This window comes from Pelodiscus sinensis, chromosome 31 (genome assembly GCF_052426305.1).
Source record: "Pelodiscus sinensis isolate ZL-2025 chromosome 31, ASM5242630v1, whole genome shotgun sequence".
In the NCBI taxonomy this organism is placed as follows: domain Eukaryota; kingdom Metazoa; phylum Chordata; order Testudines; family Trionychidae; genus Pelodiscus; species Pelodiscus sinensis.
In genome coordinates this window covers 1,465,832-1,602,203 of record NC_143082.1, presented here as the reverse complement: position 1 = coordinate 1,602,203, position 136,372 = coordinate 1,465,832, and the positions used below count along the sequence as shown (strand labels likewise).

The 136,372-nt window shown below is 59.9% G+C and overlaps 4 protein-coding genes and 1 long non-coding RNA gene across 28 annotated transcripts in view; 3 read left to right on the top strand and 2 right to left on the bottom strand.

Moving 5' to 3' along the window:
- The window catches only part of LOC142824327 (potassium channel subfamily T member 2-like), a 49,559-nt gene extending 12,897 nt beyond the window's left edge, over window positions 1–36,662 (top strand). For 5 of the 18 annotated variants that reach the window (XM_075916173.2, XM_075916176.2, XM_075916178.2 and 2 more), the window contains 23 exons: window positions 961–1,058; window positions 1,716–1,896; window positions 4,414–4,578; window positions 7,316–7,452; window positions 8,340–8,476; window positions 11,372–11,589; window positions 15,525–15,633; window positions 16,984–17,092; window positions 17,327–17,383; window positions 19,377–19,526; window positions 19,838–20,070; window positions 21,970–22,183; window positions 22,544–22,649; window positions 22,971–23,143; window positions 23,520–23,591; window positions 24,115–24,246; window positions 24,329–24,440; window positions 25,444–25,545; window positions 26,132–26,215; window positions 33,547–33,675; window positions 34,315–34,618; window positions 35,776–35,860; window positions 35,971–36,662. In XM_075916173.2, coding sequence (XP_075772288.2) covers window positions 961–1,058; window positions 1,716–1,896; window positions 4,414–4,578; window positions 7,316–7,452; window positions 8,340–8,476; window positions 11,372–11,589; window positions 15,525–15,633; window positions 16,984–17,092; window positions 17,327–17,383; window positions 19,377–19,526; window positions 19,838–20,070; window positions 21,970–22,183; window positions 22,544–22,649; window positions 22,971–23,143; window positions 23,520–23,591; window positions 24,115–24,246; window positions 24,329–24,440; window positions 25,444–25,545; window positions 26,132–26,215; window positions 33,547–33,675; window positions 34,315–34,618; window positions 35,776–35,860; window positions 35,971–36,076 — 3,213 coding nt within the window. In that variant the 3' untranslated portion in view covers window positions 36,077–36,662. Of the gene's footprint in view, window positions 1–960; window positions 1,059–1,715; window positions 1,897–2,057; window positions 3,436–4,413; window positions 4,579–7,315; window positions 7,453–8,339; window positions 8,477–11,371; window positions 11,590–15,524; window positions 15,634–16,983; window positions 17,093–17,326; window positions 17,384–19,376; window positions 19,527–19,837; window positions 20,071–21,969; window positions 22,184–22,543; window positions 22,650–22,970; window positions 23,144–23,519; window positions 23,592–24,114; window positions 24,247–24,328; window positions 24,441–25,443; window positions 25,546–26,131; window positions 26,216–33,546; window positions 33,676–34,314; window positions 34,619–35,775; window positions 35,861–35,970 lie in introns of those variants that run through there. The other 13 variants (XM_075916179.2, XM_075916174.2, XM_075916181.2 and 10 more) reach the window with 10 other exon arrangements.
- A 14,024-nt stretch (window positions 36,663–50,686) lies between these two features.
- LOC106731581 (beta-1,3-galactosyltransferase 2-like) lies at window positions 50,687–67,502 on the top strand. 2 transcript variants are annotated; one of them, XM_089774811.1, is made up of 2 exons: window positions 50,687–50,839; window positions 64,767–67,502. In XM_089774811.1, exon 2 carries the CDS (start codon window positions 64,836–64,838, stop codon window positions 65,874–65,876), a length of 1,041 nt encoding a protein of 346 aa, XP_089630937.1. In that variant the 5' UTR covers window positions 50,687–50,839; window positions 64,767–64,835; the 3' UTR covers window positions 65,877–67,502. The 2 variants fall into 2 exon arrangements, with proteins under 2 accessions (XP_089630937.1, XP_075772237.2); XM_075916122.2 differs by lacking the exon at window positions 50,687–50,839 and adding an exon at window positions 59,596–60,650.
- A 5,734-nt stretch (window positions 67,503–73,236) lies between these two features.
- ILF3 (interleukin enhancer binding factor 3) lies at window positions 73,237–93,645 on the bottom strand. 3 transcript variants are annotated; one of them, XM_075916115.2, is made up of 20 exons: window positions 93,495–93,645; window positions 88,493–88,587; window positions 88,182–88,408; window positions 87,687–87,867; window positions 87,199–87,346; window positions 85,805–85,896; window positions 85,329–85,424; window positions 84,878–84,989; window positions 84,258–84,355; window positions 83,734–83,845; window positions 83,530–83,640; window positions 83,053–83,252; window positions 82,412–82,582; window positions 81,853–81,990; window positions 81,466–81,642; window positions 81,013–81,169; window positions 79,911–79,964; window positions 76,082–76,459; window positions 74,064–74,219; window positions 73,237–73,891 (listed from the first exon to the last, which is right to left on the bottom strand). In XM_075916115.2, exons 2-20 carry the CDS (start codon window positions 88,493–88,495, stop codon window positions 73,758–73,760), a joined length of 2,745 nt encoding a protein of 914 aa, XP_075772230.2. In that variant the 5' UTR covers window positions 88,496–88,587; window positions 93,495–93,645; the 3' UTR covers window positions 73,237–73,757. The 3 variants fall into 3 exon arrangements, with proteins under 3 accessions (XP_075772230.2, XP_075772231.2, XP_075772232.1); XM_075916116.2 differs by having other exon boundaries at window positions 74,073–74,219; XM_075916117.2 differs by lacking the exons at window positions 73,237–73,891; window positions 74,064–74,219; window positions 76,082–76,459 and adding an exon at window positions 76,660–79,484.
- A 658-nt stretch (window positions 93,646–94,303) lies between these two features.
- LOC142824321 (uncharacterized) lies at window positions 94,304–100,109 on the top strand. The gene is made up of 2 exons (XR_012899239.2): window positions 94,304–94,740; window positions 96,398–100,109. It is a non-coding gene; the product is annotated as an uncharacterized LOC142824321 (long non-coding RNA).
- A 963-nt stretch (window positions 100,110–101,072) lies between these two features.
- Window positions 101,073–134,662, bottom strand: SLC44A2 (solute carrier family 44 member 2 (CTL2 blood group)). 4 transcript variants are annotated; one of them, XM_075916118.2, is made up of 23 exons: window positions 134,516–134,662; window positions 121,104–121,152; window positions 120,811–120,884; window positions 119,855–119,939; window positions 119,098–119,182; window positions 118,568–118,687; window positions 118,318–118,378; window positions 117,631–117,754; window positions 116,832–116,915; window positions 115,666–115,778; window positions 114,355–114,486; window positions 113,357–113,456; window positions 113,067–113,159; window positions 112,774–112,858; window positions 111,885–112,147; window positions 111,675–111,769; window positions 109,857–109,960; window positions 108,718–108,791; window positions 107,693–107,763; window positions 107,347–107,435; window positions 106,837–106,921; window positions 105,656–105,811; window positions 101,073–103,034 (listed from the first exon to the last, which is right to left on the bottom strand). In XM_075916118.2, exons 1-22 carry the CDS (start codon window positions 134,553–134,555, stop codon window positions 105,690–105,692), a joined length of 2,148 nt encoding a protein of 715 aa, XP_075772233.2. In that variant the 5' UTR covers window positions 134,556–134,662; the 3' UTR covers window positions 101,073–103,034; window positions 105,656–105,689. The 4 variants fall into 4 exon arrangements, with proteins under 4 accessions (XP_075772233.2, XP_075772234.2, XP_075772235.2 ...); XM_075916119.2 differs by lacking the exon at window positions 134,516–134,662 and adding an exon at window positions 124,775–125,273; XM_075916120.2 differs by lacking the exon at window positions 105,656–105,811.
- Window positions 134,663–136,372: the final 1,710 nt, after the last annotated feature.

Below are 136,372 nucleotides of genomic sequence, written 5' to 3'. Positions count from 1 at the left end.
TCCCGGCTGTGCAGGGCTCTGTGCGTGTCTGTGTGTGTGTGTGTCCCGGCTGTGCAGGGCTCTGTGCGTGTGCGTGTGTGTGTGTGTGTCCCGGCTGTGCAGGGCTCTGTGCGTGTGCGTGTGTGTGTGTGTGTCCCGGCTGTGCAGGGCTCTGTGCGTGTGTGTGTTTGTGTGTCCCGGCTCTGCAGGGCTCTGTGCGTGTGTGTGTGTGTTTGTGTGTCCCGGCTGTGCAGGTCTCTGTGCGTGTCTGTGTGTGTGTGTGTGTCCTGGCTGTGCAGGGCTCTGTGCGTGTGCGTGTGTGTGTGTGTGTCCCGGCTGTGCAGGGCTCTGTGCGTGTGTGTGTGTGTTTGTGTGTCCTGGCTGTGCAGGGCTCTGTGCGTGTGCGTGTGTGTGTGTGTGTCCCGGCTGTGCAGGGCTCTGTGCGTGTGTGTGTGTGTGTGTCCCGGCTGTGCAGGGCTCTGTGCGTGTGTGTGTGTGTGTCCCGGCTGTGCAGGGCTCTGTGCGTGTGTGTGTGTGTGTCCCGGCTCTGCAGGGCTCTGTGCGTGTGTGTGTGTGTTTGTGTGTCCCGGCTGTGCAGGGCTCTGTGCGTGTGCGTGTGTGTGTGTGTGTCCCGGCTGTGCAGGTCTCTGTGCGTGTCTGTGTGTGTGTGTGTGTCCTGGCTGTGCAGGGCTCTGTGCGTGTGCGTGTGTGTGTGTGTGTCCCGGCTGTGCAGGTCTCTGTGCGTGTCTGTGTGTGTGTGTGTGTCCTGGCTGTGCAGGGCTCTGTGCGTGTGCGTGTGTGTGTGTGTGTCCCGGCTGTGCAGGGCTCTGTGCGTGTGTGTGTGTGTGTGTGTGTCCTGGCTGTGCAGGGCTCTGTGCGTGTGTGTGTGTGTGTGTGTGTGTCCCGGCTGTGCAGGGCTGCGTGCTGCCTGCCGGGCTGGGGAGGGGGGCAGTGTTGTCGCTCAACCCCCCCTCCTCCCAGCAGAACGACCTGCACCGGGCCATCCAGCGGACGCACTCCGCCATGTTCAACCAGGTCCTCATTCTGGTCTGCACCCTGGTCTGCCTCATGTTCACCTGGTGAGCGGGGCCCGGGGGCGGGGCTTAGACCCCTGGGCGGGGGAGGGGCCGTGCTGCGGTGCCCCCCCCCCACCAGCCCCATGCCCAGCAGGGCCCAGTTCTGTGGGCTCCTGGGACTGGGCGGAGCTTGCTGGCAGGGGGGAGCCAACCTTTGGGGGAGCCCCCCCGGCCCTGCTCCCCCTGCAGCCAGGGGGCTCCCAGGGACCCAGCGCGGCCCAGAACCAGGGCCCTGCCCCTTCCCTGCCCCCCAAGCCAGCCTGACCCACTGCAGCCTCCCGGTCCCCACCCCCGCCCCTCCCCCCGCCTGCGTCCTGCGCAAGGTGTCACCTGCTTGCGCCTCTCCCGGGTGCAGGTTCTGACGCGTCGGCCGCTGTGTGGGAGGGGGAGACGGGTATTGGTGCAGTGCCCAGGGAAACTGAGGCACACGCCTAGGGTTACTGTAGGTCAGGAGGGCTGACACTCAACGTACCAAGGGGGGTAAAATCCCCACTTTGTCCAGGGGGCCGATCTGTGTGTGTGTCCCAGGCTGAGCAATCAGCGTCCCCCGTCCTGCGTTGGTGCAGCCAGCTCTGGGGTGAGGCCCAGCGCTCGCCAGGCCGCGCGGCACCAGGGACTTTGCCAGCCCCGTGACCCTGGCCATGCCCCCCCCCCCCCCAGCATCTGCGGGATCCAGCACCTGGAGCGAGCGGGCAACAACCTGACCCTCTTCGACTCCCTCTACTTCTGCATCGTCACCTTCTCCACCGTGGGCTTCGGGGACGTCACCCCCCGGATCTGGCCCTCCCAGCTGCTGGTCGTCATCATGATCTGCGTGGCCCTCATCGTGCTGCCCATCCAGGTGAGCTGCCCCCCCCACGGCAGGGAGGTTGTGGCCAGGCCCAGGTGGGACGCCGCACCCCGGAAAAGGCCTTGCGGGGTGCAGGGGGCTGATCCGCCGGACAGGGCCCCCCCAAGGCTGGCCCCCCCGGGTGTGCTGCGGGGGTGCTGGAGCTGAGCTGGCCGTGTGTGGGTCTGGGGTCTGCCCCTGCTCAAACAGGAGGGTTGCAGGGTCAGGAGAGGCTGGGCCCTGGTGGTGCCTGGGGGGCTGGCTCCATGGGGAGCAGAGGTTTGCTGACGGGCTCCTCGGTCCAGCTGCCACATGGGGGCTGAATCTGGCCACACGGAGCCGCTGTCTGCCAGGGAGGGGGGCTCTGCCCGGCTGCTGGGAGCTCGGGTCTAGCCACGGCGGGCCCACAGCATCTCGGGAGGAAACGACTCCGGATGGGGGGCCTGGGTTCCCCAGGGGCAGGGTCCAGCCATCGGGGTGACCCCAGGTCAGGTTGGTGCTGGCCGGGGAGGAGAGGGTGAGTCAGGAGGGGAAAATCTGGAGCCAGGGATGCTGCCAAGCTCTCTCTGCTGGCCAGGTGGGGGCGACCTGCTTTCTCAGCTCCATCTTCATGCAGTGCACGGACAACCTGGGGAACTCCCTGCCACAGGATGTTGTGAAGGCAGGACTGTAACAGGGTTCAAAACAACTAGATAATTCAAGGAGGTTGGGTCTCTAAATGGCTGTCGGCCAGGCTGGGTAGGAACGGGGTCCCTGGCCTGTGTGTCTGGGAATGGGTGACAGGAGAGGGATCAGGGAGGGTTCCCTGTTGTGTTCCCTCCCTCTGGGGCACCTGGCGCTGGCCTGTCAGCAGCCAGGACACTGGGCTGTTTGGACCTTTGCGCTGTCCCAGCCTGGCCCTTCGTATGTTCTTACATTCATCCTGATGGTTCACTGCACATGGCTCTCTGCATTGTGTGTGGCTGCATGTTCACTGAGTGTGCATTGCACGTGTGTTGTGTGTGCAATGTGTGTGGCTGCGTGTGCATTGTGTGTTGTGTGTGCAATGTGTGTGGCTGCGTGTGCGTTGTGTGTGCAATGTGTGTGGCTGCGTGTGCGTTGTGTGTTGTGTGTGCAATGTGTGTGGCTGCGTGTGCGTTGTGCGTTGTGTGTGCAATGTGTGTGGCTGCGTGTGCGTTGTGTGTGCAATGTGTGTGGCTGCGTGTGTGTTGTGTGCATTACATGTGTGTTGTGTGTGGCCTGCCGGTAGCTGTATGTTCATTGTGTGTGCATTGCGTATGACTGCATGTCCGTTGCATGTGCATGGCGTGTCCACAGTCCCTGTCAGACCTGGAGGGGCCCAGGTACATGCCACCCATCTCCTGCTCCAGATCTGGGGTGTGGGGAGCCCCGCCTGGCGGCTTGGCAGCAGGAGGCCTCACGAGGTGCCGGGGTGGGCGAGGACACGAGGCGCCAGCTCCTGCTGCTCCGGGGGCGTTGGCTCAGAGCTCCCAGGGCTGGGAACAGCCGGGCCCCGTTGCAGGCCCCTCCGACTGCTGCCGGCTCTTCCTGGTGAGGAAGCTTGGGAGGGACGGAGCGATAAATATGGGGAAGGGGGGGTCACCTCTCAAGCAGGAGAGAGGGGGCAGGACCTTTGCTCTACCCCATAGATACCTGCAAGAGCTGGGACCCCCCCGCATCACTGTGACCATGCAGCTGCCTGCCCCCTCTGCCCCACAGAAAGGGAGCCACAGACCCCACCCCCCATCCCAGGGAACTGCCCTCTGCCCCCAGGGAATAGCCCCCATAGTTCCAGGGAGTTGGACCCCATCAGCCCCTGCCCCAGGGAACTATCCCCTGCCGGCCCCCTGCCATGGGCTGCGCGGCACAGTGCCCCCTGCTGGCCCCCTGCCATGGGCTGTGTGGCACAGCGCCCCCTGCTGGCCCCCTGCCATGGGCTGCGCGGCACAGCGCCCCCTGCCGGCCCCCTGCCATGGGCTGCGCGGCACAGCGCCCCCTGCCGGCCCCCTGCCATGGGCTGCGCGGCACAGCGCCCCCTGCCGGCCCCCCGCCATGGGCTGCGCGGCACAGCGCCCCCTGCCGGCCCCCTGCCATGGGCTGCGCGGCACAGCGCCCCCTGCCCCGGGCTGCGCGGCACAGCGCCCCCTGCTGGCTTCCCGCCCCGGGCTGCGAGGCACAGCGCCCCCTGCTGGCTTCCCGCCCCGGGCTGCGAGGCACAGCGCCCCCTGCTGGCTCCCCGCCCCGGGCTGTGTGGCACAGCGCCCCCTGCTGGCTCCCCGCCCCGGGCTGTGTGGCACAGCGCCCCCTGCTGGCTCCCCGCCCCGGGCTGTGTGGCACAGCGCCCCCTGCTGGCTCCCCGCCCCGGGCTGTGTGGCACAGCGCCCCCTGCTGGCTCCCCGCCCCGGGCTGTGTGGCACGGCGCCCCCTGCTGGCTCCCCGCCCCGGGCTGCGCGGCACAGCGCCCCCTAGTGCTGCACGGGGGCCAGCAGTGACTTGGAGGGGCACCCCCTGAGGCCGCCCTCTCGGCAGTTCGAGCAGCTGGCCTTCCTGTGGATGGAGCGCCAGAAGTCGGGGGGCAACTATAGCCGGTACCGGGCGCAGACGGAGAAGCACGTGGTGCTGTGCGTGAGCGCCCTTAAGATCGACCTGCTCATGGACTTTCTCAACGAGTTCTACGCCCACCCCCGCCTGCAGGTGAGCGGGGGGGGCCCTAGGCAGGGGGCTGGGGGGCTACGGCACTCACTATGTGCCCCACCCCCCCCCAAAGGTGCCAGCTGCCCTGGGGGGGGCGATGGGCACTGACACTCGCGACTCCTCAGCTCTGCACAGGCTTGTCCCTGCCAGGGCTGGGGGCAGGACAGGGTTTGGGGGGCGGTGTGGGTCTGGGGGCAGGACAGGGTTTTGGGGGGCAGTGTGGGGCTGGGGGCAGGACAGGGTTTGGGGGGCAGTGTGGGGCTGGGAGCAGGACAGGGTTTGGGGGGTGGTGTGGGGCTGGGGGCAGGACAGGGTTTGGGGGGCGGTGTGGGTCTGGGGGCAGGACAGGGTTTTGGGGGGCAGTGTGGGGCTGGGGGCAGGACAGGGTTTGGGGGGCAGTGTGGGGCTGGGAGCAGGACAGGGTTTGGGGGGCGGTGTGGGGCTGGGGGCAGGACAGGGTTTGGGGGGCAGTGTGGGGCTAGGGGGAAGGAAAGGTTTAGGGGACAGCATGTGGCTTGGTGAGAGGACTGGGGTGCTGTTCAGGTTGGGGGGGGCGTATGTTCCCTCCCACACTCACTACCCCTCCCCCCCGCCTGCTTCCCCCTCCCCTTGCCTGCACTTTCACTCCTTGTCAAGTTAGGAGCAACGCCCTCGATTATCAGAATGGGTGATTTGCATATTCATATATACAAATGAGACGCCCCCACAGACTGCTGCACCTTGTCATGCATGGCCCTGTCCTGGCCCAGCCGAGGTGGGAGGGCGACACCGGGTGCTGCCCGACCCATTTTATCTGCCCTGCAGCTGGGCTGGGGGTGGGCACGGGGGGGGGGACATCTGACTCAATGCCCCCAGGGGCTGGCTGAGTCCGGGCTGTGTAGGTACATGGCTCAGGAGACTGGCCAGGCTGGGGCGGCGATTGGCTGTGCTGAAGCAGAGGCTGGCGGGGGCGGGGGGCTGGGCTAGGGGGTGGCTGTGCTGGGGCAGAGGCTGGCGGGGGCGGGGGGCTGGGCTAGGGGGCTGGCTGTGCTGAGGCAGGGGCAGGGGGCTGGGTTAGGGGGCTGGCTGTGCTGGGGCAGAGGCTGGCAGGGGCGGGGGGCTGGGTTAGGGGGTGGCTGTGCTGGGGCAGAGGCTGGTGGGGGCGGGGGGCTGGGTTAGGGGGTGGCTGTGCTGAGGCAGAGGCTGGCAAGGGCGGGGGACTGGGCTAGGGGGCTGGCTGTGCTGAGGCAGAGGCTGGCGGGGGCGGGGGGCTGGGTTAGGGGGTGGCTGTGCTGGGGCAGAGGCTGGCGGGGGCGGAGGGCTGGGCTAGGGGGCTGGCTGTGCTGGGGCAGAGGCTGGCGGGGGCGTGGGGCTGGGTTAGGGGGTGGCTGTGCTGGGGCAGAGGCTGGCAGGGGCGAGGGGCTGGGTTAGGGGGCTGGCTGTGCTGGGGCAGAGGCTGGCGGGGGCGTGGGGCTGGGTTAGGGGGTGGCTGTGCTGGGGCAGAGGCTGGCGGGGGCGGGGGGCTGGGCTAGGGGGCTGGCTGTGCTGGGGCAGAGGCTGGCAGGGGCGAGGGGCTGGGTTAGGGGGCTGGCTGTGCTGGGGCAGAGGCTGGCAGGGGCGAGGGGCTGGGTTAGGGGGCTGGCTGTGCTGGGGCAGAGGCTGGCGGGGGCGGGGGGCTGGGTTAGGGGGTGGCTGTGCTGGGGCAGGGGCGAGGGGCTGGGTTAGGGGGCTGGCTGTGCTGGGGCAGAGGCTGGCAGGGGCGAGGGGCTGGGTTAGGGGGCTGGCTGTGCTGGGGCAGAGGCTGGCGGGGGCGGGGGGCTGGGTTAGGGGGTGGCTGTGCTGGGGCAGGGGCGAGGGGCTGGGTTAGGGGGTGGCTGTGCTGAGGCAGGGGCGTGGGGCTGGGTTAGGGGGTGGCTGTGCTGGGGCAGAGGCTGGCGGGGGCGGGGGGCTGGGTTAGGGGGTGGCTGTGCTGGGGCAGAGGCTGGCGGGGGCGGGGGGCTGGGTTAGGGGGTGGCTGTGCTGGGGCAGGGGCGAGGGGCTGGGTTAGGGGGCTGGCTGTGCTGGGGCAGAGGCTGGCAGGGGCGAGGGGCTGGGTTAGGGGGCTGGCTGTGCTGGGGCAGAGGCTGGCGGGGGCGGGGGGCTGGGTTAGGGGGTGGCTGTGCTGGGGCAGGGGCGAGGGGCTGGGTTAGGGGGTGGCTGTGCTGAGGCAGGGGCGTGGGGCTGGGTTAGGGGGTGGCTGTGCTGGGGCAGAGGCTGGCGGGGGCGGGGGGCTGGGTTAGGGGGTGGCTGTGCTGGGGCAGAGGCTGGTGGGGGCGGGGGGCTGGGTTAGGGGGCTGGCTGTGCTGGGGCAGAGGCTGGCAGGGGCGAGGGGCTGGGTTAGGGGGCTGGCTGTGCTGGGGCAGAGGCTGGCGGGGGCGTGGGGCTGGGTTAGGGGGTGGCTGTGCTGGGGCAGAGGCTGGTGGGGGCGGGGGGCTGGGCTAGGGGGCTGGCTGTGCTGAGGCAGAGGCTGGTGGGGGCGGGGGGCTGGGCTAGGGGGTGGCTGTGCTGGGGCAGAGGCTGGTGGGGGCGGGGGGCTGGGCTAGGGGGCTGGCTGTGCTGAGGCAGAGGCTGGTGGGGGCGGGGGGCTGGGCTAGGGGGCTGGCTGTGCTGAGGCAGAGGCTGGCGGGGGCGGGGGGCTGTGCTGGCTGGCTGGCTGGTGGGGGGGGGGGCACCCCGGAGGTCCGGCCGTGCCCCGAGCCTGCCCCGCATCCCCCGGCAGGACTACTACGTGGTGATCCTGTGCCCCACGGAGATGGACCTGGCGGTGCGGCGGGTGCTGCAGATCCCGCTCTGGTCCCAGCGCGTCATCTTCCTGCAGGGCTCGGCCCTCAAGGACCAGGACCTCATGCGGGCCAAGTGAGTGGCAGCCAGGCAGGCCGCCCGCCCCGGGGCTCCAGCGGGCGGAGGGACCCGGTGTCTTGGATGCTCCCTCGGACAGTTGGCAGGTCGCGGGCGCGCAGCAGTCAGGAAGCTCTCGGTGTTGGGAGTCGCTAAGGGATAAGACAGCGACTCTCTTATGGCCGCTCTAGAAATCCACAGGGCGCCCACGGCTTGAACCCTGCGTGCGACGCCGGCGCCTCGGCTCCAGGAAGATCTCTTGGCACTGGAAACGGTTCGGAAAAGGGCCAGGAAACGACGAGGCGTTTGGAACGGGTCCCATGTGGAGAGAGATGAGACGGGGACTTTTCAGCGTAGAAAAGAGGAGACAGGGGGGCTAGGCTAGGGGTCTATAATATCATGACGGGTGAGGAGAAAGTGAATGAGGAGAAGTTATCGACTTGTTCCCACAATATAAGAACTAGGGGCCGCCAAATGAAACGAACGGGCAGCAGGTTTAAAACAAACCAAAGGAAGTTTTTCCTCACTCGGGCACAGCCAACCTGTGGAACTCCTCGCCGGAGGATGAGGTGAAGGCCAGGACTTTACCAGGGTTCAAAAAAGAGCTAGCTAGATTCGTGGCGGTTAGGCCCATCAATGGCTGTTAGGAATGGGGTCCCCAGCCTCGGTTTGTCTGGGAATGGGCGAAGGGGAGGGATCCCGTGAGGATTCCCTGTTCTGCTCCCTCCCTCTGGGGCACCGGGCACTGGCCGCTGTGGGCAGACAGGACACGGGGCTGGACGGGCCGTTGGCCTGACCCCGTCTGGCCGACCATGTCGATGTGGGAGGAGTGAGGGGGGCAGGCCTTGCGGGGGAGGGGCAAAGGGCCCCGTCCCATCCTATCGCCAGCTGCTTTGCTCCCCCAGCTGGTCCGCTCTGCCCTGCGGGCGCCTGGTTTCCTCTAACGGCCCCTGTCTCTCCCCCTGCCCCTGGCGGAAGGATGGACGACGCGGAGGCCTGCTTCATCCTCAGCAACCGCTTCGAGGGGGACCGGGGTGCTGCGGTAGGTGCCCCACCTCGAAAACTCCCCCCCCCCTGCCCCAAGCACTCGCGCCTGCAGGCTGCTAGGAAAGAGCCTGGAAGCCAGGAGCCCAGACACAGCGGGTCTCCGTGCCGAGCAGACGGAGGGGCAGGGAGGACTCGGTCGACTGGGAACGGGGCAACTGGGGAAGGTGGAGCCTGTGCGGGAAGGCTGGGCTCCATGTAACCGCAATGGAACCAGAGGGCGGGTGTGGCGGCGCGTCGGGGAGCCCCTGACCCTGCACCAGGGCCGGCTCGAGCCATTTCTGCGCCCCGAGCAGTGGGCGCGGCTCCGCCCCCGGGTGCATGGCCCATGCACAGCCCCACCCTCCAGCACACTGTGCACCTTACAGCCGCCATCAGGCGCCCGCCGTAGCTTGGTGCCCTGGGCAGCTGCCCGGCTAGCCCACCCCTTAATCCGGCCCTGCCCTGCACCCCCGTCCACAGCAAAACGTGACTCCGCCAGCCAGTAGAGTAAAAATGGGTTTATTGCTTCTCCTAGATACAGCCCAGTGTAGGTTTGATGCAGGCCTATCCTGTGCCTACAGCCCCAGTGCCCTTGGGGGGAGGGGTTCACAGGCCCCTGAGCCCCCTAATGGTCTTTAGTCTCCTTCCTCCTTGCTTCCCCACACTCCGGCTGCCCAGCTCCCAGGCCCTGCCCCCAGCCAGGTGGCATCTCCACCTCCCTTCCTTTGTCTCTCCCCTTGTTCTCTGCGCAGGCTGGGATTGGGGGTACATGGCTCCGTAATAGTGACCACAATATCATTATATTTAACATCCCCGTGGTGGGGAAACACCAGCAGCCCAACAGGTGGCGAGTCATTTCCAAAAGGGGAACTACACACAAATGGGGCGGTTTGTTAAACAGAAATTGAAAGGCCCAGTGACAAAAGTAAAATCCCTGCAAGCTGCACGGACACTGTTCAAAGACGCCATCACACAGGCCCAGCTTAAATGTATTCCCCAAATGAAGAAACGCAGCGAGAGAACCAAAACCAAGAGAACCACCTGGCTCGACAAGCAGCTCAGAGAAGCAGTGACAGATAAAAGGCGCCGTTTAAAAAGTGGACGTTTCCCTTGTGAGGAAAATAGAAAGGAGCATAAACTCTGTCAAGTGAAGAATACAAATATAATTAGGAAGGCTGAAGAGGAATTTGAAGAACAATGAGCGAAAGACACAAATCGTAATAGCAAATTCCATTAGGTGCCTCAGAAGCAGGAAGCCGGCTAAGCAGCCAGGGGCGTCTCTGGCCGATGGAGATGCCGAAGGAGCACTCGAAGGCGATAAGGTCATTGCGGAATGAATCCTTTGCATCGGTCTCCATGGCTGAGGACGGGAGGGAGATTCCCACACCGGAGCCGTTCTTTGTAGGTGACAAATCTGAGGACTTGTCTCAGGTTGAGGTGTCATTAGAGGAGGTTTTGGAACAAATTGATAACTAAACAGTGACAAGTCACCGGGGCCAGACGGCATCAGCCAAGAGTTCGGAAAGAACTCAAATGGGACATTGCAGAACTGCTAGCTGTGGTTTGTTACCGAGCCTTTAAATCCGCTTCCGTACCCAATGCCTGGACGATCGCTAATGTGAAGCCCATTTGTAAAAAGGGCTCTAGAGGTGACCGTGGCAATTACAGACCAGAAAGTCTAACGTCAGGACCAGGAAAGTTGGTTGAAAGTCTAGTAAAGAACAGAGCGGTCCGACACAGAGATGAACGTCATCCATTGGGGAAACGTCGACAGGGAAATCCTGCCTCGCTAATCTGCTAGAGTTCTTCGAGGGGTTCAACAAGCATGTGGATGGGGGGATCCAGCGGAGACAGCGTGCTTGGATTTCCAAACCCCTTGGACAAGGCTCTTAAGCAAAGTGAGTTGTCCTGGGGTAAGAGGGAAGGGCCTCTCCTGGGCTGGTAACTAGTTAAAGGGCAGGACTCAACGGTCAGTGCTCAGAGTGGAGAGGGGGACTCGTGGGGTTCCCAGGGGCTGTGCTGGGCCGATCCCAGACAACACATTCCTCACGGAGCTGGAGAAGGGGCGCAGAGCGAGGTGGCAAACTGGGCAGATGCTCCCAAAGTGCTCAGGAGAGCTCAGCCCCAGGCAGCCTGGCCGGGGCCTTGAGAGGCGCTCGCAGAGCAAGGGGACTGAGCAGCCAGGCGGCAGGTGCAGTTTAATGTTGATCAACGCCCAGTGGTGCCTATTGGATCCCAGAGTCCCCGCGATGGGTATGGGATGGCCGGGACGAATGGGCTGATTGCACGCGAGAGAGACACAAAGCGACAGGACCGTGGGAATCACTAGGACAGGGCTGGAGAGTAAGACAGAGAATCACTCGTGGGCGCTGTACAAATCCAGATGTGGTGCCTCATGGCAGAAGAGATCCAGTGGCACCGGAAAAGGGGCAGAGAGGCCAAGAGAAATGAATTCAAGTCTGGAGCAGCTCCTGTGTGAGGAGAGAGGAATCAGCCTGGGACGTGTCAGCTTGGAGAAGAGGAGACGGGTGTGACGTAGTGAGGGGGAACTTGCTGGTTTCTATGGGTCTGTGGTAACCCCACTGGCTGCCGCCGGTACCACAGCCCAGAAGGACAGGGATGGGTCGTTATGCAAAGGGATCTCTCAACCTGTCCGACCAGCTAACCCCCATGGGGAGGAACACAGGAAGGTGGATGCTGCCCTGGCTGGGGGGCAGGGCTGGAGGAGAGTTAGTTTAGTTTCTGTCTGGGAGCATGGAGGAAGCAGCCTCAGCAACAGGCTGGGGGGTTTAGAAGCTGTACCCCCCCCATATCAAGGGGGGCTGAGGCATCCTAGGCCTGCCCTGTAACCAGATGACATCTGTGCTGTGCTGTGTTCTGGAGAGGCAATAAACTCTCTCTGTTCTACCAGCTGGTGGAGTCTGTTTGTGCCCTTTTGGGGTGCAGGAGACGGGGGACCCCCAACGCGCCATCACACTGGTGTCAGGGGTGGGATGCACTGCACCCCGTGGATGGAGCTTCCAGCGGCGAGCGACAAGGCGCCGTAGAAGCAAGAGCCCTGGAGCCAGGCGTGCTGGAGACAGAGCGAAGCGGTTCCTGGGAATCGTGGGGCGCTGCAGCACTAGACTGGTGAGTCTGCACCAAGGGGACCAGCGGGCAGATGGCCTACGCCCGACTCTTGAAGGCAGAGCTGGTGAAGCTGTGCAGAGAGAGGGGCTTGCCTGTGCAGAAAGCAACCAAGGCCCAGCTGATTGCCCAGCTGGAAGAGAATGACCAGCCATGGGGCCAGGATCTTGTCCCCAGGGGAAGCAGCCAGACCCCTCCTGAGAGTGTGTCAGGCTCAGAGAGGGGGAGGAGTGCTGGAACCCACCGGAGAGATGAGACAGCGTCTCCCGGGAGGCCTGCAAGCCATAGCCCATCTAGGGCAGGGGCCAGCCCAGCGGAGCTGCGGCGGCTGGAGATCCAGCTGCGGATCAAGGAATTGGAAGTAGAGGACCAAGAGAAGGACCGCCAGGACTGAGAGAAGGAGCACCAAGATCGAGAGAGGGACCGCCAGGACCTAGAGAGGCAGCGACAGCATGAGCTGGCCATGGCAGAGCGGAGAACCGGCGGGGCACCGGCTGCGCCAAGTGCGGATGGGCCCCAGGGTCCCAGGACTACCAGGCGCTTGGAGAGGCTCGTGGTGGCCCAATTGAAGGACGTGGACGACATAGACGGGTTCCTCAGTGCCTTTGAGAGGGCCTGTGGACTGCAACAGGTCCCCCCAGCTGACTGGCTGCAGGAGCTCATCCCCGCACTGAACCAGGAGGCGGCCGGAGTGCTCAGTAACCTTGAGGACCTACAGCCAGGGGATTACAACCGAGTCAAGGAGGCCCTGCTGCACAAGTTCGGGCTGACCCCCGAGATGTACAGGAAGAAGTTCCGGGGGGTACAGAAAGGGCCACGGGAGACCTATGTGGATCTGGCCTCCCGCCTGTCGCAATACTGCCGCAAGTGGGTGTCTGGAGTCGGAGCCCAGGCCACAGAGGAGCTGCTCAAGCTGGTCCTGATGGAGCAGTTCTATGAAGCGTGCCCACCCAAACTGAGGCTGTGGCTCAAGGACCGGAGACCAGAGAACCCCCAAGAGGCTGGGAGGCTGGCGGACGAGTTTACGGAGAGCCGGTCCGGGTGTGAACGGGAGTCCCAGAGAGAAAGGGAACCGCGCAGAGAACGGATCTCGGCTGAGCGACGGAGGGAGTCAACTACGGGGCGAGACCAAGGAACAGGTCGTCTGCGCCCCAGAGAACCAGCCAGGGCCTAGACAGAGACAGCCCAAAGCCTAACTTGCCATCGCTGTGGGCAAAAAGGCCACAAGAGGGCTCAGTGCACCAGGTCCCAGGACCGGGGACTTTCCAGGGTTAACTGGCTGGGGCGGGAGGAAGGGCAGGCTGCCCCAGAGGCAGGGGCTGGCAGGCAAACCTCAGCTCAGAGAGAGGGGAAGGATGCTCAGTGCACCTCCCCTGGGAGGTCTGATTCTCAGGAGGCAGATTTCTCCGTGTACCGGGTGGGGCAGGACGGCCCCTGCGGAGCGAGTGCCTCATACCCCTGGAGGTGGATGGTAGGAAGGTGACGGGTTTCTGGGACACGGGGGCGGAGGTGACTCTGGCCCGATCTGACATAGTGGCCCCAGAGCGGATATTACCCCACACCCAGCTGACCCTGAAGGGCATAGACGGGTCCCCGTTTAAGGTGCCTGTAGCCAGGGTGCATCTGAAATGGGGGGTGAAGGAAGGCCTCAAGGAAGTGGGGGTGCACCCGCACTTGCCCACCGAGGTGCTGATGGGGAATGACCTAGAGGAGTGGCCCCATGGATCCCAGCGGGCTCTAGTCACTACCCGGAGCCAGAGCCAGCGGGGGGCTGACAACATGGGTCCAGGGAAGGACTCCTGGCAGCGTCCTCAGGGTCCCATCCCAGTGGACACGGGGTCCAGCCAGGCTGGGACGCCGGACCTAGGCAAAGGTGGGGGACAGGTCCCGATCCCTGCCTCAGCAGCTGAATTCCAGGCTGAGGTGCAGGCAGACCCCTCCTTGCAGAGGCTGAGGGACCAGGCTGGCCTCCGTGCAGCTCAGTCCCTGGGGGGAGGTGGCCAGGAGAGATTCCTGCGGGAGCGTGGACTCCTGTTCCGGGAATGGCTTCCCCCCAGGAAGGTGAGGGCATGGGGGGTCCAGCGGCAGCTGGTCGTCCCCTGAAAGTATCGCCTCAAGCTGCTGTATTTGGCCCACGACGTCCCCGTTGGGGGCCACCAGGGGGTCCGGAGCACCCGGCTGAGGTTGCTCCAACACTTCTACTGGCCGGGGATGTTTGCAGCCGTGCAGCGGTACTGCCGGTCCTGTGACTCCTGCCAGAGGGGCGGGAAGGCCCAAGACAGGAGGAAAGCGGCTTGGGGGTCTCTACCCCAGATAGAGGACCCTCTGGGTTTGCTGAGAGAGTTATGGGAGGGGAAGACCCCCCTGGATGGAGCGTCGGGGGTGGAAGCCGCCCTGGCTGTCCAGAGAAGGCTCGCTGGGCTCATGGCCCCGGCCCGAGAGACCCCGGCCAGAGATCAAGGCCAGTGGAAGGGTGGGTGTGACCCGCGAGGACAGGCCTGGGCCAGTCCCCCTGGAGTGGTGCAGCGAGTGGACAGAGGGAAGCCAGCTCATGTGGGCCCTTGCCACGGCCGGCCCGAGTCAAGGGGAGCACCCATGTCCCCAGAGCGGGTTCCCACGCAGAGGACCCGAACTTCCCTAGGTCACGAGCAGAGTGACCCTGCTCAGTTCGCTCTCGGAGGGGGGAGAACTGTGACGTAGTGGGGGGGGAACTTGCTGGTTTCTATGGGTCTGTGGTAACCCCCACTGGCTGCCGCCGGTACCACAGCCCAGAAGGACAGGGATGGGTCGTTATGCAAAGAGGGTCTCTCAACCGGTCTGACCAGCTAACCCCCATGGAGAGGAACAAAGGAAGGTGGATGCTGCCCTGGCTGGGGGGCAGGGCTGGAGGAGAGTGAGTTAGTTTCTGTCTGGGAGCATGGAGGAAGCAGCCTCAGCAACAGGCTGGGGGGTTTAGAAGCTGGACCCCCCCCCATATCAAGGGGGGCTGAGGCATCCTAGCCCAGCTCTGTAACCTGGTGACATCTGTGCTGTGCTGTATTCTGGAGAGGCAATAAACTCTCTCTGTTCTACTGGCTGGTGGAGTCTGTTCATGCCCTTTCGGGGGTGCAGGAGGCGGGGGACCCCAATGTGTCATCACAACGGGGCGGGAGGGGGGTTGGTAGAGGTCTGTAGCATCGTGGCTGGTGCAGAGCAAGTGAATAAATAAGAGTTATTTATTTCTTCCCATGATACAAAAACTGGAGTCATAACATGAAATGAGTAGGTAGCAGGATTAACACAAACACAAGGCAGGATTTCTCCATACACCACACAGCCAACCTGTGGAACTCCTTGCCACAGGATGATGTGAAGACCAGGACTTTAACAGGGTTCAGAAAAGAACGAGATAAATTCATGGAGGTTTGGTCCATCAGTGGCTGTTTGCCAGGCTGGGCAGGGCTGATGTCCCTGGTCTCGTGTGTCAGGGGCTGGGAATGGGCGACATGGGAGGGACCACTGGATGATCCCCTGTGCTGTTTACTCCCTCTGGGGCGCCTGGCATTGGCGGCTGTGGGCACAAGGACACTGGGCCGGCTGGGCCTTTGGTCTGACCCCGTCTGCCTGCCCGGATGTTCTATGGGTTACAGACGGTACCGGGGGGATTTGCTACATGGCAGCATCCAGAGCCTCGCCTGAAACGTGGCACCATCCTGCCAGGTGCTGCGCAGCCCCGACTGAGCTCGGGGGCTGTTGTGCTGGGACAGGCTGGCTCCTGGGCCGTGCGCTGCAGGAGCCGGGTTGTGCGATTCTTCCCCCCTGCAGGGCCGAGAGGCCGTGGGTTGCTGAGACCCAGCGGGGCTGTCGGGGTCTCTGCGTGGCACACTGCCCCGAGGGGCGCGGGGGGGGGGGCATGGGCCTGGCCTGGCTGTGACACTCTGGCCTGTCTCCCACCCCAGGATCATCAGACCATCCTGCGGGCCTGGGCGGTCAAGGACTTTGCCCCCAACTGCCCCCTCTACGTGCAGATCCTGAAACCCGAGAACAAGTTCCACGTCAAGTTCGCAGGTGAGGTGCCTGCCAGCCACGTCCCTCCCGCCCGCCGGGCCTCCTCTGCCCCCCCAGCCAGGCCCCCCCTTTGTCCCACCCCTGCCGGGCCTCCTCTGCCCCCCCAGCCAGGCCCCCCCTTTGTCCCACCCCTGCCGGGCCTCCTCTGCCCCCCCAGCCAGGCCCCCTCTTTGTCCCACCCCTGCCGGGCCTCCTCTGCCCCCCCAGCCAGGCCCCCTCTTTGTCCCACCCCTGCCGGGCCTCCTCTGCCCCCCCAGCCAGGCCCCCTCTTTGTCCCACCCCTGCCGGGCCTCCTCTGCCCCCCCAGCCAGGCCCCCTCTTTGTCCCACCCCTGCCGGGACTCCTCTGCCCCCCCAGCCAGGCCCCCTCTTTGTCCCACCCCTGCCGGGCCTCCTCTGCCCCCCCAGCCAGGCCCCCTCTTTGTCCCACCCCTGCCGGGCCTCCTCTGCCCCCCCAGCCAGGCCCCCTCTTTGTCCCACCCCTGCCGGGCCTCCTCTGCCCCCCCAGCCAGGCCCCCTCTTTGTCCCACCCCTGCCGGGACTCCTCTGCCCCCCCAGCCAGGCCCCCTCTTTGTCCCACCCCTGCCGGGCCTCCTCTGCCCCCCCAGCCAGGCCCCCTCTTTGTCCCACCCCTGCCGGGCCTCCTCTGCCCCCCCAGCCAGGCCCCCTCTTTGTCCCACCCCTGCCGGGCCTCCTCTGCCCCCCCAGCCAGGCCCCCTCTTTGTCCCACCCCTGCTGGGACTCCTCTGCCCCCCCAGCCAGGCCCCCCCTTTGTCCCACCCCTGCCGGGCCTCCTCTGCCCCCCCAGCCAGGCCCCCTCTTTGTCCCACCCCTGCCGGGCCTCCTCTGCCCCCCCAGCTAGGCCCCCTCTTTGTCCCACCCCTGCCGGGCCTCCTCTGCCCCCCCAGCCAGGCCCCCTCTTTGTCCCACCCCTGCCGGGCCTCCTCTGCCCCCCCAGCCAGGCCCCCTCTTTGTCCCACCCCTGCCGGGCCTCCTCTGCCCCCCCAGCCAGGCCCCCTCTTTGTCCCACCCCTGCCGGGCCTCCTCTGCCCCCCCAGCCAGGCCCCCTCTTTGTCCCACCCCTGCCGGGACTCCTCTCTGCCTCCCCCCACCCCTGCTAGGCCCCCTCTTTGCCCCCCGCCGCTGCTGAGCCCCCCTTCCCCCTGCCCTGCATCTGCTTCCATTGCACCCCCTCCTGACCCCGCCCTTGTGCTCCTGCTCTAGCCCCAGCACCCCCCTCCCACCGCCATGGCCCTGCTCCCACCATCAGGGCTAGACTCGGGGGGAGCTGGCCAGCCCCCCTGGGGCCTCCTGGCCCCGCTCCTGGCCCAGGTGTGTCTCCTCTCCCCAGAGCACGTGGTCTGCGAAGAGGAGTTCAAGTTCGCCATGCTGGCGCTGAACTGCGTGTGCCCGGCCACCTCCACCCTCGTCACGCTGCTGGTCCACACCTCGCGCGGGCAGTGAGTGGCTGGGCCCTGCCCGCGGGCGCGGGGGGCCGGGCTGGTTGCCGGGAGGGTTATGGGGGGGATGGGGAGGAAATGCCATGGGGGATTTTGGGGGGGGGGGCAGGAGGTAGAACCAGGGTGGGGAGATGCGCCCAGCTGCCCCTGCCTGCGGGCACAGGGGGCCGGGCTGGTTGCTGGGGGGGCAGGGCCGGGGTCGGTTCTCACGTGGCCCTTGCTGCTTTTGGACAGAGCCGCCCCGGTGGAGCCCTTCCGGCAGCGGCCGGGCCCCTGGCAGCCCCTGTGCAGGTACGACGGGGCGGGAGCGGGCGGGCGGCACGGGCCTGGTGTGCTCTCGCGGGGGCGGGCGGTGGGGGGAGGTCGAGGGCCGGGTGTGCTCTCGCGGGGGCCGGCGGCGGGGGGAGGTCGAGAGCCGGGTGTGCTCTCCTGGGGGCGGGCGGCGGGGGGAGGTCGTGGGCCGGGTGTGCTCTCGCGGGGGCCGGCGGCGGGGGGAGGTCGAGAGCCGGGTGTGCTCTCACGGGGGCGGGCGGTGGGGGGAGGTCGAGGGCCGGGTGTGCTCTCGCGGGGGCGGGCGGCGGGGGGAGGTCGCGGGCCGGGTGTGCTCTCGCGGGGGCGGGCGGCGGGGGGAGGTCGAGGGCCGGGTGTGCTCTCGCGGGGGCCGGCGGCGGGGGGAGGTCGAGGGCCGGGTGTGCTCTCCTGGGGGCGGGCGGCGGGGGGAGGTCGCGGGCCGGGTGTGCTCTCGCGGGGGCGGGCGGGCGGCGGGGGGAGGTCGAGGGCCGGGTGTGCTCTCGCGGGGGCGGGCGGGCGGCGGGGGGAGGTCGCGGGCCGGGTGTGCTCTCGCGGGGGCGGGCGGGCGGCGGGGGGAGGTCGCGGGCCGGGTGTGCTCTCGCGGGGGCGGGCGGCGGGCGGAGGTCGCGGGCCGGGTGTGCTCTCGCGGGGGCGGGCGGGCGGCGGGGGGAGGTCGAGGGCCGGGTGTGCTCTCGCGGGGGCGGGCGGGCGGCGGGGGGAGGTCGAGGGCCGGGTGTGCTCTCGCGGGGGCGGGCGGGCGGCAGGGGGAGGTCGAGGGCCGGGTGTGCTCTCGCGGGGGCGGGCGGCGGGGGGAGGTCGAGGGCCGGGTGTGCTCTCGCGGGGGCGGGCGGCGGGGGGAGGTCGCGGGCCGGGTGTGCTCTCGCGGGGGCGGGCGGCGGGGGGAGGTCGAGGGCCGGGTGTGCTCTCGCGGGGGCGGGCGGCGGGGGGAGGTCGAGAGCCGGGTGTGCTCTCGCGGGGGCGGGCGGCGGGCGGAGGTCGCGGGCCGGGTGTGCTCTCGCGGGGGCGGGCGGCGGGGGGGGGTCACGGGCCGGGTGTGCTCTCGCGGGGGAGGGCGGCGGGGGGAGGTCGCGGGCCGGGTGTGCTCTCGCGGGGGCGGGCGGCGGGGGGAGGTCGAGGGCCGGGTGTGCTCTCGCGGGGGCGGGCGGCGGGGGGAGGTCGCGGGCCGGGTGTGCTCTCGCGGGGGCGGGCGGCGGGGGGAGGTCGAGAGCCGGGTGTGCTCTCGCGGGGGCGGGCGGCGGGGGGAGGTCGAGGGCCGGGTGTGCTCTCGCGGGGGCGGGCGGCAGGGGGAGGTCGCGGGCCGGGTGTGCTCTCGCGGGGGCGGGCGGTGGGGGGAGGTCGAGGGCCGGGTGTGCTCTCGCGGGGGCCGGAGGCGGGGGGAGGTCGAGGGCCGGGTGTGCTCTCGCGGGGGCGGGCGGCGGGGGGAGGTCGAGGGCCGGGTGTGCTCTCGCGGGGGCCGGAGGCGGGGGGAGGTCGAGGGCCGGGTGTGCTCTCGCGGGGGCGGGCGGCAGGGGGAGGTCGCGGGCCGGGTGTGCTCTCGCGGGGGCGGGCGGGCGGCGGGGGGAGGTCGAGGGCCGGGTGTGCTCTCGCGGGGGCGGGCGGCGGGGGGAGGTCGCGGGCCGGGTGTGCTCTCGCGGGGGCGGGCGGCGGGGGGAGGTCGCGGGCCGGGTGTGCTCTCGCGGGGGCGGGCGGCGGGGGGAGGTCGAGGGCCGGGTGTGCTCTCGCGGGGGCGGGCGGGCGGCGGGGGGAGGTCGCGGGCCGGGTGTGCTCTCGCGGGGGCGGGCGGGCGGCGGGGGGAGGTCGCGGGCCGGGTGTGCTCTCGCGGGGGCGGGCGGCGGGGGGAGGTCGCGGGCCGGGTGTGCTCTCGCGGGGGCGGGCGGCGGGGGGAGGTCGCGGGCCGGGTGTGCTCTTGCAGGGGCGGGTCCACAGAGCAGGCCCCCCCGCTGTGATGCCCATGGGTGGACTCTCTCCCCAGGGCCGGCCCCGCCTCGCCGGAGCAGTGGCAGCAGATGTACAGCCGCTGCTCGGCCAGCGAGATCCATCACGTCCGGCTGGGCGACAGCAAGTTCCTGGGCCAGTACGAGGGCAAGAGTTTCACCTACGCCTCCTTCCACGCCCACAAGAAGTGAGCCGGGCCGGGGGGTGGCGCCTCGTGCAGCGCGTGTTCCTTCCACGTGCACGGCGTGCTCACACACTGCTGCATACCCTTGCACGTGCATACACATGCTCACACGTGCTCACATGCTTGTGGACATGCTTTCGCACATTGGCGCACACACTCATGTTTGCAGCCCCCCACTTGCCTGCCCTTGCACGTGCACAGACACACTCACACCCTTGCACTCCCTCGTGCTCCGAGCAGGCTTGTGCACATGCCTCCTTCCACTGGCCCCCGGGGCCGAGCCTGCTGAGCCCTGCTCCTCGGCTGCCCGGCAGGTACGGGCTGTGTCTGATCGGCGTGTGCCAGGAGGACAAGAACATCCTGCTGAACCCGGGGCCCTGCCACATCCTGGCCTCCTCCGACACCTGCTTCTACATCAACATCTCCAAGGAGGAGAACTCGGCCTTCGTCCTGCGCCAGCAGGAGCAGCGGCGCCAGCGCCGGCTGCCCACCACGGCCTACCACGGCCTGACCCGCCTGCCCGTGCACAGCATCATCGCCAGCATGGGTGAGCCCCCGCGGCCCCTGGAGCACGTGGGCGGCCGCCCAGGAGAGATTCACGTGCCTCTCACAGCCGGCAGCCTGTGTTTCTGGTGGTGGTGCACATCGGCACATGCCTCGGTGCACAGCACAAAATGTATTCCGCACATGGTTGGCAAAAATTAGAGGGAACACCTGTGAGCTCCTACATTGGCCCCTGCCTCCCTACCCATCGCCCCACCCCAGCCAATCAGCTCAGGGCTCTGTTCCCCAACCAGCCCTTCAGACCTCTCCAGCCAACCACCTCCAGCCCTTTCCTCAGCCTCAGCCAATCAGCACTCAGTACCAAACCCCACACTTGTCCACTAATGCCCCACTGGCTCCTCAGGTCTAAGCCAATCACTGCTCAGCCAATCCCAGAATCCTCCACCAATGCCCAACTGGCCCATCATGCCTCCTCAGCCAATCATCTTTGAGCATGGGGCCTACCAATCACCAGCTGGCTTGTCACATTACCCTAGCCAATCACCATCCAGCACTGGACCCGCCCCTCCCTTATTGAACCCCAGCTGCTCTGTCACACCTCCCCAGCCAATCCCCACCCAGCAAGAGCCCACCACTTCCCTGGCCAATCCCTAGCCAGCCCTTCATACCTTCTCAGCCAATCATCGCGCAGCATGGGGCCCACCAATCCCCAGCCAGCCCTTCGCCCTCCAGCCAATCCCCACCCAGCAAGAGCCCACCGCTTCCCTGGCCAATCCCCAGCTAGGCCTTTGTCCTCCAGCCAATCCCCACCCAGCAAGAGCCCACCGCTTCCCTGGCCAATCCCCAGCTAGCCCTTTGTCCTCCAGCCAATCCCCACCCAGCAAGAGCCCACTGCTTCCCTGGCCAATCCCCAGCTAGCCCTTTGTCCTCCAGCCAATCCCCACCCAGCAAGAGCCCACTGCTTCCCTGGCCAATCCCCAGCTAGCCCTTTGTCCTCCAGCCAATCCCCACCCAGCAAGAGCCCACTGCTTCCCTGGCCAATCCCCAGCTAGCCCTTCGTCCTCCAGCCAATCCCCACCCAGCAAGAGCCCACCGCTTCTCTGGCCAATCCCCAGCTAGCCCTTCGCCCTCCAGCCAATCCCCACCCAGCAAGAGCCCACCGCTTCCCTGGCCAATCCCCAGCTAGCCCTTCGCCCTCCGGCCAATCCCCACCCAGCAAGAGCCCACCGCTTCCCTGGCCAATCCCCAGCTAGCCCTTCGCCCTCCGGCCAATCCCCACCCAGCAAGAGCCCACTGCTTCCCTGGCCAATCCCCAGCTAGCCCTTTGTCCTCCAGCCAATCCCCACCCAGCAAGAGCCCACTGCTTCCCTGGCCAATCCCCAGCTAGCCCTTTGTCCTCCAGCCAATCCCCACCCAGCAAGAGCCCACTGCTTCCCTGGCCAATCCCCAGCTAGCCCTTTGTCCTCCAGCCAATCCCCACCCAGCAAGAGCCCACTGCTTCCCTGGCCAATCCCCAGCTAGCCCTTCGTCCTCCAGCCAATCCCCACCCAGCAAGAGCCCACCGCTTCTCTGGCCAATCCCCAGCTAGCCCTTCGCCCTCCAGCCAATCCCCACCCAGCAAGAGCCCACCGCTTCCCTGGCCAATCCCCAGCTAGCCCTTCGCCCTCCGGCCAATCCCCACCCAGCAAGAGCCCACCGCTTCCCTGGCCAATACCCAGCTAGCCCTTTGTCCTCCGGCCAATCCCCACCCAGCATGTGCCCAGCTGGCCCCTCAGGTGGCTGGGATGGTGGCGGCGCATGGAACGAGTTTGCTGGGGCTCAGCCTGCTCCTCCTGGGGACGTGGCGCCAAATTGCCCTAGCTGCCCCATGCGGGCGGGGGGGGGGCAGCTGGGCTCGGTCCTGCCCCTTGAGGGGGTCCTGACCCTGCCCCCGGCCGTGCAGGGACGGTGGCCATGGACCTGCCGGAGTCCGGCAGCAGCCCGGACAGCGCGGACGGGACCACGCTGGGCCTGCCGGCCGACTCCGAGAGGCCCCGCAGCATCGCCCCCGTGCTGGAGGTCGCGGCCGCCTGCCGCAGCCCCACCTTCGAGCTCCTGAGCGACCCCTCGGAGGACGAGGCCGGGCTCTCCGACGACGACGCGGCCACCTCCGGCGCGTAAGGGCCCCCCCCCCCGCCTGCTGGGGCCCTGTGTGACCGGACTGAGCTGGGGGGCCCCCGACAGGCAGTGTTGAGTGGAGGGGAGGGCGGCTTTGCCTGGATCCGGGGCTGTGACCCCCGCAGCATGGGGGCCCTCGGGGGCTACCAGCGACAGCCTGGGCATGGGGGTGCACCAGTGCACCCTGCCTGCGACCATCCCCACTGAACACCGCTGCCCCCGCCACCTCCAACGTGCCCAGCCTGGGATGGGGGGTTGTCCTGGCTCCACGGCCCTATGAGGAGCGAGGCCTCGCATTGGGTGCCAGCCTCCCCCTCCCCCTGCCTCCAGCTCCTCCCCCCTCTCTCTTGCTCTTCCAGCTGGGTGAAGGGTTACCCCCCCACCTCGCCCTACATCGGCAGCTCCCCCACCCTCTGCCACCTGGTCCGGGAGAAGATCCCCTTCTGCTGCCTCCGCCTGGACAAGGTACCGCCAGGGCCGGGCCCACGCAGGGACACTGGCCGGCCCCCCGGGAGGCTGCAGGTGGGGGGCTGGGCGCAGGCCTGGCAATGGGGGCAGGCGCTACCCGCGGCCTGTCCGGGACACAAGTGGGCAATGGATGCTGCCCCCCGTCCCCAGACCTCTAGGCCCGGGAAGGAAGAGGCAGGGGGTGACTCCCCACAGTGGGCCCCAGCTGGGGGAACAGTGGGTTTAACCCCCGCAGTGCTGGCCCTGCCCGGGGACTCAGGGGGCCCGGCACCGGCACACAAAGGGGCTCATGCCCCTGGGAACCCGCTTGCCCCCCAGAGCTGCCCCCACTGCCCCTACGAGGACGCCCGCGCCTACCGCTTCCAGAACAAGCTGCTCATCCTCTCGGCCGAGAGAGCCGGCAACGGGCTGTACAACTTCGTCGCGCCGCTGCGGGCGTATTACCGGCCCCGCCAGGAGCTCAGCCCCCTCGTGCTGCTCCTGGAGACCGCGTGAGCGACCACGGGGCCCTGGCTGGGCGGGGCAGGGCTGTCAGGGATCAGCAGGGGTGCTGGGCTCACATGGGTGGGGGCAGTGGGGCAGGGTAGAGGCTGTGTGGTGTGGGCATGCGGGGTGGGGGCAGTGGGGCAGGGTAGAGGCTGTGTGGTGTGGGCATGCGGGGTGGGGGCAGTGGGGCAGGGTAGAGGCTGTGGGGTGGGGGCAGTGGGGCAGGGCAGAGGCTGTGGGGTGCGGGGTGGGGGCAGTGGGGCAGGGCAGAGGGGACAGAAGTTGGGGGACCGGGGGGGCGGGGGCAGTGGGGGGGCTCTGACCCCCTCCCCAGGCCGTGCCGCGTGGGGCTGTCTCTCCACTCTCCCGCTTTCCTTGCAGGCCCGAGACCCATTTCCTGGAGGCCGTGCGCTGGTTCCCCCTGGTCTATTACATGGTGGGCTCCATCGATAGGTGAGTCGGCGCAGCGCAGGGGTAACGGCCATGGCCCCGGGGCTGTGGGCAGAGACCCCCGCCCGCCCAGCCCCCAGGGAACCCGCCGGCCCGGCCCCCAGGGAACCCGCTGGCCCGGCCCCCAGGGAACCCGCCCGCCCGGCCCCCAGGGAACCCACCGGCCCCCAGGGAACCCGCCCGCCCGGCCCCCAGGGAACCCGCCCGCCTGGCCCCCAGGGAACCCGCCCGCCCGGCCCCCAGGGAACCCACCGGCCCCCAGGGAACCCGCCCGCCCGGCCCCCAGGGAACCCGCCCGCCCGGTGCCAGCCAGCAAGGGGCTGCAGGGGCACCCGGGGCTGGGGCTGTGGGCAGAGACCCCCGCCCAGCCCCCAGGGAACCCGCCCGCCCGGTGCCAGCCAGCAAGGGGCTGCAGGGCACCCGGGGCTGGGCCGGGGGTGGCCTTGGAGGCTCCCAGCCTTGGGACCGGGGGCCAGGTGGGGGCAGGGGCGTGGGCCTGGCGTAACTGTGACCCTCTGGCCCCCAGCCTGGACGACTTGCTGCGCTGCGGGGTGTCCTTCGCCGCCAGCGTGGTGGTGGTGGACAAGGAGAGCTCCATCGCCCAGGAGGACTACATGGCCGACGCCAAAACCATCGTCAACGTGCAGACGCTCTTCCGGTACGGGGGCGGGGGCGGGGCTCCCGGGGGCAGTGGGGCCCAGTGGGCGGAGCTGGGCTGACCTGTCTGTGCGCCCGGGCAGGCTGTTCCCCGGCCTCAACATCATCACGGAGCTGACGCACCCGGCCAACATGCGCTTCATGCGCTTCCAGGCCAAGGATCGCGGCGCCCTGGCGCTGTCCAAGCTGGAGAAGGTAAGAGCCGGGCTGGCTGTGCCCTGCCCCCCGCCCCCGCTGCACCCCTCCCCCGCTGCGCCCCACCCCCGCTGCTCCCTGCCCCCTGCCCCCGCTGCCCCCCGCTGTGCCCCTCCCCCGCTGTGCCCTGCCCCCGCCCCCACTGCGCCCCTCCCCCGCTGTGCCCTGCCCTGCCCCCCGCCCCCGCTGCCCCCCGCCCCCGCTGCGCCCTGCCCCCGCCCCCGCTGCGCCCCTCCCCCGCTGCGCCCTGCCCCCGCCCCTACTGCCCCCCGCTGCGCCCCTCCCCCGCTGTGCCCTGCCCCCCACCCCCACTGTTCCCTGCTGCGCCCTGCCCCCTACCCCCACTGCCCCCCACTGCGCCCCTCCCCCGCTGCGCCCTGCCCCCCACTTCACCCCTCCCCCGCTGCGCCCTGCCCCCCACCCCCGCTGCGCCCTGCCCCCCGCCCCCACTGCCCCCGCTGCACCCCTCCCCCGCTGCGCCCTGCCCACTGCCCCCCGCTGCGCCCCTCCCCCGCTGTGCCCTGCCCCCCGCCCCCACTGTTCCCTGCTGCGCCCTGCCCCCTACCCCCACTGCCCCCCACTGCGCCCCTCCCCCGCTGCGCCCTGCCCCCCACTTCACCCCTCCCCCCGCTGCGCCCTGCCCCCCGCCCCCACTGCCCCCCGCTGCTCCCTGCCCCCACTGCACCCCTCCCCCGCTGCGCCCTGCCCACTGCCCCCCCGCTGCGCCCCGCCCCTGCTGCCCCCTGCTGCGCCCCACCCCCACTGTGCCCTGCCCCCACTGTGCCTGACCGCATCCCGCTGTGCCCCGCCCCCACTGCCCTCTGCCCCCATTGCACCCTGCCCACATCCTGCTGTGCCCGCCCCCACTGTGCCCCGCCCCCACTACGCCCTGCCTGCATTCTGCTCTCCCTCGCTGCACCCCGCCCCCGCCCCACTCTGCTGTGCCTTGCCCCCACCCTGCCCCGCCCCGTCTGCCCCCCGCTGACACGCTCTGTCCCTGCAGAAGGAGCGGGAGAAGGGCTCCAACCTGGTGTTCATGTTCCGCCTGCCCTTCGCCGCGGGGAAGGTGTTCAGCGTCAGCATGCTGGACACGCTGCTCTACCAGGTACCAGGGACCCACCCGCCCCCAGGGTCCTTCCCTCCCTGCCGGGCAGCTGCCCTGGGGATACCCTATGGCCTGTGCCCAAAACCCCCACCCCCAGCTGCCTGCTCCTCCTGGCAGCCCCCCACTCCAGAAAAAACCTTCTTCCGGACAGCCGGCTGTCCCACGTACCCCCGCTCCCGGACAGCCGGCCGTCCCACGTACCCCCGCTCCCGGACAGCCGGCCGTCCCACGTACCCCCGCTCCCGGACAGCCGGCCGTCCCACGTACCCCCGCTCCCGGACAGCCGGCCGTCCCTCGTACCCCCGCTCCCGGACAGCCGGCCGTCCCTCGTACCCCCGCTCCCGGACAGCCGGCCGTCCCACATACCCCCGCTCCTGGCCCCCCCAGACCTGGGATTTGCTGGTCTGTCCCCATGCCCACTGGGACGCGCCAGCCTGCAGCCCTGGCAGGGGCAGCCCAGAGGCCGTGAAGTGGGTTAGGGGCCAGGCTGGCCACCCGGAGCTGCCCTTGGAAATCCGCCCCCTCCTTTCCCTGGGGAATGGGGGGAGCTGGGACAGCCCTCGTTGACCCTCCCCCTGCCTTGCAGTCCTTCGTGAAGGGCTATATGATCTCCATCACCCGCCTGCTCCTGGGGCTTGACTCCACGCCAGGCTCCGGCTTCCTGTGTGTGGTGAGTACCTGACCGGGCACCTGCCCCTCATCCCGGCATCTGGGCAGGTGTGACTGCCTCCCTCTGCCTGCCTCTCCTCACTCCTCCTGTGCCCCCCTGCTCTACACAGCTGGCTGGGCATCCCCGCACACAGCTCGCTGTCCGTCTGTCCATCCCCGCACACAGCTCGCTGTCCGTCTGTCCATCCCCGCACACAGCTCGCTGTCTGTCTGTCCATCCCCGCACACAGCTCGCTGTCCGTCTGTCCATCCCCGCACACAGCTCGCTGTCCGTCTGTCCATCCCCGCACACAGCTCGCTGTCTGTCTGTCCATCCCCGCACACAGCTCGCTGTCCGTCTGTCCATCCCCGCACACAGCTCGCTGTCCGTCTGTCCATCCCCGCACACAGCTCGCTGTCCGTCTGTCCATCCCCGCACACAGCTCGCTGTCTGTCTGTCTGTCTGTCCCTGCACTCAGCTCGCTGTCTGTCTGTCTGTCCCTGCACTCAGCTCTCTGTCTGTCTGTCTGTTCCTGCACTCAGCCGTCCTTCTCTCCATCCAAGGGTTGATACTTTCCTTTCTGTTTAGGTAAGAACCAGAAGACTTAGCTGGCATTGTCCGGGTCTGGGGCCAGCCAGGGCTGGCTCTGCGCAGCAGGGGCCACACAGCACGGTGGGAGGTTGCTTCAGGGGGCAGCCCGGGGTGGCAGGGGCTGTGGTGCCTGGGGTTGTGGCACTTGCCGCCCCCTTGTGGTCGTTCATGGGCATTACGGTCCCGGCTCTCACTCCCCTCCCTTTCCATTTGATGTAAAACACTCTGGGTATGGCTGCACTTGCACCCTCTCTCGAGATGCAAATGAAGACATTCGAAATAGCAAACGAAGCCGGGAGTTAAATATCCCGCGCCTCATTTGCATATCTGCGTTGTCGAAGCAAAAACACGCTCCTCTGTGTTTAGGCAGCTAACAAACAGCTTTATTAATTAATAAAGCACAGCATGAGCCAAACGTGGTCACAGCAGAGCCGGGCCCAGTAAGGCTGCTAATACAATCAATCCTAGTATCTTTATACCCTTAGCCAAACAGTCTGACATCAGGGCATCCAATTACAGAAATCCTCAATTAAATTTGGAAAAACAAAGCCTTATCAACAAGATGGCGGACAGGTACGAGGGAGTACATCTCCTGTCCCAACCAGCCCAATTAACACATACCAATAGCCCATCCTGTAGGCCTCTTCTCACGGGGTGACAGAAAGTTCACTCTGGTCTACGTGCTTGAGAGAAAAGCTGAAATGGTTTTTGATATACAAGATGGCTTCTAGCTAAACATAAAATAGCTTCTACAACTCCCCCCTTTTAGCCTTTTAAAGGCTAACCTTGAAACCATTTTATACCTCTATTTTCCATTAAAGTATTTATGTACATTTCTTGTTCCTTTCTCTGCTCATCCTATTTTAACATCACAAGTTCCACATTCCCTTTGGTAAGGGTCTGGCTTGTGTTTTCCAGAATACAAGAAATAAAGCAATTGATTAGCAAGAAACAAAAATAGGCACAAAAGAATATAGCCAATACTAAAACTATACCTTGCAAAATCCAAGTTCCCACATGTCCAAACCAGCCTCCCAACCAATCCCAGAGGGTCCAGTCTTCCCCCTGCCTTAGGCGTTCCACAGTTCTTTCAATCTCTGAGGCATCTTCCTCTACTTCTTTGCTGGTGTCAGAAATATACCCACAGCATTCTCTTCTTACTAAGGCACAAACCCCGCCCTTACTAGCTAGGACATAATCTAGGGCCATTCGGTTTTGGCTTTTTCTCACCCTGGCTCCTGAACCATTACATGTCCAGCAGTACTTTCCAATTGGGGTCAGGGCTAGGCGGATATACCCTGGGTTAGTGAACCCTTTATCCTGCCAAGTATCATTTGGCTTAGTTCACTAAACAGTGTGCCATTCATTTGAGAGTTGTTTAGTGGGACTGGAATCATTGGGATACCTCCTTCTGAATGTACCGGACTGTGAGCACATATCCAGCAACCTGTGGAGTTAAATTCTTGGGAAACTTGGTTCATTAAAAGCATAAACACATTTGAACCATATAGGTTATAACTGCTAGTTTTAAAAACAAGATTAAGCATAAGCTCAACACGAATTGTTTGTCCAGCCTCATGCTGGCTGTTCTTCAGGACTTCGTAGTTTGCTTCACCTATCGCTGGCAGGTTCTTCTGGGCCGCGGCTGGTACCTTGGCCTCGGTCTCTTAGGATCATCTGCTTCTGGTCCTGGATTGCCGGTACCAAGCCTGCGCTGATCCTCATCTACTTCTGGACCTGGGTCTCCGGTACCAGGTCTGCGGTGCTCCTTGTTGGGGCCAAGCTCTGTAGGGGCTGGAACGGGTTTGCAGTGGGATGCGTGGATCCAGGTGGGCAATCACTTGCACTTTACAGCAGTACGGGTGGTCAGAAGGACTTGGTAGGGACCCTTTCACCTGGGTTCCAGGGCAGTCTTCCGCTGGTGAACTTTCACGCAAACCCAGTCTCCTGGTTGTAGTTTATGGCACGGCTCAGTCGGGGCCTCTTGGAAGGCGTCTTTAACCTGTAAATGATAAGACTGTACACACCTCATAAGTTCTTGGCAATACTTGACTATGCTTCCTTTAACAAGTGTGGCATCAGCCAGGTCAATGTCTGGGCTGCTTTACAGTCTCATAGATCGGGCCACATGCAATTTCATGTGGCCTGAGTCCAGTTTTCTGATTAGGAGTGGCTCTCATGCTCATTAGGGCAATCGGGAGTGCTACTATCTATGTTAAGCCAGAGTTCTCACATATTTTAGCAAGTTTGTTCTTTAAAATCCTGTTTCATCTTTCAACTGCTTCTGCGCTCTCCAGGTGTCGTGCACAGTGCAGTGCTTGTCTGGGAGAGTAGTACTTTTCCAGGTTTTTTTGAACAATTTGCCCAGTAAAGTGGGTACCTTTATCACTGGAGATCACAAGGTGTATTTCCCATGATGGGATGTAATGATTTAGAAGTTTCTTTGCCACTGTGATGGCATCAGCTTTCCTGCAGGGATAAGCTTCTACTCATCTCAAAAACAAGCAAACGTTAACCAGCACATTATTCAAAAGATTGACATTTAAGCAATTGAATAAAGTCCATTTGTAAATTCAGAAATGGTCCCAAAGGCGGAGGTCTGGTTGCCAGAACTGTCTTTACAGGTTTACCCACGTTGTGGGCTTGGCAGACAGGGCAAGCCAGACAGTAATCTTTGGCTGCTTGGGAGAATTTGGGAGCAAACCAATTTTGTTTTAAGGTTGCTACCATCCCCCCTTTGCCAATGTGCGACAATCCAGGGAGCACGGAGGCAAGGTGAGGTAGCAAGACCACTGGGGCAACAATGTGGCCATCAGAGCTGCACCACAAGTGGTCTGGGTGCAAGGTGCACCCTGCCAGTCTCCACTCCTGCTTTTCCGATTCTGGGGCTTGGTCTCGCAGGAGGGCCAGTTCTGAAAGAGACGCCGTAGGAGCTGGCGATGGTAGGAGAGAAGGGAAAAACAGCAGGTAGAGGAGCAGATTTCACTACATTCCAGACAGTACAAACTGCATAGCCTGCTACTAAAACTCTACTAGAATTATAAAGGCAAGAACCATTTATATAAAGCACAATGTTAAGATTATTCAAGGGACTTAAATTATTCTTTCATTAAAACAACAATATTGTACACACAACCATGTTAGAAATACATATATCACAATCAAGACACACACAAGACAAATCTGGACAGAACACAGAACACAAACTTATTATGTCATGACACAGAACCATGGGGTTTTTTTTTTCTTCAGTTAATTTTCAGCTGATATTAGCACTTCTTGATGATCTGAAAGACAAAGAAAACATTTCTACCCCCGTCGGGGTGGCCCATTATAACTTAAAATACTGCCTAAGATCTGCTAGGGGAACTCCATGGGCGAGTGAGCTGTAACTTTCTGAGAACAAGAGAGCTTCATCGGTACTCGTGACCTTCCACTCTCTTGAATTACCTCTGAGTTGGTAGCCTTCCTTATCAGTGGCATGCTTCAGTTTCTCTCTTGTACTGCAGACCAGGCTTTTTTTTACTGCCACAGAAACTCTTAGAACAAGGTGCTTGCTAGTTACTATTCCAGCAAGCAAAAAGGTTTTCCTTTCCTGAAAAGAATCACATGCAATGTTACAGACTTACTTACGGGGGACAGTGCTCCCCCCCTTCCAGAACAGACAGGCAGTTTCCAGACACACACAACCTTGGATCTGAAAGCAAGCCAAAAGTGCTATCAGCTCAGCCTTGAACAGAAACACTGGGAAGTTTCTGGGCTTGGATTTTTTTAAACAATAATTAGGTTCCTTGGAAGACACATTTAACCCTTAGGGTGCAGGTTTTACAAATTTACAATGTATAGATTCTATTCTTTTATGCGGTTAACCAATTAAGTTTCAGTAGAATTCCTTATTTTCTCTTTAATAGATTTAACAAAGTGTCTGTAGCCAAATGTTTAACTTGACTGTTTCATTGCTAAGATGATTAAAAGAGGCTGCAAGAAACCAGGAGTCATTTCTTAAAGCAGGGTTTTTTTTTCCCCTCCCTCTTAGGATTTGGAGGAACACTTTCCTTAAACTGTTAAACTTATTTTAAACTTTGTGTTTTGCTTTGGATCAGGCAAGTTTGTTACAGGAGCCGTGTTTCCAAAGGGAAGAGCTAATTCCTTTCAGTTATTTTTCAGGTTTCCTCTCTATCTGTGTATGCGTTATAAAGAGGGATAGAGGGGTGATGTTGTGCCAGATTTTCCCCCCAAGCTTGGTTGATATGGGTGTTCCAACTGAGAATTTTATTTTCTTTTTATTTCCACTTCTTATGCATTATTTTGGCACAGAGGTGCTGCAGCAACTTTTACGTTACCTATCTTACTGCAGGGAGGATTTTTGCTTTTCTGAGCTTCACTTTTATCCCTCAGGGCTTTAATTTTTCTTCTTTTCAAATTTGTTAAATGCTTACAGGTCCTTGGACTATTATGCATGTACAAGCAGTATACAGGGGTGCCTTTTGGCAGTGTGGGGGGGATGTTTAGACTAACCCCCACCTAAACTAACTTTACACACTCCAAAGAAAGGGTCTGCCGGGTCTAGAGTGTCAGACCTTAGCAGCTCATGAAATAAGGGGAGTCGTCACTCCCTCACATATCCGCTGAGTCTCGAGGTTCAGCTGACCCCCCCCCTCCTTGCGTTCAGAGCTCCCTCGTGGGAGAGCCCTGGTGCAGCTGGGATCAGCTCAAGTCTCAGACCTATGCAGCGGCATTCATTCTTCACTCATTACATTCATACTCATTTTCCACACACAATTTTTTTTCTCCTTTTTCACATTTTTCCTACAGTTTCCACATTTAGATGCATCTTTATTTATTGTCCAGTTCCCATGGGTGTTTCTATTAAGTGGCGCTGCCCTAAGACATCCGGCACTTAATATCAGACTTCATTAGGATCCTATACCAGAAGGCTCTTATCATAAAGGCACTGGAATTCCTGTAGACTGACCTACCCCCATTTTCTGCGCACGCTTAATTCTGTAAGGCACCGAACTAAAAGTCCGCCTGCTTACACCTTCTGCAAGTCACCGAATCAGAATCCGCCTGCTTGCTCTGCGAGTCACCGAATCAGAATCCGCCTGCTCGCTCTGCGAGTCACCGAATCAAGAATTCACCTGCTCGCACTGGTCCCCCCATTTTGGTTGCGAGGCACTGGACTCAAGGTCCACCTGGCTCGCAGGGGTTTCCGGCACCCGGCCCGGCCCGGCAGAACACCACGTCCTGGCGCCTGGAGACAGCCTGGCGGAATGGGGTACTATGGCCTGGGATTAGCCTCAGAGGTCAGTACTACGCCCACAAATAACAGAGAGAGACAACAACGCTTCCCCACAGTTCCGTGTGCCGAGAGAGAGTAATGGCACCACACCAGCTTTTAGCGTTCGAACACAGAGGGTCCAGCGCATGGCTGCCTCACTAGAGACACCGGTGTGCCCTTTTGGAACTGTGACACATAAGACAGGCCTAATAGACAAAGACAGACACAGACAGACAAAAATGTTAGCCGCTCCACAAAATTGAATTCCGTAGCTCCCCTTACCCCGATGGCCGGCCGTCACTCCAAATCCCAAGCCCTCAACCAGGAGATTTCGTAACAGGTAGCCCCTTACCTTCTATTGAGCGCTCTGAGAGGTTTGGAAGTGGAGTGCCGGTCCGTCCATACGGGCAAGTGGCGCGTTAGGAATCTCGGTGGAACCTCCAAATTCGAATAGGTGAACACAAATATTATTTTAAAATGTGACTACTACTGCAATAATTCCTAATAAAAACAAAATGGTTAGTACTAACAAAAGATGACAAGATCATGGGAAATCAATAAGGTGGGCAAAATCTCTACTACTCCTCTCCAGTCTCTAAACCAGGGCTACTCAACATGTGGCCCGCAGCCCATTTGCTTGTGGCTCGCGGTGCAGTTTGGGTTTACACGGGGCTCAATATGGATGGGATCTTTTGAACATAGTGATGCTTCTCTCAGGCAGGGTGATGTCGAAGCAAATGAAGACATTCGAAATTGCAAACGAAGCCGGGAGTTAAATATCCCGCGCCTCATTTGCATATCTGCGTTATGGCGCTACTTCGAAATAGCAGGCGCCGTTACGATGCGGTGATTTCGAGAGAAAACCCGTCTCTCCAGATAACTTATTCCTCGTACAATAAGGTGGGCCCGAGGGTTCCTCTCGGCTCAGTGCTGCCGTCGGCCAGAAACGAGGGTTTTCAAGTGCCTCAGTAGCTGCTGTCATGGGAAAAGCCCCTCCTCCATCTGAAACACCCCCAATTCATCCCCACAAACACCCTTGGTATGACGGTCCCCTCACACCACCCTCCCTCTGTCCGTCCGTCCGCACACAGCCCTCCCTCTGTCCGTCTGTCTGTCCGTCCCCACACACAGCCCTCTCTTTGTCCCTCTTTCCGTCCGTCCACACACAGCCCTCCCTCTGTCCGTCTGTCTGTCCATCCCCACACACAGCCCTCTCTTTGTCCGTCTGTCTGTCCGTCCCCACACACAGCCCTCTCTTTGTCCCTCTTTCCGTCCGTCCGCACACAGCCCTCTCTCTGTCCATCTGTCTGTCCCCACGCACAGGCCACTGCCTCCCCCCAATCTTCTGTGTGGGTCTCTTGCTCCTCATCCCCCTGCAGGTGCCTGGGGGGTGCTGGTGCTGCTCTGGGGGAGGGGACAGGAGCTCGAGGGGTTGGGGTGCCCCTCCCCCACAGGGTGACCCCATCTGTCTCCCGCGCAGCTCAAGGTGACGGAGGACGACCTGTGGATCCGTTCCTACGGGCGCCTCTACCAGAAACTCTGTTCCAGCACGGGCGACATCCCCATCGGCATCTACCGCACCGAGAGCCAGCCCGCCCCCTCCGCTGAGGTGCCCCCTGGGGAGCGGCCCCCCCAGGGAACGTGTTCGCCCCCCCACCCCCAGGGAGCAGCCCCTCCCAAGAGAGCATGTTCATCCCCCCCAGGGAGCGGCCCCTCCCAAGAGAGCATGTTCATCCCCCCCAGGGAGCGGCCCCTCCCAAGAGAGCATGTTCATCCCCCCCAGGGAGCGGCCCCTCCCAAGAGAGCATGTTCATCCCCCCCAGGGAGCGGCCCCTCCCAAGAGAGCATGTTCATCCCCCCCCAGGGAGTAGCCCCCCCGAGAGCATGTTCACCCCCACCCCCAGAGAGCCACCCCCCCAGGAGCATGTTAAGCCCCCCTGAGAACAGCCCCCCCCAAGGAGCTTGTTCATCCCCCACCCCCAAGGAGCGGCCCACCCGGGAGCAAGTTCACCCCCCACCCCCAGGGAGCAGGGCCCCCCATCTGCTGGAGCCTTCTACCTGGAGGGACCAGAATTGGTCCCGATCCATCCTGCCCCCCCACCTCAGGGGCAGGGCCCCTCCAGTCTACGGTTATCCCCAGGACAGGTGTGGGGGATGGGTGGGGGCAGGGGCGGGTGTGGGGGCTCCCCTGCCCCTATCCCCAGCACCGCAGGGCCCCCCCGTACTAAGTCTGCCTGGGCCGCCCCAGCGGCAGGTCTCCGCCAGCGGGGAGGACTGCGAGGACCCGCTGGAGCCACACGACACCCTCGCCTGCCATCTCGGGCACCGCGACTCCGTGCCCGGCGACCAGGCCGAGCACCCGCTGCTGCGCCGCAAGAGCATGCAGTGGGCGCGGCGGCTGAGCCGCAAGGGCGGGCGCCTGCCCAGCAAGACGGCGGCCGAGCGCATCAGCCAGCAGCGCCTGACGCTGTCCCGGCGCTCGGAGCACCAGGAGCTCAGCGCCCTGGTCAAAACCCGCATGAAGCACCTGGGCCTCTCCGCCGCCGGATACAGTACGGAGGGGCAGCCGGGCCGGGGGGCTGAGCTGGGGGGGGACAGGTGGACTGGGCCCAGGGGTTGAACTGGGGGAGGGTCCGGAGCAGGCTGGGCCGGGGGGCTGAGCTGGGGGGACGGGTGGACTGGGCCCAGGGGTTGAACTGGGGGAGGGTCCGGAGCAGGCTGGGCCGGGGGGCTGAGCTGGGGGGACGGGTGGACTGGGTCCAGGGGTTGAACTGGGGGAGGGTCCGGAGCAGGCTGGGCCGGGGGGCTGAGCTGGGGGGGACGGGTGGACTGGGTCCAGGGGTTGAACTGGGGGAGGGTCCGGAGCAGGCTGGGCCGGGGGGCTGAGCTGGGGGGACGGGTGGACTGGGCCCAGGGGTTGAACTGGGGGAGGGTCCGGAGCAGGCTGGGCCGGGGGGCTGAGCTGGGGGGACGGGTGGACTGGGTCCAGGGGTTGAACTGGGGGAGGGTCCGGAGCAGGCTGGGCCGGGGGGCTGAGCTGGGGGGGACGGGTGGACTGGGCCCAGGGGTTGAACTGGGGGAGGGTCCGGAGCAGGCTGGGCCGGGGGGCTGAGCTGGGGGGACGGGTGGACTGGGTCCAGGGGTTGAACTAGGGGGAGGGTCCAGAGCAGGCTGGGCCGGGGGGCTGAGCTGGGGGGACGGGTGGACTGGGCCCAGGGGTTGAACTAGGGGGAGGGTCCAGAGCAGGCTGGGCCGGGGGGCTGAGCTGGGGGGGACGGGTGGACTGGGCCCAGGGGTTGAACTAGGGGGAGGGTCCGGAGCAGGCTGGGCCGGGGGGCTGAGCTGGGGGGGGACAGGTGGACTGGGCCCAGGGGTTGAACTAGGGGGAGGGTCCGGAGCAGGCTGGGCCGGGGGGCTGAGCTGGGGGGGGACAGGTGGACTGGGCCCAGGGGTTGAACTGGGGGAGGGTCCGGAGCAGGCTGGGCTGGGGGGCTGAGCTGGGGGGGACAGGTGGACTGGGCCCAGGGGTTGAACTAGGGGGAGGGTCCAGAGCAGGCTGGGCCGGGGGGCTGTGCGGGGGGGGCAGCCAGGCTGGGCTGAGGGCCTGCGCTTGGGGGGCAGGTGTCCCGGACTAGCTGGGTCCCGGGTCCGAGTGGGGGTGGGGCGGTTCGGGGGGAGGCGGGTGTCTCACGCCCCTCCCCCGTTACAGTGGAGGTGATGGATCACGACAACACGCTGTCCTACATCCTGCTGAACCCCTCGCCCGCCACACGGCTGGAGCTCAACGACGTGGTGTGAGTAGAGCCCGGCGCCCGGGGGGGACCCCACCCCCCACCCTCTGCCCCCTCCCCTTTGGGGGGCTGCCTGCCTCTGGGCCCTGCAACAGCTGCCTCCTCTCCCCCAGGTATCTCATCCGGCCTGACCCCCTCACCCTGGTCTCCCCCGGCAGCCCCGGCCGCAAGGCCAGCGTGAGCCGCGCCGAGGACCCGAAGGACAGCACCCGCCTGTGACCCCGCGCGGGAGCCGAGCCAGCACTGTGACCCCTGCACCCCCGCTCCGCAACGCACTGCCAGCCCCGCGGCCTGGGCACCCGCGGGCACCACCCTGCCCCCTCCTGGACTGGCACCGGGGCCTCTGTGGGGCCGGTGCATTCCTGTGTCTCCAGCCAATCACTGCCGCCTGATTGGCCGGTGTGCAGTGCCCCTGCTCCCCCCCCCCCGCAGCTAGAGGCCCCCCAGGAGAGCCGGACTGGCCTGTGCCCGCTGCCCAAAGCTTCCTGGCACTGGGGCTGGCTGGGGCATTTCTCGCCCAGCTGGGCGTGGCTGCCTGCGTCTCCCCACGCTGGGTCTGGGTGGGAACGGGCTGGAGGGGGCTGCACAGGCATCCCTCCCCTGCCAGGATCCAGGCTGGGCATGCGGGGAGATGCACTGGGGAGCCCCCCCCAGCTACTGGTGGAATGTAGAGCTCCCCCCCGCGCCCCGCCCAGCCGACTCGGGCCACGGGCCTTCTTCAAAGCGGAGCTGTGGCCGGCTCTGGTCTCACTGTGAACACGGGCTCCTAGATGTACAGATACAATAAAACTCCAGAGGCTCCCTGGCCACGCGCTCGGTTGGATGCAGGGAAACAAGCGGAGGATTTATTATACACCAGCTGACGAGTGACACGCGGGGGTTACCCTGGGGAACGCTGGGTAATTAACAACACGGTAGGTTATAGTCAGCAGGTGGACGGAGGAAAACTGAGTTGCTAGGTGGAGCAGCAAGACGCAATGAGCACAGAAGCCAATAGAACTACTAAAGGCTACATGGTATCTCCGCCCATCGCATGGAACAGCTCAGCCATAATATCCAGGTGCCTCCTGTTCAAATGCCAAAACATGTCAGCACAACAGTATTAACATCTTAGTCTGCAGAGGGGATGATGTTTCCACAGCAGGCGGGTCTGGCCTTGAGTTGGTGCCGCGCTTGGTCCTCAGGCTCATTATCTAGGAGTGAAGCAAGACAGTGAAGCAAATTGAGGAATGTTACCAACTGGAGTCCTGGCCGAGTGTCCTACAATGTGGTTGCTATGGTGCCCAGGGTTGTTTCACTGCCTGCATTTCTTATCCTGACTGTAGTGTTCCCAGGCCTTAATCCTAGAATGGAGTCATGCTGTTCAGAGGCCTACTAGCGCATTTAGGGCTGCCTCAGTTTACCCTACACGCCCTTAGTGTGGGGCAGCAGCCCTCCTTTTGTTCACACGTCTCGCCATATTTCCCAGGCCCCCCAAATCACCGTGATCACAGGAGACATTTGGCAGTGACCTCCGCAGCCACCCCGGCGACCACACAGCCGGGCCACACCACCCCGGGAGCCATGGTGCTCAGGCAGTGCCCGCCAGGGTAGGGGTGCGATGCCAACGTTACAGCCAGGCCACGCCACCCCCAGGAGCCACGGCGCTCGGGCAGTGCCCCCAGGGTGGGGGTACAATGGCCACGTTACAGCCGGGCCACGCCACCCCCGGGAGCCACGGCGCTCGGGAAGTGCCCCCAGGGTGAGGGTGTGATGCCCACGTTACAGCCGGGCCACGCCACCCCCAGGAGCCACGGCGCTTGGGCAGTGCCCCCAGGGTGGGGGTGTGATGCCCACGTTACAGCCGGGTCACGCCACCCCCAGGAGCCACGGCGCTTGGGCAGTGCCCCCAGGGTGGGGGTGTGATGCCCACGTTACAGCCGGGTCACGCCACCCCCGGGAGCCATGGCGCTTGGGCAGTGCCCCCAGGGTGGGGGTGTGATGCCCACGTTACAGCCGGGTCACGCCACCCCCAGGAGCCACGGCGCTCGGGCAGTGCCCCCAGGGTGGGGGTGTGATGCCCACGTTACAGCCGGGTCACGCCACCCCCAGGAGCCACGGCGCTTGGGCAGTGCCCCCAGGGTGGGGGTGTGATGCCCACGTTACAGCCGGGTCACGCCACCCCCGGGAGCCATGGCGCTTGGGCAGTGCCCCCAGGGTGGGGGTGTGATGCCAACGTTACAGCCAGGCCACACCACCCCCAGGAGCCACGGCTCTCGGGCAGTGCCCCCAGGGTGGGGGTGCAATGCCCACGTTACAGCCGGGCCGGTAAAGCCGTGTGTTGCTTGACCATGGGGGCCTAGCTCCAAGCATCTCCCCACGGGCCGGCTTGTGCCTGCAGGCTCCAGCCTCTGGCCAGGGGGCAGGTGGGGGCAGGGCCAGGACGAGAGGGGCCCCCCCTTTGCCGCTCTGGAGTGAGTGGGGCTGGGGCGTGTTCTCTGCCAGGCCCCTCCCCCCACAGCAGCTGGAGGGCTGGACCCTGCCCCTGGTAACACCCCCCCCCTCTCGGTACCCCTGGGGCCTCGTCTGGGCAAGCGCCTCTTTATGCCACTGCCTGGGGAGCTGCCTCCGCGCCCGCCCTTCCGGGGCGCCTGGCACCTGGGGCCCCACTCAGCCTCCCCCAGCCCAGGGCAAGAATGGCTGGAACCCAGGAGAGGCAACTCCTGAGCAAGAGCCCACTGATCTAGTGGGTGCTGGGCTGCGGATACGGGGGGGGGGCGCTGGGGGCGCTGGGCTGCGGGGAACTGGGGGGTTTAAAGGGGGCGCTGGGCTGCGGGAACGGGGGGAGCAGCAGGGGGCGCTGGGCTGCAGGGAACTGGGGGGGCGCAGGGGGCGCTGGGCTGCGGGAACGGGGGGGCGCAGGGGGCGCTGGGCTGTGGGGAACTGGGGGGGCGCTGGGCTGCGGGAACGGGGGGGCGCAGGGGGCGCTCGGCTGTGGGGAACTGGGGGGGCGCTGGGCTGCGGGAACGGGGGGGCGCAGGGGGCGCTGGGCTGCGGGGAACTGGGGGGGCGCTGGGCTGCGGGAACGGGGGGGCGCAGGGGCGCTGCGCTGCGGGAACGGGGGGGCGCTGGGGGCGCTGGGCTGCGGGGAACGGGGGGGGCAGCAGGGGGCGCTGGGCTGCGGGAACGGGGGGGCAGCAGGGGGCGCTGGGCTGCGGGAACGGGGGGGGCAGCAGGGGGCGCTGGGCTGCGGGGAACTGGGGGAGCGCAGGGGGCGCTGGACTGCGGGGAACTGGGGGGGCGCTGGGCTGCGGGGAACTGGGGGGGCGCAGGGGGCGCTGGGCTGCAGGAGGGGGTCAGGGCCGGGGCTCGCCGGGTCCCTCCCCCCCGGTCGCTCCGCCTGCAGGAGGCTGCTCCGGGCTTCACGCCAAGCGGCGCCAGGTCCCCGGGTTCGGCCCCTGCCCCCCGGGCCAGGGCCCCGCTCAGCCGGGCTCGTTCACGCCGGGGCCGCTCCCGCTCTGGCTGCGGCCGCCCGGGAGGAGCCTGGCGGGCTGGGGGCGGGTCTGGCCCCCCCCGGGCCTTGGGCAGCTCGGCCCTCGCGCAGGGTGGGGCGCCGTGGGGGGCCGGCTGCGTGTTCGCTCGGGGGCCGCAGGCACCGCGGGGCTCTGTGGGATCCGAGCGTCCCATGCGGCTCTGCAGTGACGCGGGGTGGGGGTGGGGGTGTGCCTCAGTTTCCCCAGGTGCTGCAGCACTATTTGCAAGAGGGGGGGGCGGACGTGGCTCACTGGGGCGGCTCCTGCAGCCTCTCGCTTCCTGAAGCCCAGGGGCCAGCTCACAGCACCTGGGGCTGGGAGGAGGCGGGCGAGTCAGTTTCGGCTGGTAGGAGGAGGGGAGGGGAGTGGGAGCCCCCCCCCCCGGAAATCGGCTGCCTGGTCCCGTCCCTGAGGCCCAAGAAACCTTCCCCTCCACTGGCCGGATGGGGGTGCAGGGTCGGGGACCTAGTGCTTGGGCAGCACGGTGGTGGCACCCCCAGCCCTGAGCCCCCTCCCCCACCCCATGCCCAGAACACCCCCTCCCCAGACCCCTGCCCTGAGCCCCCTCCCCCACCCCATGCCCAGAACACCCCCTCCCCAGACCCCTGCCCTGAGCCCCCTCCCCCACTCCATGCCCAGAACACCCCCTCCCCAGACCCCTGCCCTGAGCCCCCTCCCCCGCCCCAGGCCCAGAACACCCCCTCCCCAGACCCCTGCCCTGAGCCCCCTCCCCCACTCCATGCCCAGAACACCCCCTCCCCAGACCCCTGCCCTGAGCCCCCTCCCCCGCCCCAGGCCCAGAACACCCCCTCCCCAGACCCCTGCCCTGAGCCCCCTCCCCCACTCCATGCCCAGAACACCCCCTCCCCAGACCCCTGCCCTGAGCCCCCTCCCCCGCCCTATGCCCAGAACACCCCCTCCCCAGACCCCTGCCCTGAGCCCCCTCCCCCGCCCCATGCCCAGAACACCCCCTCCCCAGACCCCTGCCCTGGACTCCCCCCAGACTCCAAACCCTCCTCTCCCCTGCCCTGACCCTGCACCCTCCCACAACCCAGCTTCCTACCCTGAACCTCCCCCCCCCCACCTGAGTGCCCTCCACAAACACCCAGTTACCGGTGCAGGCCTAGCTCAATCCCCCCCCCCCCCCCCGCTCCGTCCAAGCACCTGCCACGGCTCTCGGGCAGTGCCCAGGGTGGGGGTGCAATGCCCACGTTACAGCCGGGCCGGTAAAGCCGTGTGTTGCTTGACCATGGGGGCCTAGCTCCAAGCGTCTCCCCACGGGCCGGCTTGTGCCTGCAGGCTCCAGCCTCTGGCCAGGGGGCAGGTGGGGGCAGGGCCAGGACGAGAGGGGCCCCCCCTTCGCCGCTCTGGAGTGAGTGGGGCTGGAGCGTGTTCTCTGCCAGGCCCCTCCCCCCACAGCAGCTGGAGGGCTGGACCCTGCCCCTGGTAACACCCCCCCCTCTCGGTACCCCTGGGGCCTCGTCTGGGCAGGCGCCTCTTTATGCCACTGCCTGGGGAGCTGCCTCCGCGCCCGCCCTTCCGGGGCGCCTGGCACCTGGGGGCCCCACTCAGCCTCCCCCAGCCCAGGGCAGGAATGCCTGGAACCCAGGAGAGGCAACTCCTGAGCAATAGCCCACTGATCTAGTGGGTGCTGGGCTGCGGGAACGGGGGGGGCGCTGGGCTGCGGGGAACTGGGGGGGCAGCAGGGGGCGCTGGGCTGCGGGAACGGGGGGGCAGCAGGGGGCGCTGGGCTGCGGGAACGGGGGGGGCAGCAGGAGGCGCTGGGCTGCGGGAACGGGGGGGCGCAGGGGGCGCTGGACTGCAGGGAACTGGGGGGGCAGCAGGGGGCGCTGGACTGCGGGGAACTGGGGAGGGCGCAGGGGGCGCTGGACTGCGGGGAACTGGGGGGGGCGCAGGGGGCACTGGGCTGCGTGGAACTGGGGGGGCGCAGGGGGCGCTGGGCTGCGGGGAACTGGGGGGGCGCAGGGGGCGCTGGGCTGCAGGACGGGGTCAGGGCGGGGGCTCGCTGGGTCCCTCCCCCCTGGTCGCTCCGCTGGCAGGAGGCTGCTCCGGGCTTCACGCCAAGCGGCGCCAGGTCCCCGGGTTCGGCCCCTGCCCCCCGGGCCAGGGCCCCGCTCAGCCGGGCTCGTTCACGCCGGGGCCGCTCCCGCTCTGGCTGCAGCCGCCCAGGAGGAGCCTGGCGGGCTGGGGGCGGGTCTGGCCCCCCCCGGGCCTTGGGCAGCTCGGCCCTCGCGCAGGGTGGGGCGCCGTGGGGGGCCGGCTGCGTGTTCGCTCGGGGGCCGCAGGCACCGCGGGGCTCTGTGGGATCCGAGCGTCCCATGCGGCTCTGCAGTGACGCGGGGTGGGGGTGGGGGTGTGCCTCAGTTTCCCCAGGTGCTGCAGCACTATTTGCAAGGGGGGGAGGCGGACGTGGCTCACTGGGGCGGCTCCTGCAGCCTCTCGCTTCCTGAAGCCCAGGGGCCAGCTCACAGCACCTGGGGCTGGGAGGAGGCGGGCGAGTCAGTTTCGGCTGGTAGGGGGAGGGGAGGGGAGGGGAGTGGGAGCCCCCCCCCCCGGGAATACGGCTGCCTGGTCCCGTCCCTGAGGCCCAAGAAACCTTCCCCTCCACTGGCCGGATGGGGGTGCAGGGTCGGGGACCTAGTGCTTGGGCAGCACGGTGGTGGCACCCCCCCGCCCTGCACAGGCATCCCTCCCCTGCCAGGATCCAGGCTGGGCATGCGGGGAGATGCACTGGGGAGCCCCCCCCAGCTACTGGTGGAATGTAGAGCTCCCCCCCGCGCCCCGCCCAGCCGACTCGGGCCACGGGCCTTCTTCAAAGCGGAGCTGTGGCCGGCTCTGGTCTCACTGTGAACACGGGCTCCTAGATGTACAGATACAATAAAACTCCAGAGGCTCCCTGGCCACGCGCTCGGTTGGATGCAGGGAACAAGCGGAGGATTTATTATACACCAGCTGACGAGTGACACGCGGGGGTTACCCTGGGGAACGCTGGGTAATTAACGACACGGTAGGTTATAGTCAGCAGGTGGACGGAGGAAAACTGAGTTGCTAGGTGGAGCAGCAAGACGCAATGAGCACAGAAGCCAATAGAACTACTAAAGGCTACATGGTATCTCCGCCCATCGCATGGAACAGCTCAGCCATAATATCCAGGTGCCTCCTGTTCAAATGCCAAAACATGTCAGCACAACAGTATTAACATCTTAGTCTGCAGAGGGGATGATGTTTCCACAGCAGGCGGGTCTGGCCTTGAGTTGGTGCCGCGCTTGGTCCTCAGGCTCATTATCTAGGAGTGAAGCAAGACAGTGAAGCAAATTGAGGAATGTTACCAACTGGAGTCCTGGCGAGTGTCCTACAATGTGGTTGCTATGGTGCCCAGGGTTGTTTCACTGCCTGCATTTCTTATCCTGACTGTAGTGTTCCCAGGCCTTAATCCTAGAATGGAGTCATGCTGTTCAGAGGCCTACTAGCGCATTTAGGGCTGCCTCAGTTTACCCTACACGCCCTTAGTGTGGGGCAGCAGCCCTCCTTTTGTTCACACGTCTCGCCATATTTCCCAGGCCCCCCAAATCACCGTGATCACAGGAGACATTTGGCAGTGACCTCCGCAGCCACCCCGGCGACCACACAGCCGGGCCACACCACCCCGGGAGCCATAGTGCTCAGGCAGTGCCCGCCAGGGTAGGGGTGCGATGCCAACGTTACAGCCAGGCCACGCCACCCCCAGGAGCCACGGCGCTCGGGCAGTGCCCCCAGGGTGGGGGTACAATGGCCACGTTACAGCCGGGCCACGCCACCCCCGGGAGCCACGGCGCTCGGGCAGTGCCCCCAGGGTGAGGGTGTGATGCCCACGTTACAGCCGGGTCACGCCACCCCCAGGAGCCACGGCGCTTGGGCAGTGCCCCCAGGGTGGGGGTGTGATGCCCACGTTACAGCCGGGTCACGCCACCCCCGGGAGCCACGGCGCTTGGGCAGTGCCCCCAGGGTGGGGGTGTGATGCCCACGTTACAGCCGGGTCACGCCACCCCCAGGAGCCACGGCGCTTGGGCAGTGCCCAGGGTGGGGGTGTGATGCCCACGTTACAGCCGGGTCACGCCACCCCCAGGAGCCACGGCGCTCGGGCAGTGCCCCCAGGGTGGGGGTGTGATGCCCACGTTACAGCCGGGTCACGCCACCCCCAGGAGCCACGGCGCTTGGGCAGTGCCCCCAGGGTGGGGGTGTGATGCCCACGTTACAGCCGGGTCACGCCACCCCCGGGAGCCATGGCGCTTGGGCAGTGCCCCCAGGGTGGGGGTGTGATGCCCATGTTACAGCCGGGCCATACCACCCCCGGGAGCCACGGCGCTTGGGCAGTACCCCCAGGGTGGGGGTGTGATGCCCACATTACAGCCGGGTCACGCCACCCCCAGGAGCCACGGCGCTCGGGCAGTGCCCACCAGGGTGGGGGTGCGATGCCCACGTTACAGCCGGGCCACACCACCCCCAGGAGCCACGGCTCTCGGGCAGTGCCCAGGGTGGGGGTGCAATGCCCACGTTACAGCCGGGCCGGTAAAGCCGTGTGTTGCTTGACCATGGGGGCCTAGCTCCAAGCATCTCCCCACGGGCCGGCTTGTGCCTGCAGGCTCCAGCCTCTGGCCAGGGGGCAGGTGGGGGCAGGGCCAGGACGAGAGGGGCCCCCCCTTCGCCGCTCTGGAGTGAGTGGGGCTGGGGCGTGTTCTCTGCCAGGCCCCTCCCCCCACAGCAGCTGGAGGGCTGGACCCTGCCCCTGGTAACACCCCCCCCTCTCGGTACCCCTGGGGCCTCGTCTGGGCAGGCGCCTCTTTATGCCACTGCCTGGGGAGCTGCCTCCGCGCCCGCCCTTCCGGGGCGCCTGGCACCTGGGGCCCCACTCAGCCTCCCCCAGCCCAGGGCAAGAATGGCTGGAACCCAGGAGAGGCAACTCCTGAGCAAGAGCCCACTGATCTAGTGGGTGCTGGGCTGCGGATACGGGGGGGGCGCAGGGGGCGCTGGGCTGTGGGGAACTGGGGGGGGCGCAGGGGGCGCTGGGCTGCGGGGAACGGGGGGGCGCAGGGGGCGCTGGGCTGCGGGAATGGGGGGGCGCAGGGGGCGCTGGGCTGCGGGGAACGGGGGGGCGCAGGGGGCGCTGGGCTGTGGGGAACTGGGGGGGCGCAGGGGGCGCTGGGCTGCGGGGAACTGGGGCGGCGCAGGGGGCGCTGGGCTGCGGGGAACTGGGGGGGCAGCAGGGGGCGCTGGGCTGCGGGTCCTGGGGGGGCGCAGGGGGCGCTGGGCTGCAGGGAACTGGGGGGGCAGCAGGGGGCGCTGGGCTGCGGGTCCTGGGGGGGCGCAGGGGGCGCTGGGCTGCAGGGAACTGGGGGAGCGCAGGGGGCGCTGGACTGCGGGGAACTGGGGGGGCGCTGGGCTGCGGGGAACTGGGGGGCGCAGGGGGCGCTGGGCTGCAGGGAACTGGGGGGGCGCAGGGGGCGCTGGGCTGCAGGACGGGGTCAGGGCGGGGGCTCGCTGGGTCCCTCCCCCCCCGGTCGCTCCGCCGGCAGGAGGCTGCTCCGGGCTTCACGCCAAGCGGCGCCAGGTCCCCGGGTTCGGCCCCTGCCCCCCGGGCCAGGGCCCCGCTCAGCCGGGCTCGTTCACGCCGGGGCCGCTCCCGCTCTGGCTGCGGCCGCCCGGGAGGAGCCTGGCGGGCTGGGGGCGGGTCTGGCCCCCCCCCGGGCCTTGGGCAGCTCGGCCCTCGCGCAGGGTGGGGCGCCGTGGGGGGCCGGCTGCGTGTTCGCTCGGGGGCCGCAGGCACCGCGGGGCTCTGTGGGATCCGAGCGTCCCATGCGGCTCTGCAGTGACGCGGGGTGGGGGTGGGGGTGTGCCTCAGTTTCCCCAGGTGCTGCAGCACTATTTGCAAGGGGGGGGGGCGGACGTGGCTCACTGAGGCGGCTCCTGCAGCCTCTCGCTTCCTGAAGCCCAGGGGCCAGCTCACAGCACCTGGGGCTGGGAGGAGGCGGGCGAGTCAGTTTCGGCTGGTAGGAGGAGGGGAGGGGAGTGGGAGCCCCCCCCCCCGGAAATCGGCCGCCTGGTCCCGTCCCTGAGGCCCAAGAAACCTTCCCCTCCACTGGCCGGATGGGGGTGCAGGGTCGGGGACCTAGTGCTTGGGCAGCACGGTGGTGGCACCCCCAGCCCTGAGCCCCCTCCCCCACCCCATGCCCAGAACACCCCCTCCCCAGACCCCTGCCCTGAGCCCCCTCCCCCGCCCCCACTCCATGCCCAGAACACCCCCTCCCCAGACCCCTGCCCTGAGCCCCCTCCCCCACTCCATGCCCAGAACACCCCCTCCCCAGACCCCTGCCCTGAGCCCCCTCCCCCGCCCCATGCCCAGAACACCCCCTCCCCAGACCCCTGCCCTGAGCCCCCTCCCCCGCCCCATGCCCAGAACACCCCCTCCCCAGACCCCTGCCCTGAGCCCCCTCCCCTGCCCCATGCCCAGAACACCCCCTCCCCAGACCCCTGCCCTGAGCCCCCGCCCCCGCCCCATGCCCAGAACACCCCCTACCCAGACCCCTGCCCTGAGCCCCCTCCCCCGCCCCATGCCCAGAAAACCCCCTCCCCAGACCCCTGCCCTGAGCCCCCTCCCCCGCCCTATGCCCAGAACACCCCCTCCCCAGACCACTGCCCTGAGCCCCCTCCCCCGCCCCATGCCCAGAACACCCCCTCCCCAGACCTCTGCCCTGGACTCCCCCCAGATCCCTACCCCAAACCCCCCTCTCCTCTGCCCTGACCCTGCACCCTCCCACAACCCAGCCTCCTGCCCTGAACCTCCCCCCCCCCCGACCTGAGTGCCCTCCACAAACACCCAGTTACCAGTGCAGGCCTAGCTCAATCCCCCCCCCTCCCCCCCCCGCTCCATCCAAGCACCTGCCACAGCTCTCGGGCAGTGCCCCCAGGGTGGGGGTGCGATGGCCACGTTACAGCCGGGCCGGTAAAGCCGTGTGTTGCTTGACCATGGGGGCCTAGCTCCAAGAGTCTCCCCACGGGCCGGCTTGTGCCTGCAGGCTCCAGCCTCTGGCCAGGGGGCAGGTGGGGGCAGGGCCAGGACGAGAGGGGCCCCCCCTTCGCCGCTCTGGAGTGAGTGGGGCTGGAGCGTGTTCTCTGCCAGGCCCCTCCCCCCACAGCAGCTGGAGGGCTGCGTGACGGCGCGTTGGGGTCCCCCCTCTCCTGCACCCCGAAATGGCCCAAACAGACTGCACCAGCCGGTGGAATAGAGGAAGTTTATTGCCTCTCCAGGATACAGCACAGCACAGATGGAATCTGGTCACAGAGCTGGGCTAGGATGCCTCAGCCCCCTTGAGATGGGGGAGCCTGGGCCCCTAAACTCCAGCCCCTTCTCCTAGGCTGTCTCCTCCATGCCCCCAGACAGCAACTAACTAACCCTCCTCCAGCCCTGCCCCCCAGCCAGGGCAGCATCCCCCTTCCTTTGTTCCTCTCCATGGGGGTGTCTGGCCACTGGTTTGCATAGTGACTCATCCTGTTGTGCTGGGTCGTGGTACCCACGGCAGCCAGTGGGGGTTCCCCCAGAGCCAGCAGCATAGAAACCAGCCAGGTACCCCCACTACGTCACAGGCTGGACCCTGCCCTGGTAACACCCCCCCCCTCCCGGTACCCCTGGGGCCTCGTCTGGGCAGGCGCCTCTTTATGCCACTGCCTGGGGAGCTGCCTCCGCGCCCGCCCTTCCGGGGCGCCTGGCACCTGGGGCCCCACTCAGCCTCCCCCAGCCCAGGGCAAGAATGGCTGGAACCCAGGAGAGGCAACTCCTGAGCAAGAGCCCACCGATCTAGTGGGTGCTGGGCTGCGGGAACGGGGGGGCGCTGGGGGCGCTGGGCTGCGGGGAACTGGGGGGGCGCTGGGCTGCGGGGAACTGGGGGGGGCGCTGGGGGCGCTGGGCTGCAGGGAACTGGGGGGGCGCTGGGGGCGCTGGGCTGCCGGGAACTGGGGGGGGCGCAGGGGGCGCTGGGCTGCGGGTAACGGGGGGCAGCAGGGGGCGCTGGGCTGCGGGGAACTGGGGGGGCAGCAGGGGGCGCTGGGCTGCGGGTCCTGGGGGGGCGCAGGGGGCGCTGGGCTGCAGGGAACTGGGGGGGGCGCAGGGGGCGCTGGGCTGCGGGGAACTGGGGGGGCGCAGGGGGCGCTGGGCTGCAGGAGGGGGTCAGGGCGGGGGCTCGCCGGGTCCCTCCCCCCCGGTCGCTCCGCCGGCAGGAGGCTGCTCCGGGCTTCACGCCAAGCGGCGCCAGGTCCCCGGGTTCGGCCCCTGCCCCCCGGGCCAGGGCCCCGCTCAGCCGGGCTCGTTCACGCCGGGGCCGCTCTCGCTCTGGCTGCGGCCGCCCGGGAGGAGCCTGGCGGGCTGGGGGCGGGTCTGGCCCCCCCCGGGCCTTGGGCAGCTCGGCCCTCGCGCAGGGTGGGGCGCCGTGGGGGGCCGGCTGCGTGTTCGCTCGGGGGCCGCAGGCACCGCGGGGCTCTGTGGGATCCGAGCGTCCCATGCGGCTCTGCAGTGACGCGGGGTGGGGGTGGGGGTGTGCCTCAGTTTCCCCAGGTGCTGCAGCACTATTTGCAAGAGGGGGGGGCGGACGTGGCTCACTGGGGCGGCTCCTGCAGCCTCTCGCTTCCTGAAGCCCAGGGGCCAGCTCACAGCACCTGGGGCTGGGAGGAGGCGGGCGAGTCGGTTTCGGCTGGTAGGAGGAGGGGAGGGGAGTGGGAGCCCCCCCCCCCCGGAAATCGGCTGCCTGGTCCCGTCCCTGAGGCCCAAGAAACCTTCCCCTCCACTGGCCGGATGGGGGTGCAGGGTCGGGGACCTAGTGCTTGGGCAGCACGGTGGTGGCACCCCCCCGCCCTGCACAGGCATCCCTCCCCCACCCCATGCCCAGAACACCCCCTCCCCAGACCCCTGCCCTGAGCCCCCTCCCCCACCCCATGCCCAGAACACCCCCTCCCCAGACCCCTGCCCTGAGCCCCCCTCCCCCACTCCATGCCCAGAACACCCCCTCCCCAGACCCCTGCCCTGAGCCCCCTCCCCCGCCCCAGGCCCAGAACACCCCCTCCCCAGACCCCTGCGCTGAGCCCCCTCCCCCGCCCCATGCCCAGAACACCCCCTCCCCAGACCCCTGCCCTGAGCCCCCTCCCCCGCCCCAGGCCCAGAACACCCCCTCCCCAGACCCCTGCGCTGAGCCCCCTCCCCCGCCCCATGCCCAGAACACCCCCTCCCCAGACCCCTGCGCTGAGCCCCCTCCCCCGCCCCATGCCCAGAAAACCCCCTCCCCAGACCCCTGCCCTGAGCCCCCTCCCCCACTCCATGCCCAGAACACCCCCTCCCCAGACCCCTGCCCTGAGCCCCCTCCCCCGCCCCATGCCCAGAACACCCCCTCCCCAGACCCCTGCCCTGAGCCCCCTCCCCCGCCCCATGCCCAGAACACCCCCTACCCAGACCCCTGCCCTGAGCCCCCTCCCCCGCCCCATGCCCAGAACGCCCCCTCCCCAGACCCCTGCCCTGAGCCCCCTCCCCCGCCCCATGCCCAGAACACCCCCTCCCCAGACCCCTGCCCTGAGCCCCCTCCCCCGCCCCATGCCCAGAACACCCCCTCCCCAGACCCCTGCCCTGAGCCCCCTCCCCCGCCCCATGCCCAGAACACCCCCTCCCCAGACCCCTGCCCTGAGCCCCCTCCCCCGCCCCAGGCCCAGAACACCCCCTCCCCAGACCCCTGCCCTGAGCCCCCTCCCCAGACCTCTGCCCTGAGCCCCCTCCCCCGCCCCATGCCCAGAACACCCCCTCCCCAGACCTCTGCCCTGGACTCCCCCCAGACTCCAAACCCTCCTCTCCCCTGCCCTGAACCTCCCCCCCCCCCGACCTGAGTGCCCTCCACAAACACCCAGTTACCGGTGCTGGCCTAGCTCAATCCCCCCCCTCCGCCTGAGCACCTGCCCTGAGTCCCGGGAAGGGGGGGTTGTGACACAACAGAACCTGTAAGAAATGTCACCCCTGGCTGCAGCTCACAGGCACAGAGCTCTGCCCCACCCGCAGCAGAGGAGGCTGCACCCCGGTGTACCCAGCCCCCGCGCCTGGCCCCAGAGGTGGCTGCATCGTGGTGCTGGGGGGAGTGGGTTTCCTGGTGTAACTGGCTCCAGAGGTGGCTGCATCACGGTGCTGGTGGAGGGTTCCCGGTGTACCCAGCCCCCGCGCTCAGCCCCAGAGGTGGCTGCATCACGGTGCTGGTGGAGGGTTCCCGGTGTACCCAGCCCCCGCGCTCAGCCCCAGAGGTGGCTGCATCACGGTGCTGGGGGTGGGGTTCCCGGTGTACCCAGCCCCCGCGCTCAGCCCCAGAGGTGGCTGCATCACGGTGCTGGGGGTGGGGTTCCCGGTGTACCCAGCCCCCGCGCTCAGCCCCAGAGGTGGCTGCATCACGGTGCTGGTGGAGGGTTCCCGGTGTACCCAGCCCTGGAGGGGGTGATCCCTATGCAGGTTGCTCTGGGGCTGTTACCTGCCTGCCCTGCCCGGGGGACGGAGGGGGAGCTGGGCTGCGATTGGCTCCCTGGGCGCCTTGGCTGCACTGGCTGAGAGCCCAGGGTGCAAAGCCTGGCCCAAATTCCCTCCAGGCTGCGTGGGGCCGGCTACCCCTCTGTGTCGGGCATGGGGGGTCTTGCCCTAGGAGTCACCCTCCGCACCTCACCTTCCCTGGCTGGGGCAGCCCAGCAAGCAGAGAAGGATCGAAATGGGGGAGGGGAAGGACGAGGAGGCAGCAGTGCCTGGTGGTTAAAGCAGGGGGGTAGGTGGGATCCAGGACGCCTGGGCTCTGGCCGTGTTTCCAGAGGGGGCCGAGGGGCTTGGGGCGTTAGATCCCAGCCTGAAAGGAGCCAAGGGGCCGCTGACCCAGGGAGGAAATGCAGCTGCCTCTGGGGTGAAGCTTCCCCCCCCCCCCCGCCCCGCCCTCCACTGGAGGCCCAATGCAGATCTTCAGGGAAGTCCCTCGCCCAGTTCCCTGAGCCCTGTGCTGGCGTCCACCTCCCTGCTGGCGAGGGGGGAGCAGCCCCTCACCCTGGGGCCCGTGTGGGCTGTTGGTGGAGCCCAGGGGCAGGATCAGGCCCCAGCAGGTGGGGGGGTCCCTGGGACAGACATGGCCCAATCCCACCCCAGGAAGGTCCCCGATCCAGGTACCTGGGCCCAGGCGGCAGCAGGGCCTTGACGTCAAGGAGGACGAGCGGCCCTCCCCCACCCTCTGGCTCCGAGCCCGAGGCAGGTGCGGTGCCACCCCCCTGCTTCCACCTGCCCCACACCTGGGTGTGTGACGGGAGCAGGAAGTTTGCGCTGAAGGTGTGAGCAGGAAACTCCTCAGACTCTCAGCGCAGCTGCTCCCCGCACGCCCAGCACTCGGCTCCGGAGGGGAAGGCGCCGGGCGGCTGGTCACAGGTGAGCGGGAGATGGAGATGCTGGGGAAGGGAGGCCGAGGCCCCGCTCACTGGTGTGGGGGCAAGAAAGTCAAATCGCAGCCAATGGGACTCGCTGCGCAGCGCGGCCCCCCGATGGGTCTGTGGGTGCCCCTGCTGGGGTCTGGCTGTGCCCCCCTGATGGGTCTGTGGGTGCCCCTGCTGGGGTCTGGCTGTGCCCCCCCGATGGGTCTGTGGGTGCCCCCCGCTGGGGTCTGGCTGTGCCCCCCCGATGGGTCTGTGGGTGCCCCCCGCTGGGGTCTGTCTGTGCCCCCCCGATGGGTCTGTGGGTGCCCCTGCTGGGGTCTGTCTGTGCCCCCCTGATGGGGTCTGTGGGTGCCCCTGCTGGGGTCTGGCTGTGCCCCCCCGATGGGGTCTGTGGGTGCCCCTGCTGGGGTCTGGCTGTGCCCCCCCGATGGGGTCTGTGGGTGCCCCTGCTGGGGTCTGGCTGTGTCCCCCCGATGGGTCTGTGGGTGCCCCTGCTGGGGTCTGGCTGTGTCCCCCCGATGGGGTCTGTGGGTGCCCCTGCTGGGGTCTGGCTGTGTCCCCCCGATGGGGTCTGTGGGTGCCCCTGCTGGGGTCTGTCTGTGCCCCCCCGATGGGGTCTGTGGGTGCCCTCGCCGGGGTCTGTCGGTGCCCCCCCGATGGGTCTGTGGGTGCCCCCGCTGGGGTCTGGCTGTGCCCCCCCGATGGGTCTGTGGGTGCCCCTGCTGGGGTCTGTCTGTGCCCCCCCGATGGGATCTGTGGGTGCCCCCCCGATGGGGTCTGTCTGTGCCCCCCCGATGGGGTCTGTGGGTGCCCCTGCTGGGGTCTGTCTGTGCCCCCCCGATGGGATCTGTGGGTGCCCCCCCGATGGGGTCTGTGGGTGCCCCTGCTGGGGTCTGTCTGTGCCCCCCCGATGGGGTCTGTGGGTGCCCCCCCGATGGGGTCTGTGGGTGCCCCTGCTGGGGTCTGGCTGTGCCCCCCCGATGGGGTCTGTGGGTGCCCCTGCTGGGGTCTGTCTGTGCCCCCCCGATGGGGTCTGGGTGCCCCCCCGATGGGGTCTGTGGGTGCCCTTGCCGGGGTCTGTCGGTGCCCCCGTCCCTCCCGCGCTGACGCTGCCCCCGCGAGCACAGGCTGGGTCAGGCCCACGCAGGGGACTCTGCCCAACCAGCCGGGGCCAATCCACCTGGGATGAGTCGCCCTGATCGGCCGTTGTGATGTGGGGAGGGGTCGGAGGCAGATTTGTTGCGGGGGGGGGAAGAGGAGGGTCTTGCAGAGCCCGGGGAGCGGGTGCGGGGGCTGATGAGACCCGGGCAGGACTCCCCAGCGGGCTTAGGGGAACTGCAGGGGCCGGCTGGGCTCGCTCAGGGCTGCATTCGAATCTCACCGGGGCTGTTTCTTGGACGGCTTCAGACTCCTCCAAAGGGCTCCCGGTCCCGGCCCGCTTCAAACCGGACTTTGAAAAGGGATTTTATTGTGTATCAACAGCCGAGATCAGGGCCCGTCGGGCGCCCCCAGACCCCCCCGAGATCAGGGCCCGTCGGGCGCCCCCAGACCCCCCCGAGATCAGGGCCCGTCAGGCGCCCCCAGACCCCCCCGAGATCAGGGCCCGTCGGGCGCCCCCAGACCCCCCCGAGATCAGGGCCCGTCGGGCCAGGACCCCCCCGAGATCAGGGCCCATCGGGCCAGGACCCCCCCGAGATCAGGGCCCGTCAGGCGCCCCCAGACCCCCCCGAGATCAGGGCCCATCGGGCCAGGACCCCCCCGAGATCAGGGCCCGTCGGGCGCCCCCAGACCCCCCCGAGATCAGGGCCCGTCGGGCGCCCCCAGACCCCCCCGAGATCAGGGCCCATCGGGCCAGGACCCCCCCGAGATCAGGGCCCGTCAGGCGCCCCCAGGCCCCCCCGAGATCAGGGCCCATCGGGCCAGGCGCCCCCAGGCCCCCCCGAGATCAGGGCCCGTCGGGCACCTGTGACAGGGTCCCAGCCCAGCCCTTCCAGCCCCACATTCCTGGGTGGCACATTTCGGACATGACGGCCTATCAGCTTTCACAGCCTGGAAAACCAGAAAATCCTCTTGCCGAGGCTTCAGCCGCCTTCAGATTTTTAGCTTCCGCTTTTTAGCCCGGAGACACTGTCGGGGCGGGGGAATCGCTGGGTGCGGAGGCCAAAGCCCCAGCAGCGCGGACGCTGGTCCCCCTGGGGACGCTGCACACGCTTGGCTGGCGGGGTGACCAGGATCGGTCCCCGACTCCATCTCGCACCTTGCTTTGATGGGAACTGACCCCCCCGGCCTGGCCTATCAGGGCCTTCAGGGGAGCCATTCCCCAGCTTTCGGGGGGTCCCTGTCCCATCCCCAAAGGGGCAAGTCCCTGGCCAAAGCCTTTCCCCTGGGAGCAGCAGAGTCCCTCGCACGCGCGCGCACACTCGTGTGCACACACACGCACAGAAGCACATGTGCATTCACGCATACATGCACACACGCTCTGCCTCCCCCCCCCCACCTGGTCTTTGCACCTCTCATCTTTGGTCCCATTATCACACTCCCCACCCTCCTTTTAGTCATGCTGCCCGGAGCAGGTGTGGGGGCAGGGAGGTGCAGTGGTTAGAACCCTGAGCCGGCCCTGGATGCAGACCCCTGTCACCGAGTGCCTGTCAGTTTGGGGGTGAGTCCCAGACCTGGCGGGCCCCTCCTGCGCAGGGGGAATTGGCCACCCTTAAGGGCTGCCCCGACCCACGGGGCTGGGCCTGGGTGGGCACCTGCCGTCAGACAATCCACAGCCCTGAGCCGGCAGCAGGCGGTGAGAGCCGCCAGCATGTTCCCTCCGTGGCGCTCAAAGCGCTTGGCAGAGGAAGGCTCGTTCCCACCCCACCCCCTTTACAGAAGGGGAAACTAAGGCACGGTGCGGGGGAGGCGTTCGAATGAGCTCGGTGAGGAAACCCTGGCTGTGCTGTAACCGCTAGGCCCCACTCTCCTCCCAGAGCCATGGGCAGACCCCGGAGTCCTGGCCCTCAGCCCCCTGCGCTGCCACGGGACCCCCTCCTCTGACGGGTGGCAGCTCTCCTGGAGGGACTGGCCAGAGGCCGTTCGTGGCAATGACGCCCAGTCCGTTGGGTCCGGATCAGCTGGCGGCTCTGGCCCCTCGCTGCCGGTCGGGTGGCAGAGGAGCCTGCAGGGCCAGGGTGGGCAGGTGTCCAGCGGGGCTGACCCCGGGTGCCGGGAAGCTGGTTGCAAACCTGGGGGGCCTGGCCCCCCCGCTCCCGCCTTCACCCCCTCCCCTCCCCTCCCGGCGCCGGCGTGTTGCTGGCGTTAGGCGCCGTCGCTGCCCCCCTGCCTGTTACCCCCAGCGCCAACGGCGGCAACGGCCCTGAACCCGCCTCACCCCGGAGCGCTCAGCCCCACCCTCCCAGCACTTCCCAGCAGGAAGCAGCGCCGGGTTCAAAGCAGCATCCTTGGGAAATCCGGGGCAGCCGGGCCCGGTGTTAGCAAAGGCTTTTTATTGCTCCAAGTTGCATCAGAGCTGAGCTGCTGGGTGTGACGCGCCAGCCAGCGCCCTGCGATCCGCCCGGCGGCCGCGCCTCTTCCCACGCCTGGCGCCGCGCTGGCAGCACCGTTAGCTCGGGGCCACCTGGCAGCCTCTGACGGGGGGCGAGAAGCCGAGCTCCCCGGACCTGGGCTGTCCTTGGCCCGGGGTTTGTGCCTGGACTCTGCCCGGGCCTCCCCCCGCCCCCCCCCAGCCAAGGGGCTCCCAGCCGGCAGGGGGCACAGGGGAGCTCTTGGCTCCCAGGCCCCTGCCCCCCTCCCTGCCCCCCAAGCCCGGGCCCTGCCCTCAAGCCCGCCAGACTCTCTCTCACACCCCGAAGCCCGCCCCAGCTCCACAGACAGCCCCGCCTTTGGCCCTGTCCAGTTTTCTGGCCAAAGATGTCACCTGATCCTCCCCACCCCCCGCCCGCCTCAGCTTCCCAAGGGCCTCGGCTGCTGTGTGCGTGGGGGAGGCCATCACACCCACCTTCCCATCCCCACCTCCCTATTGGTGCAGTGACCAGGGAAACTGAGGCACGTCCATGAGGTTCCTACAGGACAGTAGAAACCACTTGCGACGTAGCCACACGCACAGCCGAGTCCGATCCCCACGCCCTGACCCCTCCCCCCCCGGGCCTGGGGATTACTGTACTCGGGGGGGAATAAACGGGCCCAAGGAGCCGGAGGCTTTCGCACCCCCCCGGAACCATCTAAAATCAAAGCAGGGGCTGGAGCCAGCACCCCCGGCCTGCCCGGTGCCCGGGCAGACCTGCCCCCACAGAGCCTGTGGCTGAAGCTACAGAAGGCGAGTGGGGGGGGGGGTTAACGCATTTGAAATGCAGGAAATGGAGTCAGGCTTCCATTCCAGCCGCCCCCTGGGGCCCTGCCCCCCAGCTGGGGGGTTCCAGCCCCCCGCTCCCGGGGACAGGGCTGGCGGCTGGTGAGCGCGGTGCCCAGGTAACACCCAGCCAGCGGCCCCCCGGCGGGGCCAGGAAAACCAGCCAAGGTGGCTTTTGTCTTCCGGGCTGATTTTTTTCCCCTGGCCGCTGGGTAAACACAGACCTGGCAGCCGGGCCACGAGCTGGCAGGTGCAGGCCTGCGTGTGGCTGCTGGCTGGCAGCTTTCCTGGCTCCCCCAGCGCCAAGCCAGCCCCTTCGCAGCCCAGCATGTCTGAGCCGGCGCCTCGGAGGCCTGTGGGTTTGACTCGGGTCTCGGGATTGCACCTGTTCCCGTCAGCGCGTTCTGTTAGTCACCCCCCCCACACACACACGGATCTGCTCTGCCTTGTCTGCCGGACCAGCTCCATGGGCAGGCTCTTCCTGCTGGGCAGGTCCTTGTGTAAAGCAGCCCCGGAGCCAGCACCAGCCGGTCCCCAGCCCCTGCCTCTCTGGCACTGGGAAAATTCCACCCCGAGCCCAGCGCTGCCGAGACCCTGAGCCCGGACGCCGGGGAAAGGGGCTCGGTGCGGCTCAGAGCTCTGCCTCGCTCGGGCCCGTCTCCGGCCGGGGGGCCGGTTGCTGCCAGCTGGGCCATCGCCAGCCCCGCCTGACACCGACCACCTGCCGCCTGGCGGCCAGGTCAGCTCTCGGCCCCGCTGCGCCCTGGCAGGCGGCTCCCGTTTGCCGCCCCTCTGATGGCCGGACGCCTGTCGGGGAGCTGGCCGGGGCCTGCCTGTGCTTGTGCCGAAGCGAATGAGCCAAACTCCGGAGTCTGCTCTCGTAGGGCAGCGTCTGCGCCCCGCAGCCCGTCTCGGCCCCTGTGCCTGGCTGAGGCCTCTCGGCACCTCCGGCCAGTGCCTGTGCGCCGGTGCCACCGCGTCCCCGCCTGCCCTGGACACCGCTCGCCCCCGCTCACAGATCCCAGCCACCCTGCCCCTGCCAGCGCTGGACACCGCTCAGCCTGCTGGGCCAGCCGGACAGGCAGGTGGGGGCGGGAAGGGGAAGCCAGCAACTGTGAGTGCTCGCATCTCACCCTTGCTCAACCAGGAAGCATGAGCCAGGGCAGGTCTTGTCTCAGCCTGAGTAAACTTCCTTGAGGCCCAGAAACTCATCCCAGGTCCCAAGTGCGGCTCCAGCAGGGCCATAAACTCATCCCAAGTCCCAAGTGCGGCTCCAGCACGGCCCCTTTCCGCAGCCGAGAGCCGAACGGCGTCCAGATCCACAGAGCCGGGGAGCCAGCCTGTTGGCGTTGGCTAGTGGCAGGCGGCAGTGTGATTAATACCGGCATCACGGCCCATCGTACTCAGCCTTCTTCCGCGGGGCTCTGCTGCTGCGTTGTCCGGCGCGGTTTGTTGGTGTTTGCAGGCCCAGGCCCCTCCTTGGTTGCCCTTGGAAGGTCTTGTTTGAGTTTAAGAAGCTGCTGTGTTTTGGGACTAGGAGCCGGATTTGGCTCGTGCGCACAGGTGGCTGCGCCCTGCGTAGGGGGTGGAAGGGGAACGGCTCCAGGCACCCCCTGGCAGGGGTAACACCGCACGCCCCCGCCCAGGCTGCGGCCGCAGGGCTTGGACAGCCTGAGGACCCCACGTTAATTATTTGGCAGCTCTGGTTCCCGGGCAGCAGGCCTGGTTTCCAGCGGGCGCCCCCGGCCTGCTCAGTGCAAGTCAGGCTGTTCCTTTTGTTCAGGCTGCGACAGCCACAACTGCTCAGAATGCACCAGGGACGGGGCGACATCCCGCCCGGCAGCTGCCAACGGCGGCGCGCATCCAGCCCTCGGATGAGTGGCAGCCCACGGGACGTGGCAGCCGTGCCCGGCTGGGCCCTGACCTCCCCCGCCCCATCGCCCCAAGCAGGCGGCAGAGTTTCACGCTGAAAGCGACGGGCAGGCTCGCACCTGACCCGCCGCAGCAACGGTGCCTCCGGCGCGTGGCCTTGGGCAGCGGCGGGTTTGCCAAGAGGCTGTGAAGTGTGTGGTCCAGGCGGGCGGCCAGGTGGCCACTTGGGCCGGTTAGGTGGCTCCGGGAGATGTCGGAGGCCCCGTTTCAAAGGCAGAGAATTTCAGCTGACCGGGGCGCTGCCAGGTTCGCCCCAGAGCTGAGGAGGCTGCTGCGGGTGTGTCCGAGGACAGGAGGAAAGAAAACGCCAGCCTGGAGCTCAGCAGCGCCTCGCGCACAAGCCCTTCCCAGCCCGTGGGCCATCCCACTCCATGAGCCGGGCTCACAACACCCAGCTTCCCCCTCACTGTGCCAAGCGGGAGGGGGTCGGAGCCCCGGGGGGTCACAAAATGGGGCCAGAGTGATGGGGAGGAAGCAAGAAACCTGGTGAGGGTCAAGAAGGACAAATGCAGAGTCCTGCCCTTGGGACGGAGGAATCCCAAGAATTGATACAGGCTGGGGACCGACGGGCTAAGCAGCCGTTCTGCAGAAAAGGCCCTGGGGTCACAGTGGGTGAGAAGCTGGAGATGAGTCAACGGGGGCCCTTGTAGCCAAGAAGGCGAATGGCATATTAGGGGCATTAGGAGGAGCGTTGCCAGCAGATCCAGAGAAGTGATTATTCCCCTTTATTCAGCTCTGGGGAGGCCACATCTGGAGTATTGTGTCCAGTTCTGGCCCCCACTGCAGGAAGGACGTGGGCGCATTGGAGAGGGTCCAGTGGAGGGCGACCAAAATGCTGAGGGGGCTGGAGCACAGGACCTAGGAGGAGACACTGAGGGATTTGGGTTTGTTCAGTCTGCAGAAGGGACGAGTGAGGGGGGATCTGAGAGCAGCCTCACCTCCCTGCAGGGGGGTCCCACAGAGGCTGGGAGAGGCTGTTCTCAGTGGGGGCAGATGCAGAACAAGGCACAATGGGCTCAGCGTGCAGTGTGGGGGCGTCTAGGTTGGAGATCAGGACACGCTCTTTCCCTAGGCGGGTGGGGGAGCCCTGGGCTGGGTTCCCTAGGGAGGGGGTGGAATCTCCATCCCCAGAGGAAACAAAAAACAGGACCATGTAGCACTTTAAACACTAACAAGATGGTTTAATAGGTGATGAGCTTTCGTGGGCCAGACCCACTTCCTCAGATCAAATAGGGGAAGAAAATTGGCAGGACCATAGATACCAAAGGATACAATCAAACAAATGAACACACATGGACAGGACAAATCACATTGCAGAACAGAAGGGAGATGGGGGGAGGTGAATGTCTGCGAGCTAAAGATATTAGAGGTTATAATTGGGGACGCTGTCTTTGGAATGGGTAAGGTCATTAGTGTCCTTGTTAAGACCTAGGTGTAACGTGTCAGATTTAAGCATGAAGGACAGTTCAGCGGATTCTCTTTCCAGTCTGGTGTTAAAATGTCTTTGCTGCAGGATGCAGGGAATCAAGTCGTTGAGGCAAGGCCCTTTCTGGTTGAAATGGCAAGGAACTGTTTTTTTCTAGCTACATTTCTGTCACTCCTCAGCCCTGGAGGGTTTTAAGTCCTGGCCCGCAGAGCCCTGAGGCTGGTCCTGCTTGGAGCAGGAAGTTGGACTCGACGCCTCCTGAGGCCTCCTCCGCCCCTCAGCTCCTAGGGGTGGTTGCTGGCAAAGGCAGGGGGAGGCGAGTGAGGCACTTGCCTGGGGCGCAGAGCTGAGGGGAGCAGCCTGGGCTTTCAGGAAGTGTGCAGGCTGGTCTTATCTTCCCAGACAGTCGGGTGTTTCCTGAAATGGCCGTCTGTGGAGCGCCAGCAACTTCCTTCTCCTGCTGCTTTTCCACGCAGGACCGTGCGAGCTGCAACGGCTCAGGCAGCACATGGCTGCCGCAGGGAGCGAGAAGCAGGGCACATGCTGCCTGAGTGCTTGGAGCTCACACGGTCCTGGGACTCCTACTCCTCTGCCCCTGTGCACTCACAGGAAGTCAGCCGGTGCAAGGAGGTCACTGGTGCACCACAGACCCGCCCTTCAGGCAGTGCACGGATGTTTGGGGGAGGCAGAAGCAGCGCACGTACTTCCTGAGACCCCCAGACCTGGGGCATAGCTGCAGGATCCTCAGGTACTGGCTCCAGCTGTCTCTGTCCCCTTCCCCTGTCCAGACACCCTCCACCAGCACCCTGTCCCCTGCCCCAGCACCCACCAGCACCCTGTCCCCTGCCCCAGCACCCACCAGCACTCTGCCTCAGCACCCTGTTCCCTGCCCCCACCAGCATAGTTGGAGCCACATTAGTGAGGCTTAGGAGGGGCTGGTTTTTTGTCTCACTTGTGTGGCCCTGTGCCATAGTGAGGGGGGCCGTCTCCTTTTGTAACCCTATGATCTCTCTGGTGGTGCAGTCACCGTTTGTCTTTTGGGGTGCTATGTGATCCGACTGTCCTGTGCTGCGCTGTAGTGACGCTGTGTGTGCGGGGAGGCGTGCCTCAGTGTCCCCAGGCCCGGCTGCACTAGCTGCATGCTGAGGGGGAGGCTGTGTGACTCGCTGCGGAAGTGTGCGCCATCTGGCACCTCCTGAGGCCCAGGGGACAGCACATAACCTCGGACCTGGAAGGAGGCCAATAGACGAGGCGGGGCTGCCTGGGGCAAGTGAGCAGGAGCTGTGGGTGGGGGTGAGTTAGTTTCGGCTGGGCTAGGGGGAGTGAGAATGTTTTAGACCAAGAAAGAGGGTGAAGCCCCTCCCCCCCAGAGGACTAAGGCTCCGCCCTGGCTCCGGTATTAACGTTGCTCCTAAGCTGCGCGGTGTCGCTGGGGACCAATAACCCTTCTACTCGACTGGCCGGCAGAGCGTCACGTCTGGCTGTGGGCGGGGGTGCAGAGTCGGGGGCACAGCGGGGGATGCCCTGCGCCCCGTGGAGGGAGCAGCCAGCAGCGAGTGCCGGGACACAGGAGGAGGAAGGGGGCTTCCGAGAGCCCGGCGTGCGGGAGGCAGAGAGACGCGGTTCCAGGAAGCGGAGGGGCAGGCAGCTTCGCCCATGTGTGGCCGCGGAGAAGCAGTGTCCTCCAGGATGGGAGCCTGGCACGCTGAGGGGTTCTTCCTGGGAGTCGTGGGGCGCTGCAGCATCGGCCAGTGAGTCTGCCCCCCGGAGAACAGTGGGGAGATGGCCTCCCCCTGACTCCTAAAGACAGGCGCTGTGGGGCTGTGCAGAGCAAGGGGCCTGCCTGGGGAGACTGACCAAGGCCCATCTGATTGCCCGTCTGGAAGTGAATGATCATCCCAGCGGGGAGCAGCCAGACCCCCGGGAGTGTTTCGGGCTCTCAGGCAGGAGGGAGGGCTGGAGTCTGCCAGACAGACACGGTGCCCGCCAGGCCGTGCTAGATCGAGCCGAGGCTAAAGGAATTGGAGGCGCAGGAGGAAGAGAAGGAGTGCGAGGACCGTAGGGAAGCAGAGAAGCTAAGAGGCCCTGGCTGCGGTGAGTGGGGAGGGGCCCAGGGGTCTCGGGACTGATGGTCACTTGGAGAAGCTCGTGCTGCCCCAGTGTAAGGATGTGGGGGACATGGACGGGTTCCTTAACTCTTTCGAGTGAGCCTGCGAGCTGCACCAGGTCCCCCCAGCTGACCGGCTCCAGCCGCTCACCCCTTGAGGGATCAGGAGGCTGCAGGGGTGCTCGGCCAGCTGGAGAAGCGGCAGCTGGGGGACTACGAATGGATCCAACAGGCCCTGCTGCACAAGTTCGGGCTGACCCGAGACATACAGGAAAAAGGTCCAGGAGGACTCTAAGGAGTCCTGCGCAGACCTGGCCTCCCGCCTGACGCAATACTTCCACAAGTGGGTGTGCGGGGCTGGGGCCCGGAGGCAAAGGACCATTGTATTTAGGTTTAAGAGTTGGAGCAGGATTCGTTCGCGGATCCTGCACATCTTCAAAAAGCAGCAGCAGATTTAAGTTTGAAACATTTGACTGCCTGGGAAATTTTGTCAGCGGTTACGGCTGTGTCTAGACCACATCTCTTTGCTCAAAAAAGGGATGTAAATTAGACACTTCCACATTGCAAATGAAGCTGGAACTTACATTTTCTGCGCTTCATTTGCATAATGGCAGCTGCGTTTTTTTTTCAAAATGGAGCTTTTTGATAGAAAAACAGCAGTTTAGAGGGGGATCTTTTGAAAATAAACCCCTTTTTCGAAAGATCCTGGAAACCTCATTTTTTGAGTACAGCGCCCTGCGAATATTTCTGTGACTGTGGCTTCTTACAACAGAAGTTTCAGTAAACAAATGAATTGCTGTTATGTATGTATTTTCCCTTTTTCTACTAAATAACTAACTATGAACGTATAAACATGAGAGGGAGCAATTGTATATTCCTGCCTCAGGCGCAAAATTAGCTCGTTCCGGCACTGAATGAAGGGCAGGTCGAGCAAAACACCTCTTCCTTCTCTTCACATGACTCCCCTCTCCACCCCCCACCTTGTGAGCACCGGCTCTGGCTTGGGGACCCAGAGCCGGATGTTTGGCCCTGTTCCCAGGCACTTTCTGGCTGGAGCCAAAGGAGGCTGAGCAGGGCCACTTGGCTTGGTTTTCCGCTGATCAGTGAGGCAGAGGGAGGTGCTCACCCACCCCGGTCCCTGGGTCGCACTCAGCCGCCTGGCCCTGGTGCCCTGTGGGCATTTCCGCTCCCTGCTGATTGCTGCTTACCAAGGAGATCCTGGGGGGCAAACAGACCCGGCTGGCCATTGCTGTCCCTCCGTTGGACGAACCCAGTGCCAGCCGTGTGGGCCCCTGGCCCCTTTCCCCAGTGCTCGGTTCTGTGAACTGCTTGTCTTGTAAATTCCTAAGGGCCATTTTAGTAGTCGCATTTATTAGATGTATTATGGTAGCAAAGCCCCCCCCCCCATTGTACTGTATGTTATTAGGTGATTTATGGTAAAGCATGCTGGTGCAAACACCCCAAATGGAGGGGGGGGTGTCCTTTCTTCCCCCGTCCCCATCCCCCGGGCCTCCAATCCAAGTCACCCATTACCTGACTGAGCCGAGCCCCCTCCTCACACCCCGCCGGGGCAGGGGAAGGTCAGCTCGCCGGCCTTGCACTCAAGTTGTGGGGCTCATGCACGAGGCACCAGAGGCCCGAGTTCAGTTCCCCCTGTCGGCAGTACAGCTGCCCAGGGAGTACGGGGAGGGGGGAATCGGGGAGTGATTCTCCCCCTCCCAGCTGGGCCAGGGCAGCGGAGTCAAACCGGCAGTGCGCTGCTCCCCAAAATCCCCCGTGGGGGGCAGGGCAATGCACAGGGGTGGAAACTGAGGCACAGAACCCCCCAGGGCAGGGACTTATCCCAGGGCTCCCAAGCACTAAGCGATGTCCAAGCTCAGGCACGGCTGGCCCCTGCCCAGACGCTAGGGCTGTGCGGGGTCAGCTGCCCCAGGCATCCCCCGTGGGGGAGGAAGTTCTGCATCCCGCAGCCAGGGCTGCCCTCAGGTGAACGAGTCCGCCGGGAGCCCGGTGTCAGGAGGCAGCCCCGCCAGGCACAGGGCCTGGACCCCGCTCTCTGGTAACAGCAGGGCAGGGAGAGAACCCAGGAATCCTGGCTCCCAGCTCTGCTGTAACCACTAGGCCCTGCTCCCCTCCCACAATAGGGCTAGAACCCAGGAGCCCTGGATCCCACTCCCCACCCCGCCCAGCCCCTCACAGAGTTGGGACTGGAATCCAGGCATCCTGGGTCCTCCCTGTACTCTCCCCTCCCCCCCAGCCTCCCCATTTGTTGTTCCCAACCAGCTCTGGAGAGGCAGAGGGTTAAATAAATCAGACCATGAGCTTCAGGCGCAAACCTGCCCCCCCACCCCGCACCTGCCAAGCCATTTACACCTGGCCCGGTGCCCTGGTGCTAATCTCGGGCCAGGCTCCCTCCCCACCCCTGTTTGCTCTGGGCACAGGCACAATGCTGCCCATGTGCCGCCGGCTCTGTGCCTTTCTGCCCGGGCCACGCGGCAGGCGCAGGGCCCTTTCATCCCCCCCCCCCGGCGCGCTCGCGTTCCAGGATGCCGGGGCGGCTGGAGGGCACAGGGTCCAGGACTGACTCGTGGAGCTGCCGTAGGAGGAAGCTGGCTGGTCTCACACTCTCCCAGCTCGGGCTCCCCTGGCTCCCACAGCCCAGAGAGCAGCCCCCCCCCCCCCCACGAGCGTTGCCAGCCCCTGGCGTGTCTGCAGTGCATGCTGGTATTGCTCACTGCGCTGCCCACCCGCCACTGACGTGCAGCTGCCTCTGGGGTGGAGCAGCAGCCGTGTAGCAACGCTGCACTGACGGGTGTGGGGAGTCCAGGGGCATTTCCACTGTTGGGGGGCTGTAGGGAAGGAAAATGGAACGAGGCAGGTGCATCCCTGGCAGCAGGGTGAGCAGCATCGGCCCGGGAGAGAGGCCAGGGCACCTAGGGGTTATAGCCTCACCCACTGAGAATTACAGGGGCTGGGGTCAGAGGAGAGAGAGCGCCCCTTATGAGCCCCCCCTCCCTGCAGCACAGCGCCCCTCCACCGAGCCCCCCTCCACTGAGCCCCCCACAGCACAGCCCCCCTCCCTGAAACACAGCGCCCCTCCACTGAGCCCCCCACAGCACAGCCCCCTATAAGCCCCCCCTCCCTGCAGCACAGTGCCCCTCCACCGAGCCCCCCTCCACCGAGCCCCCCACAGCGCAGCCCCCCTATGAGCCCCCCTCCCTGCAGCACAGTGCCCCTCCACCGAGCCCCCCTCCACCGAGCCCCCCACAGCGCAGCCCCCCTATGAGCCCCCCCTCCCTGCAGCACAGTGCCCCCCTCCACTGAGCCCCCCACAGCACAGCCCCCCTGAGCCCCCCCTCTGCTCCCTGCAGCACAGCGCCCCTCCACCGAGCCCCCCACAGCGCAGCCCCCCTATGAGCCCCCCCTCCCTGCAGCACAGCGCCCCTCCACCGAGCCCCCCTCCACCGAGCCCCCCACAGCGCAGCCCCCCTGAGCCCCCCCTCCCTGCCCTGCAGCACAGCGCCCCTCCACCGAGCCCCCCACAGCGCAGCCCCCCTATAAACCCCCTGCTCCCTGCAGCACAGCGCCCCTCCACCGAGCCCCCCTCCACTGAGCCCCCCACAGCGCAGCCCCCCTGAGCCCCCCCTCCCTGCAACACAGCGCCCCTCCACCGAGCCCCCCTCCACCGAGCCCCCCACAGCGCAGCCCCCCTATGAGCCCCCCCCCCCCTCCCTGCAGCACAGTGCCCCTCCACTGAGCACCCCTCCCCCCCCCAGCGCAGCCCCCCTATGAGCCCCCCGCTCCCTGCAGCACAGCGCCCCCTAGTGCCATATGTGGGCTTTGGGGTCAGCTCTGATTGCAAGGGGAGAGCGCCCCCTGCTCTCCCCCCGCCCGCCGCTCGCTGCAGCACAGCGCCCCCTAGTGCCACGCATGGGCACTGCGGTCCGTGCCCCCGGCCCCTGCAGCACCTGGAGGTCTCCGGTCCCAGAGATGCTCCGGCCCTGCCTTGCGCCGCCAGGAGAATGTCACAGGCCCAGGTGGCCTCTTGCCCCAGGGCGCCTGGCCACTCTCCCGCTAACGCAACTGGGCCTCCCTCTCTCTAGGTCTGGGCTGGACCGGAGGCCCCGATTCTGCCCCGCTGCAGACGCCCGTCCCCAGACCGCTGTGCCGGCATGAGGGCGAGCTCCCCGCGCCTGCTGCTCTTGGTCTCCTTCTCCACCTGCCTCTTCCTGCTGGCTGTCGTGGTCCAACAGCCGGGCCCCCTGCCCCTGCAGCTGGGGCTCGCGGGGGAGCCTGCCCCCACCGAGCAGCCCCAGGGCAGCCCTGCCTTCCAGTGGCAAGCCGAGGCGGTGCCCAGCCGCCCGCCCGCGTCCACCAGGCACCCGCTGCAGGTGATCTACCCCTACCCCTACCGCTTCCTGCTGAACGAGCCGGACAAGTGCCGGGAGCGGGCGCCCTTCCTGGTGCTGCTGGTGGTGACGGAGCCCAAGGAGATCGAGGTGCGCAACGCCATCCGCCAGACCTGGGGCAATGAGAGCTCTGTGCCCGGCGTCACCCTGGTGCGGCTCTTCCTGACCGGGGTCCACCCGCGCTACGGCGCCCCGCTGCAGCGGCTGCTGGAGGAGGAGAGCGCCCTGCACCATGACATCGTGCAGCAGGACTTCCTGGACACCTACAACAACCTGACGCTCAAGACGCTGATGGGCCTGGAGTGGGTGACCCGGCACTGCCCCAACGCCAGCTACGTGGTGAAGGCCGACAGCGACGTCTTCCTCAACTTGGGCTACCTGGTCCGGCAGCTGCTGCAGCCGCCCAGGCAGGACTACATGACGGGCTACATCTACCGGGGCACAGGCCCGCTGCGCAGCAGAGCCTACAAGTGGTACGTGCCCCGGGAGGTGTACCCCAACAACACCTACCCGCCCTACTGCGGCGGCCCAGGCTACGTGCTCTCCGGAGACCTGGCCAGGAAGGTGTACGGCGTGGCCCAGACCCTGCGGGTCATCAACATGGAGGACGCCTTCGTGGGGATCTGCTTGTACGAGCTGGGCGTCAACGTGACCAATAGCCCCTGGGGCCTCTTCAACGTCGGCTGGCTGGAGTACGAGACGTGCCGCTTCTCCCGCCTGGTGCTGGTGCATCACTACGGCCCCGCGGACCTGCTGAGGGTCTGGCCGGACTTCCAGGCGGGGAACAAGACCTGCCCCAGCTAGCAGGATGGGGCTCGGGCAGGGACGCTGGGCTCGGCATAGAGCCTCACCCAGACTGACACCCCGGGGTGTGCGCCCCAGCGTGTATACCCAATGGACACATACCCATCCTTGTGTGCACCCCCGAAGTACACACACGCCAGTGTATACACCCAGTGTACACCCCCCCATGAGCACCGCCCAAAGTACAGACACCAGTTATACACGCAGTGTACACACACACCCCAAAGTGCACACACGTCAGTGTATACACCCCGCATACACCCATCCACCACTGTGAACACCCCCCCAAAGCACACACACGCCAGTGTATACACCCTGCATACACCCATCCACCACTATGAACACCCTCCCAAAGCGCACACACGCCGGTGTATACACTCAGTGTACACACACACACACACATACACCCCGGTGTGCACCCCCAAAGTATACACACACACCAGTGTAAACACCCCCGCACATACACCCATCCACCACTGTGAACACCCCCCCAAAGCACACACACGCCAGTGTATACACCCCGCATACACCCATCCACCACTGTGAACACCCCCCCAAAGCACACACACGCCAGTGTATACACCCTGCATACACCCATCCACCACTGTGAACACCTTCCCAAAGCGCACACACACCAGTGTAAACACCCCTGCATACACCCATCCACCACTGTGAACACCCCCCCAAAGCGCACACACGCCGGTGTATACACTCAGTGTACACACACACACACACATACACCCCGGTGTGCACCCCCAAAGTATACACACACACCAGTGTAAACACCCCCGCATACACCCATCCACCACTGTGAACACCCCCCCCAAAGCGCACACACACCGGTGTATACACCCCCTCGTGTGCACCCCCCCAAAGTACAGGCACACACACATACACACACACCAGTTATATACCCAGTGTACATGCACACACACACATCCCTCCTAAAGTACACACACGCCAGTACATCCACCCATCCACCACTGTTAACACCCCCTAAAGTACACACACACCCCTGTACACACACACCAGTTATACATCCAGTGTGTACACACACACACACACATCCTGTGTGCACTCCCCAAAGTACACACGCCATTGCTTACTCTCCAGTGTACACACATCCACCTGCATACATCCCCAATGTATACACTACACCCACACATGCATGCAAATATATACACCCCTCAAAGCACACACATTAGTGTATACACCCACAGGTCCACACCCACCCACCAGTGTGTACACTCCCAAAGTGCATACACACACACACGCTAGTCTAAACACCCCACCAACACCAATGTCTACAGCTCCCGCCCCACGTATACATACACACCAGTGTCTGCACAGGCAGGCAGGCCGATGGCTTCACGCGCCGTGTACACACACTGGTTTGTACACCTCCCCCAACACACACACACTTTAACCTCAGGTCTGGCCCACAGCCAATAACCCCCCAGGCTGGCCGCCGAGTGCTGCGTGCAGGGCCTGATGCCCCGCCCCGGCTGCCCAGCGGGCACGTTGCCCATGCCCAGGGAGAGTCCCCTCGCCTGGGTTTCGGCCAGGGCTGGGATGGAAAGCCTGCTCTCCGCACTGCTAATAATAAAGGGGCCGGCTCTCCAGGCACATTATTCCTCTGCCTCGCCAATTGCCCCTGCTCCTGGCCGGTTCCTGCTTCAGCCACGGTTCCCCCCCCCCCCCCAACGCTGCTGCTGAGGCTTCCGAAGCCTTTGGTGGGGGGGGGGCCAAACACCCTGCATGTGTGTGTGGGGGGAATTCAGCCCATCCCGGGCTACGGGGACCCCAAAGGGGGCTGGGGTGGGTGGGGCGCTGGGCGGGTGGCTAGCAGCTTTCCCAGGGAGGAGCAGCTGGCTCAGTCCCCGGCATGGAGGCGTCAGGGGCCCGCTGCCGCGGGGGCCACAGAAGGAATCCCTCTGGGGGTCTTTGCTACTAAGCCAGACGCTGCAAGTCCCTGAAACAGACGATCTGGCGTGCGGCCAGCTGGCCTGGACATTACGCATACCCCACCGGTTGGGTGGTCCAGGCGGAAACACACCGACCCTTGGCTGGCCGAGTGACCCCTCCCCGAGCTGCTGGGCCCACATGGAGCCCGCAGGCAGGAGAATGTGGCCAGGGGCTGGGTGGGGGGCTGGAGCCAGCCGGGGACCACGGGCGGCGCACCCAGAGGGGCTCAGGCACACTGCTGAGAACCCGGCGCCCTGCGAGCCGATGGCAGCCCCGTGCGGCTGTGCTGGGGAGGGCCCAGCTAGAGACCTGCGAAGGGCTCCTCGCAGGTGAGCTGAGCCAGGGCTCTGCCAGCTCCCACTGGCGAATGGGCCTGGACAAGCCAGGGACCGGGAGCTTGTTGCAACTGATGTTCAAAGCGGCACCTGCAGCTGGGTCATTGGGCTGGAGTCTGAGGCAGTGCCGAGGCCGCCGGAGAACCCTGCAGCAGCCCCCCCGGGAGGACATGGGGGGGCAGAGTCGGCTGCTAGCCAGGGGCATCGCCTCCGTCACGGCCCCTGCCCCCCAGCCCTGTGATGCACCGCTCGCCTCTCCCGGAGCTACCGACTGGCCGAGCCCTGGTACCCTCGGCGCATCCCTGGGGTAAGGGAGGGGATCTGGCCTCCTACAGGGAACACCCCCCCAGACTGCCTGGAATGAATCCAGCCCAAGTGGCTGAGACTCACTGACCTGCAGGCATCATCTCCAGCCCTGGCAGCCCCTCCCTCTCCGGGGGAGGAGAAAAGTGGGTGCTTTCTGCCCCCAGAACCCTCCCTGCCCAGCCCCCCCCCCACTGTGGCACCCACCCCTTGCTCCCAGCTGGTCAGCGCTACGTGCAGGCGCTCGGCAATTCCTCCTCGGCCCAGGACAGCCCGGCCTGTCGCTTTCCTCCACCCAGACACCGAGGCTAGTTAGCTCAGAACATCCTGGCACTGCCTCTGTTGCTAGGCAACTCCTCTTCCCGTCTCCCCGGTGCCCGCTGGTTGCCATAGCACCCTCCCCACCCCATCACCCTTCCCCATGGAGACCAGCGGCGTGGCCAGGACAATGCTGGGCTGGCAGCGGGGAAGGCTCGGCCTGCCGTCCTCGAGTGCGCAGGGACAGAGCAAGTGGTGCAGGCTGGGTCCCAGGGCCCCCTGGCTCCCCGCTGCTCCAAACGGGGAGCTGGGCTGGAGACAAACTCATCCGACCCAGCTGGGGCCCTGGAGCAGAGCAGAGCCTTGCCGGGGCCCCAGACACGTGTGGGCCAGTGGCAGGGGGCATGGAGGCAGGTGCACGTTGGGCGGGAGGGTGGGCTGCAAAACGAACTCACGGTTCGCTCTCAGCTCTCCTGCCTTTTAGTCCTGCCTCAGTCCAGAGCCTGATTGACAGGGAGAGCCTCCATTCCAGCAGGGACCTGACAAGAGGCGCCCCGGGATGCCAGCAGCTACCCCCTCCCATGACTGAGAAAGCAGCTTCCATTCCCCACTCCAGGTCCCCACAGAATGGAGACCCGCCCCCCGCTAAGCCCACGGAGGTTAACAGCACCCTCTCCCAACCTGGGCCCACGCCAACGGGTGCAGGTCTGGGGCTGGGCTCTTGCCCATGCTGCTGGCATGCAAAGCTACTGCCCTGCGGCAGCTCTTTCCTGCAGCCCCAGCGAAGCATGGCAGACATGCTGCCTTCACATCCTCCTCCGGCCCGGGCTGCACCGTGCAGTGTCCACGCCTGCTGGGCTCGGAGCTACTCTCACACAGCCGTGAGGTCGTCCGAGGGAGCGAACGGCCAAGGCCGAAGGTCAGCTAGCGGCTGCTGCCCTGGGCCAGCCGAGACCCGAGTCTGTTCAATGGTCGGGCCTGGGGAAGCAAGCGCCACGGGGAGCACGTGTGTCTAGTAGTGAGTGTCCGAGTGAGGCTGGCCCCCGGGGGGCTGGCCCAGGGATTCCTCCATTAGCCTGAGTGGCTGTTTGGGGCATGAGTGGATTTACAGCTATGCCAAACCTCACAGCAGGAGGCTGCTCCACGGCAGGAAGCCTCGGAGCCCCGTGGGAAAAGCAGCCGTTTCCAGAAGCAGGCTGCACAGCTGTTTGGCACCCCGGATTGGTAACAGTGCTTTGCGTTTCTGCCAAGGGACAGCCAGGGATCCGCCGCTAAGGGCCGGTGGGGTTAGATCAACGGAACCCGGCCGGGTGTAAGTCAGTAGAGCAGGAACACCAGGGTATCTCCCCGAGTCAGGGCCTGTGGTGCAAATTGCAGGCAAAAGCCAGCTCCAGGCACCACAGCCAACAGCTTCCTGCAGCCAGCCCCCCCCCGCTGTGGCACCAGGCTCTGAGCAAGCTGCCTGCTTCAGCAAGGACATTCGCACACCGCAGGGCTGGGGGAGGCTCTGCCAGCAACCCCCTTGGAAATGTCTGGGACGTGCTCAGGCCATTCCCCCCTCCCGCTGGAATTGCTTGCCAGAATTCCCCAGTTCTGGGAACAGCCACTCCGGGTCAGCCCAGCCCAGAACCCTCTTCCCCCAGCAGCCAGCGCCAGAAGAGCAGAACCGGCCCGTTTCCAAGCTGCGCCCAGCTGCCTGCAGCCAGAGGCAGCTTTCTCTGTTCCTGCAATCCCACCCATCTCCCGCCCGAGCAGCCACTACCCCCCCAGGGCTAAGTAACAGCTCCCCCAGCATCGGAACCCTGGAAAAAGCTCCTCCATGCCCCCCTTCCCAGTCCGTCACCCACTGAGCTCTGGGGGCCTGCGTTAGCCGTACACCTCCCTGGTGCACCTTCCCCCACAGCCCAGCTCTCAGTCCACGGAGGGGCTCGTGGCTTGAAGCAAGCATCCAAGTCGATGGGGATTTGCTTCCACCATAGCACACACCTGCCTCCCAGACAAGCACAGGGCATTGCTGGCAAGTGGAGCACTTGGGCAGCTACCCAGAATTCAAATGCTGCCAAGCTGATTAGCAGAGCACCCACAAGCATGTTTACATTGGTGGTGCACACCTGCACAGACCAACATTTATTCTACACAGAGATGGAGAAAATTAGAGGGAACATTGGTTATTAGCCATGCCCTCGTGGGGGTGGTGAAGCCAGGAGCACCCGGCCTGCCAAGGCGCAGGGGCACAGCGGTACAGGGAGGCTGGAGGGGAACGGAGATGAAAAGCATCAGATGCTCGTTAACGGCAGATATTCCCCAAACCAGGGGGAGTGCATTTACCTGTGGTTACCTACCGAGCCATTGGCACCAAGCAACGTCGGATCATAGCCCACTCCCCACCACAGCAGAGCAGCCGGGGGTCCTCACTGCCTTTCCCCCCCAACAGCCAGCACCCCACCCTCTCTAGACACATCAGGGCACAAAGGGGCTTGCCTGGCACCGGACCAGGAGGGGCAGTCTGGCAGAGCTGGGAGGGATTGCTGCCTGCCTCTGTGCCACTTGTACGAGATGATTAAAGACAGCAAATTGCAGCCCTCTCCAAACTGCCTGACCTCCCGGCTCACTGGCGGCATCCCACTACTGTCCAGCAGATTAACACTCTGCATGTGTGTGTCTGCCACTTATACCAGACTGACGGATGGGCAGATCAGGGAAAGGTCTCCTCTGGGGACGTGCTTGTGTCTCTGTCACGCTGCTTCTGGGAGCCAGAGGGGAGGTTACTGCAGGGGTGAGCAGCATGGGGGGAATTGGTTCAAGGCGATTTTAGCCCAACACTGGCCAAGCCTCTGGTCTAATCCAGCCGCGCTAGGCCAAGGCAGGCTCCTCCCATTCCCAGGAAGCAGGAGACGAGGGCCTGGCCAGTTTAGGCAGCGCCATCTAGTGCTCACTAGGCCAGGGGCTTGCAAACTTGCTCTCATGAGCCAGTGGAAGTGCTGATGCCCAGAGCCAGACAGAATGAGACTGGAGTGTGGGCTCCGGGGTGAGGCTGAGGATGGAGCTTAGAGGTGTTAGGGGCCCCCTGGCTGTGGAGGGGTCAATGCTGGGGCAGGAGGCACTTACCGTGAGGGGCTCTCAGGCAGTGGTGGCAGCTTCCTGCCTTTCCTGGCCCCACTGACCACGTTGTGCCCAGAAGCAGCCAGCGGCAGGTTCCCAGCCAATGGGAGTGGTTAGTGCGCTCAGGATGGGGGCAGCACACAGACCCGTGTGTTTCCCCTCCCCCGCAAGAGACAGGCCTGTTGCAGGCAACGAGCCAGGGCCTGACATCCCCCAGCCCAGTGCCTGTCCATAGGCATTTCAGACATGCCTGCTTGAGCAAGGGCTCTCTGCTTCCACCCGGGGAAGTCATAGGCCCAGGGCAGGTTTTAACTCTGGCAAGAGTTTATTTGCGATGGCCAGGTGGAGACGAGCTGCCAGAGCCTCAAGGGCTGGGGCACCTCGTGTGGCAGGGATCGTGACCACAGCAGGAAACGTTTTCTTGGGGCTCCTCCTTGGCTGCAGCCCGAGAACTCGTCCTCTGCGGGCATGGCGCTGTCTAGGCAAGCCGCTTCCCACCTAGTTCATTTCCCAAGGCCAGGCCTGGAAGTCAAGTGAGGAGGCTGAGGGGAGGGGGGTACTGGTGCCTGTGCACACTGCTGCTACTAGTTGCAGTGGCCCAGGCCTACCTCCAAGAGGGGTTTCCCAGTCCTCCACCGAGGAGTCTGCAGCTAAGGGTTAGGATGGCACTAGAGTGATCTACCACTTGGCAGGCCAGCCCTGTGGACACCAGAACCTCACCAAACCTATTCCACAACTGCTGCTGCCGGACTCTTTCCTCTACCCAGGGCAGCACTGACATCTAAGAGAGCCGGGGGGGGGGGGGGGGTAGGGGGGTGAGAGGAGAGGAATCAAAGCTCTTCTCTCCCTGCTTCCAAGGGCAGGCACAGGAGCCACCAGGAACCGCTCCTCTCAACTGCGTCCTTTGGCAAGACAGTGTCAGTCTAGCTATTTTCTTTGCCCTGGCAGGGCTCTGCTGGAGGAGCACAGCAACTCCCAAGGAAGGAGGCACTATGCTCTGCATTGCAGGTTCCCAAGGGAATGGCAAGACACCTTATCTGGTGGCTGACAAGTCTGGCCCCATTTCAGCTGTCCAGCAGAAAACCCTAAAGCAAGAATGGCAGCTCTGGAGAGAACCAATAGCACTGAAAGATTTAAAGTGACAGTTGTGGCCAATTTTTATAACTGTGAACAAACTGAGTTCTGCTTTCTATTTGGCTAGAAACAGCTACTTAACATGAGTATCGGCCACATATCTCTGAGGCTGCTGGCTGTATTTCTGCAAACTGGCTTTGACCATTTTGCACTATTTGTGCCAGTGCAGCTATTAGGGGAGGACAAAACAGTTATTTTGCTGCAGACAAACATTCTAGCTGACATTTGTATGCAAGGCAAAACTACATGTTTGGAGACAAAGACATCAAGAGTTTGTGTTTATTTGTCTACATTCAGCTTAATCCAGATGTACTGCCTGAATGATCCAGACATACAAAACCCACTCTTTCCCACTGGTTTTTAAAATAAAATCTTCACTTATAAAACTGAAACACTAAAGCATTAAAATACAGAAAGCTTGTTTAACTCACTTCACAAAAGCATTAACAGATGACATATCCCTTATCTATTTAAAGCCATACTGGGTTAACACTTGAATGACAATTTTAAATAGAAAAAGGATACAGAAATTTTATTAACTCAAAAATTCTATTTAGACAAAGTTGGTAATGGCAACTAACAAACCATTAAATACATAGATGTCCAAAATACAGCTACGTATGGAATTACAGGTACTCAACCATTAGTGACGGAGATCACAAAGAGCACTGCAACATGGAAACAGGGGGTTTACATGTTTACTGTGATGCAATAAAACTCAATATTCAAAGGGTGCGCAGTGCGGAAGGTAACAAAACTTCACACCCCAGGAGAAAGGGCCGGCTTATCTGTACTGGTAATTCATGCTGTGATCGTTTCTGCCATAGCCGCCTTGGGAAGCTTGGTAGGAACTTGGGGGTCCGCTGTAATTCTGGCCTGAACCGGGAGAGCTGTAGTTTGTCTGAGAAGAATATCCACCTGAAACGGAGAGAGAAGAGGTCACGTAAACCAGGCTGTGGGACAGGAGCGACTGTCCCATCTGGGCTGCCCTCCAGTGGCGTGCACACACGACTCGGAAGTGGTGACTGCGTCTTTGCACCACACTCAAAACCATTCAACAAAGGAAAGACAGAGAGGGTTGTGTACTGACCTTGCTTACCTTGGTAAGACGACCCTCCTCCCCCAGATCCTCCCCCATAGCCGCTGTGGGAACCAGTATTGTATGAGGAACCTCCTGACCCATAGTTATTTCCTCCACCTCCACCTCCACCACGGCCGCCGCCACCACCACCGCCGCCGCCGTAACCTGCAATTGAGAACACCCAGTGAACAAGGCAGACAATGAAATCTGCAACTCTGCTCTTAGACTAGGAGCCCTTAACAATATCCAGACTATTGATGTGGAACGCAGAGCTCCTAAGAGAAACTGCCAAGGTGTCTGACCCAGCAAGGTAAGGCTTCTGGGCAAGTGCTCAATTAGAGAAAAGCCTTTGGCCGGTAAAAGCTCCACATGCCTAGTTGCCAGAGCAGCGGAGGCTTAAGCAGTCAAAACCGTACCAAAGCGAGACCAGCGTGTAATAGCAGGGTAATCTCCACAGCCGGTACAATTGTACGTGGCTGCGAGGGCGCTGGGAGCGTGGGGGGGCATCTGGCCTAGAGCTGCAAGAACAGCTCATGCATGTAAAGCGATAACCTTTTGTCGAGAGGGGGGGCTTGAGCAGTTTCTTGGCTGAGTCACGTGGGTAGCCTCAGTTAGCATTGCCAAGCCAAAACCAACATGACTGCTGGATGTGAACAGGCCAGCTGGCTTCGGGATAAGTGCCCTGAAGCAGCTTCATCTGACAGTTCTGCTCTTTCCACCACAAATGTTTGTTCTTCTAAAGCTACTCAAGACTAGCTGCCCAATTGATCGCATTAGGGTTAATGCGGCAGACGTAATCCACACAGACCCACCCAATGTGCCAGGCCGTGGAGAACTGCCTGTAACAGACTCGCAGTGTCAGAATGGAAGTGTCAGCATAATGCAGGGCGGGGAACCTTTTTTATATAAGGGGCATTGACCCTCTGGAACCACGCACAGTCAACTCACCTGCATGGGGGGGTGCAGACGCTCGAGGCTTCCCCAGCCCGTGCCCAAAGCTCCAGCCCCATTGGGGGTGGCACCGAGGCTCAGGGCTTCCCACCTACAGGGCTAGAGCTGAGAGTACCAGCTCACCCCACTGCCAGGGAAGCCCTGAGCCTCTGCACCCTACCTCTCTCCAGCGGGGGAGCTGAACATGAGGCCCATGAACAGGCCAACAAGCAAGGGTCTGGATCTGGCCCGCACACCACAGGTTCTGTGCTCCTGGTCTAACAGGTCAGGAGGCCAATGTGGTATCTGCTACACTCGGCAGCTAACAGCTAAGGCTTAAAAGGTTACTGAGGTACAAGCGCACTACTGCATCACTTCACTCGAGGAGTGATTCGCCCTTTGCTGTAGTTTCTCCACCTCCTCAAGAGGCAATTCTTCCACTGACCCAGCACTGTCTACATGAGGGACTAGGGCCTGGCTTTCAGACAGAAGTGCAGCTTTTCACAACAGCTACACCTGGCTGGGTCATTTGGGCTCTGCACCATGAAGAAACGCTGCAGGCCCTGAAGATTCCTTCCAGTCCTGTTCAAGCCCCTGATTCCATGACACTGCTCATTAGGAAGATGCAGCAGAGCAAAGCACCCCCATAATGGACACTCATGCCAGTGTGGCACTGATGTTCCATCACAACACAAATGTTTAAGGCAGTGCCACCTGCTCATCCCCAAAACGCTTCAGATTCCCTGTGGAAATCTGTCTGCCCCCCCCCCAACTAGGGATCTGAGATACCGTTTAACAGGTTAAATTAAACGGGGTGGCTGGGTGGGCCATGCCTGCCCAACTGGGCTGCAATGCCCCCCTGCTATGATCGGGGCTGCTCCAGCCGGGATGGGGCAGCCCCCCCTCCCCCCCGCAGTTTAACCATTAACATCACTGCCCCAAACACGCACAGTATCTACTGTGATCCTTTCAGTCCCAAGTTCAGTCAACCTGGTTGCTTGGGAGTGCCAGAGACTCCATGGGCTCTCTCCCTCCGCCCGCTGCAGTGACAAGAACACACTGTGTGGGGAATCCCATACTCCCAAAGAGAAACTCACTGAATTTGCTGTCGTAGTTGTAGTCTGATCCTCCGCCAGAGGAGTTGTAGGAATTGGAGTAAGAGTAGTTGCCTTGTCCGTGATTGTACCCTTTTTGTTTGCCTTGTGGAGGGCCATAATTACTGTACTGATTTTGGTTGTACGACTGCTGTTGCTGGCCTTGGTGGGACTGATAGCCTGACCCATAGGAAGGCTTTTGCTGTCCTCCATGCTGCTGCTTCTTTCCAGCATGTTTGGGTGGAACTGGTGAGCTGTAGTTGTCACCACCTTGGTAGTACGATCCGTAGCCAGAGGAGCCGCCGCCGCCACCGCCGCCGCCGCCTCCACCTCCACCACTTCCCGTGTTGCCAGAGTGCCCACCATTGCTATAGAACTGGCCTGAACAAAGGAAGAGTAAATCAAACTGTGTTTCGTGCAGGCTTGTGGAAACAGTCACTTCGCCGCTTCGCAAATGTCAACGGCTGTGCGCGCTGCATCACACCATGATGCTTTGTCATTATGTACGCAGCACTTGAGAATCTAGGACGACTGTGACCAATACATGAAAGATAGATTTAAGTAATTCCAGACAAGGCCAACAGGTGTAACATTTTGTTCATTTAAGTCAATAAGGAATTACTACACACATTGACATAGGAACTCCCAGTTACTCTCACTGTTCATTTAACAACTCTCCAAGTCAAAGTTCTACACACATTTAATTTCTGTAAGCATCTACACCAAATTTAGAGCTAAGTTCAAGGTGACTAGTGGTTTTTCTAACGCATTTTACAATATCTAACAATTATTACTTCATGTTTTACAGAGTTAAGTTGTTCTAGTGCTCAAATTACATTTGAGACAAGCTAGCCCCCAGTGATAATCAAAGTCCATTCTCCACAGAAAAGGAATGACAATACGGAAGAATCTTAACCCAGAGACAAGGACTTAGAGTTAACACCCATGCAAATCACTCTAAAATAAAGAGCACTCTCCACATGAAGTGCTGTTTATGTAGCAATAATTTGACTGAAATTAAAGATGCCTTTTATAACGCTTATTTCAATTGTACTAAATTACTCACTATCAAATTCTGCCAACAGCACAAACTCACAAGTTTACCAGAACCCTGTGTTTCGGCTGAGGGCCTCAAAAGGAATAGCTGGAATAACACTGTACCAAGTCTTCTGGCAACTAGAAACTTATTTTCTAATCTGCCTGTGGCATTTACAGACTAGGGCTTGCACTGCTGAGTAACTGCTTTGCTGTCAAATTTAAACTTGTTCAAGTTTAACAGGATTGTTCTGTTCAGGCCCCAGATAACTGGCCTATTTTAGTAACTTAAAAGATGAGAGCAGGTACGTTGCATTTTGACTTTTTAATAAAGATCACAATTCTTATTTACCAAGAATCAGCCGCCACTAGGATCTAGGAAAAAACCTGCATCAGTGTCCACAGTAGAGTACCCACAGCTCTAGGAGAGTAAGTGCTGCTGCAGACACAGGTGGCTGGAGTACTACCGATTTAAACTACATTAGAAACGAAGGGATGTAAGAAGTACTCAGTATCTCTCAAATAGAGGAGAATTTAAGGTTAAAAAGTCAAGGACTAAAACTTTTCAAATAAACCTGTTATAACATGTGTTTCTTCTGTGGGCAAAAGGCCATGTTTCAAAAGGGGAGAAACACAGTTCTTTCATGTTTCTTTCAACCTAACAGAAGTTATAACATGATTATGGCCTTACCTACACCACAATAAAAATAGGCCTGTAGTGTGGCACTGAACTCCAGTTTTGGTACAGAGAACCAGAGTTACAGGGGAAAAAAAAGCAGAAGAGAGTTTCTCCCGAACAGGATGTCAGGGAGAAAACTTGCATCACCTGAGCTGAAAACCAAGGGTGGAAGCAGACTCCTTTCCCAAGCGAGTTAAGACAGCTGCTGGGAGTCATTCCTAGATGACCCCTTCATATTGAACTAAGCAAGCATTAACACTGCATCTGAACCCCCCTTCAGTTAAATCTACTGAAAAAAAAATATCCAACACACAAGTTACTGTAACATGTATTCATTTTAAAAAATGGCAGTTTTCACCTCATTCAGAACAATAACTATTCCCTTGTATAAAAAGACATTATCTCAAACAATAACTTTCTAAAAAAAATAGGACATGCATTATTTTTTTAAAAAGTGTTCACACTGAAATTTAAAATTTTGCCCAAGAAGGTTTCTACAACCTGATGTTTGACAGATTCCTGTTTTCACCAGTTTAAATGACTGAGTTAACTCAAACGGTATTGAGCCTCACATATTAAATCAATGCAATGCTGCAAGCTCTGCAGTCAAAAAGAAGTGACAAAGATACAATTTTGAAACATAGGCATCACAGCAAGAATAAAGGACCGAACACGTTTATTATTAAAGATTTGAGAGTCTCAAGGGGAAATTTATTCTCTGAGAAACATTTAATTGTCCAGGCTATTAAATACTTCTGCTTATAGGGCATTGTGCATTTTACAAGAGGCACAAGCTATAGAGTATCAGATGGCCCGCTGGATTTACAAACCCTGGACATTTTAGTTTTTGAAGTGTTTTAGGCCCTTTATGCTTATTTTAAAAAAGCCCATTTTTAATGTAACTAATGAACCCATGCATTTTAAAAGTAATCAAAAATAACATTTTTTACACCAACTCCTTAATGCCTGGCTATTTTGTGTACCAGTATTGGAAGCACAATACAATACCTTTGAGAGTATACCTAGCTATCAGCCACAATAAGCCCCCCCCCCCCAGCATTTATCCACCAGTGTATTACAAAGGATGTAAAGATTAATTTAGCACATATGATTCCACATACAAGTTATCATTTTGCATGCTTAAAAAGCTGGGCTGCACTAGATTCAGAAGTGTTGAAAGTCTCTTCCCTACTGTCAGAGCCATCTATCCAAGTTCTGGTGTTTATTAAAAGGCTTAAATTTTGTAAAAAACCTGTTGTAAATTAAGATAAAGGTAGATTAAAACACTTCAGTACTGGTTTCTTAAAAATAAAGTAATGCTTTCCATAAAAAGCAAAGGTGGGCTTTTTGCCTTTATGCTGAACAGAGCTGACTTTAAAATTTGTGCAAACTGCACAAAAATGTTCGTGGATAATTAGTTCCCCCTGTTGTGTACATCAATTACGACCAAGTTCAAAGGCAAATCACAATAAAAACTGCCACTGTCTTAAGTTCTGCAGGCTAATAGTTTCAGACAAGCTGCGGTGAAAAGCCACTGTTGAGAAACCCAGTGAAGCACAGGGACACAGCACGGACACTTTGGGTTTTGGAGTTCGAGAAAATTGGAGTAAAAAGCTGTTTTTGTGCAATACTTTTAGATGATCTAGGAAGACCCAAAATCATGATAGCCGTAGCAGTCTGTGAAAAAGTCACCTACAAAAGGGGGAGACAGAGCAGAGAAAAAAATTAGAATTCTTTTGAAGATGGCAAAATGCGCCACATTTGAAAGTCATGTTTTAGATTTCTCTGCTCCTGTCACCCCCCAATGAAGGCTTCTTCTCAAGACAAATAGCTGTGTATTTTCTGGAAAATCATTCACAAGAGTGGTGGATTGCTTCACATGGTTTAAAGCAGAGAAATTTAAAATATTCACATTTGAAGAGGAAACCTGAAGTCACCTGGATTTGAGTTTAAGTTTTAAACATCAGATTCAGCTACCTTTCATTATTTCTCATTTTTTTAAAAAAATGAGCATGCTATGATGGTTCAGGTACAGGTATATCACTGTATGGTGTAACCCAGAGTTTTAGTAACCCCAGTATGGTGCTGTGTTTCAAAGATTAAAACTTTAACACTTACTATAGCCTGCTGTTGCAGAATTTCCTCCATAACCATAGCTTCCATATCCAGCTCCTAGAATGAAGTAAAGCAAGTACTCTAAAAAATTCATTTTCTATCACTAAAGGAATGAAAAGCTTTTATTTAAACAAATTTCATTTCCAATAAACTACAGTGCAACATGCAACACAGGAACTCTGCATTCTATATAACAGTATACAGATGCCACCTACATGCTTAAACCATGAAAGCCTATCAACCCCAGATAGGTCTGTCAAAGTTAAGATCAGATCCATCTGGGGGGGACTCCAGTTTCTGCACAATGTCATTGACCCAGGGCTGCTCTGGTCTTGGAGCTGTGCGCTGGAATTAGTTCCCAAAGAACTTCCCTTTGGGCCCCAGTTTATAGAGGGAAACCATATAAAGTTCAGCTTAGCTGTTCCTTATCTAATAATTTTACTCAAATTTTACCAACCAACCCTAACATCATACTCCTCCACCTTAACTGATTTACACCTAGACAAACAATTAAAAACTAGAGATCTCACAAATTATTTAAATGTGAAGCTACAGCAAGAATAGCTTCTGGGACATGGCACGAGCCAGGACTGAGCCAGAGTGCCTGCCCATCAGCTCCCAAGCTTCTTTACATTCAGAACCGTTTATTGGGTTAATTGTGTAACCGACATTTGTCGCCTACACAATTACTGAATGGCATGCTTCCGAACATCCCTAACAGAAAGGGCTACACTAGCAATCTTTGTAAAAGTACAAAAGACTTTTTCTGTAGCCATAATGGAAAGCCCGTAGCCATACTGGAAGGGCTGCATTTGCTGCTTTTCATGTTGTATTTTCAAGGAACACATCGCATTGCCTCTCCCCGAAAGAGATCCCATGTGCTTCTTAAAAGCGTAACACTCTGCATGGCTCCTTCTCTTTACCTCCATGAACAGGGTTCGACAAATTCTACAATCTACTCGCCCGTGGTGAGTAGACTGTAAGCCGGAAGAGCCGGACAGCACGGCTGGCGAGCGGGGCTGGCCGCGGTTCGACGAGCCCTGTCCATGTTAGCATGAGACAGCAGGCTTCAAGCTGGTAGAGTGAACTATTCATGGTAACTCACCAGCATTCATGTAGCCACCATGGTTGCCGCCACCAAATCCACCTCTGCCTCTACCACGGCCCCTGATGTTGCCACCTCTGCCACGCCCACGCATATTTGGGGGAGGTGGCACTTCATTGTGCATGGGACCTCCCATTCCAAAACCTGGATTATGTTGCTGTGGAAAAGAGAGATGACTTGTTACTAACTATTTTTAAAGTCCAAGATGAAACAGATGTGTGTTTCTAAAGTTCAGTGCAAGTAGAACCAACCCTCGCATCTGAGTGTCTGGTCCTAGTTCTACCACTAGTGATAAAAATCCATCTCCATTTCTCCAAAGGTCAACTGGGATATACCCACCCTTTCCCCGCCTCTCTCGGCGGTGGAGTAGTTAGTACAGTGGAAGGTAAACACACTAGACAACGATTCTTAGCTCATTCACACAAACACTAAATCACCAGCAAGTCGACCTACCTTTACTGCAAACTTGGGTCCTCCCCTTGCAGGTACAGGGGCTCTTTTCTTCTTATTGGGCTCAATAGCAATGGGGGCATCAGGAAATAGCTTCTCCAGAGCAGCTAATGCAGCATAGGCTTTTGCCACTTTCTTGTTTGAGCCTGCTCCTTGAAATTTCTGCCCATCAACCTCAACCTTGGAAACAGATTAAATAATCATGTATGGATCAGCACTATTCACAGAAGAGAAGTCACTTTTGTCACAGCCGTGCTGGTAAAGCATGGCATAGCTTGTTACTTCCACAGTGTCAGACAGAACCATGGAACTGTACTAGGCCTAGAAGCCCAAACTGCACCGAATGTCTATAAATGCAATCTTGTATGTAGATGACCAAAGTCAGCTCACCTCCATAACAAAGCGCTTGTCATGGCTGCCTCCTGTCTCTGAAATCAGTTCGTATTTCAGACCACGCCTCTTCTCATTGAGTTCCATCACTGGATTCTTGCCATGCTTTGTCAGGATTGGTCCCTGTTGTTTCACATTCTAAAATACATTAGAAACGTAGTTAAAGTTCCAAAAAGCTGCTGGATTCGGGAATTACCAGTTTATGGATTTTATAAGTAAAGGAAAATGTTAGCCTTAAAGGAAATGGATTATTTCATCAGTTATATTTTGCATTTGTCAGCAATGTGTAGTCAAGTGTACTCTTTGCTTCCCTTTAAACAGGAAAGAAAAAAAAATCCTTAGATATTTTACAGGATTGTAAGGAGTTTCAGGACATGCTATTTAACAGATGCTCTTCCAAAAACTCCACTGACACTCAAGTGCATGGCACTCCTTTTAGAATGGTGCTTGAGTGTTTCCGACTCATAGGAAATAATTTGAGCAGGCTTATCACAACAGTCCACTCCTGAAGGTTGGAGGAAAGATCAGATTTCAAAAGACGTAAAAAGTTTGTGCTTACTTCTGAAGTTTGCTCTGAGGGAGGAGAAGCAGCACTGGGTGTAGAGACAGTTTCCACTACAGGAGGAGGGGCAACTACCACTGGTTTCTGTTCTGTTTCCTCTGCCGATTCATCTCCTTTTCCAGACTCTTTGCCTTCCACTCCTGTAGGTAAACCCATATCCTGCAGCACCTGGGGGTGTGGGAAGAGAAAAAGGCCACTGTCACATACTGATGCTATGTCCCCCATGACTCTCATACCCATATTGTGATATGGCTATTTGAGAAAGCTGTGCAGAAATGGATCCCCTGTCCCTGACATTACAACTTCACACATTCATTCCAGAGTATTAGACCAAGCTTCATCCATCTCCACTGATGGAGCTGGAACGTGTGGGCTAGAAACATCCCCCAAGCTTTGCAGTCCCTTTGAACTCTGGCAGTAAGAAGAGTCTTCTGGCTAGTGATTTACTTACTCTGTCACGGGCTGCTACTCCTTCAGTGTTTTAACTTCTACACAAAACTGTATCCATGTATAAGGGCCTACAGACCTCAGATATTTTAAACATGATCTTCTAGAAGATCAAGTTTAAGGGAGTAAGTCTTCAGGTACTAATGTATTTTCAGAAAAAGAAAAGTGTTACATGCATACAAGGCTCTTACCTTTACTGCCACATGCAATTTGGCTGTCTTTTTGGAAGGCCCCGATGCCTCAAACGTGCTGCCATCGACTTCCACAGACATAGTAAAGATAGGAGCATGAACTGGACCAGTCTGAGACACAAGTTTGTACTGGAGACCAGGTTTTAGCTGGTTTAATTTCATCAGTGCATTCATAGCCTGGGGAGGTTCCGTTTTCTCTTCTAAATAGAAACACAGTTTGTTCTGTGTCAGACATGCACTTTTATTTTAAAACAAACTTGACAACTGCGTTCAGACAATAAGAGGTTACAATCTGCCACTGTGGATGTCTTGAATAGAAATAGGGACTTGAAAGTATCATTTACTCTAGAGAAAGCCTTAGATTTGTAATAAGCCATTCCACGTGAAATAGTTTCTTCTGAAGTTTTGCCTTTAGTCTGAAAACAGCTTTTAGGCTGCACCCTGTTACTTGTTACCTACCTCTGATTAACTCAATACCTTTTTTCTGAATCTTCTTTTTCTTTTTGCTGGGAGACTTCTCCTCTCCATCCTCCTCCATAGGACGCTTCATCGGAGTGATGGCGTATGTGGTACTGGGGGGAATCTGGACTGTAAAAGTCGTAAGAAATATATCAGTTACACAGTGACGGTGCAATAAAAGTACTGGGCACAAAGAATGTAGACATTTATTCCAATATTTACCAGTGTAGTCAACTGGATTTTCATTCTTTGGTTTCTTGGGCATCTTGGAAGGCAGGGGATCCATCCCCAAGACCTTGTGAAGCTGGCCAAAAGCAGCAAGTCTCAGGGCATGCTAGAAAGATGAAACACGTGTTAATGGGATGCACAAGGTGCTAAAGCAACATTTGCTCACTGCAGAGGTTCAAAGAGGAATCTTCTACCCACCCCTGCACAAAATAAAAACCAACAAAAACACATCAAAAGAACACACTTCCGTTTAAATAGGATGCTCCTTAGAATTCTAAGTTCAATCCAAAACCTGGGCCACAGTGGTAAATCACTACTTAAAACCTGATACTTTTGCTTCTGGTAGATGAAACTATAAATTCCTTTTATTAGTGTGAGACCCATTTTTTAACATGACTAAGTATTAAAAATATTAAAACCAACCTCGGTGAGGTTACTAGACTACTGTTAACCAATATGGAAGTTCAACATAAATTGAACTCATTAAGTTTTTGCAACATCTGTAGTCAAAACTATACCTGAGCACTCTGTGTGATATCTTCCCTTTGTTGTCTGTCTAGATGCCCAATAGCATCAGTGGCTTCTTTTTCACAAGGATCATAAATACCAGAACCATCTGAAGGCAGGAAACAAGGAAGATATGCAGAGAATTATCCTAGTGTTTCTAAAAAATCTAAACTAAGTATTCCCTTGGCATCATTCAACACTCATCTGTGTAAAATAGATCAATTTCCAACATTTTGAAATTTATTTGGATTATTTTACAAGTACAATTATAAGTGAAGTTGGTCAAAACCACTTAGAAAGACAATCCATTTAACACTTGCAGCACTTGGTACTTCACACTGCAGGGCTTAACATCATGGGTCCATGTGCCCTAAATAAAACTATGAACTGTAAAACCCATACACACTACACATTATAAACTGCAAACACAGAATTATAGAACTGCAGGGCTGGAAGGGACTGAAAGGTCATCTTGTCCTTCTCCCTGCGCTGAGGCAGGATCAAAGCAACTCTGACAACGACATAGGGGTGGGGGCCTTTCAAGTACCACATAATACTACAATGCACCAAACTTGAATCACATCCCATGTGATTTCTTGCTTTGAAATGTATATACAGAGAACCATCTAACCTGGCATAACAATTCCAGACGCAAGACATTCAAGTACTCTTCTCAGGGCCTCACCAGCTCCCATTGGTCTATTAGCTGTTCCAATGGATTTTTCACACAGCAGCTCCAGAGGCTGTAAGATATTTGAGATTTTAAGAAGTGAGATGCAAACACAGGACTGCTTTAGGGAAAGTGTCCAACAGACGCCAAGCAACAGCAAAAGAGTCTCCAAATTAGATACAAGAAGCAGAGGATTGTACTGCCATAAGTTTAAAAATTACTTTAAATTCTCCCCACATATCCAAAGTATGTGATTATATCACACATAATGTATTCAAAAACAGAATACGTCAAATAATTTATTCAAATGAAAGGAAGTTGCAATTCATAAAAATGGAATTTCAGACTGAAGAACAGCTCTCTCCAGTGACAAAGAAAAAAACCAAACAATTCAGAAAAAAGCAAGCATTACCCATCCTCTTAGTGGTCCCCAAGTAGGAACCCGAGTACACAGATCTCTCAGGACCCTGATGACTATGACGCACGATTTCAGACCATTAGCCCTGGCCTAGAATAAGTAATCAAGCAAAGGCATATTCAATAAAAATACCAAAACCAATTAATTTGCAGACAAATATTATTTTTGCAGTGCTACTTTGTCAAGGGTAAACAATATATATTTACATTACATTTTATAATTTACTAGTATTACAGTGTACAAAAGTGACATTACTCTTAACACAAAGCAGCAGCTATGCATCTACTCATTTAAAAAGTTTCCTCTTTGAACGTTACGTTCGCTTAAGTGCTTCTTTAGCAACTGTATGGTTGACAGAAGCTAAGTTCAGCACAACTATCATCCAATGTTAAAGTACTTTAATATAAAGTTAGATAATTTGTAAACTTTAACTGGCTACTTAAAGACAAATATAAGAACAAAATGCAAACCTGGAACCACTTGGCGTGTCGGAGTGACGCCAAGGCAGCAAGGCATTTCTGCCTGTCCAGAACGTCCGGGGTGTCGTTGACTGATAGCGTTTCTATTCGTGGATGGAATAAGAAGACAAGGCACAGTTTGACCAAGGGGGTTCTGTCAGGTGGAGAGGGGATGAGGCAGCTTCCTAAAGGGCAGCGGAGGCTCCCAAAAGATCGAGCGCTATACCCTTTACCTGAAAGGATAGCCTACAGTACACTTTACTTTATTACCCTTAACTGGAACTTAACTCTACAGAGAAGGAGAAGAGTAATGTAATGGAATAGGCTAAATCCTATGTTATGAGGGGAAAGAGGAATTGTAGGTAGGAGGAACAGAAAGCCTACAGTGCTTTAATGAAGCTACAGAAAGTAGAACCCTACAGTATCTAACAGAAGGGAAGTTTGATGTTAACCCTCACTCTACATCCAGAGCAGAGGTAAAGGCTTTTCTAAAGCCAAGGGAACCCCCTCCGCCCACAAGGCTTGACTGCCCTGGCCCCGGCCCGTGACAGAGTGCGTCCTGTTGGTCAAAGGTCCAGCGTCCCTAAAATTGACAAACTAGAAGGCTTGGTAGACGAAGTCAGATATCAGAACCATAGACAATCAATAGAGCACAAGAATATTCTCCAGTCTGTGCTGCAGCAAAACTGAAGATATATATTAATACTTTTGAAGTGTCTGAAGACCAGGGTTTTAGATAAGGCTAGTTCAAACGTTTGCTATGCATATAAGTTCATCAGTCAAAGTGTGTGCTGTCTGTGACACAGAACTGATCAGTGAGAGATTCTTCAAGTGAAGATATTTTTGAAATATTATTCCAAAGAGTAAGTTTGAGTAAGATCATGGATGGTGTCTAACTTTATCCAAAACTCTGCACCCCGTCCTGGAATTCTGAACTTTAGCTGATAAAACAGCCAAAGGGACCCAACAGTGCACCTATCATTTTTGCTGCAACTCAAACCATTTTATATAACATATCCAATTTCATATACATGCAAAAGTCATTTACAAGAAGCCTTCGATTTTTTTTTTTGAAGTACGAGCTTACATTTGATGTCATTTGTGTGGGCCATGAACATGGCTAGATATAAAAAAGAATTAAACAACGTTACATATTAGTAAACTAAAGGCCCAAGTTATACCACTTGAAAGGTGCTACTCAATTTTAGGAGTCTGTTTCTGATTATCCACATCCATGGTTTCTTGTAGTATTACAATCTGAAAATTGAATTTGTCTGAATGAAATATTTTTGTCTCAAACAACTTGAGCTACCTAATCTGAAATTGAATAGCACATTTGAACAGTGATTAGCAACAGACAACGTAAGTTTCCAGACTGACTGTTAGCCGTTTTCAGTCTTCCATACCTCCAGCTAACAGTTTTTCCATTTCTTCTCTCACAACAGGGGATGTCAAGTGAATTGTCAGTGTCAACGGAGGCTCCTGTGTGTTCTTAATGATAATTGCAGCTTCGCTAATAGACTGGATTATTTCATATTTATCTTCAGTAATAGCCTACAATATAATAATTTTACCATTTAGAAATTTCTTCTTGGATTCATGCATTTCTTCCAAGCGTACAGCACTGCCCTTTCTCCTAAGGCATGAACTAGACGATATGAGTTGCCTTTCAGTTTAATTAGTTTATAAAGTGAAATTATAGAATTACTGTTTGTGGCAAATGACATCCATCTACTTTACAAGGGGGTTCTTTAAAGACTACCACATTTCCCCATTTGGTCTTAGTAAGAAGCCTAATCAAAATCCCACTCAAGTTCTAGTCCCTTTAATCCATTTGTGTGTGCCTGCACGTGTTCACTGTGACAAGCATACACAATAAAAGGACTATACTCACAGCAAGCTGTACTCCAAGATTCTCAGCTACTTTGTCCAAGAGACCAGTTGTGGGCTTCTCTTTGCACAGGAGAACCAGCTCAAGATCCAAGTCTCCCTTGAGTAGCAGGCCTTTTGCTACAAGCCCAACACGCATCACGCCACGAAGGGTCCTAGTCAAATGCTCTGTAGTCTTTTGATCCCTGTAAAAGATATGTAAATGCAGCTACGGTAGCTGATGTGCACTTAAAGGGACACTTTAAATGTTTAAGTTAACAAAGCTCACAGGACAAAGCAGCAAAGGTTTAGATCCCAAACAAACACACATGTACAGGGAAAATTATTTGAATTCCATGTTTATGTCCTCTGGCCATGGAATATTAAAATTAGGGGGAGAGTGATAAATAATGCCTTTTCAAGAACTTAAGAGCTCATTACTATTAGTCTAGAGGAAAACAAAGTACTACTGAAGCAGCAGACAGTCCCTGTAAAACAGCTGACTAGTAACATTACTTACCCTCCTTCTTTGTTTTCTTCTTCAGCAGTAGTATCCATGGTCTCCGGTTCTGGCTGCTCCCCACTGACTTTTTCCTGCTCATCAATCCAGTCAGATACAGCTTTGAGAGCACGTTCTGTATGGGAGACCATGTTTTGAACTGCCTCCAACTCTTCCTGAGTTGGGTAAACAGCAGAATGTTTTGCCATCACATGGCGGTCATCATTCACAAAAATACGCATCGGTCGCTGAAAAGACAAAGTTTGATGCAATTTAATAATAGACTAAGAATATATATTTATTTCTGAACAGTGAAAATTTCAGCATCTTACCATTTTTGCTTCCGAAACTTTGATGAAGCTTTCAAAAAGACCTTATCAAGCTTCCTCCTCCCAAGAACTACACCAATACCACAGCTTCCTATAATCTGAAAACAGAAAAATAATTGCCAATGCATAATAAATGGACTGAAAAATCACCTCTTTGGAAAATGCATAGCTGTAACAATAACTCAAATTAGTTACCAAAGCAATTGGGTACCAAAGCATTCGGTTTACATTAGGACCACACAAACAGTTTAAAGATGACCAAGTAGACACTGATATAGTAGTTGCCATGCAGATACCATTTAACATGTATGGACTGCTCATAAAGTTCTCCCTCTGAGGGGAAGAATGAAAATATGCCAGAGTTCATCAAGTGCTATATCAAATATACCCATTTAATAAAGGTTTGACAACCATTGTCCCTTCTGCACATTCAAGATGTGCCTATAAGTAAAACTGGTTTCCTTAGCTAGTTCTCCTTGTTTCATTATTTGCATTATGAGTAAGTTTGGCGGAATTTGATTTTTTATACTTCTGACAGATAATACTGATATCTATTTGATAAAAATTGAATACAGTGCATAAATCTAACTTTTCACCAGTTGCAGGAAATTATAGTCAGGGTCAAATTCATGTCAGCAGACACAGAAAGTCAACAAACTAAAGCGTTATAACCATTAAGATACAAATTGTCAACATTAGGTCAAAATATATCAAGTAGCTTTATAATCAATCCTAATTAAAAAAAATTTCTTATTTTGAGGGAAAACTTACGCAAACTAAACACCTCTAATTAACTAATTCTTGTGTAGGAATACCAGAGTTTTGATATATGTTACAGTTATACGAGAATCTCCATGGAATTATTCATCACCATTCTGAGGTCATCTTTAGAACGGAACAAAAAATGCCATAACAGTTGTAAACTCTATATTATCTCAAACTTCAACCCCTTTGGATTGTTCTTTAATAGTACATAGGTGGCAGTAAACTTCATCTCCTAAGGATACATGTCTACTCTGTGAAAGGAGATAATTTTCCAAGAATGTTACAAATGTGCAGGTGATTTTTGGCATGAAGCCCAAAATACAATTTAGCACCAAAATGGCTTTACTCAACTAGTTTTAAACAGCAGTGACAATGTATAAAGTATTACAAGAATCGACAGTTTGAGTAATGACAGCAATTCAAAAATCAGTTTGGAAACGTTTATCTTTAATATGTCTCCTTGATTTATCTCAGAAAAACCTTACCTCATTTTACTCCTCCAAACTCCTAGTTTTCTACTAACTCCAAGGAACTAGATTACCTATTAGGTGCTGGCTAAAAATGTTTAAGCAAATGGCACCTCCAACATGAAATTCTTACCGAGCTAAATTAAGCAAGCAATGCAAAGTTATCAAGCCTCAAATCTAATGAATAAATGTGTAAAAGTTTTCAACAGAAATTATAGCTGGAAACAAGAGCTTGCAGACCCTTCCTTAACTTTAAAACCATTATTGGACTCTGCTTAATTTCAATTCAGATTTTGTCAAACTCTTTAATGTAGTTAGTTTTTATATTAAATGCATCCATATGAACCTTGTCTGGCATCTTCTTTCTACCTCAGAGTTACATGACAATTGTGTGCCATCTGTATGTTACATACGAGAATCAAATACATCTCTTGAATTTCAGGTGTTTTGCAAATAAACATGTCTTCACGAAAAGGGGACTAAGTTATGTTCTAATTTGTATAACATGAAGCGACAGTGGAATCCATCCAGATATGTATCTTAAGAGACAGTGAAAACAAGAACACCTGACACACACTACAAAAATACTTAGCATTGACAATATACTCAGGATGCCATATCACTGTTTCAATAACACTGATTTGCAATTAATCTTAAACATATTACACTTAAAATTTCAGAGAGGTGGCTGTGTTAGTCTGTAACTGAAAAAAAAAAACCTTACACAAATAGTCCTGCAGCCCCTTAGAAATGAACAAAAAATAGATGGTGGTATGACCTTTTTGAGGGCACAACCCACTTCAGATGAATGGAGTTAACTTCCTTCATCTGAAGAAGTGGGTTGTGCCCAGAAAGGTCATGATACCATCTAGATTTTTTTAGTCTCTGAGGTGCAACAGAACTATTTGTTGTTTAAGTTTTATTACACTTAAACAATACAAGCAATGAAGTGGTAAAACACTCAGTATTCAACTATAGTATCATTGCTTTAGTAAATATTTTATGAGCTGCATTATCATAGTGTCTAGGAACACTGTTAAAGCAGGACCCTACTGTGCTAGATGCTATACCAATACAGAAGAAGGCAGTCCCCCAAACCCCAAAGTAATACACTCTGACAGAGACAATGCAGTTTCATCAATCCTTTGTGACAGCAAGTGGAGAACTGTCACCATACAGCCCTCTTGTGATAGCATATTGTAACAAACAGCTAGAGGTGCCAGATCTGCAAATATTTACAAACAATTAACTTTCCTACTGTGAAAACTAGATAGATAGATAGATATATCTCATGAGCTTTCATGGGAACAAGCCACTTTTTCAGATGTGCCCAGAAAAGGTGATTATACAATTTTTCCCCTCTAATTTCTAAGGTGCTACAGAACCACTTGTTTTTTTAAGTTTTATTCAATTACAGACTAATAAAGCTACCCCTCTGAGACTTTCCTACTGTGAGCAGTTCAGTTGACTTCAAGGAGACTACCTGCAATAAGAAAGATAAGCATGTGTGTACATGTTTGCAGGACTGAATCCTACAAGTCTTCAACAATTCCAGGATTCATTCTTATCCCATAATACAGAGATATGCTGGTATTCTGCAAGTCACATATCTTGTCATTTGTTAGGAACACATGCAAATGCTAACCTTCCCAAGCCCCATCCAAAGATCTCAATTCGGATTGCTTCTGAAAGTATGTGTACCATTACTCTAATACAGGGCTGGGCAATAATTTTTTATATGGGGGTGGGGGGGGGAGAAGAGCCACTCCAAAATTTTGGAAAGTGATCATAAGGACACACTTTTCTATGGAGCGGGTGCAGGGACGGAGATTGGGTGCAGAAAGGAGCTTGTGGTAGAAGACTGGGATGCAGTAAAAGGTGCTGGGTCTGAAAGGGAATTTGGGTGAGGTGTGTGTGTATGTGTAAAGCTCCTCCCTCACCCAAATGGTGCAGAGACACAGATGGAGCAGCCAGCCCTGCTGAGCCCTGAGGCTGCTCCCTGTCTGTGGGTCCAATAGGGCAAGTTACAACCTGAACTGAAAGGCTTGGTGGGCCCTATCTGGCTGACCGCTACTCTAATATTTCCTCAACTGTTAGCCAAATGTTTACTTAATTTACTAAAAATCACTTTAATATATTTGTACTCTGAGTATTAATTTTGTAAGTGCTGAGCGCCATAAGTTAATATTTGTTATTGACACTATTGTTCCCTCTCCAGTGATGACCAATTCTGAAAGATGCCAATAAAAAGTCACCTTGAGAAAATCCTGCAGATTAAACACAGATTTCCTATTTTTTAAGACTAATAATATACATGTACTTACAATCACAGAGACTCCTATATAATGTGAGAATAAGAGCTACTAATGTCTTCTGCAGTACCTCAGGATTCAGACCTTTCAGGAAAGGTAACCATGGAACTGGTAAAAACATTTTATTTATGCTTCAGAGGGGTAGCTGAGTTTAGTCTATACAGGATAAACAACAAATAGTCTTTAAAGTGCTACCAGACTAACAAAACATGTAGATGGTATCACGAGTTTTAGTGGGCACAGCCCACTATTAATGGTGTGTGAACGATCAACGAAGTTTCACAAAATTAATAATCATTAACATGTGGGAAAAAGGAGTAAAACAAGGTAACACTTCAAAAATCACATCATGCTAAAATGTTCCTATCATTTCCATGTCAACCACGGTTTCAATAACGATTCCAATACTACACAGGCATTGGGTTCTTGCCTTCCGAAGTAATGCCCAAACTGGCTCAATGTGTGTGAAAAAGAAATTGTGTTTCCAAAGATGCTCTACTCGGATCTCCTAGGAGCCACAAGGAAAATGTTTCTGTTTCCCCGCGTAGAATCATTAGCTCCTCGGGCTGAGAAGACCAAACGCGCGGGGCGGGGCGGCCGTTTCCTCCCCGCTTCTGGCCAGTGAGTGTCGAGCCCCGCTCGCTCAGCGCGGCGGGAGGCTCCGCGGCCCGGCCCGCGCAGAGGATGCGAATGGGAGGCCGAGATTTCCCAGCGCGGGCAGGCGGGTAACCTGAGCCCAGCGCCGCGAGCGGGCGGGGAGAGGAACAAAGGGGCGACGTGGGGGGGCGCTTTGGAACGGCCGGGCTGCGCCTGCGGGGGGGGCAGAATGGCCGCCATGGGGGAGGGGGCTCAATGAGGCCTAGGCGGAGGCTTGCCCGCCTCTGCGGCGCGCGGCCTGGGGCCGCCCCCCCCCGCCGCGTGCACGGAGCGCGGCTCCCCCGCCCGCGACGCGCCGGGCCCGCGAGCAGGGATCGGGCCCCCCACGCGAGCAGCCGCCGCCATTTGCAAAGGCGGGCGCGAGAACAAAGCGGCCCCGAGCAGCGCGCGGAGCCGCCGCACGCGCCATCCGCCCCCCCCCCCCCCCCCGCTGCGCGAGCCGGGCAGCGCGCGAGAGGCCGCGCGCGAGGTGCGCGCGCAGCTCCCCCCTCCGCGCCCGCGCGGTACCGCTCTCCCCCCCCCCCCTCGCTTTTACTCCCGGCCCAACCGCCACCGCCGCCATTTTGTCTCCACAGCACAATGGGGCGAGCGGAGCGCGGGGCCGGGCCGGGCCCGGCGGGGACCAGGCACCCGCCCGCCTCAGGCCTGCGCCGGGGAGGGCCGCCAGGCCTCGGAGCCGGCCCAGCACCGCCCCCCCGCCCCGCGGCCCAGCACCGCCCCCCCGGCCCGCGCCTCGGCCCCCCCGGCCCGGCGGCCCCCAGCGGCCCGCCCCGCTGCCCGGCGGCGCCCCGAGCCCGCACTCACCGGCCGGGCCGTGCCCTCCGCCGCGCCGCCGGCTCCCCACACGGTGCGGTGCGGTGCGCAGCGCTCCTCGGCTCCGACTGCAGCGAGGGGGGAGGAGCCGGCGGGAGAAGGGGGGAGGGCGAAGTGGGGGGGGGTAGGGAGGGGTCACGTGTGGAGGCCGCCGGGTTCTCTCCCCGCCAATCGGTGCCGGGCGGCGCGGTGACGTCACCTGCGCGCCCGGCTTGGCTCCGCCTCCCTTGCGAAGCGCGGCGCCTCGGGCTCGGAACGAGGGGGAGGCGGCGCGGCGCGCGGGAGCTGGGGCAGGTGCGCGGGGCGGGGCTAGAGCCGCTGACACCCCCCCGCGCCGGGGCGTTGATGGGGAAGGGGGGCGAGGGGCAGTGGGGGGGGGCGCAGGGGGGGGGGGGGTAGGGGGGGTGAGGGGGGGGGAGGGGTGAGGGGCAGTGGGGGGGGCCAGGGAGGGGGGGGGTGAGGGGCAGTGGGGGGGGGGTGCAGGGGCAGGGGCAGGGGCAGGGTGAGGGGAGGGGGAGGGTGGGGGGGTGAGGGGGGGTGGGGCAGTGGGGGGGTGCAGAGGGCAGGGGCAGGGGGGTGAGGGGCAGGGGGGGGGGGGGGGTGCAGAGGGCAAGGGGGGAGGGGGTGGGGGGGGGGGGTGTGGGGCAGTGGGGGGGTGCAGAGGGCAGGGAGGGGGGGGAGTGGGGGGGGCAGAGAGGGGGGGTGAGGGGGAGGGGGAGGGTAGGGGGGGGGGGTGCAGAGGGCAAGGGGGGTGAGGGGCAGTGGGGGGCGCCCAGAGGGCAAGGGGGGGTAAGGGGCAGAGAACAGGCTGCCCTGAGGGGAAGGGGGGGGTTGAGGGGCCTGCCCTGAAGGGAAGGAGGCAGTGGGGGTGGCTATTCTGGGAGATAAGGAGGGTGGGGGGCAGTAATGTGCGATGAGTGCCCCGGTGGGAAGGGGGTGGAAGTAGGGCATGGGCCCCTGAGGAGAAGGGGACATGAAGTAACCAGGGAATGGCCGCCTCAAGGGGAGGGGGCCTAAGAGGTAGTTTCCCTGATACCTGTGAGGAGAAGGGGTGATGAGGGGTGGCAGGAAGCAGCCCCGTGAGTAACAGGAAGGTGTGAGTGGCAGCAATATATTCACCATGAGGGAAAGGGAGCATGAAATGGGGGATTGCACAGCAACCACAGTACTTTTAAGGGCTGAAGGGACCACCTGATTGTCCAGTCTGATCGCCGGTGTGTCACCCACCACCTGCATGGTAAACTGAAACTCCGGTCAGCTGAAGAAGTGGGCTGTGCCCCCGAAAGCTCATGATCCCATCGACATGTTTTGTTTGTCTTTGAAGTGCTACCAGCCCATTTGTTGTTTTTGAAGTTTATCTTGTACAGGCTAACTCTGCTACCCTCTGAAGCTTCTGAACCACTGAAATTAGACCCATGTATTACAGCCCTCAGGAGGCTAAACTGTAATGTGCTGTGGGAAGAAACAAAGAATGAGGGTGATGCATCAATGCCTACGGCAGGAAGCTGATTAAATGAGAGATTCCCATATGATCCTGGCAAGCCGTCCATGCCCCAAGCCACAGTGGAAGAAATAAAAACCCAAAGGTCACTGGCAAGTTTACCTGGGGAAAAATCTTCCCAAATTAGCATATGGCATACCTTTATACTCTGAGCATGATGTGAACAAGAACCAGGCAGCTATAGCCATTGTCGATACTTCAGCGGAAGGAGACAAAATACAAATACAGAATAGATGGCAGGGGGGCACAGAGGGAAGAATCTGAAGCCCTGAAGGATGAAATGTGAGTAGAAAGGATGGTGGGGAAGCTGACAGCAGTTGTCCATCCTTTCGTAAAGGGAGCATGAAAAGGATCACTGGATGGCTGCTTGTCTTACACCTGTTATGAGATGGGGTATGGAGGGTCTCAGATATTCTCGGTCACTGCATGCATGTGTGAGGATCTTCAGCAGAATGAGGAAGGCACAGATGACAGGACTGAGGCCCATGCAGCGTTCCCTGTTAGCTGGGCACTTGTCACTTCTCAGGAGAGATTCACATGCTGCCTAGCTGATTAGCAGAGTGCCCACAGGTAGGTTTTGCATTTACTGGTGGTGCACGTTTGCATAAGCCTCTGCACATAAAAATTATCCCACACCTGGATGGAAATAATCTGCACATGGATGGAAAAGATTAGAAGGCGCATTGTGCACCAGTGGGGTGTCTCTGCCTTTGCTGAGCCCAGATGACTATATCTCCAAGTTGGAAGAGTAGGAAAAGTTGCCATTTCCTTCAATGCTCTCCATTCTTCCTTGTCTTGTTACCTTTCTCCATCCTGCAGAGTCATACTTGGACAGGAGGAGAGAAGTGGTTACGTTCTCCTGCAGTGCTGGCCGCAGGTGGGGTCCCCCCATGAACAAAAACAGCCAGTGACCAAGTGGTCAAGTGCACAGTCCTGTGTTACTGACTCAGGCTACTGAAGTCATGTGAGGTTTGCAGGGTCAAATCCAGGCTTTGCCAGTCTTATGAACTCACCAAGCAAGCCATTTGTAGTCTGCTTCCAAGCAAGCAAGAGCCAATATTATGCTTGGGTGCTTAGCGGCTTTTAAAATTCTGTACATTTCACCTGGAGCAGGTTCCAGACTGTTGGCAAGTTGACAAATAACAACTACAAGGGTGCCTCCTTTGCTACAGCAATCTTTGGTTGAACTGTTCCACTGAATATTTTATACCATGACGACATTACTCCAAAGAATTCATTTGAGAGCCCATGACATGAAGATATTAGCCATGGCTAATCGCTTATCTTTGTATTACTTGTTAGTTTTATAATGCAGACAGACACAGGACCTGTGTGTTACTAGCCTGGTTGCGCTACATGCACTTGTTTAATAAATTATATTGTTTCAATGCAGTCAACAAAAGAGGATCCTGCTACCCACTGTAGCTGAGAGGTCTTCCATGTAAAGAAAAGGCAGAAAATGGTGAGTTTGGTTTTGGATGGATGGGTGACCCACCGAGCAGCTGAACAGTGCATAGGGTGAAGAACTTAGTGCTTTTCTTTCACAGTGGTGCTGTGGTAGAATTTTTGGTTTGGTTTCTTTGCATTTGCTAAGTCCAAGTATCAACGTGAAAGGGAGAATGCAACTGTGGGAAAGAAGAAAGTGTTGCACCATTTATGGGAAATATTATGGCATTGTCTAGAAATTTGTCAGGTTAATTTGTAACGCTTTAGGATGATTTTGGCAAACAGCAGAGTGACCAAGTCCCTGGGGCTGAGTGCTAATGTCCTTAAAATGTCAGGAAACAGCCATAAGATGGTATTAGCAGCCATTTGATCCAGACTCTGGGTATGTGTACAGTGCAGTTGTAGCCTAGATAGGCATACCTGTGGTTGGGATGTTAAATATTGGTTAACTGAATAGTCGATTAACCTCATGAATTCTTATCGGTTTCTCAATTTATAGTCCCCGGGGTGGGGCTGGCAGCCAGTGCACCCAGCCTCACTCTCAAGGAACCCCCTGCCACTCCACGGTGCTGCCTCTGTGTCAGTGGGGGGTGCCAGGCGGGAGCTGGTCTGCGAGGGGAGCCAGTTTAAAAACCGGCTCCCCTCATGGGCCAGTTGCCTGTTGCTCCTCTGATAGAGGCAGCAACACTGAGTGGCAGCAGCCCCTGACCAGGGTGGGGGCTGAGCTACCGGATCTGGCATGAGCCGGAATTGAACTGGACTACCTGGCTCCTAATACACGTAAGTGCAGAGCTGCAGTGAGGGTAGGTACTGGACTTGGCCCAAGCCAGGACTGAGCCGGGCTGCTGGCCAGCCTGCTAAAAAATTTACTGGTGGTGTGTGTGGGGGGGAATGTGTGTAGTCTATAGCATTCACCTATAAGCTTTTGCTTATTGGTTAATCGACTCCACTATTACATCTCTAACCTGTACTACCTTTAACGTGCACAATGCTAAATCACAGCAAAGCTGCCACATCATGGATGCTACTGCATCTTTACTGCTATTTTTAGCCATTCCAGCTAGATAAAAGGTGTCGTACATAGACCGCTAGACACTGTCGTCTACCTCGGCAGCCTAGACAATTCATTGGCAAAGAAAGCAAGCAGCTCATCCACACAAGTGCTCCACGTGTTTCTAGTATCAGCATTGGTCCGGTGGTGGAGGAACTCCTTAAAATTATCTGTTTAGATAAGGCCACAGTGGCTGACGCTCTATTACATTTACTTTGGGCCAAGCGTTGGTCTGGTTGTGTTCTCCCTTTCCCAGAGAAAACTTGGGCATTTGGCACCAGTCAGTGCCGCATGTGGTAGAGTTACTGTGATAGGAAAGTAGTGAAGTTATTCTGGCAAAGGATGAGTCACACAAACCAGAAAGATCCACTCTGAGAAAAGCCCAGTTCCAGTCCAAGTAGGCACTTTATTTGTGATTGGAATGCTGACATCAAGAACAGAACATCACACACACATTGGAAATATACACCTACCCCCAGCCTAAGGTTGTGGGGTTTTATTTCATTTTGTATAAAAAGCCTCCGTGCATAGAAGGAGCATCGTTGGGAAATCAACATAAGGGACAATCCTCACAACAACATAGAGGGACAATCCTGCCGTCTGTGTACAGGCAACATACCATTGCAGGATCAGCTGTAAAGGATCCAGGGAAAGAGGAGGAACATGAGTGGTTTGTAGACACATAAAGGCAGTCAGGGACCGTTCTTAAAGGTAAGGTGAGCAATTATGGCTTTAAGCAGCAGCTCAGGTAGATGGGAGAAAAAAGTTAATCACACTGGCTTCCGGCAGGGGATAGTGAGACTCACCAAGTCACAACCTACCAGTCAATCACTGGAGTTCATTTTGGGGCATGAGCATCTCACTACACAGTGCCTGTGTAAATGAACTAGACCCTCTTTCCAGGCTGAGTGATTTGGCAACATTAAGATTCTCAACGGCCCCTTAAAAAGAGAGAGGTCCCTTTGCTGTAGAAGGCAGGACACTGCCAATGCTTGTCTAATACACGAGGATGACTAAGGAAGCATGATCCACACAGCGTAGTGTAAGTGTAGTTATCTTTAAAAAGAGGAAAAGGATACATTACAAATCACGACTATGAAGGCAGAAGGAGATGCTTTCTGGTGTTCAATCTGATTTCCATTGGGAAATTTAACTAGGATTTCCTCCTCATCCAGTTTCTTAAATTCCATAGTTACATAGACCACAGCTGAGTCTGCAGAGTAAATCACAATCCTGAGCAATGGTTTCTGCTGGAACTATTTTTTCTCGTCAACTCTTCTATGTCTGACAACACAAATCTACTTTCCATAATGACTTAAAATGAGCCATTTTATGAGAATAATCTAACAGAAAGGTCCTGAGACCTCCTTTGCTGCTAGTCTTCCTGGGCACCTGCTATTTTAGAACTTTATTTCTACAGCAACCAGCTGATTGTTAGATAATTAGCAGTTGAGCTGGAGAAACAAGCAGCAGACATAGACCACCCACAGAGCCTGCCGTCATGCAAACACCCCTAGCACAAGAACGTGGAAGAAATGAAAAAGCCACAGAGAAACCTTGCACAAAGCATTCTGAAAACATTTTCCATTCGATGCCTGGACATCTTTAACTCAAATCTGTAGTTTAGTTTCTAGAACCACTCCTGCTCCCTTACTTTGGTAAGCATTTATCCTGTCCTAAACATTCCATATCTGGTGCTTACTGTCCCACAACCCATCTGCAGTAAGCAGCATTTGCTCAGCTAGTCAGTTTTCAGCTAATAATCGTGCCAAGGAGCGTGCATTGTAAGTCTAGGATTTTGTGCCATGTAGTAGAGGAAAAGGTGGTTTTTAAGGAGCAATTGTCTTATTTCCTAGAAATGCAGTTAGGTCACCCTCTCTTTATAATTAGTTTAAAAAGTGGCACTGTAAATATACATAAACTGGACATACCCAGACATATTTTAGATGGAAAGGGAATTCTAAAGGAGGCACCAGGAGTCTATGCAAGGGTGGAATGAGAAATCTTTTAATACAGCTGCTGTGGACATTTTTGGTATATATAATCCCACTGAAGGGATCACTAGCTGTCTGGCAAGGCCCAGCTGTAGGAGACAGGTAGATGGTGTCAGGTTTGGGGATTTCACTTCACGGCACCCTCGTGATCTATGTAACAGGCTGTCATTGTTTCAAAGATGACGTTCAGCCAATGACTCATTGGCAGGGGGCAACTCCAGCTTGGCACATTCAGGTTTTTTTCTTTTTATATAGAGATTCTTACGCTGCCCTTATAACTGTAGCATCTGTGCACTTTGAGATAAGTGGCATCACTAAAATCGATTGTGAGAGATTCTCTCATGCTGTGTTCGGGGCTGGTTTGGTTTTTTTGGCCTGCGAGTTGGTACAGCTTGGTCAGACTTCCTTATAACACAGAAATGAGGAATAATTTGTTCCTTCGACAGCAGCAGAGCTTTTTCCACACCAAGGTGATTGGTGACGGCCTGCTATTGTCAGCAACAAATCAGTTTAAGGTGCATCTCAACTGCAGGGTTTAGTTGGAAAAACAGCCGTTTATAAAAAAAAAAAAAACCCTGCACTTACGTCCACACTGCTATTGCGTTCTTTCGAAAGACTGCAGGGGTTTTCCCGACACTGGTAAACCTCATTCTACAAGGAATAACGCCTTTTCCAAAAGAGCTCTTTCAGAAAAGTGTGCATGGACGGGGAGGAGGGAGTTCTTTCGAAAGAAGAAGAGGAAAGAGGAAAAAGCACAGGTGCCCTGGTGGCCACTCCATCCATAGTAATCACAGCTAAAATGCAACATGGCGTTCACACTGAATGGACGCTATCTTTTGAAAAAGCAGATCGCTTTTTCGATGCGCTTGGACAGTGTGGACGCTCTATTTTGGAAGAAGTTTTTTCGGAAAACTCGTCCGAAAAAGCATATTTTGAAAGAAGCCTTTAGTCTAGACATACCCTCACTGTAGACACTGCTTTTGAGAACCAGTGGTCCAAAGGACCAGTTCTAGGACTAAGAAACTCCTAAGTTCCAGTGCACAGTTCTGATACCAAATGGAAGCTTTGGGTAAGGGCACAATACATCTCGGCCACCGGTTCCCCACTGGTACAGTGGGGATAACACCTACCTAAACAGGACTTTGGGGGGGCTCTTGCATTTGACAAGTGCTTTGAACTTGTGACGTTCTAAGTATTAAATAAATAGCAACACCATTATTCAGGTGAGCCGTTTCCATTGCAGACTGGTTTAAAAGAGTAGCCGGAGCTGCCTCTGCAAACTCAACAACAACGTGGTCGCTTTTATTTACTTATTTTAAAACAAAAATGGCCCTTTGAATGTGCAAAGCCCCTTAGCAGTTGGAGAGAGGTGAAAACTTAACAAAAGTTTATAGATATACAAAAAATTTGCCACAAATTTATGGTTGCAATGAGATCTATGCTGCACTTCAGGTTGATGTGACTTTATGGCTAATGTCTGCTATGGCAATACCAAAGATCTCTGTTGAAACCAGAGAAGCAGTGTTGACCAATAACAATACTGGAGCTAGGGGGGTGCAACTCATCACAACAAAATGTGCAAAATCAAAACCCTTTAATACTTCAGATATAAAACAATTCTCATATCTTACAAAAATACTACAGGTGCAAAAGGCTTCTAAAAATAGGCATAAAAAAGTTAGCACAAAGCAAGAGTTACAATAAACTGGCCAAATTAAAATATTTTGAATTCCTTTTTATTTTAAAAAAGTAAAGAGTCCAGAAAACCTCGCCTTACATCTCTGTGCTCCTGTACCCTTTGGAGGTTGTAAACTATCCAAATAGCCCCCATTTCTATTTGTTTAAGCATATTAAAAATAATAAAATGAAGTCATGAGGTGGATCACCTTTTCTAGCCCCTAGAAAGCCTCACAAAAGCCTAGTGAAAATCAAACCTGGAATTCACGACTAGCAGTAGCAACGATGGATACTCTAGCGCAGCCTGAGGCCTGTCCTTTCTTCCCACCATCCCGGCCAACTCTGCTCACTGGTAAGAACCTGAGTTCTGTCTACTCTGCAGCTTGTTCTGTTGCTGGTGCAAGTACAATTGCACTTGTGGTACATTACCAGTATTGCCAGCAATGGACACAATCAGAGAGGTGACTAAACAGAACTACAGTGGTTCTTAACGTGCCTGATAACTTCATTTGCAACATTGGGCTTTCTAATGTTCAGGGGCAGTAGCCCCTAGTCTCAAACACAGTGCTGCTGTTTCTCTAGGTGGAAGCTGCCACGGGACCGGAGCATCCCAGCTGATGGTAGAGTTCAGAGGATGCAGTGGCTTTCAAAACTGTGAGGCAAGTTTCTTTGTTAGACCCTTTGGTTTGTTTCAGTACAGATAACAATACTTTTACATTAGCCAGCTCTTTTTCTATACATATGTACATGGATAAAGCAACAATGAGCAACCTTTCTTTCCCATGCATTCAAATGAGTTTTTGCATATAATGCTGGATTTTTCCAATAAACCAAACAGGTTAAAGGTACAGAAGCACCACACTCCTGGACTGTCAATCTCCCTGAAGAAATGAAACAAACAGTCATCAGCATTAAGGGATAATGTTCTATCTAGACACCCACGCTCCCTACCAGGTGCTCAGCTGAATATTTCACATTTCCTTTGCTCTTCAAGTTCTACAGCTTAGTTAACACTAGGGTTTCTCTCCTGCCCCTACCATCATCCATGAAAACAAGGCATTAGTAGGTGTATTTCTTAAATCTATTAAGGTATTTAAGGTATCCAGCATGGTAGTATTGGAGTGCACTCAAGTATGTTAGTGATGTTTTAGCAAGTTAATGGAGGAAGTAAGGATGTAGCTCTACTGGCATGGCTGATTTATTTTAAAATTAATTTGGGGTGTGTGAATCTGTGATAGGTGCTGACTTCATAGTGCTGTAGACAGAATTCTGTCTCTGAACAGATAGAGATGGGCAAAGGCAGGGCCAGTTAACTTTACATCAGTGAGCCTCGGCTATAAACTGACCCATTCATCTCCTGAGACCAAGAGGGTCCCGGAACTGCTGGGTTCTGCAGCAGTGGATACCTGTCCATTAGTGCAGTGGTCTCGGTTTTTACTGAGCAGCGTCTAACAATCTTTAGTAGGAAAACTGACGCTAATCCTGTCTCTATCAGAGGCAGGAAAATCCAGCAAAATGCTCTCCAGAAACCATTTCCACTGCTCTTGACAAACTCCTGACCAATGCAGAGGCTGACAACCAAAGCTGTCCATCTTAATTTGAGTAAAAGATATTACAGCTCACAAGGTACTAACAAGGTTTGCATATTGGACTAATAGCACTTAATGCTGTTATTTATCCATGCAGATTTGCTCCTGAAATGAAAACGGAAGGGACAAATTGAAGTGAAGATGGCCGTGAGCAAAGAGAGGGGCGCTATGCATCCCCTTGACCTTTGTTGGTCTTCTTCAGAAGTTTTTTCAAATTCGTTGACATGAAATAAGGCTTTTCGGTGGACCCATCGTTACGCTCCAGGTCTTCCACTGCAATGAGAAAATTCCCCCCCAGGGGAGGGGGTTAAAATACAGCGCTTGAGTATCGCAGGGTTGTAAACACCTCACACTAGATCCAGTTACGGGGCGTGCCAACCCTCTTACATACACATCTGTTGGCCATCTAAAGAGCAGGCGCTCTTACATCTACATGCACAATCTTTTCAGGAGTTGGATTCTGGAGAAAGTTGCTGTTGTGCCTGCGATGGTCATAGAAGGTGAAGTAACTGGACAGGAGCCAGAAGTACTGAAAGAGCAGATGCAATACACATCTGTTAAATACCCAGTTAGGATGCTTTTCACAGGCAGTGCACGTGTGTATAGTCTGCCAGTCTTCTGCAGCCTTTAATGTACGCCCCTTCCACATGTCAAAGTCAGACTTACACTTGTACCACCCCCATTTTAAGGGCAGACTATTGGACTCTGAAGTGAGGCTGTTTATCAGCATCTGTTTGGAAGAAAGAGGGTTGGGAGCAGAGGGTCTAGGTGTCAGGTTACAAAGCAGTTTGGACAGGGGGTTCCTGGGTGGACAGAGCAGGTTGTTTAGTAGTATCCTTACTTGGAAACGCAGAGATGATCCTTACTTGGGGACAGCGTGGCAAGACGGTGCCCACACTGCACTGAAGAACAAGGAGTAACTGCTCATGACTTGGTTGTAAAGCAAGCCACTTGCTATGTGTTTGGCCCAGGCCACCTAGCGTACAACACCCGTTAGCACACAATAGATACAGAAGAATGAGGTCTGTCCCTGGCTGTTGAGAGCAGAGCAGCTGCTCCACCAAAAGTCATAGGAGAACAGCAGCCAAAAAACACTGAGACCATGAGTTTTCATGGCTGAGTGAAACGGTTCTGGAATATTTTGAGGTTAACGGCATCGCGATGAGGGCATGAGCATAGAAACTTTGACCTAGGAGGATCAGACTCCAAAGACGGGAACCTTATTTGGATGAGAATTTGTAACGCAAGATTTGGCAGTGTTCACAGAATCAAATCCCCAAGGAAAGGACTCATCCTAAATAAATGAATCAAAATAAGACGACAAATCTCTCAATATCCTTCTGGTTCTTGGTATGTTAAGCAGAAAATACGGTGAACATCCAGCGGGTGTTTGTGGGCACGTTTCAGATGCCAAGAACTTTAAAACGTGGCCATCAGTACAACTGAACCTAGAGAGGTTAGAGCATTTCTCTCCACCACTGTGCTGCAACGCCTCCCAGATACAATATCTGCCAGTTAAAATGGGCCCTTTTCTCTGCCAAGCATTCACACTGGGTAGGTGATCACAGATCCTTCTGGCGCCTGGACTTGCTGATTGGTCTAAGTGGCCAAAGAGAAGTCATAGTAGCTAAGGAATGCCTCCCTGTTCTATATAGCTCAGTTTCCTACACCTGCAGCCAGTTATCTGCCACTCAAATGCCATCACTGCAGTGGTCTGCAAGCTAAGAAGGTGCCAGGGTCTTAGCTGAAACACCTTGAGGCTTTAACCCTGCAATGCTGCTGTACTCCCTCCATCTACCTCTCCCATGGAAACATCAGCCCGGCTACCTCAGGAACAAGCAGAACTATGTAAGCCGGTTACCACGGAGATCCACCACCTTCCATTTAGTTACTGGTTAATTGAGTAGCCACCCGTGAAGAGGGAGACAGACGGGAAGAATTCTATGTAAGTGAAACTACGTACAAGTGAAAAGATCGATTAGACCTTTCAACTTCATCTCTCTCTCTCACTCGATAGATCCTGCCAGCTCGAACATTCCCCAAATATAACCCCTCTAAAGAGTCAGTGTGAAAAAGCAGCAGCTACAAGTTTCCTGCTTTAAATAGAGAGAATTCCACCACGGGACAAATAGGTTCCCAGGACGCACATGGATCCCACAACATATTTGAAAGTGAAGCATATGCCACCTAGTAAAGAAAACTCCAAATCTGCTGGCTGCATTTTGTAGAGAGAGAGCGCAGTGAGGAAAGTGCTGAGTTTCTCCTTGCAGCTAGCAGGAGGGCTGAGCAATAAAGAGGAAAACAGAGCTGCCCCCAGAACAGACTAGCATGTGGACAGCTGTAAACCTCTTGGTCAATCTACAAACTAGCATCTCCCCAACTGTGTGGAGTTGTTTGTTTCTCTTTGCAGATTGACCCTAGAAAAGGACGGGGCAAAGGTCAGGCGACTTTCAAGGGACATTCCAAAAGCAGCTACAATGGCACTTTTGCTCTAGGGGTGGATGCAAGGTCATTGTTTTAGCGAGTGAGACAGACACTATCCTGTGTAGATATAAACCCAGCTTTGGCTTCTGTGGCGGCAGGGCCTTGTTGGGTAGGTCAGTAGACTGTTACCGCTCATGCATTAATAGGCAGGTAGGACTCCAGCTCCATTCTAAGAGATGATTCTGTCACATGCACAAGTGTTCCAATTATAGTTCCACCCATTTTGGTGCAAGAATGTCAATCGGGGAAGGAGTGACACAGCATTCGCCCATTTGCACGGTCCTTCCACACTCAGCACCCCCTCTCCCCTCCGGAATTCCCAGGGCAAGTGGCCCCAGGGAGCAGCTTGGAAGAATGGCCCACGGTTACAGGCTGGCCGAGTGAGCACACGTCTTCTACAAGACACTCACATGCACTAGCCCCCTCTGCTCAGAAAGCTGAGCCCTATCCTTGGCTATCAGCACTTTTGGGCGATTCTAAGCTCCCCTTCAGCAGGATTTCACTCAGCTCGGGGGACATGTAGTAAGGTCGCTCAGGCGATCCATCATTCCTCTCCAGGTCTTCACCTTTGTGCAAGCCCAGGTAGATGAATGAGAAGCAGTAGAGGAGCAAGGAGAGCAGCGCAGCCAAAATAAGAGAGAACAACAACAGAGGGAGAGAAAAAAAGAAGGAAACAACAGACATTAGTTGCAATTAGATTCCACCACTGAGGTCAAAACACCAAGAACATCAGTGATTAAAACAGATTCCAGAGACGACTCTTGTGGGATACAACAGTCTAGTGCTACCATGCAGGGTCACAGGAGCTGCATGTTAGAGCGGTAGTGGGGATGGTGAACGGGGGAAGACAGAGAACGTCACAATTATTGAAACGACAGGAGGAGTTAGCGTTCACCGTTTTCAATCACCCAGGCAAAGTTGGTGCATGTGCATTTCTGTAAGCAGCCCTTAGGGGGAGATTTGAAGACCTGTGCTCCTAAATCCCCGGGCATTTTAAAACGGGCCCAAGTGCTCTAAGCCCCAGGCCTACCCTTCCCATTGCAGCCCATGCGCAAGAGGAGCATTCGAGAGTCATGGAGTTGCGATGCACAAGGCAGAGGAAGGCTGGAGGTGAGTGCCCATAATAGCAATGAGAAGTGTGGGGAAGCCCCAGGGTTAAGGGGGAAAGTATGATACCAACTCAGGGAAAGGGGGAGGATGGAGGGACCCCATTTTCTCCGGAGGTGGGTGACGGGGGAGGGATCCCATGAGGATTACCTGCTGTGTTCCCTCCCTCTGGGGCATCAGTATTGGCCACTGTGGGCAGACAGGACATTGGGCTGGATGGACCGTTGGTCTGACCCAATCTAACCGCTCTTATGAGGGTCCCTTTGCTGGGGCGATGGGCCTTTTTGGAAGCAGAAGCCTTGTTGGTGGAGTAGTTCAGTAGAGGAGAAGCAAACCATGTGAAGGGACAGGAAGTGAAAGGAAAGCCGTGTGCGCCAAGGTCAGGAGAACAGTCCCTCAGACCGGCCCTCTGGGGGGACAGGGGTGCAGCGACAAAAGAACAACACTCAAGACAGCACGACCCCACGGTGGCCCCATTACTTACAGAAGCAGAGGAAGAGGGTATCCACACACATGGCGTAGACACTGAAGAACCCGTGCGCGATGAGATAGGAGCCCACGATCACAGTCTGCAAAAGAAACCAGGTTGTCACCTCACTGCGGAGCCTAATTGTTTTGGGGCAGCACCTCTGCCCTGCGTGAGGGGGTATCACGCAGCTCCCTCTAGCCCCGGGAATCGATAACCGGATACCAGTGTGGAGAGCAGAAGGTCTGTCCCTTGAAAGAGAGACAAGTCCTGCCAAACTCGGCTCACCGTCGCCCTTCCCTTCCCACAGGCCCACGGAGCTCAGCGGCAGCGTGAATGGAGGCTGGCCAGGCTTTGGCGCAGGGCAGCTGCCTGGCAATGCCTGCGGTTAATCGGCCGATTCGGCAGAGGTTTGAAGGGGAAATGGAGCGAACTCGCCTTCCTTTACCAAGGGGGGCCCCTGGAGGGCAGCAATTGGGGGAAGAGCCGACATCCCCACATGCACTGTAAGGCAAGTAAGACACCCACCATAATAGGCACCCAGTAGTAATTGAGAGGAGGTGCCGTGTCCTGAACCGGCTGTATCCGGCGAGTGAAGAAGAAAAAGGCGAGGATCCCTAGAGAGAAGAGAACAACAATGCAGGGGTGTGGGAGATGCGCCAGTGACAAGCAGCAAGGGGGCGGGAAGGGGAACTCAGAGACGGAGAATCGGGCTCATGAAAGGAAGCTGGTTCCCAGAATTGCTGGGAGATTTGGAAGGAGCTGAGAAGATGCAAGGACATGCAGTTTTCATCAGGTCTCTACAACAACAGGGTTCGGGGGAAGGGCTGTAGCTGAAGTGAGCCCTGGAGGACCACTGAGATCCCAAACTTACCAACACTTCCCACAATGAGGAGTTTACCCAGGAAGAGCAGAAAATCTGTGACTTTATCTAGAACAGCCACCCTGAAAACAGAGAGATGTTAATGTCTTTCTGTCCCCTCCGGAATGTGGGGGAGAGGCTAAGTGCTCCTACCTGCCCCCAGCCACTCCGGGAGGAGGATAGCTCAGGACAAGCATCACTACGATGGCTTGTGCAAACGTAGAGCCAGCCTGCGTCACCCGATACCTGGTGGACAGAGGCTATGTCTGGACTGCAGGCTTCTTTTGGAAGGAGCTTTTCCAGAAGAGATCTTCCGAAAAAATGTCTTCCGAAAGAGTGTCCACACTGCCCAAGCGCATCGAAAAAAGCCATCTGTGTTTTCGACAGATAGCGTCCACACTGAATCTCTCACGTCAGCTGTGACTGCTATGGACGGAGCGGCCACCAGGGCACCTGTGCTTTTTCCTTTTCCTCTCGAAAGAACTCCCCCTTCCCTCTCCACACACGCCTTGTTCCGAAAGAGCTCTTTCGGAAAAGGCTTTCCTCCTCGTAGAAAGAGGTTTACCGATGTTGGGAAAACCCATATGTTCTTTCGATTTTTTTTCCCCTCAAAAGAACACAATTGCAGTGTGGACGTAAATGAAGTTGTGTCAGAAAAAATGGCTGTTTTCCCAAAAAAACCTCTGCCGTGTAGACATACCCAGAGAGACCTTGGAGATCTGCAGTGAGAGTCAGCGGTTCACAGGGTCTCTGACATGGTTTCGGGTGCAAATTCCCACCTTTACATATCCCCAGAGAGGCTATTTCCAAGAGGGACTCGACTATCTCCCTGACCGCTTATCTAGTGACTGTTTCGTATTCCCTATTCTCAACTCACCTACCTCTCCGCGACAAGACGTCCAAGACCACTTTCACAGATTTGGCAGTACAGCTACCCCGGCTAAGCCTGCTAAATAGTCGCCTTGGGGAAGAGGGGGCTCCTTCCTCATCGGGCGGTCCTGGAGGAGGGAGGATTCCACCCGTTTCCAGGTTCTTACCTGATGATGTTCCTCATGAGCAGGGAGAACGCGTTCCTGGCAGAGGTGCAGAAGTTGGTGCCGTAAATGGCAATCTGGGATGGATCGCAAAGGCAGATACAGAGGAGAAATGGGGTTACTCGCTACGTCTTGTCCAGAAGATTTTGCCCTGCTAAAGATCTGCCAACTAACTGCCACCCTCCAGGCTGGTCTTTCATAAGAACAAAAGAACGGCCGTACTGGGTCAGACCAAAGGTCCATCTACCCCAGTATCCTGTCTGCCGACAGTGGCCAGCACCAGGTACCCCAGAGAGGGTGGACCGAAGACAATGATCAAGCGATTTGTCTCCTGCCATCCTTCTCTAGCCTCTGACAGACAGAGGCCAAGGACACCATTTTATCCCCTGGCTAATAGCCTTTTATGGACCTAACCTCCACGAAATTATCTAGCTTCTCTTTAAACTCTGTTATAGTCCTAGCCTTCACAGCCTCCTCTGGCAAGGAGTTCCACAGGTTGACTACACGCTGCGTGGAGAAGAACTTTCTTTTATTAGTTTTAAACCTGCTACCCATTAATTTCATTTGGTGTCCTCTAGTTCTTCTATTATGGGAATAGCTGCATTAAGGTAAAAGCCTCCCTCCTTTCACTACACCGCCAGGGCAGATGTGCCACGCGGCTGCTCTTTGAGACCTACGCCCCTTGTGAGCTGCGCTGCTGGACACTGCTGGATGTTGGGTCACTCAGGGTGCGCCTACACTGCACCCTTCCCTCGAAATCGCCTATTTCGAAATGGGGCCAAATTGGCTACACAGAGTGCCAAATTTCAAAACGAAGCGCTATTCCAAAATGTCCCTTAACCCAGGGACACCAGAATAGCACGCCCGTTATTTCGAAATCTGGCGTGCTCAAAAGGCAAGGAATAGCTATGTCGGGATATCCTGAAATAGCACTGCAGTCTGGACGTAGCCCCAGAGTCCAGACCCATGCACATAGGAGAGCCAAAGACTCTTAAGCCGTAAGTGAGATGGTCATGGAGCGAGGGGACGCCAACCAGTGCTAGAGTGGCAAGCAGTGTTCAGAAGCAGGCTCTTTAGAGAATCTCCAAATCTACCGTGGCCTCCCCCGTTCACAGGCTGTTGAGTGACACTGGCGTCCTCACCATGATGTATGCGTTCCTGTTCAAGAACTTGATAAACTTTTCCAGGCACCAGAAGCAGCACTTGAGACAGGTCAGCAGGAACTTGGCAAACTTATTGTCTGCAGCTAAAAGCCCAAGGGAGACACAGGGAAAGCGTGAGGAGCAGGAGAAAAAGTCGTTCTTGGAAACAGCATTTCTTCAAGCCCCACAAATCTGAGCACGAGACACCTTGCTCCCTGCAACACGTCCCTCCCCCCTCCGCATCCTGTGTGCAGTTCCCACCCCACCAGTTCTCCAGCCCTTTCTCTTAGCTCCTTGCTTCATTGTGGCAGCTTCCTCCCTGGGACAGATGTAGCTGGCAGCTGCCTTCTCTTGCCCAGATGAACCATTTTTCTTTATTGGGCAGCCACAGTCAAAAGCATGCACCGAGAAAGCAAGGAACAGTCCTTCGCCTCCTCCTCTGCCTCCCATGGCAGTGTTAGGTTGAGGATTCCCATTAGCTCCAGCCCTCACATCTGGGGCCAGAGCCCTGCCCACTGGACAAAGAGGATGTTCTGGAGACCAATGAAAACCTCACACGTTGCTCGTGCGCTTCAAGTCACAGCAACGCTGGTGCCAGTTAGTCAGAACTGAGCTGTACGAGGGTGCCAGGTGCAACTCTGCACCGAGAGGCAGAGCTGCTCTACAGACTCACTGCCAGGCAGGTCGGGTAGGCGCACGGAAGGGCCCTCGCCCCGCGAAGGCAGAAAGCTCTAGAGGGAAGACAACTGAGCTCAAAAGGAAGTGCCGAGGAGTACCTATGTTTAAATTCCATACGGAGATAGCAAAGGGAAAGGAAAGGGGAATGTTGGGAGCAGGGCCAGGATCCCACCTGCTTACGAAGCTCAAATCAGCGTCATGCGACCTGGAAGGTCTTTGCTCACCTTGAAAACACAGAGCCCCGTGGCAACTTACTTGGGCAAAAGCCTTGGTGGGCAAAGACCGGTTTGTCAGTGCAGGAGCGGGAAGGCCAGAGGCAGCACAAGAGCAGAAGGGAGTTACCTGACCCCGGGAGGAGCAGAGCAAACGAGGCCTGTTCAGCCGGGGGGACGCGGCCGCTCCCAGCCGGGGAGGAGGAGGTGTGAAAGGGAAAGTGGCTTTTCATGGAATCATAGCAGACTAGGACTGGTAGGGACCTCGAAAGTCATCGAGTCCAGTCCCCTGCTCCCATGGCAGGACCAAGCACCGGCTAGACCATCCCTGACAGGCGTCTGTCCAACCTGCTCTTCAATATCTCCAGGGATGGAGACTCCACAACCCCCTCAGGCAACTTATCCCAGTGTTTCACCCCCCTGACAGGCAGGAAGTTTTTCCTGATGTCCAACCTAAACCTCCCTTGCTGCAGTTTAAGCCAGAACTGGACGCAACACTCCAACGGAGGCCTAATCGGTGCAGAGGCCTAATCGTGTCTTGAGCAGCCAGCCCTTCCCAGCCCCTGTTCAAACCCACCTTCATCGCGTCAAGCGTGCAGATAAATGGGATGGCCTCTAGCCTGTTACTGAGCGTCCAGGGAAATCGAAGGGTTCTCCTACTGGTTTTTGTTACCATTTCTGACGTCTGAGCTGTGTGGCTGGCTCACTAGAAAAGCCGGTTTCCCACCCTTGGTGGTCACACCTCCTCCTCCACGGACAACGTGGGGTTTTACCCATGAAAGCCGATGCCCAAATAAATCCGCCGATCTCGAAGGTGCCCCAGGACTCCTCGTTGTTTTTGTGGAGACAGACAAGCGCAGCTGCCCCCTCAGCCTGGCTCACCTCATCTGCCCCCCACCGGCCCTTTCCCAACTTCTCAGCTGGGTACCTTTCAGCCTGTGATCCAGATACTCCAGAATGACCCTGATGATTTGGATGATAGCGAGAATCAGAGAGCCGAAGGCCAACGAACCAGTGTGATACCTGCACGGGGAAGAGGAGGAGACGGCCTTGGTTAGATGCAGCCCCTTGGCCTTTTTACTTTGAAGTTCTCTCTCCTGTAGCCCAAACCCTTCTTTGGAAAAGCACCAGTGCTCACCTAAGCGCCCGGCCGAAGGAGGAGAAGAGAGGGAAAGCTGGCATGTCCTCAGGTTTCTTGAAGGCCCAGTAGTAGGAAGCAAAGGCTCCAGCGAGCGTGACCTGACCCAGTGCAATCACAAAGTTGGCCAGCCAGAAGAACATGAAAAGGTTATAGAACTGGAAGGCGATGAGGAATTTGTGGTAGGCTGTCTCCCCTCCGTAGAAAGCAAAGAGGCAGCGGGCCTGTGGGCACTGCTTAGTGATTTCGGACGTGTTGAATGTCTAGAGAGAATCAGAGATAGACGCTGCAGAGATGAGACACCATACAAGAACCCAGACAGACAGCAGTTCTCGCCAATTCAAAAGCCACTTCTGGAGTTGGAGTGCAGGAAATTCTTCCTCACTTCTCATACACCTGGTTCAATGCCCGTCAGAAGCAGTTGAACTTCAGACGGGTAAAATAACTTGTCTACCCTGGGAGCACTGCGAAAATCTCTGGTCTCTCTGCATCACAAAGATGAAGGGTAAAGGCACAAACTTAGCGCAAGACAGTGAGTTAGAAACTCCCAAGTTCTAATTTGGACACAGGACTTGCAGCCTTTGTAAGCTCAGCCAAGTTTGTGCCCTAGTTTCTGCTCTGGAAAATGGGCATATGTATTTCCAGGAGAGAGTTAAGGATGTAGAATGGTTAAAGGAGGATTATCAGAGCAATCAGCACAGGATGGGGAGGAGAGGGTATAGTTATGTTAGCCCGAGAGACTGTCACAACAAGGAGGAATCAGATGATGCTCCCAGGGATGGAGGCTACAGGAGCCGCCAAATTGGCTTTTGCACAATACGTCTGCTCAAGAAAACTAATCTCATTAAGTCCAACGTGTTTGGCAGTGCCTAGGCGGAGCGCCCCTCACCTGTGGTGTGCAGGTCTGCCCAGCGAACGCGCACTCGGACTCGTTAAACACCTTGTAGATGGCCTCACTAGAGGTAGATAAGAAACTGGAAAGCAACAGTTAAGGGGATTCAACTTTGTGGAGACTGGATCCAATCCCCCCAGACCTGCTGCGACCCGCCAGCGTATGGCTCTGTTTTTAAATGTGGCGGAGGGACTGAGTGGGCCGAATACATAATTCCAGAAATTTCTAGCCGGGGGCGGGGTGTGTGAGTCCTACCCCCACCGCCCCGAGGCGAGACGATGGAAGGATACACAGCGGTGCTGGCCCAGTAAGCAATGCAAAGGCTCACCAGGAAGAAGGTGCACAGAGGAAACAGCAGCGACATCATAATATGACCGACAGCCCTGCCAGGGAAGAGAGAGTCAGGAACGCCACAAAACACTCCCACTGCGAGGGAAACCCAAGCCGGAGGAGGAGCAGCCACCCACCGGGGGCAGCGGCTGTGCGCAGGCCCCCCCCCCCCCCCAGCACAGCCGTCTGCGGCACGGACCAGAGGGACACACCGGTCCTCACCACGCCTCCAAGCCAGGGCAGCACTCACCTGCTGGCTTCCTTGAGGAGTGCGATGGCAATGAGGATGCGCTTGCGGAGGAAGATCAGCAGGAGGATGATGATCACTTCCACGATGCACAGGATAATCACTGAGAGAGGGGGAGGACCCAAGGTAGCACTGGGACCAGAGCTCTGGGGGCCGGCGTTTCTCAAGGGAGCAGCCCCACCAGACACCAGCTCTTCTCCCACAGAGTCCTAAGGAAACCCACCCACTTGGGGCTGGAGGAAGCCCCGTCACTGGGTTTAAACGCTTCCGAGGCTTGGAGCACAGGCAGCCTCCCCCTCGGAGGGGGCCGGCTGCACGTTCCCTCCAGGATCTGACCGGGCAGCTGTACGACGACTGCCATTCCTAGACGTGGGTTTCTCAAGTCGGGACGTAAAATCCCATTGAATCAGTTAACCATCATGCGGGACTGGCTAGCCGCTTCAACAGGGTGGGTGGGGGGCTGCTGCGGCCAGGCTGGGCCCGCTGATGAACCTAACCGGCAAGCATCACTGGTTAACCATCCACTTCCCTGTGCTAGAGGTGTCCCCGCTTCCCACCAGTTCCCGGGTATCGGGGCCACAAAAGGGACACGAACTAGCGGCCATCTCGGCAGCCTCAACAGAAAGCCAGAGGGCCGAAAAGGCACATGCCCTGCCACTGCCTGCGCGGGTGGCTGGTTACGGGGACGGAGGATTCCTGTCTCCGGGGCAGTCAGTCCAGCACTGAAATTCACTCCCCCTTCCCCGCCCTGGCCTGTTTGTCGGTTACACGCAGCCATGAACAGAGGCGGACGAGCTCTCGCTAAGCATCCACAGAGCCCACTCGGGCCCCCCACCTCCCGTTCCTGCACACGGATCACAGCAGGGACACAGGGTCTCACTTTCTAGCCTCTTCCTCCAGAGCCTCCGCCAAGCGCGCGAGCAAGAGCACAGGGACGCTGTCTGCCCACAGCCCCACGTGCGCTTGCGCTGCGCCGGGGCCCGGGGAGCAGACACACTTACTGAAGGCCAGCCACGTTTGCTTCAGGTGGAGATAGAGGCGGAAGTCCGGCTGGAGCCCCAGCTCCATCAGGGAGACCTCGGAGCCGGATTGTCCTCTCAGTTGGGCATATTCCAAGTAGCAGTGCACGATGCCTGCAGGGGGAAGCAGAGATCCGACCGTTAGCAGCCTCTGATTAACCTCAGGCTCAGAGCATCTGCTCTCCAGCAGGAACCATCCGCAAAGCGGGAGGGGGAGGGGGAGGGCAGCCCATCAGCTCTTTGGGACGCTTTAGTTAAGGCAACTCTACAGAAACAGCTGCTCTCCGTGGACAGACTAACCCTGGGCAAGGAGGGTGGGAACCAGCTCCGTGCCCTAGAAGGGGCAGGGCCAGGGCGGAAGAGAAGCTGGAGCTAGCCTCCCCCAGTGCCCTCCCGGAGCCGCCCCCCCACGCCTCCCCCCACAGCCCCCCGTGCCCTCCCAGAGCCCCCCAGGAGTCCCCTGTGCCTCCCAGAGCCACCTCCCCATGCCTCCCCCAGGGCCCTCCCGGAGCCGCCCCCCCACACCTCCCCCCACGCCGCCCAGAGCCCTCCGTGCCCTCCCAGAGCCCCCCAGGAGCCCCCTGTGCCTCCCAGAGCCACCTCCCCATGTCTCCCCCAGTGTCCTCCTGGAGCATCCCCGCACTGGCCCCAGAGCCCCCCACGCCTCCCTCAGTGCCCTCCCAGAACCCCTCCCGTGCCTCCCAGAGTCCCCCACGCCTCCCCCCACGCCGTCCCCAGAGCCCCCCACGCCTCCCCCAGCGCCCTCCCGGAGCCCCCCGTGCCTCCCCCCACGCCGTCCCCAGAGCCCGCTGCGCCGGGATCTAGCAGCGATTTAAAGGGCCCAGGGCTCCAGCTGCTCAGGAGCCCCAGGCCCTTTCAAGTCACCGGGTCCCAGAGCACGGCCCCCTCCCCCTGCTGCTCTGTGGTCGTCGGGGAGCCCCAGGCCTAGAGACGCCCCGTCCCTGGAGAGGACCTCCGGCCCCACCCAGGGAATGCTCCGGGTGGGCAGCCCGGCCAGGCCTCCTCCAGCAGCACGTCCTCCCCTGCGCTACTGGATGTGGCCCCAACTTGGCCTCCTTCCGGGAGCTTCCTTCCTCCTTCATTCAAACTAACGTCTGGTCTCGTCGGAGTCCCTCTGCCAGCGCCCGGCCCCTGGACACCCCCCGGTGCCTCGTCCGGGCTGAGCGGGGGCCGCCTGCCAGCAGGCGATGACTGTGCCGGGGGCGGAGTGGTGCCCGGGCTGGGGGGACGCGAGGGGAGAGGGAGCGAAGGCCTGGGCCCCCCGCCACTCACCGTAGCCGAGCACCAAGATCACCAGCACGATCATCACCCAGATCATGACCCCTGCGAGGAAGCGGAGCAGCACGACGAAGATGAGGCTGAACACCATGGCGAGCACCAGGCCTCTGCGCAAAGGGGAGAGGGGCGAGTCCATGAGCACCACGGAGCTGCCCCCTTCCAGGCCCGGCAGCTTTACCCCCGTCCGCCCGCGCCCCCGCCCTCTCCTGGTGCCCCTGCCAGGCAGGGGAAGAGGAGAGCTCCGGCCCCAGCACCAACAAGGGGGGCAGCAGTCCTGGTGCACACGTCCGGCTGAGACCTGGGCCAACGCAGCAGGACGCTCAGAGGGGAGGGGCTCGGCCACTGCCACCTTCGAGTCAGCAGGCAAAACACAATCCCATGGCCACCTTTTTGCTATCAGCCGGGGAGAGTGAAAAATCCCCCCCCACCCCTCACTGCTCGGGGCAGAAACAGCCGACAGCTTCCCCGAGCAGGGGCGGATGCATGTTCATTCCCAGGCAGAGAGACTTAAGTGGGGGCTGCGGTCACTCTTGTGGTCCCGTGTTTTCTCTGGTGTTGCATTCACTGGTTGCTTTGTGGTGCTGCTCTGCAGGGAGGGGGGGTGTCTGTGGGGGGGGGCACACACCCAGACGGGGATGGGATCCGGGGGAAAACTCCGGAGTGGAGGCCGTAGAGGATGGCCCAGGCCAGCCTGACACCTGAGCTAGCTGGAGGAGTCAGGCAGGTGACACTTTGCCCCAGAATCTGAACAATGCAGGGGAGGAGATGGGGAGGCCTGGGGGGCTGGGAATTCATTTCCAGCTGGTGGGGGAGGAGGGAGCCTCGCTGGCCGGGCAGGGGGCAGAGCTGGGGCTCTGGGCCCCACCCCCAAGATGGATGGTGCTGACGGCTGTAACAAGACTGAGCTGCGCTGTGCCCCTGGGAATCAATAAACCTTCTGTCCTCCGGCCGAGAGTCGCGTCGGGCTGCAAGTGGGGGCAGGGCCAGGGCCAGGGCCTCCCGCCCGCGACATGCAGCGCTGTTCTCAGACAGAATGTGTGCCACGTCCTGCACCCACTGGGCACTAGCTGCTCCCGGCACTGTGCCCGTCAGCTCTGCCTGGAAGGCCAGTCATAATGCTCTCTGTATGCCTCAGCTCAGCCGCTCGGTTCTCTGCTTACAGCATTATCCAGTGCCAGGAAGCGGTGTAATCCTCAAAGATCTTCACGGCCACTTGTCTTGCTTCCAGAACCACATTTACTTTTCTGGAATCGAAAGCAGCCGGGCGTTATAGGAGGAAGGGAGGCGCATCAATTTCTCACCCCCCCATATACTCTGTGGGTGGACCAATGCCTGGCAGGTACCGGGATCATCACTGAACAGCCCCTGAAAAACCTCGTTGTCCTCCTCAGGTTCTTTTTTAGAACTTCGCTACGATGCCTCGGAAAGTCTTAGTGACTGGCCAGGGGCTGTGCCCAGGGTGGTTTCCCTGCACTCCCCCCGTTGCCTGTCTGCCTCCAGCTGAGTCTGGTCTCATACCTGGACTGCAAGGTCAGGGACCCCGTTTGTCCTGGCTGCGCACAGAGCCTGGCACACAGGGCTCCTGGGCCAGGACTTTGCTACCACCAAACAAGGAAACCGCTCTCATCTCGTGCGGCCCAAGTCGACGAGGCGCTGGGGCGATCAGCGCTCTGAGCTGCAGACAACAGCGGAGGAGCTCACCACGAGAGGTAAACGCGGAGTCCTGCATTTCTGAGCCTGGGCCCGCTGCAGCCTGTAGCCGCGTCTCGGGTGCCCCCTACCGCAGCGAGAAGGGACACCTCGACCTCGGGGTTAGCCACGACCAGCTGCCGGGACAGCCCCAGGCCACTCGCAGTGCTGAGCAGCACGTCGCGACGTTATGTACCAGGGCGCCCGCCAGTCACGTTCTACCACAACCGAGCCCAGAGGTGCCGGAGAGACCTCTCCTCAGAGACTCACTTGGTCCCCTCCACCAGCTCCGTCACGTTCTTTTTTAATCCCTGTTCGTCACTAAAGGAGGTCACGTTCCCAACCATGACGACCCCCTTCTGGGTGCTGATCGCCGGGAGGCACCTGTGGGCCACTGCGGAATGGAGCACAAAAGGCCCAGGTGAGTGCGGGTGAGCCAGCGGCCTCCTCGGCACCCGCCGGCGCAGGAAAATCCAGCCCCCTCCGAGGGGCAGGCAGGGAGCAGCACTGACCCCAGGTGACACAGCAGCGGAGGCTGGGGCCGGGCTGCCACCGCCACACAGTGAGGGGCAGGCAAGCCGGCTTCGAGGCTGGTTGGTTCCCTCGCCCCCATCACCAAGCCACGCTCCCGGTCGCTGGGCGGCTCCTGCTCCTAGCCAGCCGTTTTAAGGGGGGCGGGACTGCTCAGCCCCAACCCTGGCGGAAGGAGACAGTATCCGGACATGGGGAGATCCCTTCCAAGTGAGCTGCAAGGGAACGAACGGGAGCAAATCCCAGGTAGGGGGACCCGGACACACGGAGACCAGCGGTGCAGGAACACGCCTGTGCAAAGCCAACGGGGACGCGCTGCTGCACCACACGCAACCAAGCCGGTCTGAGCTTTTAGACACGAGCTAGCCACATTCAGTTCCTAGGACCCGGACCCAGCTCGTTCCCTCCGTCCCCCGTCAGACGTACAAGGTTTGCTGGGCGTGAGCATGGCCGGACACTCTTTATTCTTCACCACGTCAACGGGGCTCTACGAGAGAGAGAGAGAGAGACCGAGTTAAGGGAGATTCTCGGCCTGAGACGGCTCGACGCCATTTGCTGTTCTGGAGGAACCGGCAAGCGCCCGGTTAACCTCGGAGACAGCAGAGTCTGAAGCGGCACCGTTCTGGGGCTGGTTTCGAACAGGTCACGTCTCCAGTCCAGCCCGTTCCTTGCTCACCATGTGCAGGTTGTTAAATCCCGGCACGCAGAACTGGGTGTAGTACTCCAGCTCTTCCTTGGAGCCTTTCTTGGCAGCTCGGTAGGTGAGGTACCGGTCTGGGCATTTACTCACACAGATCTGAAAGAGGCAGACACCCGGCGACTGAGAGACTGAAGGAACTGGGGGTGCTCGGGGGACGCAGGGGAAGAGCTAAATCTCATTCCCAGTCGGAGAGGCACGGATGGGGCAGACTCCCAGAGGGCAGAAATAATTGACACAGAAATGCCTGCCCACCAGCATCCTGCCCATTCAGCCTCAGGCTGGAGCGGTGCCATAAAACACGGCTCACCCGCAGTAGCCACGGATTGCTGCGCCTTTCCTTGCTGCGGCGCCGTGGCCGCTGCGCTGCCCGGTGTGACGGAGAGAGGGCAGCCCGCCCCAAGCAGCTCCTCCCTCCCTAGCCCCCAGGCGTGGGCTGAGTCCTCGCCGACCCCTGGGACGGCATTCGCTAGAGGAGCCGCACGATGGGCAGCGGAGAGCGGCGGTACCTGCGTGGTCGGGCACTGGAACTCCAGCAGCACCAGGGGGCTGGCGCACTTCACGATGTTGAAGTAGAACAGGAAAGGCTTCTTCCTGCAAACAAGGGGGCATTTCCGTGTCTGGCGTCTCCTGGTCCGGGGGGGCGTGGAACCCAGCAACACCGCCCGCCCCCCCAGGCCTGACGTGAGAGCCTGAGCTGCCTTGCCCGGCCAGCGGCAGACAAGCTGCCACGAGCTCGGCCTCCTCCAGCCAAGGCAGCCGCACACCTCCCTTCCCGCACTCCCACGAGCTGGCGCAGGACCCTGCGGCCTGATGGCGGGAGAGCGCAGCTCCAGTCCCGCGCTGGTGCCTGGCTCCCTGGTAAGTGACCTGAGGGTCATCTCTTGGGGTGAGCGAGTCGCCTCCATGCGCTTCCCGGCTCCGTAGAGCTGGAGGCCCCCTTGGAAGCGCGCAGCGACCCCTCCCGGGGCCCGGAGACACTGAAGGGCCGTGCTGCCCGGCCTCTCCCTGCCGTTCCAGGGATCTCTGCTGCTCTGGTCGGCACGGTCGCACTTTGCCCAGTCGCTGGAGCTTGGGGGGGCCCGTCTCCCCCTTTCTAGCAGCCAGCGGAAGGGAGAGGAGCTGGATGGAGCCAGGGGAGCCCACGTGGAGGTTCTACTGCTTCTCCGGACGGTGCGGAGCAAAAGCAGGACCGAACTCCGCGTTCCCACTCAACGGCAGGCGGCCCTTCCTTGCCATCTTTCCAAGGAGGCCTCAGACACCTACTCATTGGAAGTTCCGGGCTGGCCACAGAACTCCCCTTGGCTGTTCGTGGGGTGGATTATCTTCCGGGGATCGCCGTGCGCCCATGCTGGAAGAGAGGGGAAGCCAGCAGCGCTTAACCAAGCAGTCTTCCCTCCCCTCTCCCGCCTCCCCGGCTGCCCTGCCCAGCGAACCAGGGACCTCGGATAAACACCCCTCCCCCACCCACGACCGGGGCACAGGCGCACCCGGAAAGGGAGCCAGGGCACGGAAGGGCAACCTGCCTCGGAGTCGGCAGCTGCCACGGAGCTAAAGGGATTGGCCCAGGTCTCGGGGCCCTGTGAACGGGCCCCTTGTGCCCAGCCAAGCCCATTCCGGGGAGCAGGGAGGCCACCAAGGCCCGTCACAGGCTGGAAGAAGAGGGGCGATTGGCGCAGGCTGTGGCTGAGGAACCACAGAGCTGGGGGTGGGTCCCTGGAGCAAGGGGGGGTCACCCCAGCGCCGGCGGAAGGGAAAGGGAGCTGGCTGGAGCCAGGAAGCTGCGCGAGAAGAGGCCACGAGAGGCGAGAACCTGCAGGGGGGCGGCCGCTGCTCCCCAAGGCAGCATCCCTGTAAGGTGGCGGCGCCGCTCCCCAGCTTCCACGCACGGCCGCCTCACCGCAGCAGCCTGACTGCTCACTCCCGCCCAACCCGGCCCTCGGCGCCCTGGCCCACAGCGGAGAGAGGGTGAGAGCGCCCCTGTCCACAGCGGGCCCCCCGCAGGGCTGGCCCAGAGCAGGCGGGAAGCTGCTCCGGTTCCCAGGCACCCGGTACTGGGGAGCAGTTCCCATTTAGGGTGCTGCTTCCCAGGTAACCTTTGCCACCTCCAGTACCTGCTGCACCTCCCCTGCCTTTTCGGGGCCTGTCCCTGCCAGGATCCAAGCCTAGAGGTGCCCAGGGTGGCTCAGTCCCCCCCAGGCGAGGGGCCCCACGCTGCGTACCTATGCAGCCCACCACGATGTAGCCCAGGATGGCGAGGACGAGCAGGATACAGCAGATGATGTCGGTGCAGCTCCTGAGGGAGGAAGGAGGAGGCCAGGATCAGGCACCAGTGCCAGAAAAGCAGGGAGACCAGGGCACTTGGATGGAGAACCTGAGAGCATTCCCGTGCTGGCTGAGACACGGCCCCTGCTCTCGGCAGCCCGGCTCCCCTCCACATTAGCGCCCCCCCAGAGCGTCGGAGGAGAACGGGGCCCCCCCGCCCCCTGGGTGCCTGCTGAGCGGCTGCTCTTACCGGTCATAGATGGGACCTTTGAACGACGGATCGTATTTCTGCGGCGTCCCTAAAGAGAAGGTGAGAAGACACCGAGTTGGCCATCCGTGCGGGGGAGAGTTGGGGAGCAAACTTCCCTGCCCTTTAGCTTCTGCTCGGGCCTGCTCCGGCTATTCCCAGCCGGGAGCAGCGGGAACCTGGCACACGGCGGTGTCAGGTACAGGTGGCAGGGTAGCTGTGCAGGGAGGGATGTGCCCAAAGGGACCCCACCTTTCCATGGCTCCAGCTACTTGGCAACACTCCCCTTTGCCCCGTGTTTGCAGCCAGGAGACACAGATTGAACCAATCGCCCCCACGCAGCCCAGAGCGATCACAGCGGGCAGTCCCCGGCCCCTCGCTTTCACTTTCCAGAGCGAGCGAGGCATTCCTGGGGGACGTGTGCTGAGAAAGTCCAATTCTGAATCTAGTGGCCTGCTGGTGGCCGCTGAAGTTCATCCCAGGGGAGGTGGACTCAGGAAGTTGTGGGGCTAGTAACGGGCTTGGGGCTCTTCTGCACAGGACTGAAGGGGCGAAAGTAACTTACATTTCTTACAGGTACCGTCCTATCACGGCCCCCCTTTTTGCAACAGAATAGTACCTGTAAGAAACAGAAGTGTGGGATGGAGTCGGGGGAGGGGCGGGACAGCGTGGGGACGGCTCCACCGGAGACCTGGGGCCGGAGCCTGGGGGCCAGCAGCATCCAAAGCCCAGCCCTCAGCGGGCCAGTCTCTCCCTGCGGCGCTGCACTGGGGTGCACCAGCTTCCTTCACCCTTTGCTTCTAGGAGACGCAAGCAAGGCCGGTTACAAACAGGAAATCCCAGGCAACCTCCGGTTTCTGGGCTGGAGCTGGCTGCCCCCAGGAAAAGGGGTAACCGAGAACACGAGTGAAACAATCCAGCAGCAGGGACCCGGCCCCCCTCGCCTGCCGGCAGATTTCAATATACCAGAGTTCACTACAGCCAGCGCCACGCGCTTCCCAGGGCTGAGTCTCACCTCCTCAGCCGGAGACCTGCTGGAAGCCACCGGGGCGGGCGGGGAATTTAAAAATAAAGAGACAAATGGCTGGCGCCAAAACAATTCGTAATGGAAAAGCTGAGCCAGCTGCCTGGGCGGCCAGATTTTCCCTGGTGCCTTCCATTCCAGGATCTCCAAGCACTTTGCAAACAAAACATTTACCACGTAACCCTCAGCCCCTCGGGGATGCCAGTCGGAACCGGAGTGTTACAGCTGAAGAAAGGACGGCGGAACAGAATCGAATTCCTCGGAGTCAGACGGCGACTCATCAACAGACCCGGGCGTCCCCTCCCCTCGCGCACTCAGCCTGCGAAAACGTGCCCCCCTCTAGCCCCCTTCCCCGAGGTCTTTTCTTTCTGGACCCGGCTCCCGAGTTGAGCGCAGTGGCAGCAACGCCGCAGGGTGGCCCGAGAGATGCCTGGAGCAACGGCACCTCATCTTGCACCATGGGCGCTGCAGGAGGCGGCTGGAAGCGGGTTTCACCTTTACAAGCCCTGCAGACCCCGAGCCAGGGAGGAAACGAATCGACCAACGAACGCGCCATTTTCCTCCTGCCTCGGCTCGCAGCGTCCAGGCCTGGCAGCAATTCGGAGCCTGACTGGAGAACAAGTTTCCAGACTGAGCTTCAGCCACTTCCAGGGAACGTTTCCTTTCCGCTCCAGGGAATTTTCCAAGGGAGAGAATCACCCGAAATGTTTTCAGCATCTCAGAAGGGGTCTCGGGGCCCTCAGTCCGGGTACCCGGAGCAGGACGGAAAGTTCCAGCTCACCCAGACATCCCTTCACTGCAGAGCTGCAGCCGCCCTAAACCAACCACTTGGCAGCCGGGCCACATGGCCCGGCCCATCGGGTTCTGCCCCGAGAAGGAGCCAGGCACAGATTTCACTCACAGGAGTTGCTGAGATCCCAAGTTTTGATCCTGGAATTAGGGACAGCGCCAGTACGTATGTACACACACCCCAAATTCCAGCTGCCAGCTACACCTGTACACACACACACACACACACACACACACACACACCCCCACACACCCACCCCCCAAATTCCAGCTGCCAGCTACACCTGTACTTACACCTGCACACGCTTGTGGAAGGGATGCGACTGTGCAATGTTCCTTCTCGGTGTCTCTCACACACTCCAGCAGCCCCCAGGTTCTCCCCTTGCTAAAATAACACACGAGGCCCCCGGCTTTCTTATCTATGGAGCAGGATTCTTGCCAGCTTCTCTGAACTGCCTCCGCCAACAGCCAGCTGCACCCCCGCCCCCACCAGGGCAGAGAATTCCTGCAGGAGCTGGGGAGGGCGAGGTCACAGCTCCAGCAGGCCCCCAGGGCCGGCCACATCCTCCCTCTAAGCAGGCAAAATGGCACAGCAGACGCGTGGCGCACGGGCAGTCTGAAAGGTCCGCGCCATACGCCGAGCAGGCCTCCCCCAAACGACTAGGACAGAATCCTGCGCACGGAGCTCGGGGGGGGGGGGCACAGAGTAACGCTGCGTTTAGAGAATAGGCAAAAAATGCAACTGGAGCAACCAACAAACAAGAACCCCCCCACCTGCATCGACCCCTCCCCCAGCTTCCTGAATGGGCCCAGACCTCACGCCGTGGGCCATGCCCGAACGCTGGCAGGACAGGATCGTGGACCGGCTAGTCCGAAGCACCCCAGCCTCGTGTCGGCCACGGCCACTTGCAAGCTGCAGGGACCAGGAGGCAGGACCCCTGGGGCGTGAGACATGGGACACCCCGGATTTCGACTCCCTGGACCCTCCTCTTTCCGGTCACAGTTTGCTGCCGGGAGGGGGAGCGGCTTCCCTCCGCCAGCCAGCTTCAGGCCAAACCGGCTGGTCCAGGCCGGGACACTGCCAGTCCTGACAGCTGCACCGTCCCTTCCGGCCGCCCCCAGCTCTGCCAACACCCAGCGTGGCCGCGCTCCCCTTGCAGCCTGGCTCACGGCAGGGCAGCAAGGGGCTAACTTGGCTGGAACCTTCACCTCCCTAAAAACGCCAGGCAAGCTACAAGTCCGTGGCAGTGCCCCCAAACCACCCCCCACGCAGTGTCTGGGAACGCCCCGTCGGCACCCCGAGACACACGGGAACGCCGAACCTCTGCGGAACAGGCGAGGCTCACGCCGCGCGAGACTCCAGCTTCGGCTGGGGAGCCCAACCCCCAACCCCCTGCGCCCGGTGACTCCCCGGGGCCTCTCCAGACGAACGCGAGTAACGAAGCAGCTAACGCAGGAGACGCCAGCGCCCGGCCCCACCGCCCCGTGGGCGCAGCTCCCTTGTGCAGGCCTGGGCTCCCCACGAAGGGAGACGCGGCCCTGTCCTGTTTGATTCACTGCCACCATCTGCCCCCCAGCTGCCTGTGGTGGAGTCTGACCCTCACCCGGGGGGTTGCAGCAAGCCAGCCAGAGCCGGCCGTGCCCAAATTCCACCCCAGACTCCCCGCTCCGAGCACGGACTGTGCCAGGCGGAGTCCCCGGGCCAGCCAGCACCCGATTCCCCCCAGCGCAGGTGCCCGGCCCGCAGGAGGGGCAGAAAACGCCAGGCGCTGGGGGGCAGGGAAGGCGGCATAAGCTGGCCCCACGGAGGCCCCCGAGGAGACAGGCACCGGACGTGGCTGCGTGACGCCGACGCTCTTACCGTGTTTGCCGTAGTAGTTCTCGTCCTCTCCCCCCATGGCAGCAGCGCACGCGGGCCCCCAGCCGCTTCCCTTGGGCGCCCAGGCAGCCGGGGCCTCTTCCTCCCAGGCCGAGCTGGTCTAACCTGTCAGAGGCTTCCAGCAAAACGCACCCTGTGCAGGCGGCTGGGGCTGGCCTGTCTCTCCCCCGCGCAGCTGTCTTCCCCTCCCTGGGTGTGACCATGGGCAGCCAATAACAGCCAAAGCCCTTCCCAGCGCGCGCAGTTAAAGGGACAGCGGCCTCCTCCAGGACAGGGCTGGGGGGCAGAGCGAGGGAGGATCAGGGCCTGGCGTGTGGCTGTTCACACCCTGCACCAAATGCGTCTCCAGCGCCCCTGAACCAGACCGGGCCCAAAGGGGAAAAGCCGGCCCGAGGCCTCCCTCTGGCACAGACATAAGCACATAAGAACGGCCGTACTGGGTCAGACCAAAGGCCCATCTAGCCCAGTATCCTGTCAGCCAACAGCGGCCAGCACCAGGTGCCCCAGAGAGGGTGGACCGAAGACCATGATTGTCTCCTGCCATCCCTCTCCAGCCTCTGACAAACAGAGGCCAAGGGCACCATTCCTACCCCCTGGCTAATAGCCTTTTATGGACCTAACCTCCAGGAATTTATCCAGCTTCTCTTTAAACTCTATTATAGTCCTAGCCTTCACAGCCTCCTCCGGCAAGGAGTTCCACAGGTTGACTACACGCTGTGTGAAGAAGAACTTTCTTTTATTAGTTTTAAACCTACTACCCATTAATTTCATTTCGTGTCCTCTAGTTCTTCTATTATGGGAACTAATAAATAACTTTTCTTTGTCAGCCCTCTCCACACCACTCATGATTTTATAGACCTCTATCATATCTCCCCTCAGTCTCCTCTTTTCTAAACTGAAAAGTCCCAGTCGCTTTAACCTCTCCTCATATGGGACCCGTTCCAAACCCCTAATCATTTTAGCTGCCCTTTTCTGAACCCTTTCCAAGGCCAAAATATCTTTTTTGAGGTGAGGAGACCACATCTGTACACAGTATTCAAGATGTGGGCGTACCATAGTTTTATATAGGGGCAGTAAGATGTTCTGGGTCTTATTTTCTATCCCTTTCCTAATAATTCCTAGCATCCTATTTGCCTTTTTGACCGCCGCTGCTCACTGTGTGGAAGTTTTCAGAGAACTGTCCATGATAACTCCAAGATCTCTTTCCTGATTTGTCGTAGCCAAATTATCCCCGCAGTCCTCACACCACCCCTGCGGCCACACAGAGAACGCCCAGCCAGGAACCCCTGCTCCTCCAAACACGCAGGGTCGACACCCCGCGAAGAGCGGGGCCAGGCAGCACGTTGGCACGCAGGCGGTGACCAGCTGCAGCTGCTTAAACCACAGAGCGACTAAACGGGGAGTTTTACTGCTTTAAAACCCGGCAGGCCATGCTGGGCTCTGACCACGCCCGAGTCCGGCTGGATTCCCTTATCTCGGCCCGCACACCCGTCCGTTTCTCTTCTCCCTCCCCCGAGGGGCAGCCTGGGAAAGAGGCACGCATGCCTGGCTGGCTGCCTTTGGCCGACGGCTTGGCCCGCGCACTGCTGTGACCCACGCTGCACGGCCGCAGCCTCCGGGTCTATCTGGAGCGACGGCGCCAGCCCCTTGCCCGCCCTGGGCCGCACAAAGCTACGCAGGAAGTGACGCTCACCGGCAGAGCTCAGCCCTCGGGTACAGACCAGACCTCAGAACCGGGCCTAAGAAAAGCTTCACACCCGTCTAGCTGCTGGGCTCCCTTGCCCCCCTCAGACTCTATTTACCCTCACACGCCGCCAGGGGCCTGGCCGCTACCGCCAGCGGACGGACAGGACCGGAGCCCCCACCTAGACTAAGTGACTTGCCTGAGGACACATGGGGAGTCTGTGGCACAGCGGAGATTTGAACCCGAACCTACATCTCCGGCTAGTGCCCTTGCCCCTAGACCTTCTCTTAGCCACCCCACTGGCTGCTGCAGGCGCGGGACCCAGGTGCTGGGCTGCCATGGGGAGCTGGTTCTGCTCGTTTTGTTACTAACGCACTGAGCAGCAGCCCCAGCACCTGGCCTGAGCCTCTGGGCCACGGCAGGGCAGGGCAGAGTTCTCCCTCCTGGCACGGCACCGGCACCGGGTCTTTGCCTCTCTGCTGGGCGCAAGAGCAAGAAACCAGCTGGTGCCGCTTCTGTTTGGGGCTGAAATCCAACTCATGCGGGGGGCTCGTCCTGAACTGGGGCTGCACTTCGGCCCCACCCGCGGCCCCTGGGCCCCCACGGCCGCGGTTCACCCGCTTGGCTTTATTTAGGTTGTAACTAAATCTCCCCTGAACACACGGATTCAGAGTCTGGAATAGAAACCAGAAACCCTGGCTCCCAGCCCCTTCCCGGCTCTAACCACCAGACCCCACACCCCTCCCAGAGCTGGGAACGGAACCCAGGAGTCCTGGCTCCCCCCCCCACTCTAACCACTAGCCCCCACTCCCTTCCCAGAGCTGGGAACGGAACCCAGGAGTCCTGGCTCCCCACCCCCCCCCACTCTAACCACTAGCCCCCACTCCCCTCCCAGAGCTGGGAACGGAACCCAGTAGTCCTGGCTCCCCCCCCTCCCCACTCTAACCACTAGCCCCCACTCCCCTCCCAGAGCTGGGAACGGAACCCAGGAGTCCTGGCTCCCTGCCCCCCCCCCACTCTAACCACCAGACCCCACTCCCCTCCCAGAGCTGGGAACAGAACCCAGGAGTCCTGGCTCTGAGCCAACCCCCCCCCCACACACACACACCCTGCTCTAAGCACTACACAGAAGTTCCTTCATGGAGAAACGGAGCCAGATCCCGGGCTACCCCTGGGTAACATGCAACCCAAGCCAGCGCCGAACCCGCCTCCCTGCTGTCCCGCATCCTGTCAGGGCCGCATTGTGACGGTCGTGGGCCTGAGGCACTTTTGCCTTCCTGGGCCCTGCCTCCATTAAAAAAATAAAAAATGTATTGGCTATAACTTTAAATACTTCAACATTTTATTTCTTTTCTGTTTTAGGCAAAATGTCCTAGATTTCCGTGGGCCCTAAAGCTTCATTTTTCTCTCCTGATTTTAAAAGAAATTCAAACGTTTTCATGGCCCCAGGCACGGTGCCCGCTGGGTAAGTCGGCCCGGCCTGCGCTGCTGGGCCGGCCCTCGCGGCACCGGGCGGGAGCGATGGACGGGCGGCCTCTGCCAGCCGTGCCCGAGCCCTTCGCCAGGCAGCAGCTCCGCGCCCGTTGGCTGGCGGTGACGTCACGGGGCAGGCCAGGATTCATGGCTCTGAAACAAGAGCTGGGACGGGGGCAGGAGGGGGCAGACCCCGGCATCTCTCCAGGGGCTGCCGCCCAACACTGCCCATTCCAGCCAGGGAACGCCCCAACAGGGCTGCCGAGAGGAGGGGGCAGCCAGGCCTGCTCCCTGGGACCGGGCGGCTGGAAAACAGCCTGCAGGGCCATGAGTCATTCTGGCTGCTGCTTGAGAAAAACATCAGAGTGGGAGGGGGGAGAGGAAAGCAGGAGGGCAGAGGGAAGCCATTCCTCACAGCCTGAGGCGCATGCTCCTTGCCGGTCCCTGAGCTGCAGTGCCGTGGGCAGAGGGAAGGGACCCTGGGGGGGGGGACCAGGAGACCCAGGCAGCGGGGGGGCAGGGTGGTTCAGAGGTTCAGCCTTAGGCCTTGGGTCAATTCCTTCTCTGCCACTGACTCCCTGGGTGGTTGGAGTCAAGTCACTTAGTCTCCCCGTGCCACAGGTCCCAGTTGTAGTGCATGAGCACCAGCCCTGCCCCCCAGTCCAGGGCGGTGCGAGGGTCAGACCCCGGCGAGGAGGCCACCTCTCGCGCTAGCTGTCTCCAGCCACACAGAGCAACAAGCCCCAGATTCCCCATTTCGCTCGGCGCTGCCCGAGGGCACCACCCCAGAAGTCCTGGGGCCCCACGCAGCCCCCGTGCCCTGGGGAAAGGCTGGAATGAGGGTGGAGTGGGAGGGCTGGTCCCAGACCCCGCACCGCTCTGGGGAGACCCTGTAAGAGGCTGGCCAGGGATACACCAGGGAGTCTGGGGCGATCTGCTGCCCCGCCCGGCAGGAGCGGTTCACAGGGGGCGGAGAGCGATCGCCAGGAGCCAATGGCGCTAATTAAAAGCCACGGAGGCCGCCAGCTTTTAGCTGCCAGTCAGCCAGGATCAAAGGCGCCCGCGAGAGACGGCGCCAGGTCGCAGCGCGCCAGAAGCACCCGAGGCCCCTTTCCGCAGCGGCCGGCAGCCCAAAAGCGGAACCTCTCGGCCCCTCGGCCCCACTGGCCCGTTCAGCCCCAGGGGCGCGAGAGCAGGTGCGGGGCCGGGGGCTGTGGCCAGAGACCCCTGGGCAGCCGCCCTTGCACGGCGGGGCTAAAACTACCCAGCGGGACCTGGCCCCAGTCTGCCGGGCACCTCCCGGGTGGATGTGCCCGCAGCGCCTGCCCCAGCGCCTGCCCCGGGGGGGGGGATGTGCCCGCAGCGCCTGCCCCAGCGCCTGCCCCGGGGGGGGGGATGTGCCCGCAGCGCCTGCCCCAGCGCCTGCCCCGGGGGGGGGGGGGGGATTTCAGGCCACATCCAGCTGAAGGCGTCTAAAGGGTTAAACTGCCTGGGCTCTGCTGCCCGGCCTGAACGCTGAGAAAAGGCAACTTCTGCTTTTCAACTGGTTTGCTGCCTTCCTTCCTCGCAGCCCCTCCCCCCCAGCTCTGCCCATCCCCCGCCATCCCGACCCGCAGCCCCTCCCCCCCAGCTCTGCCCATCCCCCGCCATCCCGACCCGCAGCCCCTCCCCCCCAGCTCTGCCCATCCCCCGCCATCCCGACCCGCAGCCCCTCCCCCCCAGCTCTGCCCATCCCCCGCCATCCCGACCCGCAGCCCCCCCCAGCTCTGCCCATCCCCCGCCATCCCGACCCGCAGCCCCTCCCCCCAGCTCTGCCCATCCCCCGCCATTCCGACTTGCAGCCCCTGCCAGCCCAGCCCTGCCCCCTAGCTCTGCCAGTGCCCCTCACTCCTGACCCACAGCCCCTGCCCCCTAGCTCTGTCAATGCCTCCCCAATAGTCTGGCCCTGCCTCCCAGCTGAACTCGGCCAGCCCCCTTCATCCGGACCCTGCAGCCCCCTTCGCCCCCCTGCAACCCGCCGGCAGAGCAGCTCCAGCCTCCCAGCTCCCCCCTCGGCAGGGCCCAGAGCTCCTCCCGCCCCAGGTGGCCAGACTGGGGCCTGCTGCTGCCCTCCCCGTTTCAGGGCCCCCCTCCCCTGCCCCTGCCAGTGACCCGCTTGGCCCAGCCAGGACAGCCCCCCAGACACAGGGAAGGCGGGTTCCCCTGTTCCAGCTTCCGCCGGCTCCGCGTTAATACTTGGGCCCTTCCTGCAATCAGCAGCCCGGGCCGTGCTACGCCGGGCACAGAGGCCTGGAGGCCCCGGCCCAGGGCCACGCAGCACCAGGGGGTCCAGTGCATGGGGTGGGGTTGGGTTTGAGGGTCCCAGCACCCCTCTATACACACTGCCCCAGCCGCGGGGGCTGCTCCGGGCGCACCCAGACGATGCCAGGCGGGTACCTGCCTCCGCCCACAAAATATCCGGCCCTGGCAGCAGAAACGGTGCCGCGAGGGCACGAACCCTCTGGGAAGGAAGCACGTGGCCCTTGTGGCGGGTAACAGGAAGTCGCGCCTGCTGGCGCCCAGCCAGCCAAGCCAGCCCGGCCTGCGAGAAGTGGCTGAGCCAGCAACGCCCTTCTGACGCGGCGGGTTCTGGGGCGGCCCGGCCCAAATCCGGACACGGGCCGGGCCTCAGAACCCAGCCCTCTGGGGGTGCCTGTGCGGCACGGTCTGCGGCTCTCCCTGGGTGCCCCGGCTGGGCACACCCGGCCCCTCTCTGTCCTTTCCCAGAATCCCAGAACACCGGGGCTGGCAAGGACCTCCCGTCCCCTACCCCCATTGCAGGACCCAGCACCCGCTGCATGGGTTCCCAAACTGGGGGGCATGAAGAAATTCCGGGGGGGGGTAAGGCGACCCAGCCCCCCTCGCCCCGGTCAATCCACCCCTCCCCCCCAAGTTTTGCTGCTATTTGGGGGGGGGGGTCTCAAAAATTGAAAAGGGGGCGTGATGCCGAAAAGTCTGGGAACCGCTGCGCTAGACCGTCCCTGACAGGGTCTGTCCAACCTGCTCTGGAATAGCTCCAGCGATGGAGACTCCACAGCCCCCCAGGAAGCGTATCCCAGCGTTTGACCCCGACGGGCAGGAAGCTTTTCCTAAGGTCCAACCTGAACCTCCCGGGCTGCAGTTTAGGCCCCTTGTTCTCCTTGGCCTCTGAGGCCAGGACAAGACGCAATCCCCCCCCCGCCCGGTGACACCCTTTTAGATACTCGAAAACCGCTGTCACGTCCCCCTCGGTCTCTTTCCAAGCTCAACAAGCCCCGTTCTTCCAGCCGCCCCCACAGCCACGTTCTCTAGACCGGCCGTCAGTCTCGTTGCTCTTCTCCGGACCGTCTCCAGTGTCTGCGTCTTTCCTGCAATGCGGTGCCCAGAGCTGGACACAAGACTCAAGCGAGGCCTAGCGGGCGCCGAGCAGAGCGGGGGAACGACTCGTGCCTGGCTCACAACACGCCTGCTCACGCAGCCAGACGCCGGTTTGCTCCTCTTGCAGCAGCGTCCCACTGTTGATCCATATTTAGCGTGTGGCCCCCTCTGACCCCGGCTCCCTTTCTGCAGGACTCCTCCTAGCCAGTCGCTTCCCATTGTGTGTGTGAAAGGGATTGGTCCTTCCTTGGCATTTGTCCTTATTGAACTGCATCCTGTTGACCGCAGCCCACTTCTCCAGTCTGAATTCGGACCCTGTCCCCCAAAGCCCTTGCAAAGCCCTTCCCCTTTAGCCACAGCAGGGCTGGGAGGGAAAAGCCTGATCTATGGGAACTTTGAGAGCTCTCTCCCGGGGCGAAGAACCCAGCGTGAGCCTGGAGAGCAAGTATCTCTGCGACCCACCCTCCCGGAATGCCCGGAAGGCAGCCACCTCCCTGCCTCAGTCTCCGGCCTCCTTCCATACCTCCTCCCAACAGGACACGCTCCGAAACGTTCCCAGCAGGGCGGGCTGGGAACCGGTGCAGGCAGCGGTGGGATCTCTGACCCCTCATCTGCAGTCGACCCTGCCCCTCCGGGCAGCCAGCGGAGCAAAATCCCGCCAAGCAGCTTGTCACCAGCCCGGGTACAGAAGGTGTCTGGGGGCTGCGTCCCGTCCCAAGAGCCCCTGCCTTAGAATGGCCCCCCCAGGCCGTTCCTGTGGCAAACACCCCCCCCCCGGGGTATCGATTCTGCACCTTCCACTAGCTCTGAGCTCACTCCAGACCCTGAATCCAGCCATGACACCCCCTTTCCCCTCCCCCGGCGCAGGAAACAGGACGTCACCCCGCATTGGAGAGCCCCTAGAGAGAGACGGGCCCCCTGCGAGTGCCTGCCCACCCTGCCCCAGGCTGCCCTGCCCTCTGGGCCCGGCAGCCCCTTCCTCTGCAGCAGGGTGTTTCTGGGCCCTACGCAGGCTGGGACGGGCTCTGGGCCCTACGCAGGCTGGGCCGGGCCGGGGCAGGAGGGTTCGGTCGAGGATCCCACTAGGGAGAGATGGAGAGCGAGCAAACCCCACGTGTCATGTTGGCCACGTTGCTCAGTGCCCCACTGGAAGGGGCCCAGACACCACGGTGACGGGTGCAGTGGGAGCGCCCACCGAGCGCGCAGGAATCTACCGGGAGGAGGGGCAGTGGCTGGAGTGGTTTGCGGTGCCACCCGCTGCCAGGATCCGGCTCCCCCGGGCCAGGCACGTTGGATCTCACCTCTCAGGCCACGAGCCCCTTTGCTCCAGCGCCCGCCGCCTGCCCTGGGGCCCACCCGGCGCCCAGCAAGGGGACGTCTCTGCAGCGGCGTGGCCAGGCGACTCCCAGCACGGGCAGCCAGACCTGGGCCAGCTCCGTTCAAGCTGCCACGCTAAGAACAGCGGCCTGGCGGCGGCAGACAGACGAACAGCAGCTCAGGCCAGACCCCTAGTACCGGCCTGTCCACGGTGCCCGGGTGCAGCCAGGGGGCTAGCCCAGCCCGGCCAGGCCACGCAGCCTGCAGCAGAGCGGAGCCCAGCACCGGGGCCGGGTCTCTGGGCAGCGCTGGCTCCGGGGAGGACAGAGCCAGCCCGGTGCTGTGCACGGCAGCCCCGAGCCGCCGACGCAGGAGAGCAGAACAAACGCCCCAGACGCCAGCCCCAACCAGGCCCCGGCTGAACCAGCAGCATCGCCCCAGTGGCTCTAGGGCCCCGTGGCTGTGAGCTCCGGCCTGTGGCCAGGCTGCGGCTCCCGGGTCCGAACCAGGACAGCAGCTTGTCACACACCAAGAAGGCAAGAGCCCCACCCCATCCCGCAGGCCGCATTTCCCGCACCCCATCCCGCATTTCCTCCCTTCAAACTCACCCAGCGAATCAGGGGAGCCCACATTCTGGTCCCACCATCGGGGGTCACTGCGGAGCCGCTTGTGCCCAGGGTCTGGGCATTGGGGGGCAGATGCTTGGAGAGTGAGCTCTCTGGGCAGGGACTGTTCCCCAGGAGGCGCCCGGCCCCACATGCCCTGAGCCCGGCCCGCCTCCCTGTGGATTAGCAGAGCGCCCACAGCCCCGTTTTCCTCTGGCGGTGGTGCACATTCACACACACCTCAGTGCACATCAAATAATTCCGCACAAGGGCGGGAAACATCCTCCCTAGGCCGGGGCGGGTAGCAGGACCCAGCTCTCCACCCACGAGCGACGTGCAGGCGGCCGAAGCAGCATCCTTAACACGCCGGGTGGACGCAGGGCTGGGGAGGACAGGAGCGACCCTGCAGCCTCCCGCCCCCGGGGCTGTCAGCCCGGCTTGTGCAGGGCAGCGGGGTCGGCACACGCCTGGGGGCTGCCCTGGCTCATCCCCCTCCCCCTGGCCTGTCACCCCAGGGGGTACCCAGGGCCCAGCGGGGCGGGGGGGGGGGCTGAGGGCCCTGCTGAGGCTGCCCAGAAGGGAGGTGGCAAAAGAGGCTGCAGCCACGCCTGGGACTGGCTGGATAAACACCCGGGGGAGCAGGCGCCCTGGCGGGGGACTGTGGGCAGCTGGGGAGGGGGGCCAAGGGGCTGTGTCACATCCCAGTGCCCAGCTACACCCCCAGCCTGAGGCCGCTGCCCGGGGGGGGGGGAGCAGCTGAGCGCCCGACGGGCCCAATCCCGGCCGGGGTCTGGGCGGCGCCTTTTCCAGCCCCCCCCCCTTGCTCCTGGGGGGCAGTGGAGCAGATACCGGCCCCCCCCAGCCTGACTGAGAGCAGGGCCTGGGCGTGGCCCCCCCAGCAGCTCTGGGACCCAAACCACAGCGAGGGGGGGTTACAGGGGGCTGCCTCCGGGCTCTAAGGCGGGGGGGGGCGGGGGCCGCGCCCGAGTGAGGAGCCCCTGCCCGAGAAGCAGGAAGCGCCCCCCCTTCCTGGCTAGCGGGCTCCCCACCGGCCCCCACCCCCGCTGTATGGGAACCAGCCTGGGCCCGCTGCCCCCCCCCCCGGTACCGGGCAGCTCCCCCCCGCTACCGGGCAGCCCCCCCCGGTGCCGGGCAGCCCCAGCGCAGCGCCCGCGGGCGCTTTCCCGCAGATGCCCGGCGACGCGAGGGCCCCGATCCCGGGCGAAGCGCCCGATCCCCGCCACTCACCGTAAGTCCCGTTCACCTCCTTCCGGCCCAGCTGCCCCATGGCTGCCCCGGCCCGCGGCGGCGGCTGGACTGGGACCCCGCGCTCCTACGCGCAGCGCGCCCGGCACTGCCGCCGGGGAGGAGCGCCGCAGGGCGGGGCTTGAGGACACACCCCCATCGCCTGCGTGGGTCCGCCGGGCAGGGCCATATAGCCCCATAGCGGCCCAGCCGGTCATCGGTCCGCGTGGTCCTGTCCGGCCTCCTCGACTGGACCCATGAGACCCGAGGCTGCCTCGCCTCCCCTGCTCCTTAGAGCAGCCTCAGTCCAGCAGCACAGGCCGGGCACCCCCGAATGTCTCCAAAACAAGTGGCGGTGCGGTTCATGTAGTCGCCATGCGCCCGTTTCGGTGCCAAGGGCGGCTCGGTGCCTTGTGCACCACGCGCCGCACGTGGAAACGCAGAGCCCCGCGGGCGCAGCGCGGCCTTTCCGTCGAGTATTCAGTGAATGTTCGCCAATCAAAATAATAATCATAAACCCCCTGAGGAATGCGCTGCACACGCCGACGGCCAGGAGGGACCCTCCCGCCTTAGATCACAACCTCGCCCCACAAAGTCCCAGATTCCCCCTCCCCCCAGATCAGCCCCTGGGTTGATACCCCCCCGCCGGCCAGGCCAGGCCTACAGCCCAGCACCCTCCTTTCTGCCTTTACAGTCCCCTCCCCCACTTCCTCAGCCCCTTACCGGCCTGGGGGCACCGGACAAGAGCCCATAGATCCCGGAAAGTAAATTAAGACGCTGAGTAGGGGACCAGGCGGCCCGGCCTCGGTATCCACAGCTCTTCCCGAGTGGATCGGCCTTACCGGTCCGTACCCAGGCCCTGCCAGGCCGTACAGACTATTCTGGGTCCGTGTAGCCGGGTGTCCCTATGGGACTGGGTCAGCCCTGCAGCCCCTCCCAAGCCACTCCGGACAGTTTGCTTATCTTAAATGAAAACTCATAGTTAATTTCGCCCTGGGGGGGGGGCAGGCACGCTGGTCCCAGGCCCTGAGTCTGGTAGAGTCCCCCTCGCCCCCAGCACCCCTGGCCCTTACTGTAGCTCCCAGCCGGCTGCTCCATGCAGCCCAGCCCCACCGCTGCCATTGACGTCACTGCCTGAAGGAGCTGCCACACTTCCTGAGCGCTGCTCAGCCGCTGACCTGGGCTGTACCAGGAGAACTCACCGCCGCAGCCCCCTGCCGCAGCCCAGCTGCCTGGGGCTGCCCCCAGGAGCCAGGAATGTTCCTGAGCACTTGGCAGCGAGTCCTGGCAGCTCTTCCCCGCACAGCCTGGGACTGGCCTTGCCTGCTGCCTGCCTGGCTACCCTGGGCACGGGGCCCGTGCGCCTCCCCCCCGCGAATGTGCTTGTACCTGCCAAAGAGACTCAGCGCCTCACAGAGACGGGCTGGGTGCGGAGGGCCCAGCCCTGGCAAAAGGCTCAGGGCTTGGCAATCGCGGCTGCTCACGCTGCCCAGCACAGAGCAACTGCCTGGCTGGCTCCTTCCCGAGTGTCCCTCAGTATCAGATACGGGTCACAGCAGCGCAGACCCCGGCCGAGATCAGGACCCGTCGAGCCGGGCGCCCCAGACCCCGGCCGAGATCAGGGCCCGTCGGGCCGGGCGCTCCAGACCCCGGCCGAGATCAGGGCCCGTCGGGCCGGGTGCCCCCAGACCCCGGCCGAGATCAGGGCCCGTCGAGCCGGGCGCCGCCCAGACCCCGGCCGAGATCAGGGCCCGTCGGGCCGGGCGCCCCAGACCCCGGCCGAGATCAGGGCCCGTCGGGCCGGGTGCCCCAGACCCCGGCCGAGATCAGGGCCCGTCGGGCCGGGCGCCCCAGACCCCG

What these genes read in the sequence shown, in the direction of transcription:
- ILF3 (XM_075916115.2), bottom strand. An exon ending in GTCTGGAATTGTTATGCCAG is followed by an intron (nt 84,356 to 84,877) that starts GTTAGATGGTTC and finishes TCCTGCCTTCAG; the next exon opens with ATGGTTCTGGTATTTATGAT. An exon ending in AAAGAAGATTCAGAAAAAAG is followed by an intron (nt 83,253 to 83,529) that starts GTATTGAGTTAA and finishes GTTTCTATTTAG; the next exon opens with AAGAGAAAACGGAACCTCCC.
- SLC44A2 (XM_075916118.2), bottom strand. Translation starts at nt 134,555, where the DNA reads ATGGGGCAGCTGGGCCGGAAGGAGGTGAACGGGACTTACG. An exon ending in CAGCCCGGAACTTCCAATGA is followed by an intron (nt 119,183 to 119,854) that starts GTAGGTGTCTGA and finishes CCTTGTTTGCAG; the next exon opens with GAAGAAGCCTTTCCTGTTCT. An exon ending in TACCCTCTTCCTCTGCTTCT is followed by an intron (nt 105,812 to 106,836) that starts GTAAGTAATGGG and finishes GCTTGCACAAAG; the next exon opens with GTGAAGACCTGGAGAGGAAT.
- LOC106731581 (XM_089774811.1), top strand. Translation starts at nt 64,836, where the DNA reads ATGAGGGCGAGCTCCCCGCGCCTGCTGCTCTTGGTCTCCTTCTCCACC.